Below are 144,179 nucleotides of genomic sequence, written 5' to 3' on the forward strand. Positions count from 1 at the left end.
TCTATTTTGTCATTCAAATCTAGATTGACATGCACTAGTTAGTTACACTATTATATATTATGTCCAAGTTTTTTTTTTTTTAACATAATTCATTCTGTAAGTAACTCTGCACATAAGTGCGTCCATTACATGGAGGTTATACATTTGTGAGACAGATTGCTTGTTAAACTGTACAGAATGGAGTTTGTGATATAATGACATCCTTTTGTGCAATAACCAGATTTTGTTCTCATTCTTTCATTGAAAAAAGTCTTTTGTATATTTTTTTTTCTGTGTATGGTCACAAATATTTATATACCATGAGAGACATTCATTCTGTGTATTAGGGATAGTTTTGTATACAGAATGTATTCGGAACAAACAGCACCCCATATGCATCATTTAGTAGAATTCTGCACTGAAATCCATTTCTCAAAAGAGCAAACAGATTATGTTACATTTAGTTTTGAAATCTAACATGGGGCTAGACATGTCATCAGTCTCCCAGCTGCCCCCAGTCATATGACTTGTGCTCTGATCAACTTCAGTCACTCTTTACTGCTGCACTGCAAGTTGGAGTGATTTCACCCCTCCCTTCCCCCCCCCCCCAGCAGCCTAACAACAGAACAATGAGAAGGTAACCAGATAGCAGCTCCCTAACACAAGATAACAGCTGCCTGGTAGATCTAAGAACAACACTCAATAGTAAAATCCAGGTCCCACTGAGACACATTCAGTTACATTGAGTAGAAGAAACAACAGCCTGCCAGAGTGCAGTTCCATCCTAAAGTGCTGGCTCTTTCTGAAAGCACATGACCAGGCAAAATTACCTGAGATGGCTGCCTACACACACCAATATTACAACTAAAAAAAAATACACTTACTGGTTCAGGAATGACATTATTTTATATTGTAGAGTGAATTATTTGCAGTGTAAACAGTGTAATTTAGAAATAAAAACTACATCATAAAAATCAAGACAGAATCCCTTTAAAGCTACTCCATGTTGAAGTAATTGGATTACCAGTATGCTTCCTCTCTTTACTCCTTGTTGTAACTGTTTTGTAAGCAGGAATCCATTATCTGTGCACTTGGAATCTAATTAATCTTTTAAATCAGGGCTGAGTGGATTAAAGGCTCAAGGCTGAGTGGCTAAAATATGTTAAGCTCTATCTGGTACACATACATATCTAAAGGTGGCCATACACGGGCCGATAAAAGCTGCCGACAGACCGAGTCGGCAGCTTATTGGCCCGTGTATGGGCCCCCCCCAACGGGCTTCCCCGATCGAGATCTGGGCGAAAGTCGGCCAGATCTCGATCTGATGGGACTAAAAATCCCGTTGGATCGCGGCCGCATCTGTTCGTTGATGCAGTCCCGCAATCCAACTGCCCGTTACCATGTTAGGATCCGATCATTGGGCCCTAGGGCTCACGATCGGATCAGCCCGATGTTGCCCACCTCAAGATTGGCATATAGGTGAGAGATCTGCTCATTAGGCGACATTGCCAAACGAGCGGATCTATCTGTGTATGGCCACCTTAAGGGAGGGGATCAGAGGCGGTCGGGGAGCTTATCGGAGGGTTCGGCCATTTGGGTGCGCCGGCGTCAAATTTGACGCACCGCGTTCATTGTTCTGCGGCCTAGTTCAGGACTGTCCGTGGCTCGGTTCTGGGCCGCACCCCAGTGGTTGGGGACCCCTGTTATAAAGAGAAGTTGACTTCTGCGCTACAACTGGGAGGGACTGTTTGTTCACAATAAAACATGAGTTTGGCCTGTTCCGTGATCTACTTTGTACATTGTGTACAATTTGAACATTTTGAAATTGTTGGTCTTTCCCTTTTTCTGTTCCATGTAACATGAGACATAACGTGCAGTTTTGCACAATGCGGATAACTCACGTACAGCAGTTTATTTATTGATGGTCAATTCGTACGATCGTTCCGAGAAAATTGTGGTCTCACAATGAGGATCGGATCTTTTAAAAATCTCAACATCTATGGCCAGCTTTATTCTGGTGATCCTGGCACCTTTGCTGCCCTGAGGTGGCTTGCTACGCCCCCCCCCCGCTCACCTTCTTTGGGTCCGGGTAGATCCACGGTGCTAAAGCAGAGAAGCAAAACTGCACCAGCAGGGTGACCAGAAGGTAAATAAACCTAAAAACTGCCAAGGGATAATGATAGATCAGGGTATATAAAAGGGCTCTTACACACAGGCGGTTTTAAAGGAGAAGGAAAGCTGTTTCACACTTGAAGTTGGTAGGCACCCCCAAGTGATTGTATTTACTTACCTGAAACCTCGGGCCGGTGCTCCTATCAGCAGAAAACTGCACAGGCCTGGGGTTATACCAGTGAGCACCACTGAGCGATCCTCTTCCAGCTTATTCTTTCTTCAAATTTCCCAGGACAGACACATGCGCAGTTGAACAAAATAGCTAACTTTTTAGTTAAAGTTCAGCTTTTCATTGTAATTCGCATGCGCAGCCGCGAGAAACAAGGAGAAGCTGGAAGAGGATCGCTTCGTGGTGCTCACTGGAACAACCCCGGCCCGGTGCAGTTTTCTGCTGATCGGAGCACTGGCCCGGGGTTTCAGGTAAGTAAATACATTCACCTAACATTTGGCACCCCCAAGTGTGAAACGACTTTCCTTCTCCCTTAAAGGGCACCAATCATGACCAAAATCATTTACTAAGTAAATACACTATGTGAAAGTTCAAGAAATCCGATTTTTAAAACAGTTAGAATTGTTTGTATAATGTAAATGATCAGCTCACTATTCCTTCTGCAAGATCTCCCCTATCTCCCCTGCAGTTCTAGCTGAGGCAGCCATCTTGGATTTCACTGGCTCCTCCTACCTATATCTTCCCAGCCAACTGCAGCTCTGAAATCTCGCACATGCTCAGTTCAAATTCCTTGTTGCTTATCAACCCTTCTAAGCTATTTTCAAATCAGCCAAACCTCTGTGTTAGCTGCTGTTCAGTAGTGCTGCCACCTGCTGGAAGTTAGTGTGTGCCCTTCATTTGCATAATGACATCACCAGCAGGGGACAAGATAGGGAAATCTCCTGATACTTCTAGTGGAGGAGTTTACTTAAACAAGGCATTCTGGGTAGAATACTCAAAGCAGTGTTACAATCTGAGCATGCTCCTGAAATTTGCACATTAGAGTCTCTGTTAGAGTCTCAATATGGCCTCCCTCAGTGAAAGAACCCATTTGACAAAGTAAGGGATTTTTTTTAAACCTGCAGTTTTTTCAAAAAACTATATATGTAGTTTGATTAAACGTGTTTAGCTTGTACTGGTCAGATTGTTAATATGTGTTTGATTTTGGCTGTGATAGGTGCCCTTTAATGCGTTTAATGTGCATTATAATGCAGCTTTGAGTGCAAAAAAACACATTTGCTAATTGATTCCATTATATTGTGCCTGGCTGTCCTCATGAACATTCTGAGTTGCGTTTTACTCCGTTTGAATTGTAGTCCATTTGCTTAGACGCATTATGCTGCATTTTCTGCTGTCAATAGAATAGAGGGTTGCATTTGGAACTGAAAAAAAGCGTTTAATCGCAATATATATGCGTTTTCTTTCTTGCTCAGCGTGCATTTGAAAAATGCAGAAACAAATGCCATGTGTAAGATCCCTTAGATAATCTCTGCTGGGAGAATGAGCTGCACTGCCCAATAATGCAAAGCAGCTGGGAGCAATTGGCAGTGCGAGGGATACAGACATTTCCCCGGTCTTGTAATCCAACAACCAAATCAGATGTGTTCTTCCATTAATCTATACAAACGAGGCTACTAAAAAGTAACTGCTGATTGTATAGTGCTGTGGGTTTTGCTACGGTAACTATATTAGACCCAACAATGCCATTAAGTATTTCACATTCCAGCTTGTTTGTTTACCTACCATTACAATATACTGTACTCTGACTGGGGAAAAATTTCAGTTGATATGAGGCAGTCACATACATTTCCCCACTGAATGGCATACAATGAGCACCAATCATGCCTGCACCTAGAAATCCTTCTAATTAAGGGATGTTTTAATAACGCTCCTGGAATTTTACTTTTTAGCTCCGCTATTTGGGTTCTTTCTCATGGCAACCCCTGTGGGCTTTCCTAGACGGATTATCATCTGAAAGTATTCAATTTGATTATTAATCTCAGGCTCAATTCCAATTTTGTCCATATATTATTCTGAATTTGGAAAGGCCATCCCCCATAGACTCCAAATAATCCAAATTTTAAAAAATGATTTCCTTTTTCTTTGGGTGACACCAAAAATGCTGTTTGAGGCAAAACCAAGAAATGCAGAAGAATTGTGGAATGTAACAGGTGGCAGAAGTTGGCCAACTCCATGTAACACAGATGTGCAGCAGTTCCCAGAGGTTATTAGTGATGGACAAATCAAGGAAAACTTGACCACCACCCATCCTGGACCCCCGCACCCATCCACCCCAGGCTCCCCCCTTCTTTTTATAGACCCACCCCATCACAAAAGGGGCAAGTGGACATATGGAATTGCCATGGTGTCATCCTGATGTGAGTTCTGGGGGTAATATACATGGAATTGCCAGGAAAGAATATTTTTAAGCAAACTGGAGTGGCTTTATGGTGTTTTTCTCCTTTTATATCAACTAGAAGTTACTCAGGTTTCACTTCAAAAGAATGGACGGGTGTCTTTTATTAACCTAAATTACTATGTTTATATAATTATTGGGCTGATGCAGTGGGATTGCAGTTATAGTACCGCTGCCTCATTATAACATGGCATTGCTGTCTAACAAGCAGAAAGGGTGCATGCAGTGAGATATACATGAATTTTGCACATCACTAATGCAGATTCTGTATGGGTTTCCCTCTTAAAGGTTACACAGTGCTCCAGGCCTAAAGCTCCACATACCTGCTTTTTGGCAGGGCAATTGAGTGAGGCAGTGCTTGGGAAGATACAAGTTTGAAGTGCCTGAGCTCACGGATACATACAATATTATGTTGTTTTGGTGCCAATACCCTCTTTGTTTTATTGCATATTGTGCCCTGAAAGAACTAAATTCAAAAAACAAATCTCTCTCATTCGCAAAAGTATAGAAACTAACATTAATTTATCCAGTATATAGCTTTCATGTTCCATCAATTTCTGCTTTTGTGCAGAAATTTAGTAACTGATGCCATGTCTCATAACCCATACACAGTAGCCAGTCATCTCTTGGCTTACTTCATTTATAATATTAATATCACGCTGTCCCGAGTTATTAGACTTTAAGCAAATGTTTCCCCCCACTGTTATGGTTTGGGTTTCGAGAAAATTCAGCGAAAGGACACAGGAAAATGAGTGGAGTCTAAAGGGCATGGCCACAAAAGTGTATGTGGCCAAAAAATGCTGTGCTAGATCTAGTCATCTCTAATGACCCAGAATGTATAGCAAGTGTGCATGTAACTGAACCCCTGGGTAATAGTGACCATAATATGATCTCATTTAGTGTTTGGTGCAAAAAACAAATCTACACTGGGGCAACAAAAACCCTGAATTTCTAAATTTTAGCTCCTTAAGGGCTGCCCTTCAGAGCATAGATTGGGGCATTATATTTTCTGCTAATAACACAGAAATGAAGAGAAATGGTTGTCATTTCAAATTATCTAAAATTGTTACTGTTCACTTTTTATTCCCTTACAAAGTAAATGAAGAAGCACTAAGAACCACCCTATGTGGTTTAATATAGAAGTAAATAAGTTAATAGGAAAGAAGAGAAAGGCATTTAAAAACTACAAGTCTGTGGGGACAGAAGCTGCATTTAATGAATATAAACACTGTAATAAATGTTGTAAAACAGCAACCAGGAAGGTAAAGATAGAACATGAGGAGCACATTGTGGCAGAGGTTAAGTCTAACCTCCAAAATATTTTAAAGTATATAAATTGTAAAAAGATGTGGGTTGAGAACGTGTCTTCTTTAAATAATGGTACCAGCATAGTTGTAACAGATACTGAAAAGGCAAATGTGCGGAGTCAGTTCTTTTCCTGAGTGTATACAATAGAATAGTCAGAGTTATAAGACCCACCTCATAGCTGCACTTTTGACTCACCTCAAACGAATCAATTTAAAGCAGTTAAGAGTCAGCGACTCCCCCTCCCGGAGCTGCTTTAGGTGAAAAATGAAACTTTACTCTTCAATATTAGAAAAACTGTCACAAATAGAAAGTAATTGGAAAAAGTCTTTATTTCTGGTGAACAATCTGAAATCAACTGAACTGGAAAACATGTTTGAAGGTGAACAACCCCCTTTAAGACAGGGATGTCACATCTACAGAATTCCTGTGTATGTTGTCTGCTACAACTCCCAGCCTACTTAAAGAAGTCTGTTCTTCACAACAGCGTGAGGGCCGTAAATATCACATACATTTTTGGACAAAAGTAATTCCTGTACTTCTGAATTAATAAAATGTTACAGCACAGCTTTATATACAGCAGGAGTGCAGTATAGTAGGTATAGGTTTTGCCCTACTTACACTTATTTTATAGCAGATTGTATTAACAGTAGTTGGATTAAGCGCTGTGCTGGGGATCTAAAGCCTGGGTGTGAATCTTGTGGTCTGCTAGAAGTACATAATACAGGGCAACACTGGGTGACAGACACAGGACACAGTAGTACCAATCCTGCCCCCCCAAATTAAACTATAGTTGCCCAGAAATCACTATTGTTGTACAGGGCCCTGTTAATAGTTACAAATGAGCAATTTGGAGGCACTGTTTTTTTAGGTCGGTACTACTCATTAGCAAAGCCCTAATAAATGAGCACAATTTAATAAACACAATGTACTGTACCAATGAAATGTCCATCTTTATAGTGTTCCACTGGAAGTTTTTAATTGCAATAAAAATTATACACATTGTTATAATTTGGTCTCAAAATTTGAAAAAATAACACGGCATTACAAATTCTGCTTTTTGTCTTCCAAGTAATGCTGAAAAATATCCTCAAAAATACTGCTTTGACTGGTCATATCGGAACTAAGGTCGCCTCCTTTCCTGAAAAAAAATACCAGACTTCCTATATAGTTATCTTTTTTTCTAATAACATTGGGATCAGCCATCATTTTAACCGGCCAGGCCAGTAAAATAGCGGCCAGATGGCCACCCTAATCAGAACCAAACTGGGATGCTCCTGAGGCTGCTTCTATACTTTAGTCAATTGGACTGGAATAAAAATGAAACAAGGTAGGGTTCTACATATTGGCCACTAGAGGGCAGCAGAGCCTGTAGATAAAACAGCCAGTTTTAAAAATGTCTCACTGAGGCTACTAGCATTGTTCTTCTGCAATCATACACCTCTCCACAATCTATTCAGTTTATTTATTTGCATTATTCTGCTGTATAGTAAGGCAACTTCTCCATCATTTTGTTTGTGTGTCTCTCTCTATTGCTTTTGTCTGTTTCTCCCTAGTTTTCTTGCTGCCTCACGTCTCTAGCCCTGCTTACCCCCCCGCCTCATCATCATCCTCCTCATCATTTATTTATATAGATGTCTAGCAGAACACTAGGAATTAAGCAAACTGGTATAATGCCTGCTGTGTGGTTATGTGCTTCCTTGCTTCTAAACTTTAACCCCCTACTATTACTCCAGGCAGCAGAAGTTGGGGGGAAGAACAATTAGGAGGTTTGATGTAAAAGAGGTCACTAATGAATTTTCGCAGCCCTTGTCTGCTGTTTGAGCTGTAGGGACCCTTTTGCCTGCAGCTTAGAGTCCCAGTGCAAGTTGGCTGTTCTAACCCAGAGTCTTCATTTTAGGGATGCACCGAATCCAGAATTCAGCCTTTTTCAGCAGGATTCTGATTCGACCGAATCCTTCTACCCGGCTGAACCAAATCATAATCCTAATTTGCATATGCAAATTAGGAGCAGGTATAGGGTTGCCGCTTGTCCAGGTTTGACTCGGACAGCCCGGTATTTTGAAGGGCTGCCCGATTCCCTTGATTGACATTGTGAGCCATAGCCCCGCCCACTGACTTCACAGGTACGCCCACCTATGGCACGGCACCCGCCCCCTGACATCACAGCTCCGCCCCCCTGCTTGGTCTCCTCCGCTGCAATGTTTCCCCTTCCCATCCCTAATTTGCATATGCAAATTAGGATTCGGTTCATATTTGGTGAAGGATTCGGGGGTTCGGCCAAATCCAAAATAGTGGATTTGGTGCATCCCTACTTAATTTATATTAGGGATGCACTGAATCCACTATTTTGGATTTGGTCGAAATACTGAACTGAACCCTAATTTGCATAGGCAAATTAGGATTTGGTTCGGCTGGGCAGAAGGATTTGGCCGAATCCTGGCCGAATCCAGAACCGAATCCTGGATTTGGTGCATCCCTAATTTATATAGATAAAAAATCGGATATATAAGGCAGCTTACCCCTGCCTAACTTTTCCAGTTCGGGCCTCCTCAGTGTGAAGTGTATCGCCACTTGTATTGTGGGTGACACTTTTAGCTTTGTATAATCTCATACCAACCCCATGTCCAATGCCTATAGTAATGTGCTGGGGTCTCTCAAGCTTCAGTGTTATGTATTGCACTATTACTAACTCTATGGTGGAACAAATAAAATACCTCCTGTTCTGCAGGTGTAGCAGAAACAAACTGCACCGGATCAACTGATTACTTTAAAAGTACCGACATGACCACAAAGTCTGGTTTTAAATCAGTCCAACTGTATGAATTAATTTGTGCCAGCCTAATGGCAAAAAGCTACGCCAACTACAGTTTGCATAATGGGTTAATACTCTCGCTAGAATGCAGATTTTCTATTGCCTGACATGACCTCCACATTAACTGGGTTAAAACAATGTAATACCTCGATTATAAGGACAGAGTATAAAACGGAGCAGCTGCACACAGGCGTGAATTGATCCCATTTACTGTGGCATCAGTCTCCAGAGTAAATCTATTGCATAATTCATTTTTACAATGCAGCCATTGCAGTCACTGCTATACAACTTGCTTTTCAGGAAAAAAAACACTTTGTGGCATATCCAATGGTATTCTACATAATGTACATTTAATCCTGCTGGGAACATTAGCTTGATTCCTCGGTATAATTATCAATACTGTTGATTATTTGTATACACACAGTACAGCTGCAGAATGTGTCATTTACTGAAGAGTTATTTAAAAAAAAATAAATAAAAAAAAACTACCTAGAAGCTGCCTGAATTCAAGATCAGTTCCCATTTGGCAATCATTCATATTGTGTTTAATGCCGTGTTCTTTAAGGCTGATATGAAAAGGCCTCTTTGTGGGCGTGGAAGGCAGCAGTAAGAAGATGAGTGCTTTCTCCATGTCCTCACTCTGCAATGAGAAACAGTACAAAAGGCTCCATCATCACAGACATGTGCTATTCAAGCTGGAAGAGAAAAAATGTAACCCCCCCCCACTTAAAGCCTTGTGAAATCCCTGTTTTGTAGCAATTCCCCAATACTTTGATAGTCACTCTCTCCATGAGCTGCTTGTCCAGCATTGGGGTATAACATAGTCCTCTCCTCTTCTCTGCTCATATGAGCAATGGCTTCGTATTCTGGATCAGGCCCTCCGTTTACTTTGTCCATTTCATGGGGCCCGGCCGTGATATCCGGGCTTTTATCCAGGTCTCTATCAGTGGAATAAATACCGTTGCAAGTGCTTGGGGATGTGTCCTGAATGTGAGCATAGTGGGAGAATTCCTCCTGAAGGTCGAAGGACTGTCCAGTTTTAGACACTGTAGAATACATGGCTGAAATCTGAACCAGAAACAGAATAAAAATAAGTGACAATAACATGGAATGTGAAACCAGATTTGCACCTGGTTGTTCCTAATAGGGATTCACTGAATCCAGTATTCAGTTCGGGATTCGGCCTTTTTCAGCAGGATTCGGCTGAATCCTTCTGCCAGGCTGAACTGAATCCAAATATGCAAATTAGGGGCAGGGAGGGAAATTGTGTGACTTTTTGTCACAAAACAAGGAAGTAAAAAATGTTTTCCCCTTCCCACAAATTAGGATTCGATTCGGTATTCGGCAGAATTTTTTGTAAAGGATTCGGGGGGTTCGGCCGAATCCAAAATAGTGGATCCGGTGCATCCCTAGTTCCTAAATTTACTAACATGACTTTTAGCGAAAACCGACCCCTCTGTGTTAGGGCTTCTATAGCTGTGGGCGGGAAATTAAGAGTGTTAGCTCCACTGGTTCAGGGAGCGATAGAAATACTTAACATTCCCCGTACTCTAAGCGCAGCAGCATACTAAGCTTTTTATTGCTTTAAATCTGGACTGTAAAACAAGTAGGCAAAGAGCACTGGGACTTTTGATAATATTTTATATATTTGTATTCAAAGCTTAAGAGTAGAAATACTTTTGAGAGTACTGGTATAGGATCCCTTATCCGGAAACCCGATATCCAGAAAGCTCCGAATTACGGAATGGCTGTCTCCCATAGACTCCATTTTATCCAAATAATCCAGATTTTTAAAAATGATTTCCTTTTTCTCTGTAATAATAAAACAGTAGCTTGTACTTGATCCCAACTAAGATATTATTAATCCTTATTAGAAGCAAATCCAGCCTATTGTGTTTATTTTATGTTTAACTGAATTTCTAGTAGATTTAAGGCATGAAGATCCAAATTACGGAAAGATCAGTTATCCGGAAAACCCCAGGTCCCGAGCATTCTGGATAACAGGTCCCATACCTGTAATATAAAGTATATTGTGCACAAACCCTATAAATTGTACTGTGTCATGTCCATATGAGGGTGTTTCTTGCAGTCCCTAGACACGCACTCAGTTAATACTAGTTATTTGAATCAGTTTATTATACAGTTGTGGGACCTGTTATCCAGAATGCTTGGCATCTATTGCTTTCCAGATAACTGATCTTTCCGTAATATGGAAATATATTCATACCTTAAGTCTGGAATATATTCATACCTTAAGTCTTCTAGAAAATCATTTAAACATTAAATAAACCCAATAGGCTGGTTTTGCTTCCAATAAGGATTAATTATAACTTAGTTGGGATCAAGTGCTGGTTTTGCTTCCAATAAGGATTAATTATAACTTAGTTGGGATCAAGTACACAATACTGTTTTAATACTAGAGAGGTACATTTCCTGAAGAAAATGTGAGTGGTGCTTGCCGTGGCAAAACTCAGGCCCAAATCTGATTGGCTGTTGTTGCCCCGCCCCTTTTTTTCCTAATTGTGAACCACAGTCACTCAGTGACTAACATACCAAAGTTTGGGAATGCTGTCATTTAATGTGTAAAAATGGCAGCATTTCTATTTTTTTCTATTGAAAATCAATGAATGAAATTTGATTGGTTGTTGGTGGCTCCGCCCACTTTTTCTAAACTTGAAGTGGAAACCCCCAGCGACCACATTTGTGATATTCAAGGTCCCTGACATCAATACTGAGAGAATGGCAGCCTTCTTAATTTTTCCCATTAAAACCAATCAAAGAAATCTGATTGGTTGGTTTTGGCTCCACCCACTTTTCTTAATTTTAATCCCAGTCCCCCAGTGACCAACTGTGCCAAGTTTGAGGACCCTGCCATTAACCGTCTAAGAGCGGCAGCAGTTTAAAATTTTCCTATTTAATTGAATGGCTGAAATTTGATTGGCTGTTGTAGACTCCGCCCACTTTTTGTAAATTTTGGCTGCAGTCACCCAGTGACCCACGGTGCCAAGTTTGGGAGCTCTGGCTTTATTACTGTGAGAATTACAGCTGTTTACATTTTCTCATTGAAGTCAATAGGGAAAATCTGATTGGTTGTTTGCGGCTCCGCTCACTTTTTTGGGTCCCCAAAATAGGACAGAAAAGTCACAACACCCCATTCCCGAATAAGCTGAACGGTTTGACACCTCATTCATGGGTCTGCGACAAACTAATTATTCGATAAATTCCCCATTATAAGTCAATGGGGCAAATTTGGGGACCTCTCCTGCCCCGGGGGTAAAACTTATACCCTCGTGTGGGGTATCATCTGACACAGGTCGCAAACCTCTTCAAATGTGGTAAATTTAACGTTTCTACAAGATTCCCTCTCTGCGCTAGAATCCGTCAAAAGTTGGCCTCAATGTTAATCTATGGGACTTTTCGGGGTGGTTAATTGCCCCCGCAAGGGGCAATTAACCACCCACCCCTTAGAAAAGTCATACCACCCCATTCCCGATTAAGCCGCACGATTTGACACCTCATTCATGGGTCTAGGACAAACGGTGCGGGACTAGTTACGCGCCAAACTTTCATACGGAAGAAGAATAAAAATAAGTTTGCAAGATAACAGTAGTGATGCTTTGCTTCGCAAGCACCACTAATTAAAGAAAAAGGAAATTGATTATAAAATTTGGATTATTTGGATAAAATGGAGTCTAGCCTTTTCCGTAATTCAGACATTTCTGGATAACAGGTTTCCAGATAAAAGATCCAATACCTGTACTACTAGTTCATAGAGTGTCTGCCCATAAACGTGTTCACGTTATAACACCAGATATATTTGGGGGCAACTGGAATTCTGGTGTTCAGTGAAATAATTCAGAAGCCCTTTGTAAAACATACACGTGGGGAAAAACACACACAAGGGCAGCCTGGAATGGAATACCTGTATGACTATTCAGATAAATAAGTTATACAAGTAAATCACAGTCGAGCTCATGTATCAACACTGGGCAAATCTGCACCTGGGCAGTTTCCAATGGCAACAAATCTGTCTGTCTGTCTATTCATCTTATATACAATGGGGTCATTTGGAGGTATTTTAGAAACCCACAATAACTATGTAATGGCACACTGGTATTGTATCTTAATTTACACAGAGCATTTTCGATTAAACTCAAAGTACAGTAACGTAACTCGTGTGCGTGATTTTTCTGTGCCGCTGCAGCCGACTCCAGCCGGCTGCAGCGCGCACGATCTTCCGGGGGGGGGGCCCTGGCCCATTTGCACCCCCTGCTCCCCCGGTAGTTACGCCCGTCTAAGTACTTACATCCTCTTCTGTAAGACATGGATCTTCTTCTCGAGATTTGTAGGATACAGAACTTTGTCTCTGAAGAGGAAGAAGAAATGGAAAGGAGAATATCAATGGCACAGTAGAAAAACAAAAATATTCTTCTCTAATCCTGAATACCCTTGATCTAATTATGCAAAAAACACTCCACACAGACCTCTGTTAATCTGTGCTAGGAAATGAATTCTCCACAGATGGAAGATCCCCCTCCCAAAATCCACAACTGGAGCAGGGCTGTAGATCATCTGTTTTCCTTTTAAAATTATGTTGTATCATGGAACGTGGTAAAATTTGATAAATTTGGTACCTCTGATAAAGCAACCATTCCTGCTAATATAAACCTTGCACATAGTAGTACTTTTTCGATGTTCAGTGTCTTCTATGATCTGACTGTGCATGCCTACACATAGATTAGTGATCCCCAACCAGTAGCTTGTGAGTAACATGTTACTCTCCAACCCCTTGGATGTTGCTCCCAGTGGCCTCAAAGCAGGTAATTATTTTTAAATTCCAGGCTTGAAGTTCCAGGCAAGTTTTGGTTGTATAAAAAAAAAAAAACAGGCGTACTACCAAACAGAGCCTCAATGTAGGTTGACAATTCACATAGGGGCTACCAAATGGCCAATCACAGCCCGTATTTGGCAGCCCAAGAACATTTTCATGCTGGTGTTGCTCTCCAACTCCTTTACTTCTGAATGTTGCTCACGAGTTCAAAAAGTTGGGGATCCCTGACATAGGGGCAAATTTACTAAATGGCGAAGTGACTAACTTCGCTAGCGAAGGAGATAGACTCCAGTGCTACTTCGCACTCCGAAGTTTCGCTCTGGTGAAAGAGATAGATAGATAAATATACGTCCATTCAACTTTATTTCCTGCTTTAGGCAAATACGCCAACGCTTTGCTTGGCGCAGTAACGCTAGCGCAACTAGTTCGGCACCCTGGACGCAACTTCGGATTTTAGTGAATTGTTGTGAGTTGCCCTGGTGAATCTACGCCTGGCGCAGTGTTGCTATGTGAGAGAAGCCGTCGCTGGCAAATTTTCGGAGGTTTGTAAATTTGCCCCATAATCTTCTATCCTCTGACTGTGCATGCCTACACATAATCTTCTATCCTCTGACTGTGCATGCCTACACATAATCTTCTATCCTCTGACTGTGCATGCCTACACATAATCTTCTATCCTCTGACTGTGCATGCCTACACATAATCTTCTATCCTCTGACTGTGCATGCCTACACATAATCTTCTATGATCTGACTGTGCCCGCCTACACATTATCTTCTTCCTGTTTCACATACATCATATTTTGCATAAATCTAATCATGACTGGCACGTTGCATTAACATCAGTTGTATCCCAGTAGCTGCAGACCATCTCAGCAGAGATAAATTTTTTTTTAATGTAAATTTTCAATAAACCTACTTTATCATCATGACAAGCTCCCGCTAGATTTTCCTCTGAGGCTCCTGGTGCTGCTTCTGTTTCCTTGCTTTGCACATTTTCATCTAATAGTTTCTTGGGCAGTGGAGGAGGAATGTCCTCTTCTTGGGAAGTTGGGGTGCTGTCGGCACTTTGCGTGTTGATGCTGTGTCGGCTTTTCCTGTTGTGATCCACAGAAGCGTATTCTGCTCCAGCCTCTATTTTAAATTCTAGTTTCTTAGGACTTACAGGGTGGTCAACAACATCCAATGATCTATCTCTTTCTTCTTTATGGGTCAGCGCATTAACAGCCTTTATTTCTTTTACAGTTTCATACAGAGAATCCTCAATAATGTTCTCATGAGAGGAGCTCTCCTTCAACAACTCATATGTCTCTTCATTCCCAAGAGGTATATCATTGTCATCGCCTTGTGCTGGGAGCATGGTCTCTAGGTTACTGTTAGGGGGGATTCTAGGCAGCTCTCGGCTTTGGTGGCACCTTGTTGATTTCCCTGTGCAGTCGTGAAGGTCACATAGGTCAGGGAGAGAGCCCTGGACATCTTCATATGGCTGAATACAGGCAGCACTGCTGTCTTCTGAAACTGCAGGAAGAGCAACATTTGTTTTAAATCAATTAGCACGATCAATACTGCAGCACCAGAAATGTAATACTGTCTAAATCATGTTTATACAGGTATAGGATCAGTTATCCAGAAACCCATTATCCAGAAAGCTGCTAATTACAGGATGGTCGCCTCCCATAGACTGCAGTTTATCCAAATAATCCAAATTTTTTAAAAATTATTTCCTTTTTATCAATAATAATAAAACAGTAGCTTGTACTTGATCCAAACTAATTTATAATTTATCTTTATTGGAAGCAAACCAGCCTATTGGGTTTATTAAATGTTTCAATGATTTTCAAGTATGACGATCCAAATTACGGAGAGATCCATTATACGGAATACCCCAGGTCCCAAGCATTCTGGATAACAGGTCCCATACCTGTATATTAAAGAAAAAGGGTTCTAAAACTTTTATTTTATATTTTAATATCACGGAAATAAGAAACTTTCTAGAGAGAATTTAGAATTCTGTATTTCTAAAATAAATCAAGTTAACTCTATACAGTTTTGGGACCTGTTATCTAGAATGCTTGGGACCAGGTCCGGTTAACGGATCTTTCTATAATATGGATTTTCATGCTTAAGTCTACTAGAAAATCAAAGACATTAAATAAACCCAATCGGCTAATTTTACTTCCAATAAGGATTAATTATATCTTAGTATGGATCAAGTACAAGCTACTGTTTTATTATTACAGAGAAAAAAGGAAATAATTTTTAAAAATTGGATTATTTGGATAAAATGGGATACTGCCTTTCTGTAATTTGGAGCTTTGCGGATAATGGGTTTCTGGATAACAAAGAAAGAAAAATTGCAAGCGCACAGTTTGCCTTTAAAAATAATTATTACAAAAAAAATGATTGTTAGTACCACACTTTGGGCATAATATGTAAGCTCACGTGGCACGTCACTTGTGTTAGAGTGCTGGTGATTTTTATCTCTGCATTCCGTATAACTCCATACTATGCCCCTCTTAGCAACCAGTCTCTCTATATTAAGGTTGGTGTCACTTTATGGAAATTGCAGTTTTGTAGTAGTCAAATGGGGGAGAAGAGCTGAATTCCTTGACTACAACAATCATTTGTTACACGCTCACACTTAGGGGGTTATTTCTCAAGCACTGAATTTCCGAACCTCGAATAATTCGTAGTTTTCGGAGGAAAAAGAAACTACGAATTGTTTGAGATTTATTAAACTCCGAATCCCCGGCATCTAAAAGCTCTCAAGGTCCTGTATAAGTCAATGGGGAAGGTCCCAGTGTCTGCGCTGATGTCCGTACCAATATCCAATGAGTTTGTGGTCTCTGCACAAAAAACTCCGAAAAAATTCTTAGTTTTTGCGCAAAACTCCGAACTATTCTGCGTTTTCGGGGAGAGCTCAGAATTTTGCCCGACCCTATTTTTTGGGGCTTTTTTCTTCATAAATAAGGTCCATTTGGGCAATCGGAGTTGCTCGGATTTCTAACTTAGAAATACTGAGATAAATTCGGACCTTGATAAATAACCCCCTTATAATGTTCAACATATTCTGATTGAGGTGTCTAAGAAGAACATGTACAATCAATGTCTCTTTATACACTGGGTTATGTCCTCAGAATGGAAATATAAATGTTGGCAAACATAGATGTCCCAATGTACACCACTTTGTCCATGACGTTACTCACCATTGCCATTACTCACTGCACCATTTCTGTAACTACTCGTCGCTGCCTCAGTCCCCAGGCTTGTAACGGAGTGGCTGTAGGTTTCCTTATCAGACGGCTACAGTTTTAAAAAAGAATAAAGAAATCAAAAGCCAATTTAATAGTAACATGCACAAAAGACCATGGATTTATAATATACTTTACCGCTGTCATCAGATTCTCATGGTCCCCATTCTGATGTTTCTTTTTCTTTTCCCTGTCGATGGAAACCAGATGTATAGCGTGTTACATATTTGACCTGATAAATGTAAACACATTCAGATTTTGCAGTTCTACTTGCATTCCTAGTTCTACCTGCAGCTTAAAAAAAAAAAAAGCTAATCAATGATATTGGTTTTATTAGCATATAATGTATTATATAGTATAGTATACTCTATAATATAGGGCACCTATCACTATATATGTTATCCCCATTGGACGTGTGGGCTATCAGAGCCTCACTTTGTATGAGGAAACAATAGAATTTTCTGAAGAACATAATACCATCATGGACTGTGCCGCCCCCACCGACCAAGATCCCGGCCGCCATAATGTGTCCCACACATGCGCATATTTTTTTATTTTATTGTTTTCCCCTTGTGTTAGCTTGCACCTCCAGTGCGAAAAACAATATTTTGGTTATAGGTGCTTCTCAATTATGGAAAGGCATCTACAGCTTGCAGTGTTCTGCTCTATAGATACCAAAGTCAGTGTTCTCCAGCTGATGGCAGTAGGAGGTTTTCACACTTGACATCCAAGAAACCAAATTGTATTTTGCCATTGTTTTACTCTTTTCCATGGTACATCTTGCTGCTTGCAACACATATTTTTTGCTCTTTGAAACATGTATCTGACCCATCAATATATGAGTAAGGTGTCTGCCTTGCCTGTAACAGCTGGAACAAAGGAAAAGTAGAATGGATATGAAGATGATGGTTGACACAGCAGCCAGGCCGCTCCATGCCATGAACTCTGCTTGTTCCCCACTCAAGCCATTACTTGGGCTTCCCCTCATCTCCTGTACAATGGGGGCCATTCTTAGTGGATGACGATCTACTCAGTAGGGGGCTTCATTTGTGGAAACAAACTGTGGAGATTCCTGGAAATAAACAAGCAGAAATGTACTTATGGCACTCAGGAATACACATTAAACAACACACATTTCTAATGAAGAAACAAAACCCAATATATACATTTTACATTCCATGTAACCTCCCACTGGATTCTGTTTGCCATACTTCCTAAGCTGCCAATACATGCCCAAGATTGGTTGACTAATCTCATCTACACCGCAGAACCACAAGCCCATGCATGGTCAGTCAAGGGGCTGTTTAGACTAACAATCCTACAATCTGGTGGACTGAAGAACCGAAGAAGAAGTTGGCCCATGGCCAACTACCTTTCCAGACACAGACTTCAATGGATCTGATGCAAAAACATATCAGAAGACCACTAGCCATAGTTGTACTGTATACACACACACACCAATAGTCAGCAAACATTTTTACAAAGTTTGCATATAAATATCCATAAATTGTTATATTCTGTGCATCAATCACTGATCACCTGACAGGAAATAATGCAGGTTCTAAGTGCAACGGGAAGAAGTATTGGAGTAAAAGCTCTGTCCAATCATTGGCTGATGTAAGCTAGCAGGTATGTGTGGCTTTGGTTTGTATGAGAGTAAAGTGCTTTCTATGAGCCAATGGGGTTATCCAGTGGCACATGCTTCTAGAAAGTATGTTTTTCATGAAAAGGCTTTATATAAAAGTATTTTAAATGTGTTTTATGGGATCTATTTTGAAGAGACTTAAGATGCTCAAGGGCAGGGTTTTCCATTAATGGGGGAGTCACACTTCTTTATCATTTTAAAAATATTTTAATGGTAATATTAGAAAAATTCGATATCATGCATATAATGTTCAAGTAATGTGAGTACTGTGTTGAGCCTTTTTTTTACCATAGTTGCTGTGAAACACTTTCATGTAATTCACCTCTGCCTCAAGGGACACAGACAATGCAAGCTAATCTGTCAGGAGTCTCCTCTTTAGGGTAAGGGCACACCTGGCGATTCGGGGAGATTTAGTTGCCTGGCGACTAATCGCCTCGTCTTTGCGGCGACTAATCTCCCCGAACGCCTTCCCTCTGTCGGCGCCGGCTGTAATGAAAAGTCGTCTGCGGCATGGCACACGCGGCGCTTTCTTCGTAAGGCTTCGGGCAGAGACTCCATTCTAATGAAGTATTATCTTACAGTGTTCAGTGGCATCCACACACCAGGCCCCACGGAGCAGTGCACACAACAAGCGTTTTATTATCTTTATTATTAGGATTTAGAATGGTCAGGAATTTCACATAGTGCTCTGTTATTAATATCATATACAAAAAGTAATTAGCTCACAATGGAGAGAAGTTAGCCACTGAATGCGAGTGTATCACATAGACACAAAATTAGATGAGGAAAAAATCTATTTGGATCAGGGACTTGGCCATAAATGGCCTCAATTTTGATTTAGCAATGTCAGCAGATATGAATTCAATATCTATTCAAGTAATAATTATACAACAGGGATTGTAAAAATAATCTATTTCCCCTTTTATTGAGTGCATTAGAGGGAATGAAATGTTACATGATCGCAGCTGAATCTTGTCTGTTGTATCTATCTGTGCTCACATGAACATCATTAGAAGAGAAGAGGGGTCTTTCAGGCACAGATTTGCATATAACAATTTCTAAAAGGCACGCAGCGGGCACATTATGGGTGATGGGTGAATAATCAGCCCTGATTAATGAGACAAAGTCTTACAAAAGCCACAAACCTGGTGACATATCAAGGGCAGATAAATCTTATATAAAGGTTAAAATCAGCATTATTAGCTCTAAGTTAATGCAAAAAAAGGAAAATCAGTTATGAAGCTTAAGAGGAAAGAAAGGCATTAATTCAATTAAGCTGGCTAATTAGCTAGTCTTGTCATCTCCGATTTGTGTATGATGTTCATTCAGACAGATAAATCAGCCATGGCTTTGCTGGGCTGTCAGTAATTCTATACTAAACCCAGGCAAGACCCTACAACAATCCATCTGTAAATGCGATGCATAAGCTACACTTTTATTTGGTTTCCTTCAATGTCCATTTTTAAAGGGGTAGTAGGTTGCCTTCATATTAACTGTTCATAAATTATAGAATGGCCAATTCTAAGTAATTTTTCAATTGGGCTTCATTATTTATAGCTTTTTTAATTATTTGCCTTCTTCTGCAGACTCTTTCCAGTTTTCAAATGGGGGTCACTGACCCCATCTTAAAACAAATGCTCTGTAAAGCTACACATTTATCGTTATTACTCATTTGTATTAGTCTTTCTATTCAGCCACTCTCCTATTCATATTCCAGTTTCTTATTCAAATCAATGCATGGTTGTTAGGGTAACTTGGATCCTAGCAACCAGATGGCTGAAATTGCAAAGTGGAGAGCTGCTAAAAAAGCTAAATAACTGAAAAAGTAGTAGTAATGAAAAATGAAAACCAATTGCAAATTGTCTCAGAATATCACGCTCTACATCATACTAAAAGTTAATTCAAAGGCGAACAACCCCTTTAACTCTCTGCACTGTAAAGCAAAATGTGACCAGGACAGTCAGTTAGTGAACATATAGATTTCCATTTAAATATGTTACTAAAGTCTTTTTGTCGATCGGGGTAGGTTCTGAGGGATGTCGTTCTGCAGTAGATGGAGGGCTGCAGAAATGCCATAAAGCTTTATATACCCATTATATTCGGATTATTTTCAAATTATAAACCACCCTGCCTGCATTGTGCCAGTAGCTAATGAACAGTTACAAGTTATTGTTAACCCTGGGAGGGTTCAGTCAAGCATTCTGTAAAATGGGGTGCAGCCCCCCATTTTGAAGAGCTTAAGTCTTTCCAAGCTCAGAGCACATCCTTAGAGGGGTGGTTCACCTTTAAGTAAACTTTTACTATGCAATAGAATGGGCAGTTCTAAGCAACTTTTCCATTGGTTTTCATTTTTTTTTTTTATAGTATTATAATTATTTGCCTTTTTTTCTGACTCTTTACAGCTTTCAAATGGCCGTCGCTGACCCCATCTAAGAAGCAAATGCTCTGTAATGCTACAGATTTATTGTTATTGCTTATTTGTATTTCTCATCTTTCTAAAAAAAAATCCTCTCCTATTCATATTCCAGTCTCTTACTCAAATCAATGCATGGTTGCTGGGGTAAGTTGGACTGCAGCTGTTTATAAGGCAAATTGAAGAGTTGCTGCATAAAAAGCTTAATAAACCTTAAACGGATACTGTCATGGGAAAAAAATTTTTTTCAAAATGAATCAGTTAATAGTGCTGCTCCAGCAGAATTCTGCACTGAAATCCATTTCTCAAAAGAGCAAACCATTTTTTTTTATTTTCAATTTTAAAATCTGACATGGGGATAGACATTTTGTCAATTTCCCAGCTGCCCCCAGTCATGTGACTTGTGCCTGCACTTTAGGAGAGAAATGCTTTCTGGCAGGCTGCTGTTTTTCCTTTTCAGGGCTAGTCCACACGGGGAGATAGCGACGCGTTTGCGGTCGCGGCGACAAAGCGCCGCGACAGTCGCCGCGACCGGCGCAGGCGACAGTTTTGTATGGGCGCCTATGTAAAAACGCCTGTGCTAACCACACGAGGCGATGCGCTTTTCAACAGTCGCCTGAAAAAGCCTGGCGAGCACAGACCGCAAACGCGTCGTTATCTCCCCGTGTGGAATAGCCCTCAATGTAACTGAATGTGTCTCAGTGGGACATGGGTTTTTACTATTGAGTGTTGTTCTTAGATCTACCAGGGAGCTGTTATCTTGTGTTAGGGAGCTGCTATCTGGTTAACTTCCCATTGTTCGTTTGTTTGGCTGCTGGGGGAAAAAGGGAGGGGGGTGATATCACTCTAACTTGCAGTACAGCAGTAAAGAGTGATTGAAGTTTATCAGAGCACAAGTCACATGACTTGGGGTAGTTGGGAATTTGACAATATGTCTAGCCCCATGTCAGATTTCAAAATTGAATATAAAAAAATCTGTTTGCTCTTTTGAGAAATGGATTTCAGTGCAGAATTCTGCTGGAGCAGCACTATTAACCGATTCATTTTGAAAAAAAAAAAAAATTTCCCCATGACAGTATCCCTTTAAATAATAAAAAATGAAAACCAATTGCAAATTGTCTTAGAATATCACTCTCTACATCATAATAAAAGTTAACTCAAAGGTGAACAACCCCTTTAATCCAATCTTCATGTGCCCATGACACGGTGATCCAGTATGATAACGGCTCTGGCACAGTCACTTTCTAATTATAGGAAACCATCAAATCCAAGGCAAAAAATGTGACACTGAATAAAAAAAAAAACAATTGCCGTGAAGCTGAAATTTGAAACATCAATCTGGTTATGTTACAAGATTTATTTACATGTCAGTGTGTCAGGCAGGGGGATGAGGTTTCCACTCGGGTGCATTTATTACATTGGTGCAAGCAATGTTCAGCCAGGCAGCACCTCGAGGGTGCAGGTAAAGAAAGGACTAAGTTAATATGCCTGCTCACTATACAAGCTTAACGTTTAGCCAAGAGAAAAACCTTTTAGCTTCTATATATTAATTCAATTGTGGCAGTGATGAAATTTCCCCTGAGATAGAGGCAAAGAAAACATATTCTAACAATAGCTTTTATTTCAGTCATCTGCCTTCCTCCCACTCTTTATTAATTGCAATGAATCAACAGGAAATTACACCATTCTTTCACTTCCTATATCATTTCCTATATCACTTCCTATAGCACCAAGGGACAAGTGCATTACCACCTGCCCCAGATAACCAATGAACCAAACGAAGCAGTCGTGTCCGGGGGCCCACCAAGCAACGTAGGATCTCAGCACTAGATTCATGGGCAACATATGCGCAAGCGCTTTGGCATCACATGAGAAAGTCGCAGTATTCGCTCATAAGACGCATGTGTGTCTCCCAACTTGGTGGATCACACCAAGAGGTCCCTCCTGGTTCAGGTGTCCTAGTGCTGGGGGGGGCAATTTAAAAAAATAAATAAACTACTGTTACCGGAATGTGGGCTCTGTTAGCTTGCACCTTTGGTTGGTTGGGGATAATATATATAGCCAACATGTGCCATTTAAAGGTGAACCACCCCTTTAAGACTAAGTACCCCTTTAAAGGAGAACTAAAGCTTAACTAAAGAAGTAAGGTAGAAATGTTGTACATTATGTTTTGTGCTTCTGTACCAGCCCAAGGCAACCACAGCCCTTTAGCAGTAAAGATCTGTGTCTCCATAGATGCCCCAGTAGCTCCCCATCTTCTTTTCTGCTGATTCACTGCACATGCTCTGTGCTGCTGTCACTTACTGAGCTTAGGGACCCACTCACAATATACAGTACACATAGAATAGAAATGTCACAATATAAGGCTGATTAGTAATTAATACAGATAATTACTACATGGCAGCACAGAAACCAGTGCAATTAGCATCAAAATTTAATAATCAGCCCTGTAGCATCAGTTTATATTACAGACCAACTTCATTTTCTGCTTAATAATTTGTGATGACCCCTAAGCTTAGCTTCTCAACAGCTGCTCAGAGCCCACTGAGCATGTGAGTGTCACAGACACTTTCCAAGATGGTGACCCCCTGTGACAAGTTTGAAGTCCTGGATCATTGCTGCTATTGACAAGCTGAAACTTTAGGCTGGTGCAATAAGTTCACTATATAAAATATGGCATTTTTAGCCACGTTCATTTTTAGGGTTTAGTTCTCCTTTAATCACCACTACACAAGAGACATGTAAACATAATCACCTGGAATGGGATTCCTTTCTAAAATTAACCTGCCTCTTTGCCCTAACACAGAGCCCCAAGCTACAGTAAACATTTGGCCCCTACCTATATTTAACATCAGGACTATTAATAATTAATATACTATAGAATAACGCATTGTGGAGAACATTTTGCATCAATTAAATACACTTCCCCTGACAAGTTATAAATGGGTAATGATTGTGTTCTACATTATTTATGCACTTTACTTCACAAAGGTAAGGCCAAAGTCAGTAGTTGGCAGGGTTACATCAGTATGGTGGTTTTAGTGCCATTTTTAATATATATATATATATATATATATATATATATATATATATATATATATATATATATATATATATATATATATATATATATATATATATATATATATATATATATATATATATATTTATCAGTGCACTCCTGGGAATTTTACAAAATATTTATACTTTATTCCATGTTTGATAAAAAAATCAACATTTCTGCTCACATCTAGAGCCTTTGTCAAGTTTGACAAAGGCTCTAGACGTGAGCCGAAACATTGATTTTTTTTTTTCTCAAACATGGAATAAAGTATAAATTCCCAGGAGTGTGCTGCCTCATCTAACAAAGAGAGAGAATTAGCTGTAAATAATTGATTTTTGTGTTTGCACAAGCCCAGAAAAGTATTTCCTTACTTTATTATATAAGATAATGTATGAGTTTTCAGTTAAAGGCATTTCAAAACAATATGTCAAAAATCAAATAAAAAATAAATAATGCCACATGCTGTTTAATCACCAGGGTAATCATCAGGTCTATTGGCATGGGCACATTTTAATTAAGGCTTGTGGAGATTAGTCAACACCAAACCATCACCAATTAATTTCCTACAACGGATTAAACATGAAGTCAGACTGAATTTATCCTGCTGTATATTCTGAGGTTTTATACATGGAACTTGCACTGCATTTAGCCAGTCCTGTATTAAGAATTGCTGATCCAGCAGGTAGGCTCCATCATGCCTTTGCTCTAGGAAATAGTTTTTGAGACAGTTCAAGTAGTGGTGGGACCCTAGTGTGGGGCGTCATGTATAAGCAAGGCTGCTCAGTTTGTCACAGTCACACATACAGCTCTAGCACAGACTGACTTTGTACCCGTGGAATTGGGACACTGAAGTGTGTATGTAACCTTTCAGCATAAGTGACCTGCTATCACAGCTGTCATTCAGGAGATTTCTGTCAGCAATAGGATCAATGAAAGTGTCAGTACCTTGCCATACACTTTGCATTCTTATCATGCTTTCCATTTTTGTTCAGACTACAGTGGGTTCCTCTTATTGAGGCCGTCATATACTGAATTAGCTGTGTGCAGAGAATGTGGTTTGTGCATGATGCAGCCTGTGGTTGGAAATATAACTCGTTGCCACTTCCGTTTGTTTGCCACTAACTTGGGTGGAAGTTAAACTTAGCAGGCTTGGTACAGCCCATTTCTCTCTGCCACTGGAACTCCATAAACATCTTCATATTCTAATTCACTTCTACCCAAAGTCTGTTCAGACTGCCTTACCCTAATATTCAATTCCGTTTCCATAAATGACAATTCCAAGAATGCTTTGAGCAGCAGCTTGAGTGCCGAGAGCCTGACCTACAAGATATGCACGTGCATGTTGTGAAGAACTGCGTAATGTATTAGAACTATACAGTATGTATATATATACAAAATATACTTTGGCAATCACTGTCACAGGTATGGGATCTGTTATCAGGAAGCCAGTTATCCAGACAGCTCAATTATGGGAAGGCCCTTCACCCATTGATGATAATCGATAGGGCCCTAAGTGTAAAGAATACAACATAAAGGTGTTCCATTACTTGAATTGCCCTAAAATTAAAGCTATTTGGATGGAAGTTGAATTGTATTTATAGAAAGCTTTCCAAATTTAAATACAGGTCTCTCCACATTTAGCTTTGTTGGATTTATACAAAGAATGTAAAATGAATCCTGACTCCAAAGAGAATCGCATTGAAGAATTTGTATATTTTGTTTTAGCAGCAGCTCGTAAGTCCATATTTTTTTTTTTATAATCTCTTTTATTTTTCAAAAATAGATACATTGACAGAGGATAACGTAAATATCTTTTCCAGTATAGAACAGTGAAAGTAGAACACATCAGTACAATTCCATGTAGTATAACATACATTGAACTTATTGTTTTGCTCAAGGTTGCAGAAACGAATCCCATGGGGCCCAAATTTGCATATGTCTCTCTACCCTGTCTTCCAATAAAGCCGTTAAATATAACATATTCTGTGTTTGAGTAATTTTTGCAATGACAACATGAGTATCAATAGCGTATTGTAGCCAGTGTTTCGCTAAATTGGTTCGTGCAGCAGCTAAGATTTGTCTCATCAAAGTATTCTGGAGTTTCGTAAGGGACTTGGAGAGGCAGGCTAAAAGAGCCGTAGTAGCTTCGGGGACTATTTGTGTGTGAAATACTCGGTCAATTAAGTTATAAATCTCTGCCCAATATTGTTGTGCTACAGGACATGTCCACCAGATATGCAAATAATCCCCAACTGCTGTACAACCCCTGAAGCAAGAATCGGGAGTGGAAGGATCAAAACGATGTTTCCTTGCCGGTGTAAGGTGCCAACGCATCAGCACTTTATATGTGGATTCTCTAATGGCAGTATTAGGGGATATCCTGGAGACAGTATTCCATATTAGTGACCATTCCTGCTGAGGTATAGAACGCCCTAAGTCTTTCTCCCAGTCCAGCATGTATTTAAGGGGCTTTTCCACATCCATAGAGACTAAATATTTATACAGTAACGAGATGGTGCCTCGCAGTTTCCCAGCTCGTTGAGAGCAGGTTTCCAACAAGGTTGGAGGTCTAGATTTAAAAGAGGGGTCAACAGAGCTAATGAAGTGTAATAATTGCGAATATCTATAAGTCTCGCTCTCCGGCATAGATTTTACAAATTGTAAGTACTGAAATGACTTAATACCCATAGTCAGTAACATATCTTGTATTCTATTGATACCATTTACTTTCCACCATTGAAACGCCGAAGTAGCATAGCTAGGGAGAAAGAGCGGGTTATTGTGTAGCGGGGTGAGAATACTATGAGATCCAGCCGGTTGGAATTTCCCGCGGCCGTCGTGCCATGACCAAATGGTGTGTTTCAGCACAGAGTTAAGCACGGGGACAGATTTAACTTGTGTTCTGTCTGCCCACAAATAAAAAGACAGGTCAGTAGGGTGTGCTAAAAGTGTCTCTAATTGGACCCATCTATTCTCGTGCGGTGGTAGATGCCATTGGGTGGTCTGGGAGATCCTCGCAGCTTTATAATACATTAATAAATGTGGTAAACCTAGACCACCTTGTAATGGAGGCCTATACATAGTTCTCCTATTGATACGTGGTGGTTTATGGGCCCAAATGAATTTGTTAATTTTAGTCTGAAGATAATTAATATCTCTTATCTTAATCGTCACCGGTAGTGTACGAAACCGATACAGAATTCTGGGTACTAAAGTCATTTTTACTGAGTGGATCCTCCCAAACCACGATATAGCGTACCGAGACCACTCTTCAAGGTCCTTCGCCAATTTTTTAATTAGGGCGGGGTAATTATAATATTAATATACTGGTGTGATATTAACCCCCAAGTATTCAATGAAGGAATGTCTCCAGATAAATGGGAAATTAAGTTCCAATAGTTTAACTATATGTTTAGGGGTGTTTAAAGGTAAGGCCTGGGATTTAGAAATGTTTACAGACGTAGGTCCATATTTTTACATTGGATTACAGAGGAACCTTTTGTATTGAAAGAAATTCTGTCATATCTGAGATCTCTTTGCCTCCAGGAAGCGAATTCGATTTAGATACGGAGATCTAAAAATCAGAAAATGCTTTTTAGATAGTTGGTATATATACCTAGATAATCTGCAAATTGCTGCTAGAAAAGAAGTTCAAACATTTATGTACAATTTTTAATGTACAATTTGATTTTTTTTTTTTAAACTCTAAAACTAAACTTTTTAAACATTATATTGCTATCCATTCAACTTTCCACATATATACTCTGGCATGTTTTTTTCATTCAAAGCAGAGAGATAAGTTATTAACTAATTAACCAATTAATTAACTAAATATGTTTTTTTGTTTTATTTTTTGCTATCAAGCATTGGCTTGAATTTCTGTATTGATTCTCTTGTCAATGATATTGATATTTTGCGATATATCTGAATGTCTATGTTAAAACTTCAATAATAACAAATTGAAAAAGAAAAGATAATCGATAGGAGCACCATTGAGCAATCTTCCTCTGGCTTCTCCTTTGTTCAAATTTCCCGGGGCCAGACGCATGCACAGTAGAACGAAATAGGCGGCTTTTTTCGTGAAAGTTTGGCTTTGCTCTCTACTGCGCATGCGCACCCACGTGATGAAAGAAGAAGCTGGAAGACAATCGTTCCATGGTGCTCCCGGGCCAATGAGGTTTTCTCCCAATAGGAGCACCGGCTCAGGGTTTCAGGTAAGTACATGCAATCACTTCGGGGTGCCTTGGGTGCCCAAGTAAAAAGACCTTTACCTTTAAGAGAAACATGTAACAATGGTGCTTTATTCAGTAATTCCTCTGAGAAGCTACCATACTGTAGTGTACACACAATAATGTATCAAGGGTCGGATGGGCCTGAGTGCAGAATTTACACCCTGGCTCCCTCATGCCTTCCATCTGGGCACATACATCACTGCGTATCTTGACAGCGCTATATAAATAAATGATGATGATGATGATGATACTTACCTGTTGTATTTACCACCCACAATTGTGTAATGGTGCAGTTCCAGCAGGCCCTTGGGGGGGGGGTGCAAGCCTGGGTGCAATTAATAATAATAATAATTTCACAAAAGAATATTTGGGGTTTTTTTTTGTTAAAAGGCAATTGCACGATTACCAACGTAAAATACAATGTGCGGCCTTCTAATTACCCAGAGGCCACGGGATTCTCCCGACATCTTGCCTATAGCCCTGGTTTAGTATCTGGCATAACTGAAATAAGGTCCCAGTCAAGTTATGTTCCAGTACAACATTATTAAAGAAACCGTTCAGTGTGAAAATAAAAACTGGGTAAATAGATAGGCTGTGCAAAATAAAAAAATGTTTCTAATATAATTAGTTAGCCAAAAATGTAATGTATAAAGGCTGGAGTGTCTGGATGTCTAACATAATAGCCAGAACACTACTTCCTGCTTTGCAGCTCTCTAACTCTGAGTTAGTCAGTGACTTGAAGGGGGGGGGCACATGGTACATTTCTGTTCAGTGAGTTTGTAATTGATCCTCAGAATGCAGGTCAGAATCAAAAGCAACAGATCTGACCCATGTGCCCCCCCCTCAAGTCTCTCATTGGTTACTGCCTGGTAACCAATCAACCAGAGCTGTAAAGCAGGAAGTAGTGTTCTGGTAGTAGTTCGAATCGTATAAAAGCAGATTTTACTCTGATTGGTACCTGCATTTGGCCAAAAATTCGCCAAAATGTATTGAAGCCTGTGGGCGACAATTTTTTTTCTCGATGTGTGACTAATTGAGGCACGCCAATTTTTTCACCCATTAGAATCTATAGGAATCATTTTCATGTCAAAACTTGGCGAAAAATTACGCTCATCACTAGTGCTGAGTGCAAAATGATTCTGGCACTAGTAGAAATGCTCATGGGTGCAGAGCTTTAGGGCCTGATTTCCAAGTAAATTCTGCATATTAATTAACTCTACCCACCAGACATTGATCTGAATGGCAGACAGGAAGATGAAATGCACAGGGACTAAATAGAAAAATAAGCTCAGGATGAATCTGCTTTTAGGCTACCGGCAGTTTCAATAACAGATACAGTGGAACCCAATACAGCCCTAGTATTTACATTACAGGTCACAGAGAAGCAGAACAAAGACATATAATCCCCTCTCCCAATATAAATGCCTACATTACCCACAAATAGTTCACTCTAAAACGAATTCCTACATTACATACAAGGAGCATGCGCCCATCACATGTCATCCAAATGTCAATGTAACATGTGAGCATACACACTTTTTAGTAACTTTGGCTTGTGTGCACAACTGCAGCCTGTGCCCCACACCCTAGCATTATCACCATCCCTTGCATTATCACACACCCATCCCTTTCATTATCACACCCCCATCCCTTGCATTATCACACCCCCATCCCTTGCATTATCACACCCCCATCCCTTGCATTATTACACCCCCATCCCTTGCATTATCACACCCCATCCCTTGCATTATTACACCCCCATCCCTTGCATTATTACACCCCCATCCCTTGCATTATCACACCCCATCCCTTGCATTATTACACCCCCATCCCTTGCATTATTACACCCCCATCCCTTGCATTATTACACCCCCCATCCCTTGCATTATCACACCCCATCCCTTGCATTATCACACCCCATCCCTTCCATTATCACACCCCATCGCTTGCATTATTACACCCCCATCCCTTGCATTATCACACCCCATCCCTTGCATTATCACACCCCATCCCTTGCATTATCAAACCCCATCCCTTGCATTATCACATACAGGAACTGTGTAGAACCAGGTCACAAGTAGGAATTAAAGAGGCAATATTTACCTAAACGCATACAGGTTCCTCCCAGAGAATGAGCACAGCTATCCAGAGAGCATTTAGAAAATACTGCTTTTATGGAGCCTCAGAGCTAATCCTCTATCAGACTGGAATTTAAAATTATCTTGCGCTGGTCACAGAGAGAATGTACATGCAAAGCACAGAGCACTTCCTTATGAGACTGCCAGTCTGTTTCACTCAACAATACGCCTCTGTCAGCTCCCAGCTACACTCAGCTCCTCCTTGTGTACAGAGCCATGCTTTAGACTCTTAACTCACTCACTGCCACATACTCAAGGGTTAAAGCAAACTCCTTCATCACACGGTGAGTTTAAGGGTATTTCTACCCTAAAACAGGTTCTGTATAATGAAAGAATTTAATTCTAAGCAACTTTCCAGTATATTCAGATTTTAATTGGATGAAAGCTGAAGTTAGAATTGTATGAATGCATTCAATTTTGAAAATGTAATTTGTCTGGCGGGTTAATCTCTGCACTGCAGATTGTGACTCCCGGAGCAGTGCAGCAGATCAGCAGCAGTTATCCAGCACACTTGTACATTTAAAGTCTTATCTTCACAGGGTGCACGCGATAAAGTATGTTCACCTCCACTTCAAGTATACAAGGATTGCAGCATTCCAGTTTCACGTTAAAACCCCCTTTATTTCACATGTAGCATACATGTGAAATAAAGGCGGTTTTAACGCGAAACTGATTTAGCAGCTGTTTTTGACTTAAATACAAAAATAGTCTCCAGTGCAGGTGACAAAACATCCAAAATAAGAAGTCCTTCATGCCATCACCCATACAGGGTAACTGGAGAAATCAGTATCAGCACAGAACAGATAGTTGCATCTCTTATTGTCCTTTCGCTTCATATTTATATGCACTCAAAATGTGGTCCATCAAATTAAGCTTCTCAACCCCCTCTTACACACAGGGGCCCATTTACTTAGCTCAAGTGAAGGAATAGAGGAAAAAAAAACTTTGAATTTCGAATGTTTTTTTGGCTACTTCGACCATCGAATGGGCTACTTCGAATTGAACTAAAAATCTTCGACTATTTGACCATTCGATAGCCGAAGTACTGTCTCTTTAAAAAAAAAAAAAAAAAACGTTGACCCCCTAGTTCGCCACCTAAAACCTACCGAAGTCAATGTTAGCCTATGGGGAAGGTCCCCATAGGCTTTGCTATCTTTTTTTGGTCGAAGAAAAATCGTTCGATCGATGGATTAAAATCCTTCGAATCGAACGTTTCGAAGGATTTAATTGCTCGATCGAACGATTTTTCGTTAGATCAAACGAATTGCGGTAAATCCTTTGACTTCGTTATTCGAAGGATTTCAATTCAGCAGTCGAACATCGAGGGTTAATTAACCCTCGATATTCCACTTTAAGTAAATTTGCCCCACAGTGATTGTTAAAGCAGCTGGGAAATATGAACTAATGTGAGCAATGGATAGGAGCTTCCTCTCTCAAGTTATTATCTGGCCTATTACTTAAAAAGAAATCTTTTGCCGAAAGTCAGAGTCAGGATATGAAATGCAAAAGGAAATGTAAATAGTTGAGAAAAGCAAATAATTTTTTTAAAGATCTCTTTTGATTCATGATCCATTTTCAGGCCAAAATGTCATAAGATAGCAGGTTTAAAATATGGAAAACCATTGTTTTAATGGTCCGCTATAATCCCAGGAGTGTCTAGTATAGTAAGAAATCAGTGACCACAAACTATAACCAATATGATCTTCAAGCTGGGCAAACCCTGTCTGCTGCTGGGCACTGCTCCATAGATTTGATATTTTATATTGTGCACTTCAAAGTAAGATTCACTAATTACAAACTAATTATTTACACCGGGAGTCCCCCAACCTTTTTTTTAACTGTGAGCCACATATAAATATTAAAAAAAAGTTGGGGAGCAACACAAGAGTGAAAAAGGGGTTCTAGGGGTGCCCAGTAAGGGCTATACTTGGTTATTTGGTAGCCTCTATGTGGACTGGCAGACTGCTGGAGGCTCTGTTTGGCAGTTCCCCAGGTTTTTATGCAACCAAAATTTGCCTCCAAGCTTGGAATCCAAAATATGCACCTGCTTTGATCACTGGGAGCAACACCAAAGGACTTCATGAGCAACATGTTACTCACAAGCCAATGATTGGGGATCCCCAGTTTACACATAGTATTATGGATTGAAAAATTTGACTTCAGATCATTTGAACCAATTAGTCACTGGGCCTCTGTTTGACAGGCAAATGATTGTGGATGTGCATGTTACACATTTCCTTCTATGGTGTATGTCATTTAGGGCTCTTACTGACGAGCGTTTTTTACCTGCGCTCCCCTGCGTTCCGTTTTTCAGCGTTCAGCCGCAGGGGAGCGCAGGAATAGATGCATTACATTTTTTCCAATGGGGCTGTACTCACACAGGCGCGTGTAGGCGCCGAACGCAGGAAAAATGCAGCATGTTGCGTCTCAACCTGCGTTCGGCGCCTACAAGCGCCCGTGTGAGTACAGCCCCATTGGAAAAAATGTAATGCGCCTACTCCTGCGCTCCCCTGCGGCTGAACGCAGAAAAATGGAACGCAGGGGAGCGCAGGTAAAAACGCTCGTCTGTAAGAGCCCTTAGGGTGATGGCACATGGGGGATAAATCTACTCTCCTGTAGGCAACTAATCACCCAAAAGTGCTTTCCCACTGGTACCACGGTAAATTGCCGGTGGGAAAGCATTTATGTGTTTATGTGTTGCCACTGGTGATTTACATTATTGCTGGTGGGGAAGTATTTCCTAGAGATTTATTGCAGGTGCCTAATCTCCCCATATGCCATGCTCCTTTTTTGCTTCCCCCTAAAGAGCATCCAATGGGTAGAGTTTGCTACTGTTCTGATCACCTACAACAACGAATCAGCAAGAAATAACCATCTTGTTGCTATGGGTTACTGCACCTAGGAAAATTTCCATTACATATGGGAGTAAGATTGTTAATTAGAAGTCTGATGATGTGTTATTTTTAAGTAGCGACTCTTGGGGGGATAAAAACTCAAAATTTAGCCAGGTGCCCCCTATTATGGCTTACCTATCCCCAACTTTTAAGAAACCCAGCAGGTCAGTCCCAACTCCACTGTTCCAATATTGAAAATATTCCGCAGTGGGGTTGGTGGCTGCTATTGTTTTCAAGTGCACATACTGCTAGTAGCCAATCACCACAAGAAAAAAGCCAACCAACCCCACTGCAGAACTCTGCATGTTTAAGAGTGGTACAGGGCAATGGGGCAGTTGTGCAAGGGATTCTATGCTGCAGCTGGGGAGAGAGATTGAAAGATTATACAGGGGACCCCTGGTTAAACTTTAGTATTGCTCCACTTTAAATCAAATGGTCTATTTATTAATGAAACAATTTAGCTTGACATTTAACAATGAAATTCCAGACTAAGGAGACTGATAGTGGAGTAAATAGATGTGTCTGGGCCACACAGCAAATTCATTTTAGGGCCCCCAACATATCCAGAGATTGTCATGTCCTATACCTCCAGGGCCCCCCTGCAGGGTCTGCTTCCTCTGTAGTTACGCCCCTGTTGATACATTAAAGGTTTTTTTTCTATACTAAAAAGGACCAGGAGAGAATAAGGACATTTTAGAGAACCCCATGGCTATAGAATATCCTTGATAACAAAAGAACATATTGCATATAATATTGTATTCTCTTATAATTGCTATATTTGCTTCCTCCAGCTGCTACTAAACTACATCTCTAAGCAACTGCCAGCCTTTGACTGAAAGATATAGTTTAGCCACAGCTTGAGGGTCCCACAGGTTGGACAATGAACACCTCTTTCCATGATGGTGAGCTTTATAATTCCCAGCAGCAGGCCCTGAGCAAGTCATTCCTGTGCTATAATTATATATACATATATTTTACAAGGCAGAGGTTGAGTACGCTGGCAGCGAAGGAGTCAAATGTGAAGACAGTCTATTTGCTGTTGAACTTGACTCATGGGAACTGACAGTTCCTTCAGTGCTGGCAAACAGTATCTCATTCACATGCAGTTCCCAGATGTCTGACAACTTTGTACATCTGAAAACCAAATGGCAACTCTGAATAGATCATAGGGTTTTCCTTTCAGCACCAGCGCAGAAATGACATTACAGCCCGTTCCCAGGAAACAGAATGATTCACAGAATGATTCACAGCACATAATGATCATTCAAGGAGATGTGACAGCAATAGATACCCTATAAATAAATATTCACAATTTACACAAACTATCATTTGACTTGTGCAAATCAATCTGAAATGAAGCATTATTTGTACTTCTTGCTTAATTAGTTATTAGTATAATTAGTTAATAATGAGGTGTATATGCAGTATCAGGGGAAAATGTCCAAATATAGCAGCTGAAGGGCTGGTCATTGTGGTTTTGCTCTGTTCCTGGGACCCTATGGGAGGGGGGCAAACCCCATCATGATCATTCCCCCTGTCCCAGCTATGTTTCTGTCTTATACGTCATAGGAATTATATTCATAAATGATAAACATGTATTACCTCTCTGGGTTTTTATTGGGAATCTGTGCCTGCATTATGAAAACCCCTTAGTGATCCACACTGGTTATGAAACTGCAAAAAAAGCACAGAAGGGTTGGCTGTAGCCTTTTCCAATCCTGCTTTGGGCTCCTTGGTTCCAATCACTGATCAGCAACATGCGCAGTAAAGCAGACCTGATTTTTGCTACACTCCCATAGCTGGTATAAGCAGCCAGGGGACTTTGAGGTGCAGGTATGGATGTGGTGGAGAGGAAAATTAAAAATCATCAAAAAATTGTAATAAATGTATACAGGTATGGGACCTGTTATCCAGAATGCTCGGGACTTAATTTGGATCTGCATACCTTAAGTCGACTAGAACATTACATAAACATTAGATAAATAGATAGCTTCAAATAAGGATTAATTATGTCTTAGTTGGGAACTTGGGATCAAGTACAATGTTCTGTTTTACTATTACAGAGAAAAAGGAATTTTTTTTTTTTTTTTTTTAAATTTGGAGTCTATAGGAGAAGACCTTTCTGTAATTTAAAGCTATCTAGATAACAGGTTTCTGGATAACTGATCCCATACCTGTATTACATAATTGCTTAGAATTAGATTTTCTTTTATTGGCTAAAACATTTTTAGGTTGACATTCCCTTTAAACTACATACGTAACATGAATGGGAAGCAGTCAGAACAGCATTGACAAAGCCTCCTCAAACTGCCTGTGTACATGAATGTGTAGGATTTATGCTGAATTTGGAATAGTGATAAACACATATGCAGCGCACACAAACACTAAATTGGGGTAGTGATGAGCGAAAATGTTTCACCTGGAAAAAAATTCCAATAGACATTAATGAATTGTGCTCTGAGAAAGTCGTGCAGGGAAAAAACAAAAAAGAGGTCACTGTGAAAATTCACCCCATTGACTTTAATCTGTTTTGCAAACGTTCAGCAAAGTAAAATGAGGCTCATCACTAGGGGACTTTTTAAAAAGTCTTTTTAAAGGCTCTTTTTTTTGTGCTGAAACATACCACATATACAGTACTTGTAGCAAACCTAAACATTGTAACTCATTGTATCAAATGATTGAAACAGTCTATTTATAAAGAAGCTTTTTAGTATTATAACCTTTATATCATTTTCTCTTACCGTAACCAACCAAGCTGTCAATAATCAATGTATTCTGTATCTCTGAAAGCAGTGGCAAACATACAGCTGGGCCATCCTGCAACACAATAACAAGCTCACACATTTACTAGAAGATAATAGCAATAATTATTAGTATGCTATTGTTGGTTTATAGTTGTCAGCGGTAGCAAAAAGATTTGTGCAGAATAGAATAGAAGTATAAAGGCAAAACAAACTATGGTAAATGAAAGCTTGTACCTAAATGCCCAGTAAATACAGGTATAGGATCCATTAACCGATAAATTACAGAAAGGCCGTCTCCCATAGACTCCATTTTATCCAAATAATCCAAAATGTCTTTTTTCTCTGTACTAATAAAACAGTATCTTGTACTTGATCTAAACTAATATATAATTAATTCTTATTGGAAGCAAAACCAGTGTTTATTTAATGTTTAAATGATTTTCTTAACATGTGAAGATCCAAATTACGGATAGATATGTGGTGTTTATACAAATGGCCTGTAGATGTCACTGTGTCCAGACTTATACTGTGCATACTTCCTGACAGCTTAAAAGTGAAAGTTACTGTTGTGTAATGGCTGCATGAGTCTCTGCTAATAAAGCAATGTTATACTCTACTCATCCTCGGTTACCCAAAACATAACAAGATATGTTAATTGGAAACTTCCAGGTGCAGGCATTCTGCATAACAGGTCCAATTCATGTGCACACAAACCTGACAAGCTATAACCTCCCGGATAGGATAAAAATGCCTTTATTCACATACAGCAGGGCAGCATAGCAACGTTTCGAGCCTCGCACGGCTCTTTGTCAAGCTAGCATATCATTATACAAAGTCTCTGTATAATGATATGCTAGCTTGACAAAGAGCCGTGCGAGGCTCGAAACGTTGCTATGCTGCCCTGCTGTATGTGAATAAAGGCATTTTTATCCTATCCTGGAGTGCTGCCCATCTCTTCTCTGGCTCTAGCAAACTGGTGTGGAAGGACACCACGGGAGGTGCACCCAATCAACCGAAGTAATTAACCAGGTGTGTGCCCCTCAAATCTTTTTTTGAAGCTATAACCTCCCTCCATATTTGGTTTTACCTCTTCATCTTTGGACAAAACAAATACCACTTTTATAAGTTTCCTAATGTTGGCTAAACATAGGCCCCTCGGCACAAGTTGATCAGCCAAACCCCTCACTTTGAAGACCCAACTAAACATACAAGATCAAACGTTGGGTTAGAAACATATGGGCAGACAAACTGCATATTTCAGTACAATTAATAACACATTTGCTATTAATTAATCCAGGTCTCTTATCAATGACAGCCAAGTAAATATTTGGGATGAAGTTTTTATTTTTTTAATAAAAACAAATCCAGCTCTTCCCTTGTCCCCCTGTGTGTGACCAGTACAAAAAGTAGCTTACGCATTAAAATTTCTCACTCGGGATTCACCACGCAATTCTCCAGGGTTCATTTAAAAATGACAAAATTATTTATTTGACATATTTAAAAAGCTGTCAGTAATGGTCCAGTGCATTAAAGACAACTCACAACATTGCCTCAGAGTCTGACTATTGAAATATCCAAAGCTCTTTCAAACATGTAAGACTTGCTGGGAAGCTTTATCTATTCAATGAACATATTTATCTGCATTTAATGCTAAATAGCAACTTTCTCAACCTTTCCACGCCATGTAATTAGACTTCCTCAACAATTTTGTCTATGTAATTGGTTAGGCGGTACACATTTCCATAGCAACCTTTACTTGCTGAAACAGAAAACACTTTTCCACAGCTGTTGTATCACACACCCACCCAAAGGTACTTATTTAGCATCTAATTGCCAAAGAAAAAAACATTTCTTGGTTGACATTGCAGGACTTGCCTTGTTCACATTTTAGTGCTTGGGTGTTATAAATACTGTAGCTTAATAGGATCCCCAGCATTTGGTAATAAGTTATGGTTTTGGTGGTTTCAGAGCTCTAGTTTTTCTTTCCCCCGTTTCTGCCCCTTCTTTTTTTCCAGTTCCATTCCTGTATATTTTTTAGGTTTATCTCACAAAAAAAAAAATCTTTGAAACAAAATGTTTTATTTTACTACACAACACCCTAGAGAAAGAACAGTAGAGGGCTTTGTATTATCCCCTCCCCAATCAAACAATACACCTTTGCACAACAATAAACAGCTCATTGTAGATCTTCTAAATTCATTTTCATTCAGAAAAAAAAGATATATGCCAGTAAGCATGTACACTGTACTAGGATTCATTTTCTTCAAAGACTTCCTCCCACTCTAACCACAAAACAAATCTCCTACCCACAGATCTTTTTATTCTTATGAACTGAAATTGAATTAGTTGGGAATAAAATCAACTTTGGGTGACCTGCCTCCTACCCCTTGGATCACTTCCCAGCCTATCACTTTATATTTAGCATTGAAACGGGGCCAGTACAAATAAATTTCAAATCAATCTAGGGTCAACCTCTTGGAAATCACGGGGCCCCGTACAACAAAATTTTCCCAAAATATTTTTAAAAAAAACATTGGAGCCAGGGCCCCCCTTACAAGTAAAAAAAAAATTGGGGCCAAAGAATATTTTTTAAAAAAACATTGGCACCAGGGCCCCCCTTACAAGTTAGAAAAAAAATTGGGGCCCAAAGAATATTTTTTAAAAAAACATTGGTGACAGGGGCCTATAGAGTATTGAAATAATATATTGGTGGCCAGGGGATTAAAAAAAAAGAAAAAAAAAAACCACACACACACATTGGTGTTCAGAGGAACTGAACGTGTGGCTTCAGGACTTCAACTTCACTTCTGTGATTTCATGTCTTTTCGGCGCTTCAGGACTTTCGGCTATTTTCATGACTCGGAAGGAGGCGGCGTGACTTCGGCACCGTCAAGGGGGGGCCTGGCTCTTTCGAAAAGTTCAGCACTGCCGGGCCCCCCTTCAGGCCCGGTACACTTGTACCCCATGTGCCCATGGACCAAATATATATCCTAGTTAGAATTTTTACTTAAAATATATTTTATGAGATCCTCATGTACTGTACATGAGTCCTTTGTACTGTCCCCAAACCAACATCAGAAATCAAAGAAAACATTTGTAATAAAGATTGTGAGGTTTTTGTTAATCTTGATCCAGTTTAGTTTATAGGGGCAGTATACCCCTTCTGCAGCATGAGTTCAGTGAATAGGAATAGCACAGAATAGTCCAGAACATACATTATAGTTTTAATTAAGACATAGCAAACTTTTTTGATAGACATATTAACTTTCTGTTTCTTTATATTTAAATGTAGTTAAAGGGGTTGTTCACCTGAGATAACATTTAGTATGATGTAGAGAGTGATATTCTGAGACAATTTGCAATTGGTTTTCATTTTTTATTATTTAAAGTTTTTGATTTATTTAGCTTTTTATTCAGCAACTTTTCAGTTTGCATCTTAAGCAATCTGGTTGCTAGGGTGCACATTCCCCTGGCAACCATGCACTGATTTAAACAAGAGACTGGAATATGAATAGGAGAGGATCTTACTAGAAAGTCAAGAAATAGATATTAGCAATAACAATACATTTGTAGCCTTACAGAGCATTTGCTTTTTAGAAGGGGTCAGCGACGTCCATTTGAAAGCAGCAAAGAGTCCGAAGAAAAAAGGCAAAAACTATAAAACTATAAAAAAATAAATAATGAAAACCAATTGAAAACTTGCTTAGAATTGGCCATCCTATAACATACTAAAAGTTAACTTAAAGGTGAACCACCCCTTTAAACCCACTTTACGATTGCCACCTTTTTGCTTCTGAAACTCTGGACAGCGGGGTGGGCAGTGATGTCATGGGAGTGGAATGGGCAACATCCAGGGTGGGATGTCAGGGAGGCGGTGCTGTTATTCAGCCATCGGCAAATCAAGGAGCGTTTTTTCTGAATTTCACCATTTGGAAAACCGGTAGGTAGATTTGACTTCCAAAATATTCAGGCTGTCCAGGCCAAACCTGGACATATGGCAACCTTAATCCACTTTATAATGAAATATTCCTTATCTGTTAAACAGAGGCTGAGGGAGGAGGGCCTTGTTTAAACAGAGCTCATTTTTATTTATGCTACTTTATAACAGAGTAAAGGAGAGGCACACACAGAAAGTAATAATAGGCAGTGAAGAGGAACTTAAACTGTTGATGATGTACTACAGTCGCCTGCGCTAAAGAACACGCGGTGCTTCGTTTTCCGAAGTTGCCTCACAAGGAAACTTCCGGCAACTTTGGAAAACGAAGTTTAGCGGATGCGACTTTTCATTATAGCGGATGGGAAGACACGCGGAGGCAGTATGGGGAGATTGTCGCCCAGAAGAAGAGGCGATTAGTCGCCAGGCGACAAAATCTCCCCGAATCTCCACGTGTGAACTAACCCTTAGCCTGAGGTTCTTTGAGACCTACAAGTATTACATATGTTGCTCTTGGTTTCATCTCTGTTGACCACTCCTGGAGCGTAACAATGGTGTTGAATTGCCTCTGATTGTATGCAATCTATCGGACTGGTGAAGTCTGCACTCTTAAGAAAGTTTTGTAACCTTTTCCAGCCTGGTGAGTATCAATGTTTTTGGACATCCTGAGAAAATCACCCAAGTTCAAACCATGACATGACACTTCCACAAACCTTATGTAATTACGATCAGAAATGGATAGAGAAGACCCAGATTTCTGTTCCTCAGATAAGGCAGGGACCCCATGCTTGCATCTGATTTTAATCTCTGACAGAAACACAACTCAAATGAAATGAGGATTCTAAAGGGTCACATCTCTCTGGTACAAACTTTTGTTACTTGGGATCATTTTCCTCAAATACATGGACAAGTATAATGCTTTGACTAATTTATTTAATTGAATTCTCTTTATGTAGCTCAGGACAGTAAAAATAAAAATAACATTTCAGGTCAGGACTTATTGAAAAGGGTTTGCAAAACATCACTGCATGTATGTATGTATGTATGTATGTATGTATGTATGTATGTATGTATGTATGTATGTATGTATGTATGCCCCCAATAGAGAAACACATTATGGTTTTTGTTCTAAAAATATTTATAGAATGTCAGGAACTTTGTTTATCCATTTGTGCTCCTAACTGCCTGCTGCTGTTTTCCTTTCTCTATAGGTCATATTTTCAGCTCATACCCAGATTAATCACTTTGGGCTGCAGGAGGTATCTCTTTTGTACGATCTGCTATACACTCAGATTAAATCTCAACGGCTTGCTTCATATGAGCATTGGTGGGGGAGGATAGCAGAGAAGGTTTGTGACTCACCCAGGCTATAAACCAAAGAATTTATTAAAATATTATAAGTCCCCTGTTTAAGCCCTACTTACTCATGCTGAATGTAGTTGTATGTTGCCCCTAAAACAAGAACATCTCCCACACACCATTACTTGGTGAATATTTTACACTCATTGTGCTGTTCATTTATTGCTGGTCTTCTCCCCTCCAATAATATGCATAGATCATCTTCACTGGCAACCCTTGCTCATTTAGTGCTCGTGCTGTGTTTCTGAATAGTGAGGACTAAATAACTTGATGCCCAAAAACTTTAGGAACCCAATACTAGAGGTCAGCCATAAAAAACAAAACTGCTCTTTTTCCCCCAGAGTGCCTTGAAGAGAAGGTCTTTATGCTGTCATAATCAGAAGCTCCCGTTATGCCAACTGAACCCCAAAATCCAGTGGCACCTACTGCAACAGTGACTGTAGTTATTAAACGGAGATCACCTGGTAAACCCAGTAAACTCCAACATGACAGGTTTTTCCAAGTGCAAAATACAAAGGGTATAAACAGATGCATAAAGATTCCTGATAATTAATACGACAGCACAGAAACCAGTGCAACTAACATCAGAATTTAATAATCAGCCCTGAAGCATCAGCTTATATTACAGAATAACCTCATTTTCTGTTTGACAATTAGTGACGACCCCTAAGCTTTGCTTCTCAACAGCTGCTCAGAGCCCACTGAGCATGTGAGTGTCACAGACACTTTCCAAGATGGTGACCCCCTGTGACAAGTTTGAAGTCCTGTGTCATTGCTGATATTGACAAGCTGAAAGTTGAGGCTGCTGCAATAAGTTCAGTATATAAAACATGGCATTTTTAGCCATATTTATTTTTAGTGTTTAGTCCTCCTTTAAAAGGAAAACTATATCCCCAAACAATGTAGGTCTCTATAAAATGATATTGCATAAAACAGCTCATATGTAAAACACTGCTTCATGTAAATAAACCATTTTCATAATAATATACTTTTTTTTTAGTAGTCTGTGCCATTGGGTAATCATAAATAGAAAATTGCCATTTTAAAAAATAAGGGCCGCCCCCTGGGATCATATGATTCACTGTGCACACAAACATGACAAACAAACTATACTTGTTAGGTCACATGAGCCAATTAACAGACAGAGTTCTGTCTTTTGCTTCTTCCTGTTATAGTTAGAGCTGCAGTTTTTCTGGTCAGGTGATCTCTGAAGCATCAAAGAGACCATCACAAAATGGTGGTTCAGGGCAAGAGATGTAAAAGGGCAATATTTACTTAAGTATATATACCAGTTTGGTAAGATTCTTTAATATGCCACTTAATATGATAAAAACAATATGTTGCTTAAGTATTCATTTTGGGGGTATAGTTTTCCTTTAAAGAGCTTATCGAGTCCAACAAGGGAAAAATCTATGTATCTTTACTGCAAATATACTTGATTGTTATTTATTGAACAAGCTCTTCCTTCTATAAAAAAAAATCATTTATAATCCACTTACAGCAAGTATACAAAGTGTATAAATGACACGTGTCTTTCTACACCCATGTTGTGTGGCACAAAGGGAGAATCCTGAGCAGCAACTAAACAGACACCACCTATTATTACTGTTAACTCGCTTTGTATTATCTCCTGCCTCTGCGGAACATTAGAAATAGTGTGGGATTTGTAGCTTGACGTTTATTTACCGGATTTCCATTGCATATTCTTGGTTCATTTTATTTGGTAAAGTAAAGTCTACAGCTTTTTCAGTAAAATTTTCTTTTAAAGACTTTCTTTTGCATATTCATGGTTCAGCCAATTAGACAGTAATGTCAACAGATTTGCAGTAAAATCTTTTTATACCAAATGGACACGTGGCTCATACGGAGACAATTTTCAGGTCTTAAAAGCAGAATTGCAACGTTACTGACCTGGTAATGACATTATGTACCAAATGTTATAACAGACTCCAAATTGGCAAATAACATTATTACCAGGCTTCTGGCTGGGGTCTGTAGGGACAGATTTGTTCCGGAATTAGGAAGGAAAGCACATTCCTGGGTCAGATTCTGTTCCCTAGAGAAACCCCCCTAACCGAGTTTGTGTATTGTATAAAATTCCAGCATTGTTGCAGATGCCAGGGAGATTTGTGTCTAGCACAATTGAAGTTGATGTGTTAAAATTAACGCAGTGGCATTCCATGCAAATCGGATGCGGTCCAGTTAGCATCAATTTCAGCATTTGGCACGAGTGATATGTGCACCAGATTATTTTGGCACATCTGCACTAGGCACTGTGCCTAAATATAGATTTTAATCTAAGGGCCTTTTTGGAATAAATTAAGTAATAAAACAATATCCCCTTTTTTCCATAAAAGATAAAGATTTTTAAATGGGAAAGTTTTTCTATGTATTTATTATAAAAATGTTTTTATGTTTTTATGGATTTAAAAATCCTGCACTTAATAGAAATAGAAAGTTTTTAAATGAGTATACTATAATAAGCAAGGTTGCATTATTGTTAAGTTGGATTGGTGCAGGATTGATTTTAATATATGTATTTTGGCCGCAATACGAAGATAAAAGATTTTGTAAAGTTTTGTCAGGACAAATAAAGTTGGATGAAGTTAGGTTGAGAGAACGTGAGGGATAAAGGAAGGACAGAGCAAACTGACGTCATCGCTCAAGGAAGAAGCCAGCAAAGGCGAAACGCGTAAGCGGGATACAGCTCATCTGTGCAGAAGCGCCCACTTTGAAGCAACACGAGACTCTCAGGGACGCCGAGGAGTCAGATTGGACATTTGGGACGCTAAAAGACTTACTATTTGCAGTGTACAAGCCAACGTTTGTGAGTGTGATTTTTATTTGTATTAAACTGTTTTTAGAGAAATCTGCACATGAACCTCTTTTATCTCTCAGCATAATCGGTGGAACCAGCGGAGGCTGGAGTCGGCATTTTTTGATCTTTGATCTTTCAAAACTCACGTCTGGTGAGTTGTTTGTGCTACTGGCACGATCGGTCTCTGAATTGTGGTTAGAGTGTTCACACTCAGCACTTAAAAGTTACGTAATTATTGTGTGCACACAGGGTGAAAAAATAACAGCAAGGGCTGCACGTCTTGGCTACTCTTTAATGTAATATTTCACAAAACAATCCTTTCTCCTCCATTTTTTATTTTTTAATATTTTTTATTTTTTCCTTAAAATTGCTTTGAATTTAAGTTTGGCACGAAACATTGGATGACACAATTATAGTGTGAATTGTAAAGCACGGTGGTTTTAAATAGACACCAAGGGGGTCAGCAAAAAATGTTTAAAAATACTACACTATATGAAATTTATTTCTGTTATTCTCCCTCACCAAATTTATTTGGAGGAATACAGCGACTTTACATTTTGAAGCCTATTAAGGACTGTCACTATGGCAACCTTGGAGTTACCAACTATTTCAGAGGTGGTGTTATCTCAAATTAGAGTCCTGTGCGAAACCAATTTGTTAAATCTGAACCCGACTCGCAACCCACATACTTACCCGCAAGTACCTTATCCGCAACCCGCTGACCATCAAGAAAGAGGAAGTGCTATCATTGTAAACCAGAAGTGACATCATTAGAAGTAGGCATGATCAGAAAAAAAAGGAGTAAAACTTGCAATTGAGAAGACCGCGACCCGACCCACAAACACGTTTATACCAACTCCTGAAGCTTCATCCTGCAACCTGCAGGGTACCACAGGTTTTTGTGGGTAACCCGCGGGTACCCGACCAGCTGCAGGACTCTTATCTCAAATGTTCCCCATTGTCAATAGGTTCAGCAGAGAACAGGAGATAGACAGTTGCACTTCAACCAGAACTGCACTTGTGGCTGTAAATGACCACTAATAGCTGCTCTGTAGAGGCTACACATGTCAACCAACCTTACCAACTGCTGCTACCAAATCAATTTACTGTATACTATATGAATTATCTAGTTTATTATTTAAGTAAACATTTGTCTGGTGCTTCTTTCGGCTAGCTACACATGTACCAAACTGGGTACAGGTTTGTGTTTCTTTCACAACCCCTAATCCTTTATCATAGCGCACATACAAATATACATTAATGGAAGTTCTGCATCCCAACTCCCATTATCTAGTCATTTGTCTCATTTGCATTAATACACAGCCAGATGCATCTCATTAATAAACCATCACTTTATTTCTCCTGGTGGGGCCACAGTTAGTAAGTGCGGATTTGCATATGGAGTGCAGTGGATCACAGGGCCATAACATATAATGGATAATAAAGAATGATTAAATACTAGATTATATTGCCCTTGGTATCAAGGGGCAAGAACCATCTCTTCGAATTCCAATATTGTCTTTTCCAGGGACACAGCTGGGAGTCCAAAGTGCAATGACAGCTAAAAACACAACATTGCCCAAAAAGGGATTAGGTTACATCCTCATTTATCAGTCCTCTGCACAATTCTACAAATTATCGACAAGCCTTGAGGCAACTGAAAGGGTTAAGAGATGCTCCACATGAAGTCCATTGACCTTTCCTGGCTGGGAGAGCATTTACATTCCTAGCAGAAGCCCCATACAGAGAGTGGATTGATTTGCTCTCCAGTGCCAAGGGAACCTGGCTGACAAGGTTGTGAGGGCTGAATTTTAAGCACATTAGTGGCTGTATTTTATGTGCACTAATCTAATATTTTGGGTAGTTCTATTAGAAAGTCCCTGCGGATCTTGTGTGTGCCATGGATGTATATAAGAGGCACTGAATCAACCAACACCTTTCTTATTCCACCCAATGTACAAAAAGCACTCCATGCAATCTTACATTGGAAAGAACTAAAATAATTATACTTTCTTCTGTCTTCAGCTTTATTATTATTATCCCCTGGGAAGATGCAGCATATGCTTTATACCTGATCAGTGCTGAAATTGGATTACATGAATGTGTCCCATACACTGACATATAATACCACTTTAACACACCCAGGAGTTTCTGGTTTTATGTAAACATACCGGAGAATATGTAGAAAAATAAAGTGATACTATACGAAAAATATATGAAAAAGACACTTTTGACCCAAGAATGATTTGCAACCAACTTGCATGTGTCACAGATGGAATGGCAGACTGCCCAAGCTTTGTAGCAGGGTATGTCATCAAGCAACTCGTCAATGCAGGGAGACGTTTTTCCTAAGGGGTTTAACTAGAACTGGAGCTTTAAAGTCTACAGATGATCAATTACAGGAATTAATGCTATAGTTTTAGGTGTCTATGTTTTAATTATTACGTAGTACTAATATGCACTGTGTTGGTTATTTATCCAATCAACTGTTACCCAGGATACTGTGTATTTATAGTATGCATCTGGAGTCTTAGTCTTTCATGAATATGAACAGATTTGGAAACACAATTAGTGAACACCTACAGGTAATTTCAAGTGGACTAATTTAATTGAAACCAGGGGGGGTTATTTACTAAACTCCGAATGCAAAAATCATGAGAAATTCATGATTTTTTTTTTGCATATGTCAACGGGAGAATCTCAATGATTTTTTGATGTGTTCTGGGTTTCGTGCAATACCCAGAAGTTTTCGGGCAAAAAGTATAAGAAATCTGAGTTTTCAGGTGAAAAATCCGAAAAATTTTTGAAAATCGGAGGAAAAATCTGAAAAAAGCTTAAAAACCCTGAGCAGATTTGATCAGAGTTTGAAGCAGAAAATATTGAGATCAATTTGGACTTTGATAAATAACCCCCCTGGTGTTGACGGTCAGATTCTGTGGGCTTTCAAGTCTCTTTTTATTGGATGGGTAGGGGATATGCATTAAGTTTCCCCCATTCTCCAAGGAGGGTGAACCCTTCTAGATGTGTGGATACATATATTAAAAAAAAAAATGCAAATCATATATTTGTGTATGACAATGTTTGCTCCCCCCACATCTCTGGAGGCAAAAATGGAGATGAAAAAGCACAGATCACTGGAGACTGGAATCCTTTCCATGACATCTCCTTCCACCTGAGGCAAGTGATATAGATTCTCTCTGTTCTCAAAGCACAGACAAGCAATGAATGAGAAACTCTGGGGTTAGAATCATATAAATGGGATCTACCGATAAAAGAATAAAAGGATTTTACCTTACAAAAAACAAATGCTACTCATACTGATCTACTAGTAATCCCACTGCCCACACATGAGCTGGTACTGACCAATAAAACTTAAATGGCTAAGTCTTCTACAGGCCTTCACTAGAACCCTAGGCAGCATGGTAAAAATCCATTACATATCTGTTGCACTGGAAATCCATTTCTACACATTCTGGCCATAAGTGGTGCTAATTTCCTGGCACATTTACACACACTAGGGTTCTTTTTGTAAGGAGCCAATTAACCTGCCTGTAGTTTTTTTTTTTTGATTGTGAGTGTGAGTGGAAACCCAAGCCCTGCTCAAAGTCTTCCAACCCATGTAATTATTCATATGCAGAAAACAAACGTTGGTTGTGGGCTCCTCTATCAGAGTACATGTCTTGGGGCGTTGAAATACCATGGTTCCAAGATTAATACATATATCCCAGGGGAGAAGTGTTCATTTTTATACCTTTTTATATAAAAGCAGGAGGCTAGAAATTCTACAACAATGGAATCTCTTGGCCACAAAATTCCATTGAGGCTTTCTGGTGGAAATACTTCCAATAATGGAAACGCCATTTTATAGAAAATAAAACCCATCAAGGGATATTCTATTGTAACATACCTTCACTACAAAACCCGCTTTACAAAATGAATGTAAAAATGAACAAAAAAAAGCAATTATTTACACAGCCACATTAATTTTTTTGTAACTGGAGCCTTAAAGGCCTGAGCTGATGGAGGCCCATGCATTAGGCAGATCCTATTAAATCTCATTTTCTCCTGTGTTTACCTACAGCATTGAGTTTAGAGTTTTTATGTTGGGATAAAATCGATACAGATTTCCAGCTACTGATCTTGCTGCTAGAACTAGACCAGACCTGGGAAATTCTGAATGGTTTTCAATGGTGAATGAAGGAATCAAATTATCTGTTCCAAGCAAATGGCAATTGAAAAACACAAGTCATTCCTTGGGAACATACAGTTAATTTCCTGTCTATCTCAGCACATGGCACTTAGTGGGGTGGTTAACCTAAAGTATGTAATAGAACTTTTCAATTGCCTTCTTTTTCCCTTTTTATAGTTCTTGAATTATTTGACACCTTCTTCGGACTCTTTCCAGCTTTCAAATGGAGAGGAGAGGGGATCATTGACCTCATATAAAGCCAAATGTACACATTTGTCATTTGTACTTTATATTACTAATCTTTGGAACTGGAATATGTATAGGAGAGTGCCTGAATACAAATGAATACCTGGTTGCCAGGATTTGGTCCCTAGCAAACAGATTTCTTAACTTGCAGACTGGAGAGCTGCTGAGTAAAAAGCTAAATAACCACAAATAATAAAAAAATTAAAACCAACTGGAAATAGTCTTAGAATATCACTCTCTACAGTATACTAAAAGTTTACTCCTTTAGGGTCAGGACACACAGGCAGATTCGGGGAGATTAGTCACCCGGCGAGAAATTGCCTTTTCTTAGAGGAGACTAATTTCCTCTCCCCACTGACTAAAATGTAATTCGCAGGCGGGGTGGCACTCAGAGCGATTCGTTTTCCGAAGTCTTCAGAAGTTGCTTCACGAGGAAATTTCGGACGACTTTGGAATAGGAATCGCTCCGAGTGCCATCCTGCCGGGGATTTACATTTTAGCCGTTGGGAAATCAGGGGAGGCAGTTCAGGGAGATTAGTCGCCCCGAGGAAGAGTAGATTTGCCGGCGGGTGACTAATCTCCCTGAATCTGCCTGTGTGTCCTGACCCTCTGTGTATATGTATATCTATTGTATTTATTATGTTACAGGTCCTTACAGGACAAATTAAGGTATACATACATATAGATATATTGACTTGCACATGACGGTGGATGATTTAGCTTTGAAAATGGAAGAGATAAGAAAGCTTAGCTGAATCCAAACAAAATAACCTTTAACATCAACAAATATATGAAAATATTGACACGTATTCAAGTGAAGGAAAATAAGTGCTTCGGACATGGGATTATATAAAGTGGGGGTTACTAGTGATAAGTGAAATTTTTTGCTGAGGTTCGCCACAAAAATGAAGCCCATAGACTCCATTGGGTGAAAAAATTGTCAACCAACGAAAAAAAATTTGACGCACATAGACTTCAATGCATTCTGGCAAATTTATCGGCGTTTTGCGAATTTTTGGCTAAGCGAAACGGGTGAGATTCGCCCATCACTTACTATGTATTGACAGTATCATTTGAAACATATCTAAGAAAAATAAACTGACAGAAACATAGTATCTATGGAATCCATGAGAGGATTAATAACCTATGAATATAATTATCATCTCTCTCCTATGTTCCTGTAAGGAGTTATGGTCATTATATTCTTGGCCCAGTTCCTACTCACCAGGTACCTGGTTTCTCTCAAAGCCAGTGTGAAGTTTGAAAGTGGTGGCAGCCAGTTTGTGCGCGTTTTGTGGGTGTTGGTGTTTGGGGGGCTGTTATGCTAGTCTAACCTGTGTGCAAGGTGGGTAAGAGACTGAGTTAGTTACCCCTGATAGTCACACCTAAAGTCATGTGCAGCCCAGAAGTACCGTAATCGTGACAGTTTCTATTACACCCAAGAGGATCCTAAAACAGCCTAAGGGTGTGATTATTTTGGGCCATTTGTCCTGGCAGATTATCTGGTTTGGGGTGACATTTGTGCATTTAAATTAGGGATGCAATGAATCCAGGATTCGGCCAGGATTCAGCCTTTGCTTTGCTTTGCTGTACCCAGATCATTGCCATATGTATTGAATAAAGGCTTTTTTTTTTTTTTTTTTTTTTAAATCACAAACCGGTGCTGTGCTTCAAATTTTCTACAGTATGTGAATGGATGGTGGTCATTGACTGCACCTGCACTGGGAAAAGTTTTATTTGAACAGAAAGGTGAAAACGGAGGTGACCTAATCAAGTCTACAAATTTCTGTTGACAGGGTGTCTCTGCTGGCTGTAATACTAGAACTAGCATAAATAGGAGAACACCATCCACCAACATTACTTGGCCCATATCTATTTTGGGTCCCACTCCATCCCATTTAGTGGTGCTATCTCTCGGCACACTTTATATAGAATGCAGTGTTGCAGAAATTTACCAATAGGATCAAAACGCTTTAAACCATGGCTTTCGAGCATCTCTACCCCTGGCACAAGTCTACTTTTATGTCTGCAACAAGCCCAAGCCTTTGCCAACATGTTTGCCCTGACGACTTGGGCCTGAATCCCAGTGCCCAAGTTGTTCCTACTTGTCTTGGTATAACGGTCCTGCAGGCTGGGTGTCTTGAGGAAAGAATCTGCATACTATTGTAATACAGTTGGACCATTTTTCTTGGCCCATTAGCTCTCATAACATAAAAGGAGCATTATATAATGCTGTGTTTGCTTTTGGTAACACCAGTTTATAGAAGTTAGTGTTAAAAGAAAGTCTCTATATGACTCTGTCCAAAACAGTATTTTAATTCTAATACTGGCACAGGATCCGTAAATCCGTTATCCAGAAAACTACGAATTATGGAAAGGCCATCTCCCATAGACTCCCTTTTATCCAAATAATCCAAATGTTTATAAATGATTTCCTTTTTCTCTGTAATAATAAAACAGTACCTTGTACTTGATCCCAACTAAGATATATTATTGGAAGCAAAACCAGCCTATTGGGTTTATTTAATGTTTACATGATTTTCTAGTAGACTTAAGGTATGAAGATCCAAATTATGGAAAGATCCGTTATACCTGGAAAACCCCAGGTCTCGAGCATTCTGGATAACAGGTCTCATACCTGTAGTACCAACAAGCTCCTGCTATACAAGAAGTCTGAAAAACAAAGGAGAAAGCCTTCAGCGGCAACAAATACAGGTATAGGGTCTATTATGCAGAATACTTCGGACCAGGGGCTTTCTATAATTTGGATTTCGATACAATAAGTCTGCTAAAAATCATTCAAGCATTAAATAAAATACAATAGGTTTTACATACAATAGGATTGTTTTATTAGGTTCAAGTATTAGCCTTCCCATAATTCAGTGCTTTTCAGATAACTGGTTTCCGGATAAGGGATCCCATACCGGTTTGAAATTATTGCAAACACTCTCTGTATCATAATATCATCTATCAAACTACATCCAGAAATAGGCACAGCAGTGGAAACACACATATTGTGCTGCAGCCAAGCTCACACTGGAAGAAGTATTTCAGGTCCCAGAGGGGCTTATTAGCTGAGCTATACAAACACAAGACAGATAATAATTTTACAATATTTTCTCAGCATAGGGCTCTTACTTGTACATCCAATGATGCCCTTGTGAGTATAACAGACACTTATCATTATATGGTATGGTATAAAATTGCTTGGCCTTGCTTCCCAAACGGCACTGGCTGTTTGTCGCTGTGTAGCGGTTTAACTTCCCTTAAGGAACATTGTTATGTGAACACGAGTTGTTTTTCTTTGATTTGTAAATATTCAGAAGTTGTATTTGGCACTGCCATAGACGATCTTTATTTCACATATCAATATATATATTTGTCACAGCAGGGACAAACTGTTTAAAGGAGAACTAAAGCTTAACTAAAGTAGTAGCTAGAAATGTTGTACATTATGTTTTGGGTTTCTGTACCAGCCCAAGGCAACCACAGCCCTTTAGCAGTAAAGATCGGTGTCTCCAAAGATGCCCCAGTAGCTCCCCATCTTCTTTTCTGCTGATTCACTGCACATGCTCTGTGCTGCTGTCACTTACTGAGCTTAGGGACCCACTCACAATATACAGTACACATAGAATAGAAATGTCACAATATAAGGCTGATTAGTAATTAATACACATAATTACAACATGGCAGCACATAAACCAGTGCCATTGGCATCATAATTTAATAATCAGCCCTGTAGCATCAGCTTATATTACAGACCAACATCATTTTCTGTTTTATAATTAGTGACGACCCCGAAGTTTAGCTTCTCAACAGCTGCTCAGAGGCCACTGAGCATGTGAGTGTCACAGACACTTTCCAAGATGGTGACCCCCTGTGACAAGTTTGAAGTCCTGGATCATTGCTGCTATTGACAAACTGAAAACTTTAGGCTGGTGCAATAAGGTCATTCTAAAAGATATGGCATTTTTAGCCACATTCATTTTTAGGGTTTAGTTCTCCTTTTAACTTTTGTCGGTGATTATCTCTAAGCCAAAATGTGAGTCAGTATTATAGTGAGTGAGAGTGTGTGTGTGTGTGTGTGTGTGTGTGTGTGTGTGTGTGTATATACATATACACTTATATTTATGTATACACACACACACACGAAATATGTATATACATTTTCATAACTTTCCTTATAAAAACTATATTAACTCTTAAAACGGAGTAAAGGGGTTTTTACCAACGCATACATGAAACACTAACCGTGCCATAAAGACACGCATGTGCCAATCGCTCAGTTTAAGAAATGACATTTACAGTACCACTAAATAACCACTAATTATTGCCATTTTATCTCTCTCAGGCAAATCCTTTGTACATTTAAGGCTTTGCAAATCTCAATAGGTGTCAAACAGGCAATTTAGTGTAAATCACAGCACTCTTATATACAAAGCATGCCAACTGTGGAGACATTATGTGGAAGCAAAGACATAAATAACAAAATTCAATGATTACGTCTCTCCATTGTGTCCTTTCAAGACAGAAAATCAAACACAAATCAATATAGTATTCCAATTTATGGAAGCAAAAGCACTTTAATTCTTGTAGCGTATTGTAAGCAAATCATGTCAATGCTACCTTTCTGCATGGCCCTCTGTGGCAGCTCTAGCTGTTGAGGTTCATAGGTAGATTATTTATTGGAAGGTTTTTATTCTGGTCTCAATCTGCTTTGCAGGTTACAAAAAGAGACTACAAGTAAAATGTCAAGATAACAGATTGAACAAAACAAAAAACCTGTGGCACAGCTGATGAGATTGGTTCCGTAAAAAGTGTTTATTCAGCTCACAAACAAAGTGGCAAAGTTTCAGGCCTCTGCTGGGCCCTTTGTCAAGCCTATTGGTCTATTACATGTAACAAACATAAATAGTGAAAGAGAGGCAAAACATAAGGAGGAATTGATCTATAAATGCAATCCTATGGTACCCATCAGCGCCGGATTTGCTGGTTCCGCCCTAGGCCCAGGCCAAAGTGCATACCTCCCAACATTTTGGAAATAAAAAGAGGGACAAAAAAAGTTGGCACGCCCATTTCTGTGGCCACACCCCCTAATTACCATGTTCATTTTACAAAATTTGGCAGATTATGAAAGTTTGAACATTTACAGTTTTACAGTTTTGCTAATGAAGGTGAATTGCCCTTTAAGCTGTGCGTCTAACTTTTCCCAAGGGACCTGTTATATAGTTACAATTACTTATTTCCTTAGCTCGAAATTGTAACAAAAGTATCTTATCTGCTGCTGTAGCTGTTCTAGGCTCTCTGCCAAAAGCCAATTAAGTTAGAAACATTGTTTCTTTTTGTGGCTGTTCAGTGCGGGACTTTCCAGTACAAACAAGGGACTGCAGGTTGCGCTGTCAAAAGAGGGACTGTCCCTCTAAAAACGGGACAGTTTGGAGGTGGCCTCGCCAGGGCCTGGAACCCATGACAAACAGTACTCAGCACTTTACCTGAGACACTTCATTGTATGCTTTCTTTCACTATTTATGCATGTAATGACATTATTACTATGTTGTTTACATGTACATGTTTGTTACATGTAAGAAAGCTGAAGGACAATTGAAAACAATGGGGCAGTCTATCAGGACTATGCTCTCAATTGAGAGGGAATCTGTGTGGCTGACCACTACAGCTCAGCATTAAAAAGTAGAAATACTTAAAAGAAGATAGATACCCTTCCTGTATAACTTAAAAAATTGCTTTGCATGCTCTTTGTGGTGTAAATATTTTTTCCATATCCACCCCCCAGATATTAGCAGGTGTTCTTTTAATCAATGTGTAAAGGAGTGCCCTCTGATGATCTGTCCAAGACGAGGCAATGGATTCAGGGAGCGTCTCCTGATGCTCCTCTTCTCAGATGTATTGCTCTTGTCAAACAGAAAGATTGAACGGAGCAGAGAAGCATCAGTAGTCATTCCAGCATCAGTAAATTCATCTCCTTCCATTCTGGCCCAGTGGGAGGCAGAAGGCACTTATTTTACAGATTCATTAGAATAGCAGAAAAAAACCAAATATGAAATAAAAAAAAAAAAAGACGGTACATTGCAAAAGTACTACAAATGGCAAATGAGCAATTTTCGAAAATATTGCCCAATTTTCTTCTAAATAAATGTACCAGGTTATATAAATAACAAAACTCCTTTGTCAGCAAGTTTCCCAGTTCCTAAGGAACCCATTGTTACCCTGCACCTGAGAACATAATTATTCACTATACGTGGCTTGGAAATGTTACGGATATATAGATTCCACTGCAGCCGCAAGTAAATCATTACCGAATGTTGATGACAGCTGCACGGAGATCTGTATTCTCTCTGATTTGTAAAGCTATGGAAGAAATGAAACAACTGTAAGTGTGGCTTGAGCTCATGCTAATAATATATATACTGGTGCAGAGTATTAGGATTAGTGGCACCAAAATAATACATACACACACTCACTGTATACTTACATTCATATCCATTGTTTCCCTAAACAAAATAATAAAGGGCATTCGCTGAGCTCTGTGTGATGCCACATTTTCAGTTTGAGCAATTGCACTAGATTTATCAAACTCACAATTCAAGGGCGCAGCACTGACATTTATATTTATATATACATGCTACTGTCAAACACACAATTAATATTAACATTGCTTGTTTTACATGGAATTTCCCTGCTTTTGTCTTCATTTAAATGCCCCATATAATATTCTCATACCCCATTCATCTTTCAGATATAAGGATTTGTATGGGAGGTGCACATTGGCGTGCTTTGTGAGTTATTAGCGAATATGCTAAATGAGCAGATACATATATATTTTTATATTCCAAGGACATAAACCCTTCTTTATCGGAACCCTTGTAACATGGTATTTCATGATATCTTTAGAATGATTTTAACCTGGTGGTCGGGTATGGCCACCTTAAAGGAGAAGGAAACCCCCCAGGGCGCAAAAATCCCTCCCCTGTGTTGCCCCCCCCTGGGTCCTCCCCCCGGCCTACCTGTCCCCCCCCCCGGGCAAATGACCCTAACTTGTTACCCCTCTGCGCAGGTCCTGTCCACGGAGTTCACAGGTGCCATATTGTCAGAAGCGGTCTACTTCCTGCTTTGACCGGCGTTTTTGTAGGAGCATTTACTGGTACGGATCTGCTGCGCATGCGCCGAAAGTCACAAAGTTTTCCGATTTCACTTCATGATTTTCAGTGCATGCGCAGTAGATCCGTACCGGAAAATGCTCCTACTGCGCATGCGCCAGAAGATGCCGAAATCCAGGAAGAAGACCGCTTGGGAGAAGATGGCGCCTGTGAACTCCGTGGACAGGCCCTGCGCAGAGGGGTGAGTAACAAGTTAGGGGCATTTGCCTGGGGGGACAGGTAGGCCAGTGGGGAGGAGTGGGTGGCAACACAGGGGAGGGATTTTTGCGCCCAGGGGGGTTTCCTTCTCCTTTAACTTATATTTGGGACATGGAAAACCCAACTGTCAAGACTGTATGAGTGCACATTTTGCAGCTGGAATTGGCTCAGCAGATGTTTCAAACCTGGCTGCTCCATCTGTACAGGTATAGGATCTGTTATCCGGAAACCCATTATCCAGAAAGCTCTGAAAAGTCCATCTCCCATCAAATAATTCACATTTTTAAAAATAATTCCCTTTATCTCTGTAATAATAAAATAGTACCTGTACATGATGCTAACGAACAAACATATAATTAACCCTTCTTAGAGGCAAAACAATACTATTGGGTTTATTTAAAGGGTTCGTTCACCTTCAAGTTAATTTTTAGTATGTTATATAATGACCAATAGACAACTTTTCAATTGGCTTTCATTATTCATATTTTATAGTTTTTTTATGAATTGCCTTCTTCTTCTTCTGACTCTTTCCAGCTTTCAAATATTGCTACTTTTTATTTATTTACTTTTCTTTTTATTCAGGCCTCTCCTATTCATATTCCAGTCTCTCATTCAAATCAATGCATGGTTGCTAGGGTAATTTGTAGGGATGCACCGAATCCTCTATTTTAGATTCGGCCGAACTCCCAAATCCTTTAGCGAAATACCGAACCTGAATCCTCTTTTGTATATGCAAATTAGGGATGGGAAGGGGAAAACATTTTTTACTTCCTTGTTTTGTGACAAAAAGTCATACGATTTCCCTCTGCACCCCTAATTTGCATTTGCAAATTTGGATTAGGTTTCAGTTTGGCCAGGCAGAAGGATTCAGCTGAATCTGAATTCTGCTGAAAAAGGCTGAATCCTTGATTCGGTGCATCTCTGGTAATTTGAGCCATAGCAACCAGGTTGCTGAAACTGCATACTGGAGAGCTAAATAAACTCAAAAACCACACATAATAAAAAATGAAAACCAATTGCAAAATGTCTCAGAATATCAGTCTCTACATCTTACTAAAAGTTAATTTAAACGTGAACATGTTTAAAGGATGTTTTAGTTGATTTAAGGTATGGAGATCCAAATTACATAAAGACCCCTTATCTAGAAAACCCTAAGTATTCCAGACAACAGGTCCCATTACCTGTATAATTATGAAATTTTAGCATTTACGAGAAATCAGCATACTTATTCGATTATCTGCCTCAGTACAGGCTGGCCAGGTTGTCACTCTCCACTACTATAGGTCTTGGATTTTTCCATGGCACTTTAAAGGAGAAGGAAAGCTACTGAAGCAGTTTATTGGCAATAGATTAGCCACAATAGTGCAAACTATAACACTATATTTATTCTGCAAAATGCTTTACCTTACTTGAGTAAACAGCTCTTGAAGTGTTCTCTGTTTGTTTAGGATAGCAACTGACATATTGGCTTGGTGTGACATCACTTCCTGCCTGAGTCTCTCCCTGCTTGCTCATAGCTCTGAGCTCAGATTACAGCAGGGAGGGAGGAGCAAACTGAGCATGCTCAAGGCCATGCCCTGAAGATTTAAGCTAAAAACAGGAAGTCTGATACAGAAGCCCATGTGTACACAATAGAAGGAAAGAAATGTGGTGTTTCTATTGACAGAGGACTCACTACTTTGAGGGTTTACTGGTGTATTTATATAGACCTTTCTAATAAAGCTTACTTAATTTTAGCCTTTCCTTCTCCTTTAAGATTTACTAAACAAATAAATTTTTCAATAAAATGAACAGTCCACTCAGTGGCTGGCAGCTTGGATGGTTTGGCAGTAAAGAGTAAAACGCAAAGAGCAGGAACAGTAGCAGATTTTGTTGCCATCATCTTGGAGAGAGGCGATAAAGAACGAGTTTCAGGCTTTGCGAGTGACAACAATCTGTGATGTTCCCAAATTATAAAAGCAAATCTCAACACGCTCTGTCAAAGATCCGCCGGGAAAAGCAAGACATCCCTGTAAATTCAATCTACATGGTGTTCCGTGGCAGTTTTATTTTTGTTGTACAAGATAAATTACTAAGACCTGCAATGCAGCCAGTATTTCTAATAAGCCAGGGACATTATACCTTAAAGAATATACATTTTCTGTGTAGTGCAGACCCGTTAGCAAGAAAATCCCAAAGCATTCCAGATATAGATCCTGTGCACATATACTTGACCTTTCAATTGCACAATTAAGTGAAGGAGTGACAATTCTCCCAACCTGCAGTCTCCAGCTGTGCACTGCACTATCCTATCAGTTGATAGGGGTCCCCTATTGTAAGTGCTTGCTGGAAACTTTGTAGTTTGGATTTAGAAACCTGCTCTGATACATTGGGTTGACATGCTGGGGGAGAGAGCCGCTGTTTTTATACTCATACAAAAAAATTAAAGGGCAAATGCAATATTGCCTGTGTGGGAGGCTGAACGTTTGACTGCCTGTCATAAAAATACATTTATAAATGAATACCATCCTCTCCTGTTTTTCCAGTTTCACTTCCAAGTTGATAGGCTAATTGGCATTTATCAATTACGCTGCACACTTTACAAATGAGCAATACACAAAGGCAATTCAGCTTGTACAGGTATAGGATCCTTTATCCGGAAACCTGATATCCAGAAATCTCCGAATTACAGAATGGCTCCCATAGACTCCATTTTATCCAAATAATCCACATTTTTAAAAATGATTTCCTTTTTCTCTGTAATAATAAAACAGTAGCTTGTACTTGATCCCAACGAAGATATAATTAATCCTTATTGGAAGCGAAACCAGCCTATTGGGGTTATTTAATGTTTAAATAAATTGTTAGTAGACTTAAGGCAGGAAGACCCCGATTACAGAAAGATCTGTTATCCGGAAAACCCCAGGTCCCGAGCATTCTGGATAACAGGTCCCACACCTGTACAAACAATATGCAACATTTTACATACAAAACAAGTCAATGGGGGGAATTCACAAAAGTGTCGGTAAAATAAGTAACCCAGAAGTGGCGGTCAACAAATTTGTAAACGGTCGTACGAATGGTAAATTCACAAAGGCAGATGTTACCGTCTCTCAATGTCTCGCAAGTCCGACAATTTTCTAAAATGAGTGTTTTCAAAAGACAATTAGACCAACATTTTCATTTTGGAGCGCCTAATGTGTCGGAAAAATCGACAGCAAAACAAATGAGTTTATGAGCAATTCATAAAAATGTCAGGAAAAGTGGCGCCAGAAAAAACCACACCCACTTTTAACGTACACGTCCGGAAATTGCCGGGTAAATGCTCTGTGAATTTGTCGGCTGTTACTACGACAATTAAAAGACATTTTTTTGTTCCCGACCACCAATGTGTATAATAAGTGAGTATTACCCCAATGTTTTAGCACAATCCTTTGTCAGGGGGAATTTCCGATAGGGTCCACAGCAAGAAAAAATTGCAATGTTTGTTGCTAACAAAACGGGATGTGAAGGTGTGCCTTTCAATTGTCTTCACTCAATAGGAAGACTCCAGCAAGTCTTAATTCACTGCTATAAAGTACAGATATGAGATCCATTATCCAGAAAACTGAATTACAGAAAGCCATGTTCCTTTTTCTCAGTTATAATAAAACAGCACCAGTAATCAAGATATAATTAATCCTTATTGGAGGCAAAACAACCCCATACCTCCCTACATTTTGGAAATAGAAAAGAGGGACAAAAAGATTTGTTGTGTGGAGTATGGTGAAAATTTTTTGACCACTCTCATTTTGTGACCACACCCCCTAATTGATGGGATGAGCTGTCAAAATTGATACTGTCCTGCAAAAAATGGGAAAGTTGGGAGTTATGCCTACTGGGTTTATTTAATGCTTATTTTTTTTTTTTTTTTAGTAGATGTAAGATATGGTGATTCAAATACCTGAAAAACCCCATGTCCTCAGTATTCTGGATAAAAGATCCCATATCTGTACAGTGATCTTTAACAAATAAATGATGTTTCAACAGACAGCTTCCCATTGGTACAAAGATATCTAACTGACACCTTACTATTCTCTACAGTCCCCTCATATTATTTCAACATTATACCAGTAGTCAGCTCCCTTCCAGCCACTACTCCAAATCTCACAATGCTTTGTATGGTCTGTGATTAGCAGGCATGATAAAGAAAAGAACAGTAGTGTGCTGAGTATCATGGGATGTGGAGTCTTGGCTGGTGGAGAGTCTATTCCTGTAGTATGGCAGACTGAGAAGGGAATAATAAAAGGAAAGACAAACTACGGTATATACTCGAGTATAAGCCGAGTTTTTGCAGCCCCCGAAATATGCTGAAAAACTCTACCTCGGCTTATACTCGGGTCAAGTCGCAAAAATGGTCGCCGGCGTCTAAGAATAGTCGCCGGCGCCTAAGAATATTCGCCGGCATCCAAGAATAGTCTCCAAGAATATTCGCCGGCGTCCAAGAATGGTCGCCGGCATCAAAAACGAGACGCCGGCACCTCCAAAGGGAGCAGAAACCCTCAATTTTTTGATTGAAACTTACCAGAAGCTGCTGCATTTCTCACCCTAGGCTTATACTCGAGTCAATAAGCTTTCCCAGTTTTTGGAGGTAAAATTAGGTACCTCGGCTTATATTCGGGACGGCTTATACTCGAGTATATACGGTACTTTTAATTAAACTTTAAAACCAATTTTATCCATATATATTAGAAAGCGGCTTGAAATAGATTCTTCTTTTCATTAAACGAATACATATGAAATAATGAAATAAGCAGAACACTCAGAAAAATCACCATGGATCTGCCCAAATCAGAAGCAAATAATATAAAAGGAATGGCTGCTCCTGAGGTGTTCATGGAGTGTAATTAGAGCAGTTCCGGGGTATGCAATAATCTCTAACGTGAGTACATTTATATTGGAGAGCAGCAGAAGTAAACAATCAATCTCCAATGCATCGCAGTAAATCTGCTCCCAGGCATGCAGATTCAGCAACAAAATAAAGCCTGTCTATGAAAAAGGACTTTAAAGATTTTCTGACAATGTTGTACTTTGCACAGCGCTGGGTTCTGTTCCAGATGAAATGAAAGATTAATTATTTGTGAATGACAGTGAGCTACAAGAGGTTCTTTTAAAATTAAATGTATTTTTTTTTACATCAAAAAGCTTGGCTCAGAGTCAGCAAACGATCCTTCTCACGGATAGCCAGTACGGCAAGGATTTATGGCATTCATAAACAAGTCATTTTTAATCTTCCTGTTACTTTCCTTCTTTCTGATACGGCCTCTGCAGACCTGGGGCATTTGTACGGCATATAAAATATACAAGGCTGGAAGGATTTGGCGTCAAAATATTAATAAAGGGAAAAAGTGACAACAGGTAAAAAAAACACACTGAAATAAATAGTAAAGGTATGGGACCTGTTATCCAGAATGCTCTAGACCTGGGATTTTCCTGATAACAGAACTTTCTGTAATTTGTAACTTCATACCTTAAGTCTACTAGAAAATCATGTAAATATTAAATACATCTAAATAGACTGGTTTTGCTTCTAATAAGGATTAATTACTGTATATCTTAGTTGGGATGAAGTACAAGCTACTGTTTTATTATAATGGAGAAAAAGGAAATCATTTTTAAAAATTTGGATTATTTGTGTAAACTATAGTTTATGGGAGATGCATTTCCGGATAATAATCCCATACCTGTACCCAAGCAGTGATATTGCACATTATTAGTATTTACACACAGAGGGACGGGCCAGTTATCAATTATGATTGGCAACTGGGGCCTTCTAGATCCCTCATTTGGATTTCTATGTCTGTCTAAAGACAATTAAAAATTTGAAAATCTAAAATTAAACTTTGAAAAGATATTTTTCTTGCCAGTTTTCAGAGTTTTCTAGATATTGAGAAATTAAGAAATGCAGAGCGGATGGGCAGGTTGGAGTCCATATGCTGAGTAACACGTAACTCAAAAGTCAGGAAGGCTGCAAACAACTCCAAATTGATCCCAGGACGTCTTCAACAGGCTAAAACGCCAATTCGGCAGGTTTAAGCTGGCGAATAGTCGAATATGAGTTCTTAAAAGGGCCAGTGTACAATAAATGTAGAAAATCGAATTAGAATTTTTTTTAAAAAAAAAATCAAGAAATCAAATTTTAACAATTCCCTAGTCGAATTTCACAGTTTTGGCCATAAAAAACCCCCCAAAAATTCGAATATTCAGTTCGACCCTTAAAGGACAAGGAAAGGCAAAAAAATAATAAATCCCATTTTTACTTTCTTTAATGAAAAAGAAACCTATCTCCAATATGCTTTAATTAAAAAATATGTACCGTTTTTATAAGAAACCTGACTGTATGCAGTGAAATTCTCCCTTCATTTACTGCTGTGGATAGGAATTGTCAGATGGTCCCTAACTGCTGAGCAGGGAAACAATTATACTTATGAACAGCAGGGGGAGCCGGGCTTACTTCCCAGCCATGCAGAACTCAAGCAGCTTTGTTTTTTTCCCTGTAGAGCAGTCGGCGACTGTGTCGAGTTTTTTTTTGCCTTTACATCTCCTTTATAGTTTCCAACTTCAGCTGCAGGAACAAAAATCATGGAGCCAGATTTAAACAGATAAACTGGGATTCAATTTGGAGGATACTTTGCTGCAGCCACTGGTTCTGCAGAGTTGAAGAAAGTTTGTATTAAACAATACAAAAACTATAAAATCCACATTATATTACATGACAACACAGGACCCAGTGCAGTCTGTATATTCTGATTATTAATCTTGCTGTATTGGCTTCTGGCAGATATTATTTGTCTTGTGCTCGTTTGATAATTTATGACGATCCCTAAGCAGCCCAGACCACACTGATCATGTGCACAGTCTTGTCTTGCAAAGATGTTGAACAAAGTTACAAGATGACAGCCCCCTGTGGCCAACTTTGAAAGCATAAATTATGTGTTTGATTAGGCTTGTGGTGCAGTAAGTTCATGTTTATATTTAGTATACAAAATACAGCATTTCTAGCCTTATTCTATTTTAGACTTTCCTTGTCCTTTAATAAATGTGCCCCTTAGGGAAACCACACATATGCATCAGTGCTGTCCAACTTCTGTCGTCCCAGAGGGCCAGAATTTTTTTTTTGGCCTATGTGGCGGAGGGCTGATAATGAAAGCCAGTGTTTACCACTCCCCCTTTTAAACCACACTCATGTTATCTCAAGAATTTTTAAGACAATGTCCACATACATGGTGGTAACACACCAAAAAAACCAAATCGTTTTCACTGCAGGGATATCACTCATATTTCAAAAATTTTAGTCATACCCTTAACTCTATATGCTGCCTCCTCCCCTGTGGATAACAGAGCACCCCCCTATGACACCTTAGGGGCCCCTAACAACAATTTCCAAATGCTAACAGACCCCCAAAACAACCCCCTACCAGGCTCACTCCCCCACAGGGTACAGTAGGGCAGTATGGCACATACAGGGAGCATAGTACAGTAACAGATTAATTGCTTTAAATATACAATTAGTAAAAAATGTCAGTCCCTTAGGTCAGTGCTGTCCAACTACTATGGTACAGAGGGCCGGAATTTTTCTAATCTACATGGTGGAGGGCCGATAACGGAAGCCAGTGTTAGCCACTCCCTGTTTTTAGACCACACACACTTTAAACCACACCCATGTTACCGCAAGACCATGTCCACATTTGGATGTGACTGCTAATATTTAGGGATGCACCGAATCCAGGATTCGGTTAAGTATTCGGCCAGGATTTTGCCTAATCCTTCTGCCCAGCCGAACCGAATACAAATCCTAATTTGCATATGCAAATTAGGATTCAGTTCGGTATTCTGAAGAATCTTTTGCGAAGGATTCGGGGGTTCGGCCAAATCGAAAAAATGGTGGATTCGGTGCATCCCTACTAAAATTACTGATTTTAGACAGAATTAAATGGATGAAATAGGGGTAAAATACAAGCACCTCCACGTAGTACACTATAGAAACTGCAGATATACATTGTTTCATAAAGCAATACTCTTTTATCCTCTACAGCAGGGATCCCCAACCAGTAGCTCGCGAGCAACATGTTGCTCCCCAACCCCTTGGATGTTGCTCCCAGTGGCCTCAAAGCTGGAGCTGATTTTTGAATTCCAGGCTTGGAGGCAAGTTTTGGTTGTATAAAAACCAGCTGTACTGCCAAACAGAACCTCAAGTAGGCTGCCAGTCCACATAGGGGCTACCGATAGCCAATCACAGCCCTTATTTGGCAGTGCACCCCCAGGAACTTATGCTTGTGTTGCTCTCCAGTTATTTTTACATCTGAATGTTGCTCACGGGTGAAAAAGGTTGGGGACCCCTGCTCTACAGTAATCACAATGCAAAACAGGGGTCAGGCAATCACACTAAGGGGCACATTTACTTAGCTCGAGTGAAGGATTAGACGGAAAAATACTTCGAATTTCGAAGTATTTTTTTGGCTACTTTGACCACTACTTCGAATCAAACTATTCGAACTAAAAATCGTTCGACTATTCGACCATTCGATAGTCAAAGTACTGTCTTTTTTAAAAAAAACTTCGACCACCTAAAACCTACCGAGCACCAATGTTAGCCTATGGGGAAGGTCCCATAGGCTTTCTAAGCAATTTGTGATCGAAGCAAAATTGTTCGAGCGATCGAATCGAAATTGCGGTAAATCCTTTGACTTCGTTATTCGAAGGATTTAACTTCGATGGTCGAATATCGAGGGTTAATTAATCCTCGATATTGGACCCATAGTAAATGTGCCCCTAAATGATTAATATATAATCTCAATAGCAGCACTCCACAAATTTAGGGAAAGAAGCAACATTTTTTCATTTGGAGATTAATTTTCCTCCCTTGTTATAAGGCCTGCTATTCCTTATAGGGGATGTTCACCTTCCAAACACTTTTTTCAGTTAAGTTGTTTTCAGATTGTTCACCATAAACAAAGACTTTTTTCAATTGCTTTCCATCTTTTATCATTTTCCCCAAAATTTAGTGTTCGTGTGTCTAGTGTTTCAGTCTGGCAGCTCAGTGATCCACGTGCAGATTCTGAACTCTTACAATTTGATACATTTAGTTGATCCATTTCTCAGCAGTATCTGTGGAATATTAGCAACTATTTTATAAATTCTAACAGCTGCCTTTAATGAAACCCTGGGATTCTGCTCAGCAGGGACAAAGATAACAAATGTATCATTTAGAACAGTTTAAGAGTCGGCAACCACCCTCCCAAAGCTGCTTTCGAAGGTGAAAAATTCAACTTTACACTTCAATATTAGAAAAACTGTTACAAATAGAAAGTAATTGAAAAAAGTCTATTTCTGGTGAACTATCTGAAACCAACTGAACTGAAAAAAAGTTTGAAGGTGAACAAACCCAGAGCAAATTTAGCAAAAAAATGCCATGTTTGATATACAGGTATGGGACCTGTTATCCAGAATGCTCGGGACCTGGGGTTTTCCAGATAAGGGATCTTTCCGTAATTTGGATCTTCATACCTTAAGTCTACTAAAACATCAATTAAACATTAATTAAACCCAATAGGATTGTTTTGCCTCCAATAAAGATTAAATATATCTTAGTTGGGGTCAAGTATAAGTATTGTTTCATTACTACAAGGAAAAAGGAAATCATTTTTAAAAATCTGAATAACGGAGTCTATGGGAGACGGACTTTCCGTAATTCTGCGTATTCTGGATATCGGGTTTCCGGATAAGGGATTCTGTACCTGTATAGAGTTCCTTCTTTCAGCAGGCCAAATGTGAATGAAGGATTTAATCATGGCCAGTGTTGCTCCTTCCTTTTCCAGTAAATCAGAGATTCATTTATTTTGTGCCACTGCTTTGTTGCCTTTAGAAAAACAATGAACAGTTTACAAACCCAAGCACATACTTGTTTAGTTATATACACAATATACTGTACTTCTAAATGCACACTGACAACTGCCATAGTAAGCCAACAATGCTATAAACAGAACGGCCTTGTTCCAGATGAATCCAACACGGCCCACAGAGCGACATATTGACTAGTAATTATGGAATACACCATTTTTTGAATGTCTTTATTTGTACCCAAAAAATTACTTTTGTAGGGGTCCATTCTCCTGCACAAGGATGATATAGCTGGAGCACTCCCGTTTTACTAAATATATAACTTTAATTTTAAGCATAAGTAGAATTAACAGCAACGCTGAAGATTCATGAATGAAATATGTTAATAAAACTGCAAGTAAATGGGATAAGATAATGGAGATAATGGAAATAAAAATGGAAATCACAGAGCATTCCTCCAAGGAAACTGCACTTGACCCTGTACAGATACATGTGAAGTAATAAAATACTCGGTATATTTGGATATGGTCAAATGACCAAACTATGAATAAGAATGCTACAATAATGTTGGACCATCTACATTATTTCCAGGAGGGCCACCACTGCTTCTTCATAGCTGTTTCAGCTGCTTAGGTCTGTTTACATTTTAGGTTCTTAGCTTGGTCAGGGCTTTTCTAAACTAAAGGTGATACCTTTATTGGCTAACTAATATACTCAAAGCAAGCTTTCAGAACATTTTAGTTCATTTTTCAAGCGTTTTTCAAGCGGATTACAATGAAGCTGTGGTGTTCTCTGGTATATAGACAACATTCAGCTCATAGTCAAATGACCAACAAAAAGGAATATCGATCTATGTGTAAGGTGTCAAAGTAATTTATGAGGGGATCTGCAAGAGACCAGCAGATAAGGTACAAGACTATGTGGGTCAAAGAGGCCGAGTATAAATTAGGGCTGAATTATTGGAGTGTAGAATCAAGTGTAGTGTAGATCTCTTCGGGTTAGGCCACACAGGGCGTTTTGGGGAGATTTGGTCGCCGCAAAAATGAGGCGATTAGTCGCCAGGCAACCGAATCTCCCCAAAACGCCCTCACGAGGAAACTTCGGGCGACTTCGGAAAACTAAGCACTGGCGTTTTTTCATTTTAGCCGGCGCAGATTCAGGGAAGGCGTTTGGGGAGATTGGTCGCCGCAAAAACGAGGCGATTAGTCGCCAAGCAATCAAATCTCCCCAAAACGCCCAGTGTGGACTTACCCTTAGTCCACCTCCAGACATGTTGGGATGTCTGACCTGGTGCAGTCCTTTCTTAGTCTACAAAATTAGCCATAAACCTAAAGTTTAGGCCATTTTTTTTTTTATTTCCTGTAACATTTTTACTGGCTAACATGGTACAGCAACTTTACCTAAACTTTGGACAGATGTCCTGCATCAAGAGATATATTAATGACCCTCTTACCAACCTCTACTTGATCTTTGACCATTCATCAATATGATCTGTTTAACCCTCCCTACTTCACTGACAGATCGGTTTGCCTAATCATGACCTCTTTCTACTAGCAGCCTGGTTAAACCTGTGCCACATCCAATATGCTCAATATCTGCATAAAAGAAGAATGTGCAGCCAGTTTCAAAATAGGGCAGGTTTGCAATTGGTACAGGTGCAATAAACTATTGCTAACAGTTGTTTGAATGAGCGATCATTATTGTAGAACCTGGGTGCATTGCTCTTCACTTGAAACAAGTTTTCCAAGCAAATAAAAATACATTTAGGCCTTTGTGCAGATGTAGTCCAGGGAAGGGGTTATACATTCCTCATGCAAAACACAGCCGCTTTAATATCTCTTCACTAGTACATAGTAATAAAATGCAGGAACCACAGCCTAGTAATAAATGCACTGGATACACAAAGTATTTAAATATTTAATGCAGGCAGACTTCATTACGTGCAAAACCTAGAAGAATACAGATCATCAATAGACTCCAACTATGCACAGAATATATTCTATTACAGGGCATATGGGAGACACAAGATCCATCTCCTGAGACACAACACTCATTCCATTTTCAGATAAAAAAGAAATAACAATAGCAGTATGAATACAATGGGCAATTTTGATAATGACAAAAAAGTGAATTAATGATGTAGAGAAAATATGAACAGCAAGTCCATATATTAAACCTTAAAATCAGAAAATTGATGGAAAAGGTCTTGCCAGACTACTGGTTTGCCGAAATCATGTCCCAAAAGGGGCGTGGTCAACACCTATCTTGTGCCAGTTGCTTACTAAGATACATTACTAATACCCAAAATAAGGTATGTACATAGAAGCCAGACAGCCATGGTAGCATGCCATCTACCTCATAGGATTGTCTTTACAGCTGAAATACATTAATAGGCCATGGAACTCTATTTCGGATGCTATTGGGACACAGCCTGGATTAGGGCAAAGGCTAAAAACTACTTATATACATATACATTTTTTTTACCTTGGTGAGTCTGGTTAGTGCAGAGTAAGTCTCTGGTTTCTGTAATGAGATCTAGGACACACAAGAGATGTTTGCTACAGGTCTAGTCACCCACACAACAGCCAATCAGAAGACAAAATCTTTTGGTCTCCTGTTAAAAATCAAATATCTGACTTATAGGACTTGGGGCAAATGTTGCATATATTTTACTACAGGTGTGGGACCCATTATCGATAATGCTTGGGACATGGGGCTTTCCGTAATTTTGATCTCTCTACATTAAATCTGCTTAATTTTTTTTCAGCAGCTCTCCAGTTTGCCATTTTAGTAATCTGGTTGCTAAGGTCCAAATTACCATACAATGATATGAATAAGAGACTGAAATATGAATAGGAGAGGCCTTAAAAGAAAGAGTAGTAATAAAAAGTAGCAATAACAATACATTTGTAGCCTTATTTGTTTTTTTTAGAGGAGGTCAGTGACCCCCATTTGAAAATTGGAAAGAGTCAAAAGAAGACGGCATATAATCAAAATAAATAAATTTAGAATTTTCCATTCTATAACATACGAATAGTTAACTAAACGGTGAACCACCCCTTTAAATATGAATTACATGTTTTGCCTTGAATAAAGATTAATTACATGTTAGCCGAGATCAGGTACAAGGTATTGTTTTATTATGAAAAATAATGAAAACAAAAATTAAAAATTTGGATTATTTGGATAAGATGGAGTCTTACTGGAGACGGCCTTTCTGTAATTCAGAGCTTTCTGGATAACAGGTCCCATACCTGTATATTATCCCACAGATGTTTCGATTATCTCCACAATTTAGCAATCTGTGGGAATCAATCCAACAGAGTTCTGCACACAAAATATTGATGAGAGGAACAGCAGGAAGCACTCACAAACATAGTTATTATTGATCGGCTACATATAACCCCCTTCTTCATCCTTCCTCATAGTGTTAGTATTGGACAGCCTGTGTTTGTACTATTATTACACTTATTGCACTATTCTGAACTACAAACAGTGCTGCTTTAACTTGCAGAGAGTTTTCAGGCAGGGACAGGAGAGGAGGCTTTCCAAAATTCAAGTCTATGGGATATCATTCCTTTGTGGAATAACTTCATAACTCTTCTGGTTTAACAGCCCACAAGGCAAATATTGATCTGCTTAATAAGTGTCCTCAAGAAGTCCTTAAATTACTTTCTCCCACCAGGAGCCTGCATTTGAAAATAACCTTAAACCAAATCTGAGCCGTGGAAGTGGTGGAGATAAGCTTCTGTGCCAAGCTGCATATACAGCTTCTAAAATTTCAAAGTGTGTTAAAAAAAAAACATTCCTGGCCGCAAGACATAGGATCAATAGCTACTGCTAGTTATACAGGTACGGGGCTTGTTATTCAGAATGCTGGGGACCATTAAATAAACAGGATAGGATTGTTTTGTCTCTAATATGGATTCATGCATCTTAGTAACCATCAAGTACAAGCTACTGGTTTATTATCACAGAAAATAAGGAAATCATTTTTAAAAATTTTAATTATTTGATTAACATGAAGTCTATGGGAGATGACATTCCTGGTTAATGGGTTTTCAGATAACAGATTCCATACCTGTACATGGAAACACTTCAAAGTTGTAACGCCTGTCCATATTGATGCAATCAATGCTCTGTGGTACTCTACATGGCAAAACTTTCCTTTCTGTGTTCTGATTTGTACTGATCATACCACTAAAACATCAGACAGGTGGAAAGCCCAGAGCTGGTTGCCCATACCTCATTTCCGCTCACATTCAAGTTATATATAATATAAAAACTGCTCGAATCATAAACTGCCAGTAATATCTATTGACACATATTGATCAGACATGTCTCAATTTAGAACTGATGTTTCTAAATTACAGAATTGAAGTGTAATTAGCATTTCATTATTAACAGCGTTTAAGCACTACCCATTTTTTAGATTATACTGTATTTTTTTTATATAAAGGAGATTCTAGTCATTTACCTGCTACCTACATGTTTTATTAGCTGTACGATTAGGAATTTTGGACAGATGCCACTAATGTAAAACTATGCAGAAATCATTACATTACACCAGATTTACTGTGCCACACATTACTAGCAAAAAATAGCAAAAAATCTACAACCACTATAAGGGTTAAACTATATATATATATATAAAAAAAAAAAAAAAAAAAAGTGCTTACCCCACAGATCTGTTTAATAAGAAGAAATATACAGAAGAAAATGAAATGCAGATGGGCCTGTGGTTATTCTCACAGACAGCAGAAATTCTCTGAAGCTTAAATCACAAAAGAATATTGTGTTTATCAGGGAAACTGCACTGAAAAGCTACACAATGAGGCAAGGAATCATACAGCCCCAGGTGACACAATCTGTATACAAAATGAAAATTTCAAAACTGTAGCCCAAGAGGACTGTTTCTTAAGAGTCTTAATGATTGTTCATAAAATCACGCTGTCCATTGATCAGTTTTATTTAAAAAAAAAAAAAAACCCAGCAACAAACCTTACGTTTCATGTTTAGCAGGAGACACAAAGATAAATGTGGAACTGGCACCTGCTACACTGCCAAGGCTTATTAATATTGTGTGTGTGTTTTATTTAAAGGAGACATTTTGTGTAAAAAATAAGAATGTATCAGTGCGTTATACTCATTTAGATATAAAAGAATTGTGCTTACAAAAGTAGTGTTTTAGGCTGATTTATTGAATATTTCTGCAGAATCCCTAATAATCCCTCCCTTCTCTTCCACTTCCTGCTCCCTGAATTCCCAGTCTGTGCAGGGGAGCTGGCGGCTCTCAGCTCACTGTATTGTAGGACAGGAACCAATCAGCAGCTAGCAGGGACCTGATAGGGAACTGAAGTCTGTCTACGCTTGTGCGATTGCAGGGCTGTGATTGGCTGTCCCTTCCTACTGCCAGAAGCACAGTCCCCCTCATTTGAAACTGACTAGTAACTGACTATAGGAAGCTCCAATAAAGGGGCGATTTTCATGTATAATATTAACTTTTAGCACTATGTAAAAGCAACACCATATATTACTTATAATTTCCTACAAAATTAGTGTTTTTTCATTTATCCTGTAGGTCTCCTTTAAAACATTAAAATGTAAATGTGAAAATCAGAATGCAGCACCCGGGTAGTGCTGTGGCACTTTGGGTTGGCACAATTATGCATGGATATTTGCACCATTCACGCACGGAGTCCTTATGGGTGCTTTAAGAACAGGAATAGCCTGTCTATTTGATAATAAAATGATCAAGGATTTACTCTCAAACCGGACTTATGTTTGTCCTAGATTCTAATTAATCTATAGGTTAACAGTGCTTAGACCGAGGTATCATCCCTAGGCATATCCCTTAAAGGGCATGTAAAGTCTAAAATAGAATAAGGCTAGAAATGCTGTATTTTGTATACTAAATATAAACATGAATTTACTGCACCACAAGCCTAATCAAACAAATCATTTATGCTTTCAAAGTTGGCTACAGGGGGTCACCATCTTGTAACTTTGTTAAACATCTTTGAAAGACTAAGACTGTGCACATGCTCAGTGTGGTCTGGGCTGCTTAGGGATCGTCTTAAACAAAGCTGCTTGAGTTCTGCATGGCTGGGAAGTAAGGCGGGGGCTCCCCCTACTGTTCATAAGTATGATTGTTTCCCTGCTCAGCAGTTAGGGACCATCTGACAATTCCTATCCACAGCAGTAAATGAAGGGAGAATTTCACTGCATACAGTCAGGTTTCTTATAAAAACGGTACACACTTTTTAATTAAAGTATATTGGAGATAGGTTTCTTTTTCATTAAAGAAAGTAAACATGGGATTTTATTTTTTTGCCTTTACATGTCCTTTAATGTATATATGATATATTGTGTTGGATGCAGGATGAATGGGGGCGACTGAGACCAAAGACCCTGACTGAGCATATATAAATATAAATCTGCTCTGCAGCATGCACCTAGAATTAAGACCCATACTCCCATTTACAGTTCTATATGAGATAACCAATGTCAACCAGGGGTACCATCTGACCATATAATTTAGCGACTTTTATATTATATTCAGACATTAGGTTATCGATTTAGTACAGGACAGGGCTGCACAGCTGCAGTTCATTGTTGCTTCTGCTTCAGACCCCAGACTCACAACCCCCACCTAGTTTAAACTACGCATTTTAGCATGTTGGGAAAGTAAAAATAAATTCCTACCTGAATTTTGAAACGGTGTCTGTTATAGAAAGTCAAATACATTAGCAAAGTCAAGCATTAGCAAAGTCAAGTACCAAGAATGAAGGGATCTGGAAGAAACAATGCAAAGATTTAGCTACAAAAACAAAAAATTTTTAAATTAAGGATTTCAATTAAGAGGAATTAAAGCCCCAGAAGAAGCAGCAGCATATATGGCTGCCCTCTAACATACAGCAGAACTGTAAAACTCAAATCTCATGGTGCCAGGCCCATGGTGATCTGCATTTACTCATAAGTGAATGAGCACTGGCACTATGCTTTGTCTGGGGCTCAGAAAAAAAAAAAAAAAAAAAAAAAAAAAAAAAGGAAAATGTTAGACCTGGACAGCAAAGGCTGGATAAAAAAAAAAACAAAAAAAAACTAAAATTACAAGTTGATTTGGCTGCTGTACATTAGCTCTGTGTTTTAAAACAAACATTTTTCTCTGGCTTTGGTGCCCAATTATATTAATGCTGTTTCAGGAAAAATGCTGTTATACTGTAACAATGAAGTATAATTTAACATAATGTGGCTGAACAAAGAACCATTTAAAGCAATCTGTGGAAAGAGGCCATGTAAAGGTTTTTATAAAGCCTATTTGTTAATTAGCAGCTATATCTTCTTTGTCTTCCACATACTGTACATCTTTAGCAAATGGAGTGCAGTATCTGACTGAACCCCAATCCAAAATTAGTTAAATTTTGGCCCATTAACAATCCAATAAGCAATCAAGATCCATACTGGTTCTACCTTATGACAGAAAAATTTAAGGTTTATCACCCCTCTGAAGGTAGCGGTGTACAGACACTGTGTATAGGGGCCCCCAACAGGGCTGCCTGAAAATCAGGCAGATCTTAATCGGACAGGTCTAAAAATCCCGGCAGACAAGGAGAGCATCAGAAATCCCCATCCAATTGGCCCAGTTCATGATCTGATTGTTGGGCCCTGGGTCAGCCTGCTTTGGCCATGCATGGGAGTCAGAAATTGGTCCAGTATCTGCACCTACTGTATACATAACTATGGTTGCCACCTTATCTGGAAAAAAAAATACCGGCCTTTTTATACTGTACGTTTATCTTTTTTCCCCTACAACAATGGGATCAACCATCATATTTACCAGCTAGGCTGGTAAAATACCGGCCAGGTGGCAACCCTATCCATAAGCCATTATATGTGCATTACAACTTGGCATCTAATGGACCATGTCAGAGTCTTTCCATTAGAGCTTATGGTCTGTCCTTAGGCATGATAAAAATTAAACAAAATGCTTCCTCCATTTTGAGCTGCACAAAGTTTTTCCTCCAGCTGAGGGGCACTGAAAGCAATCAGGCCTCTGTAGTCTAACACACATTCAGGGCCCAACTGAATCGCCAGCATCTTTGGGAGATTCAGTTGGACATACCAGCCAGCGATTCCTATTCCCAGCAATGGAAAGGCATTTTCGGATGATTTGTTGCCCGCAGCCATGTCTAGAAAAAATTGTGGGTGACAATCTTCCCGTGTGCCACTGCCCTAAGGGTAGGACTACGTTTTCGGCACGATCCGACACGCTGCAACAAAATGCATACGACAAAAATAAGGTGAGTGAATGCAATTTCGCATTGTGTTGCAGCATTGATCCTATGAGATACGACTGTCTGATGCTGAACGCGCGTCGGATCGCGCTGAAAACGTCCATGTAGTCCTACCCTATGATGTTCATATGATTTAGTAAAGGACTTTCAAGAAAATCTTATGCCGTGAGTGCTTCCTTTCATTGCTGGACATATATGTAGCAATTTGTCCAGAATCTTTGGGTTCACTGCATATACAGTACTGAGAGTGTGCAGAAAGCAGCTCTCACTTTTATTTGAAATCCTGCCCAATCCATTCCAAGATACCATAGAGAAAACAAGGTTGTTAAACCCATAGAACTTCATACAGAGCACCAAAAAAGACTTCAATTCACTTTTTATCACTAAAAGAAAAATAACAGGATCAGTGTTTGAAGAGCTGCATGGACTCAATGAGCTACATTTCACATAGGACATGACATGAATACAGCACTCGCCTGTGTAAACAGAATATATAATATCCACCAGTCAGTAAGATGTTACCAAGTCCAATGACTTATAGTTATTGCAGGGCCTTAGAAATCACTCGGCAGCAATTCCAATAAGAAATCTGCCACAGCCAAGCATATCGATTGCAGCCTGTAATTTCACTCGGCCTCTCTTTCTCGCTGACACATATCAATATGTTGGCTATTAGAGAAGCAAAGGTCTGAAGTAAGGCATGACAGATAATTAAAAAGATATTTGTAGGTTACACGGGTAGAGATTTACTCATTATTAAATTATATTTAGACACAGGTGGTATTTGAATAATGCTTCATTACTCAGAAATGGATTCCTTATCTGCTCCACCAAGCAAAATGAATTATAGAGTGTATGAACCCAAACAAGGGCAACACTGTGCCAGGCTAGCAACCTTTGCCAACCAGATACTGTGATTTCTACTGAACAAGTACAGTCAAAGCTTACAGCAGACTAATAGCTCAGGGTAACTAGGCAGCAATAAAAGTCTCAAGTTACTATAGGGGTTAATATAGGGATATAAGCAAATGTAGCCATGTCTGCCCATATCCCCAATTAAGAGGTTACTACTTGCTGTTACCAGTAAAAGCTCACTGCTAATTGGTGGCTGTAGGTGCTAAGCCTGGGCTAACTTTGCTCATGTTGCGTATAACCACCTAATGGGTTATGTAGTATCCTGACCTAGTCCATTTACCCACAGCTACTTGCTTTACTCTTACTAGACCAGATGAAGCATACAAATGTGTGTCGCTCTAAAGTGCCTAGCAATATAAAATGGGTACGGCAGCTGTAAAAAGTCTGTCCCTTCTAGCCTCTGTGTATGGAAATCTATGACACTTTAAGGGATACGGTCATTTGTTTTTTTCAAAATGAATCAGTTAATAGTGCTGCTCCAGCAGAATTCTGCACTGAAATCCATTTCTCAAAAGAGCAAACAGATTTTTTTATATTCAATTTTGAAATCTGACATGGGGCTAGACATATTGTCAATTTCCCATCTGCCCCAAGTCATGTGACTTGTGCTCTGACAAACTTCAATCACTCTTTACTGCAAGTTGTAGAGATATCACCCCCTCCCTTTTCCCCCCAGCAGCCAAACAACAGAACAATGGGAAGGTAACCAGATAACGGCTCCATAACACAAGATAACAGCTCCCTGGTAGATCTAAGAACAACACTCAATAGTAAAAACCCATGTCTCACTGAGACACATTCAGTTACATTGAGAAGGAAAAACAGCAGCCTGCCAGAAAGCATTTCTCTCCTAAAGTGCAGGCACAAGTCACATGACCAGAGGCAGCTGGGAAATTGACAAAATGTCTAGCCCCATGTCAGATTTCAAAATTGAATATAAAAAAAATCTGTTTGCTCTTTTGAACAATGGATTTCATTGCATAATTCTGCTGGAGCAGCACTATTAACTGATGCGTTTTGAAAAAAACATGTTTTCCCATGACAGTATCCCTTTAAGTTTTTGTGCTCCATTATTAATCTGCCAGAATATTTCCAATTCTAGTAGCTCTCCAGCTCTGTGAGCACTCTATTAGTTCTCCATTTAGTCATTTATTATACATACACAGACCAGGGAGGGCTTATAATGGGGGCTTCAGTTAAATAGAGGGTGTATTTACAGATAATGGGGCACTATGCAAAACATCGGCACAATGTTTGTTTGCACTTTGAACCCTGCCGAAAGGCAGATCCTTGCGCTCCAGACCTGTGATTTCACAGGCAGTTCTTTATTTTTGAGGGGTGGTCATCACCTCCTCTCCCACTGACAACCCATCCCCTTACTTACCATTTGACCAGTGGCAGACCAGAAGGACTGCCTTGTGCCCATCTGTGATGCACTCTACACCATACACTAAATGGTCTGCAAATGACCACTGAAGCGCACCATTTTGGACCATTAAGTGCTGAAAACTTTATGTTGGGGGCAATAATTTAGGCTCTATAGGTCATTTGAAAGCTATATTTGCAAGTACAACATTTTTAATTGAGAAAAAAGTTGAGAAAAATGTTATTCTGCATCCGAGCATAGAGAAAACAGAGATGCAGCTGGGTATGGACATATTTTATATACAATAGAAGCAATTTATCATCTCATTTTATTGTTTCACTGAACCCAGACAAATATATACTAAAAATATAACTAGTAAACATATTAAAGAAATGCTACAATTATTACCATCTATTATCTGCTATTTAATTAGCGCACACTTCTGGTCTATCCAATAAGTCACTATACATTTAGAATCTCACTATTGATTTGGAGAAGATTTGCTTTTGTTGGGTCATGGCCAGGAATGTTATAGCAAATAAGGGGCTTCATTTGTTTTCTAATTACAAAGTCAATGTTCAGTTACAAAATAAGCCCACAAAAAGGGCACACATATGCTCAGCTGCTCTGTCCTATAGAGATGGAATGGAAACCTCCTGTACAGCACCGACCCTCATTCGTACAATATAACCTTTTAGAATATTTTAAGCTCTAAATTGCGCTTTCTGGATTGTGTTTAATGTAGAGAACAATGTGCTAACATGGATTATGGATTTTCGGTTTCATCTTGTTAGCAGATTCTCACACTAGCGGAAGTTGCACCAATGAGGCTGAGACCAATGAGGTCTTGTGACAACTTTATAGATGCTAGGGGAAATGGCATAGGTGAAAAAGACCTTAATATTCAGCTCTTTTTTTGTTACAGTGATCATACATAAATTCACTTTGGACAATGTTTGTGGCATAAATATGGAGGCCTGATGATCCAGGTCGATATACATCTACTATGGATATTGATTAGATCATTGATTGGGCTACATAGAGAATTAATATACTGATGCACTATGTTGGTCAGTGTATGGTGCATCAGCAGATAAGAGGGGCCACATTTCCTCTTCACTTCCTGAATTTACAATCATTTGAGCCGTTGACCAAAAGAGAAGAAGAATAGTAGAAAGGGGATCATAGCAAGTATAGCCCCTTATGGGATCAGCCTGTGTATAGTGGCGTTAGGCCCCCCTTTAGAATCACAGGAATATTTTAAACCCTGGCTCTTAGCCTTGAACATCTTCAATTCACCTCCTGTCCTTTTTGATTGACAGCATGCAAGTGACTGTACGGAAACCCAAACATGAAAATAGATCTGTGGAGAGGTCATACTTAGGGGCAGATTTATCAAGGGTCGAAATGAATTAGAGGGAATTTCGAAGTAAAAAAAATTCGAAATTCGAATTTTTTGGATACTTCGACCATCGATACTACGACTTTGAATTTACTTCGACTTCGATTCAAAGTAAAAATCATTCGAATATTCGACCATTCGATAATCGAAGTACTGTCTCTTTAAAAAAACTTTGACTTCAATACGTGCTATGTTAGAAAAATGGTCTAGAAGATCCCCATAGGCTAAGTCTTCGCACATCAAAGTAAAATCATTCGTTCGTACTCTAAAATAGTTAGATTCACACAATTTAATCGTACGATCGAACGATTTTACTTTGATAGTTCGATGGCCAAATTCGGTGAAAAATACTTTCAATATTTCAATTCAATTTGATTTTGCCTGTTATAGGGAAGAATGTTCCCTTTAAAGGAACAATTCAGTATAAAAATAAAAACTAGGTAAATAGGCTGTGCCAAACAAAAAAATGTTTCTAATACAGATATTCAGCCAAAATGTAATGTATAATCGCAGGAGTGACTGGATGTTTATCATAATAGCCAGAACACTACTTCCTGCTTTGCAGCTATCTTGGTTTCCAACGATTGGTTACCACATAGTAACCAATCAGTGACTTAAGTGTGGGGCCACGAGTCACAACTGTTTCTTTTGAATCTGAGCTGAATGCTGAGAATCAATTGCAAACTCACTAAACAGTTATGTCCCATGTGGCCCCCCTTAAAGTCGCTGACTAACTCAAGCGTTAGAGAGCTGAAAAGCAAGAAGTAGTGTTCTGTTCAACATCCGGTCACTCCAGCCTTTATAGAACACATTTCTAACAATATTAGAATTTTTTTTAATTTTGCACAGCCTAATGAGTATATGGATGCTGTTCGACGTTTCCATGCCATTTTCCACTTTCTCATCTGTTCTGCTTCAAGTAAACACTAGTTTCTTCCCACGCTTTTCTCCCTTCTTTCCACTTATGACATTTTATTTTCTGTTCCATTATTCTACACCAATTTGCAGGGTTGGCGGCTGCCATGTTTGGCTGCAGCAAATTCTCTCTGAGCTGTGATGAGAGATGCAACAAGCACCAGGGCCACCATCAGGGGGCCCCCCATACTACTAAATTAGCAAGCCCCTTTCTCCCAGGGCACCTCCAGTTATAAGCTGGTCAGCTGGGGCCCCTTGGTGGTAGGCCCTGCCAACAACTTAAATCATGCCCCAATAAGAAGAAGAAATATACACCTTTGCATGCATGGCCACTCCCCTGATCCTCCCAAATTATGCCAAAACTTCACCCAAGCCCGTCCACTCAATGTAAGCCATGCTCCATTTAGACCAGTGATTTACTCCTTTTGGCACTGGGTCGCATTACTGCAATAACCCTTGTACCCTGACAAACACAACTATATAATGGATAAACATATTGCAGATTACAGACTCAAAGCAGTGCTCCATCTCCTAAGCAACAAACCAACTGCCTGTAAAGCTAAATCAAAATTTATACTTCAAAAGCAGAAAAAAAAATTAATTAACTTTTAAATAAATACAAACCATATCTCTTAAGAATTAATACTGATGTATCTATCGTTCATCATTTAGTATACTATTTTATAATCTTCCTTTTTAACGAGTCCCACCAAAAACAGCATCTAGCATAGGAGGTATAAAGCTGGTGAGGAGTCATGCAAAACTATTGAACTTATCAGTCAGTCATCGTACAACAGTCTGATAATTGAATTGTCATAAGTTTATCACAAGTATCAGTCCACAAATGAAAACGCAACGCAAATTATAGTCTGAATCTTAATACAGCCACTATTCAAGCCCCTATCTGGAGCAGCACTTGCTGCAGTTTCGGGGGACTGGGTAGGGGACATAGCGAGGTGGCAGGTACAGGTCTGACTGACGCTTGTGTACATTTTATAGGGACTAAACCCAAGCTCTGTCATTCTGTTTTTTTAAGCCACCATTGTGGAGCTTTCATAGCCATTGTTGCATTTCCTTGTTTAATTCCCTCTTCTAAATGGCTTTCTAAGCTTTCTCCCAACTCCCTGGAGTAATTTCCTCAGAGAGCAGAACGGTGACTGCATTGCGAGAAAAACATATACTGTATTGTCTAAAATGAGCAAAGGCAAGGTGTGCTTTTGTTAGATTCTTTAAGAATCACAAATACATCACAAATAGAATAGAATATGCAGCCGGTAAGATGCCTTTGGAACACCAGCAGTTCCTGGGTGAGATACATGAAGGTTGCAGATAGAGGGGAGCAGGTAAGGTAGGAAGTAGTCTATAGTCCACTTGGAAGCATGTGGCTCTAGTTGGTCAGCCCTATACCCAAAGAAAACCGTATGCTTAAAACGTTCCACATTGCTGAAATTAAAGCAATGTAAACTTAAAGGAGAACTAAACCCTAAATCTAAATCTAGCTAGTAATGCCACATTTCATATTCTGAGCTTAATGCACCAGCCTAAAGTTGCAGCATCTTTATATCAGTAATGAATCAGGTTTTCAAAGTCATCACAGGAGCTCCCCATCTTGGATTGTATCAGCCACAGGCACATACTCTGTCTTTGACTTGCACATGCTCAGTGTGCTCTGGGCAGCTATTGAGAAGTTATGCTTAGGGGTTGTCAAAAATCATCAAGCACCCTCACTTCCGTCCGTTGAGAACAGGAATGTCCCACCAGTCATCCACACGATGGTAAGCAGCATTTCCTAAAATGCTACAACCAGCATTATTTGGGCCTGATTCATTGTGCGTGGTTAGGCGAGATTCCATTAGACACATAATGCTATCCATTTGCATTTTTGTACACAATCATTTTAATCCTTTAATTCTTGCAAGTTTCAGTAGCAAGTTTAGTCAGTGACATTGGTAGACTTTAGTAGCCTCATAATTTGGGGTACTTTTCCATTTCTCACTTAATGCTTTTGTGTAGTTCACAGCAAGCTGCGCCCACCCCCTTTTTTCTTTTTTGATCCTATTATATGCCTGTCTGCCCCTTATGGCGAGATTTGACTAACAATCTCTGTTCTCCCCATACTGTTTAGCATTTTTTGGCAGATGCAGTCACAATTCCTAAAAACCATTCTCCTTGACATGTGCCAATTACCCAGCCCTATCCAGGAGCTCCTGGAGATTGTGTGGCTTTGTGTTGGCACCGCTCATTTCCTTTATAGCAGAAACATTAATATGCATCGTATTAAAACTTATGTATAGTGCTTCTTTAAATTGTTATTTAGCCACTGGAACGCAATAAGGCAAAGGGAATGTCTGCCAGAAGAACCAGGTATAGTCAATTAATAGAATTTCACCATTTCCTCATTTTTGAAAACTATATTACGGGTATTTTAAAAAGGAGGGTATAATTGGCTTTAAATGTTTGCATTTCATGATTTTAAAAGAAACGTATACACATAGAATGAATACTTAAGCAACAGAAAGTTTATATCTAATTAAGTGACATATTAAAGAATCTTACCAAACTAGTATATATATTTAAGTAAACATTGCCTTTTTACATCTCGTCTCGAACCACCATTTTGTGATGGTCTGTGTGCCGCCTCAGAGATCACCTGACCAGAAATACTGCAGCTCGTCTGAGCCCGACTCCCGGTTCGTTTTATAGACCCTGTGTAACACCCGCCACTGGTTTTGAGCGCCGGCGCATAAGCGCAGGCACGCGTCAACTTGGGTGGCGGCGTTGAGGCGCCCGCGCACGTCAAATCGGACGGCTGCGCAGGAATGGACGTTCGCATACTTAGGAGCAATGACCTCTAATTTGGGCGCCTGGCTTCCTATTGGTCCCTGATGTGTCTGTCTTTCTCAGCCTGCTCCTGATTGGTTCCTGTTCCCTTAAATACCTTCCTCTTCCTCCTCACATTGACCAAGTTGGCTTCAGTTCCTACTGTTCCTGCTAAAGCCCTGGTTGTTCGAGTTTCCTGGCTTTGACCCTCCTCCGAACCTTCGCTGCCTGAATCCGACTTCTGCCTGCATTTAACTACACCTTAGCCTGACCCCTTGGTACTTCGCTTCTTTGAAACTCGTCTTCTGGAAACAACCTTTGCCTGCACTTGACTACGCCTTGCCTGATCCCTTGTTACTTCGCTCCTGGTAACTCGCCTGGCTTCTCTACCACCTCCGCAGCAGAAAGCCCGGGGCCCCAAAAGGGCGTCGGTGAATACCGGAGCCGTAGATAGGTTCCTGTTACCATCAGTTCTCCTGGATTAGCTACCTTCCTCCGGGATCCGAGGTAAACAGATCGTTATACCCTGTGCCCTGCGGGGCGAAGGGCGCACTTCAACCTGGAAGTCGGTAGCCGGCATTCGGGAGAGCTCAACCCGCACCCCCCCCCCGGAAAGGGGGGTGCATGGTCAGCCCGAACCTGTCTGACCCACGGGTACCGGGTGGGCCCGCACATCACTATGCAGCTCTAGCTACGCAATATGTTGGCTCTATATAAATACATGTTAATAATAATAATAATAACAACTGTAACAGGAAGAAGTGTAGAAGCAAAAGATAGAACTCTGTCTGTTAATTGGCTCATGTGACCTAACATGTATGTGTGCCCTTGGTTTTGTGCACCCTGAATAGTAGGATCCCAGGGGGCGGCCCTGATTTCTTTTCAATTTAGGATTACCCAAAAGCACATACTACTATAAAAATATATTATGAAAATAGTTTACCGTATTTGCATGGGTTTTACATATGAGCGGCTTTGAGCAATATCTTTTTATAGTGACATGATTTGGGGGGTACAGTTTTGGGGTTTGGCATTTATTTCTATGGGTATGTTAATATGTTTTACATTTCATGCTACCAACACAATTCAGCAAAGCCAGTTTAATAAAAATGATAAATATTGATACAGTTGGATTAATAGGCAGCAACACAAAAACTGATTAGCAGCATCATGCAATCCTGACAGACATCAATCTGTGTATATAAGCAATTCAGAAGCTTTAAATACAAAAATAATAAACACGAAATTTGTTGCATGAACCTTGGCCAGATATCGATCAGGGAGACCCATTTGAAGCTCCATACACTGGCAGATAAGTTGCCGAATCAGTCTAAAGGACTGCCAGTGTATGGCCACCTTTAGCTTTTAGTGTTGCTGTACCAAAGGCTGCTATTGTGTTGTAAGACAATAAGAATGTTCAATGTCAGCGAAGGAAGAGCTAATGGATAGATAACTGTGGTGCCTTTCTCCTATAAACCCACAGGTAATTACAGCCACAGATGCGTAAAACCTACCTCAGCTAGTAAAATAAAAGCGTGTGATGTATCTGGCTGTGCACTAGCGGAAAGAATGGGCATGAAATATTCAAGATAACGACTCCAGAGAAACACTGCACAATGGAAATGTGGGCTCAGTGACTCCACCACTACCAATGATGATTCCACATCATTGTTAATTGTCTCATAACAGTTTAAAAATGCAGTGCCAACATTGTGTTTCATGCCCCAAGAATACATGGTAGTATAAAGGCAGTGTCAAACTCACGTCTCCACCTCTCATCACTGGGAAAAGGACTGTACATGAGGGCAGCGGGATAAGGGATACGGTCATGATTTTTTATGATGTTTTTATTTCTAAAATTACACTGTTTACACTGCATATAATTCACGCTACAATATAAAATTAAATTTCTGAACCCGCAAGTGTATTTTTTTTTTTTTAGTTGTAATATTGGTGTAGGCAGCCATCTCAGGTCATTTTGCCTGGTCATGGATGGAACTGCTTTCTTACAGGCTGTTTCTCCTACTCAAATGCAACTGAATATGTTGCAGTGGGACCTGAATTTTACTATTGAGCGCTGTTCTTAGCTCCACCAGGCAGCTGTTATTTTGTGTAAAGGTCCCCATAGACGCAAAGATTTTTCATTGGTGAACGATCGACTTCAGTGCAAGCTGACCAATCCGTCAAATTATGGTGAGGTTAGTGGGAATCGAACGATTCCTGGCAAAATCGCTTAAAATGGTCTTTTTAGTTGATGTACAAATCGTACATTTAAACAATCTTTTCGAGATAACGAAAATATCTTTTAAAAATCTTTAAATCTATGGCCAGCTTTAGGGAGCTGCTATGTTAGATTTCAAAATTAAATATAAAACAATCTGTTTGCTGAATCTGTAGCAGAATTCTGCTGGAGCAGCACTATTAATTGATGCATTTTGAAATCAAAATTTTTTCCCTTTAAAGGGGTGGTTCACCTTCAAACAACTAGTTGTTTTCAGATAGATCAACAGAAATAATGACTTTTTCCAATGACTTTCTATTTTCTATGTTGGACTGTTTTTCTAATATTGAAGTGGCAAGCGTCTTTTTTTTCACCTTCTGAAGCAGCCCTGGGAGGGGGGGGGGGGGTCGCCGACCCTGTAAACTGTTCTAAATGGATACATTTAGTTGATGCATTTCTTATTTTTGTCCCTGCTGAGCAGAATCTCTGGGTTTCATTACAGGCAGCTGTTAGAATTGATACAATAGTTGCCAATACTCCAGAGATGCTCCTAAGAAATGCATCAACTAAATGTTGCAAAACTGTAACAGTTCAGAGTCTGCACCTGAATTACTGAGCTGTCAGACTGAAACACCAGAGACAGGAACGTTCAACTTTAAATTTAGATTTTTGAAAACCAGTAAAAAATAAATAATGGAAAGTAATTGGAAAAAGTCTTTATTTCTGGGGAACAATCTAAAAACAACTGAATTGAAAAAAAAAAAGTGTTTGTAAGGTGAACAACCCCCTTTAAAACGTGTGCACTGCTTGATACACTAGGAAAAGGTTTCTCTCTTCTGCTTTATTGTACAGAAGACCTGGGTGCCCAGGAACCTGTAATCACTGACTTTACCAGCAAGCCCTTATCCAGCCTTTCAGAGCCATGCACAGGTCAAGACAGAGAAGGAAAAGTCCTGTACCACAGTACCTACCAGCCACAAAGAAGCTTGGGCAGAGAGCCTGTAGGACCAGTCTTCTTCTGCCTTGACCCAATGGGTGTGCAGCGCATTGGCGATGGGTAAGTGCATGCTGGCAGCATGTAGCTTTTGAAAAAGTGGCCGTGACCACAAAATGCATCAAGCGTGCAGATTATGGTGTGCTTCATGCTTAATATTTTCCAATAAAAGGATGTTTTTTATACGGCTGGTCCTCTGTGGATGTAAATAATTTGTTTAGACTTTCCACACTTTGGGGGGGTGATACAACGTAGTAGCACAGAGGAACATCCCTGATGGATCAGTGAGTGCTCCCTTTCTTGTTTAAATCTGGCAGCATGTAGATACAAATTTAAAGGACCAGTAACTTAGAATACAACGATATATTTACAATAGCCGCAGAAACTCGGCTTCCCCTCCTCTTCAGAAAAGGCGACAGGGCGACCATCCATCCTGCAGCGTTCGATTTCTCCTCCCTGGCTATTCACTTACAGCGTGTCCTCTGTCCTGATCTCCTTCTCTTTTTCATCCTCCTCTAGGGTTGCCACCTTTATTAAAAAAATTTACCGGCCAGTCGGGGGACTGGTACCAAAAGGGGCGGTCCGTGATGGAAAAAGGGGAGGAGCTACGTGACACAGAAGGGGCGGAGCAACATCGCACAGTGCTGGAAAAAAGGTAAGTTCTTTGCGAATTGGCGGCAGGCCAGGGGCTTTTTTTAAAGGGTATTACAAATTACCGGCAATTGCATTGCTGGTAAATCTGTAATACCGGCCCCGGCCTTGGCAGGTGTTTTACCGGCTAGGCCGGTAAAATACCGGCCGGGTGGCAACTCTATCCTCCTCCCAGGAGCAGCAGTAGGAATGCGATGTCGGCGGGCTCCCCATTGGCTCCACATGATGTGCATTCCAGGAGGGGTAGGCACAATGGCTATGGGGCTGGGGTTAAGAGTACAGGTGGTTGCTGCTGCACAGTTGCGCGATTCCTATTTGCAGCTGGAAGGAATGTGCCAATATCTACTTGCATCCAGCAGTGAGCACAAGGGGCTCCTGGACTATTTATTGTTTGTAGAACATTTTCTTGGGACTGGGAAGTCAACATCGGTATTGTATAAAGTATCTTTCCTTGGTAATCTCCTGAATGGCTCTAAAGCTTATTTCCATACTATAACAAGGTGATGCCACTGGCCTTTATGTAACATTATCCTTTTTTTATATATATAGTGCTGACACATTTGCACAAGTTCCATACAGTGGAATTTATATAAAAGCATGAGCCCAAACAACCTGAATATTAGACTAAACTAGTGTCCAGAAACACGGAGATCTGACAGTCTGCCAAAACTGCCCTCTAGGGGACACAGCATGAAGTAACTTATTGGCTGGGATATCTCAGCATTGTTTTTTTGTGCATATTATAAAGCATTTCTGATGATATTTACATTAGTTATCAAGAACAACACAAACAGTGTCTATAAATTGGAGTTGTACAGTATTTTACATCCATTGTGACCACACAAGCAAACACTGTATATACCACATCTCAGTACTTCTTTCTACCAGCAGTGCCTCTAACACAGCTCTGGACAAAGGAAAAGGGCAGAAATGTATTATGATTACAGTGATACTGTAATTATTAGTCTATGGTCACACTATTTAGACTAAATCGTGGATATTTGTTAGTTCATGGTATAAATGGTTAGTCTATATTGAGCTAAATGACCAATTAACCATACCTTTGTGTGAGATAAAGGAGACTGGAAGTATAGCAGCTTGGCTTGTGCCACCTCATCTAATCTAGTCTGTATTGCCCAATTCCAGAACACGACTTGAAAGAAGACATATAATGTAAGTGTATGTACTAGTGACCCGTGTTCAGACTCTAGCACTACTCATTCTCATTAATTACACGATAAGCTGACAGTTACATACATTACCTGACTCATTTGACAAGCAGCTTGCATTTATTATTAGCTCACTGAAACATTCACAGATGGACTCGCAACAGCAACTGACTCATGGAATAAAAAAACTACATTACTCATTATACATCTAATTCATTCCAACGGATTGGCATGGCCAGCAGAAGTCAGTCCGTTACATTACCCCAATAGGTCGGAATCGGATCCAAAAACTGGGTCTCCGTGCTATTTTAAGGTGAAGTTTCCTACTACTATAAAGAACACAACCAAATTTTGAGGTGTAGGTTACTGGACCCATACTGAATTTGTGTCTCGGCTGAAAGGTCAAAGGGGTGGTTCACATTTACGTTTGTTGTTAGTAGCCAATTCGAAGCAACTTTTCAATTGGTCTTTATTTATTTATTTATATTTTTTGAATAATTTGATTTCTTCCTCTGACTCTTCCCAACTTTCAAATGGGGGTCACTGACCCCATCTAAAACAAATGCTCTGTAAGGTTTCGAATATATTGTTATTGCTTCAAGTTTATTACTCGTCTTTCTGTTCAGGCCTTGCCTATTCATATTCCAGTCTCTTATTCAAATCAATGCATAGTTGCTAGGGTAATTTGAACCCTCGGACCAGATGGCTGAAATTGCAAACTGGAGAACCGCTGAATAAAATACGAAATAACTCAAAAACCACAAATAATAAATAATGAAAACCATTGCAAATTGTCTCACTCTACATCATATTAAAGGTAATTTAAAGGTGAACAACCTCTTTAAAAATGTTCCACTACACAGTGCAATGGGTCCTCTTATTGTAATAATGAGCCAATAACACTGCAGTTCAGTAAGTGTACTTCCCAATAGGTACACTTATGTAACACACATTGTGCAGGGCTGCACTGTATCTGCAGCTCTCTATATCTGATCTATCTGCAGTCTATCTCCTATGGAATGATATGAAATTTCAAAGCATCCAGCACTGCAAGAAATATGTTTCATAGGGTTGGATATTTAATGGTGATGGATTTAGGTGTTAGCTACTATGATATGACACAGCTACGTAACACAGCTACACCCAAGCCCTCTTCCTCTGTTCCTAGAAAGTATTTTCCTGCATTGCCATTCCCAAACCCCAGCACACACACACAGATCTCACCAGATTGTGCACCTCCAGCTGCTCAGTCCTGCACAAACATGGGAATCACAACACCCGGGTACCAATATCAAGAGAAATATGATGGGCATCCATTTCTTCCAGCAGCAACTGGAGTCTGCAGCCACCTCTGAATATCTTGATGCTCATATAACCTGCTTACTGCACTTATTGCAGTAGGATCCAATCTGCAGCACGCTGACACCTCTCTGTCCCCCTCCCCTCATGGCAGGCCGGGACTAATATTCACAGCCGGGAGGGGCTAGCCCGTGTTGAGAAATCTCACATTTACTGCACACCTGCCCAATTTCAACGTTTACATCTGCAGTGTATGGAAAGATTTTTTTCAACAATAAACAATAACACTTTTGAAAACCTAAAGGAACAGTTCAGTGAAAAAATATAATAAATAGTATGTGCAAAATAAAAAAATGTTTCTAATATAGTTAGCTCAGGGGGTGGTACCAAACTGCCTGCAATTGATCCTCACCATCACTGGTCTTAATGCAAGTACAGATGTCATTTGCCCACTGTATTCAGGCCGTGGGGTGTTGAGATTTAAAGGACTTCCACTAGCAGTTGAACTCAGAACTGATACTAATAAAGCCCACACTCCAGATGGGGGTAACAGTATTTTTTTTTGTTTACCTTTAAATGAACTTTTAGTATGATATAGAGCAACCTTTCTTGGCCCGAGGACCAAAGAAGAGGCAAATTTTTTTGCAAGGACCTGGGGGGTCGGGAGGGGGTTGGAGGGGCTGGCGTCCAATTTGGTGTGCCATGTTAATTGTTCAGCGGCCCAGTTCAGGACTGTCCGTGGCCCGGCGTTTGGGGACCCCGGATAGAGAGAGTGATATTCTCAGACAATTTGCCTTTTTTTCATTTTTTATTATTTGTGGTGTTTGAGTTATTTAGCTTTTTATTTAGCAGCTCTTCAGTTTGCAATTTAAGCGGTCTGGTTGCTAGGGTCCAAATTTCCATAGCAACCATGCACTGATTTGAATAACAGACTGGAATAGGAGAGGCCGGAATAGAAAGATCATTAATAAGAAGTAGCAACAATACATTTGTAGCCTCACAGAGCATTTTGTCTTACAACCCTGATTCCAAAAAAGTTAGGACACAGAATAAAATATCAATTCAAAGAGCTGGCATCAAATTCAAAATGAGCATATATTTTTCAAAAACAAGAACATTTCTTAGTTTCAACACTTAATATATCATCTATAAACTTTTTGCTATTAAATATAGAATTTACTTGATTTGCAAATCATCCCATTCTGGTTTTATTTGCATGTCCCAACTTTTTTGGAAACAGGGTTGTAGACCACACCAAGGGTGAAGCAGGATAAGGCGTAGCACCACCAGGTTGGCAATAAGAGTCACTCTCACACACTGATGCCAACTCATTCCAAACCATCAGGGGGAAAATGTTTAGGATTTCTAAATTCAAAGGCTGGACCATTATTATTTCTTCTAGTAAAGCTGGCATCTCCTTCAATAGGAAGCAAACAGGTCATGTTACAGAGGGATCTTTGGGATCCCCAGAAACACAAATACGTTTCAATCAGCTTGTCACAATTGCAACTGATTTAACAGGACGGTGGAAACAAAACTCCAGAGGGTGAATTTTATAACATGAAGGGGGAAGTTTAACTTTGGGGTAAAAACCCATATTATCCAATTAACCTTGCTCTAATCCAGTGATCCCCAACCAATGGCACTGACCCCTTACATAATGCTCCCAGTGGTCTCAAAGCAGGTGCTTATTTTCCAATCCCAGTCTTGGAGGTAAGTTTTGGTTGCATAAAAACCAGGTGCACTTTCAAAGATAGAGTTCTACAGGCTACCAGTTAATATAGGGCTTTCAAAGAGACCTTATTTGGCACCCCCAGTATCTTTTCTAATGCTTGTGTTGCTCCCCAACACTCTTTACATTTGAATGTGGCTCACAAATAAAATAAAAAGGTTGGGGGCCCCTGCTCTAATCAGTCAACTGCAGTTAAAGAAAGTGGCAATTACAGCGGGTTGCTATGGGAGACGCCTCCCTGAGTAAATTTATACCTGTTTTATGGATTCCTTCCCCCAAGGTGTTAGTTCCATTTTATTGGCAGGAGCCAATAAGAATGGCTGTGTCAGTGGCCCAGGTACTATTTTCTCTCTATGATGAACTAGAGTAAATAAATGGTCTGCAAACATCACACCCAATTATTTCATAGTGATAAGAGGGCTACAAAGTGTCAATTTCAGGATCTGCAACTAATAACGGGGTGGTTTGCCTTTAAGGGTATGATCACGCTGGGCGTTTCAGGGACATTTAGTCTTTTCACTTCGGGCGACTTGGAAAACGAATCGCCGCATGTGCTTAGCGCCGTTGATTTTTCATTTTAGCCAGCGCAAGAGTGAGGGAGATCTTCCCGAAACGCCCAGTGTGACCTTACCCTATAGGACCAGTAACATAAATTTTTTCTTTTTAAATAATTCGTTAGTACACAATGAAAGAATAACCACAAAGACAAAATAAACTTTGAAATCACCAAGTCTTTATTCAGATATAACTAACCGAAACTCCACTTGCCCTCCTCTTCAGAAAAGGTGATCCATTGCGCGGTGCTCGATTTCTCCTCCCTGCCTTCCTTACAGGATAGCCAGGGAGGAGAAATTGAGCGGCGCACAATGGATCGCCTTTTCCGAAGAGGAGGGCAAGTGGAGTTTCGACATGTTATTTCTTAATAAAGGCTTAGAGATTTCAAAGTTTAATTTGTCTTTGTGTTTTTTTTTTCAGTTTTAAAACAAAAATTTGATGTTTCTGGTCCTTTAACTTTTAGTATGTTACAGAAGGGTTCATTCTAAACAACTCTTCAATTGCCCTTTATTTATTTTTTTGGCTATATAGTTTCTGAGCCATTTGCCTTCTTCTTACTCTTTCTAGCTTTCAAATGGGGGTCACTGACCCCCTCGAAAAACATCAGTAAGGCTACGCAGTTTTATCGCTACATTGTATTACTTATGTTTCTATTCAGGCCCTCTTCTATTTCAGTCTCTTATTCGAAGCAATGTATGGTTGCTAGGGTAATTTGGACTTTAGCAACCAGATTGCTGCTAACAGAAGAGCTGCTGAATAAGCGATAACTCAAAAACCACAAATAATAAAAAATGAAAACCAATTGCAATTTGTCTCAGAATATCCCTGTCTACTTAATACTAAAAGTTAATTTAAAGGCGAAAACCCATTTAAGTATCTGTGGGAGTCATTCAAGTCATTCATATTCATGCAGATATTTCCCTCCATGTACAACCATGTCAGCAAGTGTGTGACTCAACAAAGCAGAGGAGGATGATGATGATGATGATGATGCTGCTTCATTAAGTGCCATGTAAGTAGCGCCCATTCACCATTACGCCTGGTCCAAGGAAGCAGAGCGCCTCAAAGTGGAATAATCATGCGCACGGCAGCCAATAACAGCGCGGGCTACGACTGCGGGCAAACCCACTGTCCCTGGAACTAGGGGTGAATAATACCCAGCAGCACCTAAAGAGCCCACTTCCCTCAGAGCCATCCCCAATCCTCAGCACAAAGAGGCTTCTCACCGGATCTCAGCTGCTCCGTCCTGCACAACCCAATGGGACGTGAAGTGCTCCGTTTCCCCCGGCACATAGAGCCGACAGCAACCTCTGCTTCCCCCACACACAAGCGCTTGTCCTGTTACCCATGTGGCCAACACATCACCTGCCTCGCTGCTAACAGGGGAAACATCCAATCCGCAGCCGGCGAAGCCCCTCCCTCCCGTCACATGGCCAGTCCGGCCTACTATATATTCACAGACGGGAGGGGCCAGTGGCCTCCGGTGGGAAGCGTAGTCCTGTGTAATGGTATGTTCTGCATTCAGTGTAGCCATTTGTCACTCATTTTATTCTGCGGACATTTGCGTTTTTATGTTGTTTTGTATTTATTTTTTTATGGACTAAATCTAGGATTCACCTTCTGCTCCTGATGGGACTCTTACTGTTAATAACATGACTCGTCAAGGGACCTTTTGTTTAAAGCCACAGTGTCCCCTCCCCAAAACATGATATTGATCATATTCTTTTAATATGCTGTTTTATACAAATCTATGTTTTTTTGGTTTCAGGCTGCTCTCTCTACAAAGGCGGGTCTAAGTAGTAGGAGGTGATTCCGGATCTGGACTGAGAATTAAAATAGGCCCTGGCATTTCAGGTACACAGAGGCCCAAACAGCCCCCACCAGCCCACTAAATACTGACTTTCTATGGCACCTTATAGCAGCCCCTGATACATTAGATAGCTTTAAGAAGGGTTGGATGGCTTTTAAGCAAGTGATGGAATACATGGTTATGGGAGATAGCTCATAGTACAAGTTGATCCAGGGACTGGTCCGATAATAATAATAATGATAATAATTGAAAAAAACTCAGTGGCGTAACTTGGTCAAGCTGGGCCCCCCTGGCGCAAGTAGTCCCTCCTCCCCTGCCTGTTCACAACGCACCATCTGGAACTCGGAGCTTGCCACTATATTTAAGGTAGGAAAATGCAACTTTTGTGCCAAATAAGTGCCAGCATGGACATCAACTAGCTACTTGGAAACGCCACTGCCCAGGCTATAGCCTAGGGTAGTCTGTGCATTAATCTGCTCCTATTGATTAAAGCGGCTCTGGTGATGACACTGTAAAACAGAAGATGCAAGGTGCGGTCCAGTACCCTTTATAATCAAGCAAAAAGCTTAGGTTTAAAATTCAGGACACATGCTCCAGAGCCTGTGTACATTTCCCTGACTCTCACTTACTCCTGGACACTGGTGTTTACATTTTTTGTTTTTGCGAAGCTGACTGCCCTTGCACTGAATTCCCTGCCATTGTGCAGCACTCAGCAATGTTCCATGATGGGCAGTATGGTCCAGCTGTGCAGTCATATCTCTTCTATCTTGAATATTTTTCAAAAGCTTTTATGATTGATAAAGCACATGCAATCACATGTACCCTATCCCTTTTGACTTCTATAGTTGTAGTTTTTTTTCTGTATTTTCTTTTTTCAGAAACAACTTCCAGTAGCAGTGGCAACATGCAGTGGGAGTCAGCAGGCACGGTTTCTGGCATCTCTAAAAGCCAAAATATGCTGACAGAAACATCAACAGTTAGAACAACTTTAACATGTTTATTAATATTATATTTCCTTATTCCATATCCAAAAAGTATCTGTCATTGGTATTATCTTGTAATAAGGCTAATGGTACATTGAGCCAGCCCGCTTGCCCCACAATACCCCCACACAGTCTTACCTCTAGTAATAGAAAGAAGGGAGTCACACTGGGGAATGGATGGGTAGCAGATTTAACAGCTGTTTGTATCTCCTACCTAACCCCCAGTGTGGCTCCCTTCTTTCAACCATTAACAGTGAGGTCTGCAGGTGCAATGCCCCCCCCCCCGAAAACTTGCAGCTCAAGGCCTGGGACTTTGTAGCCCTCCTTCAAATGTGGGTTTGATAGTGTTGTTCTTGCACAAAAAACAGGGTCACTCAATATGCCCCTGTACAGGACCACTCGCATTTCAGCAACACCCAGCTTGGCATTCTGAGTTGCCTCCAGTGATGTCTAGAACCTTACACATCCCCTAAAAGATTATTATTACCAGAAAAAATAAGAAAATACATTCACACCAGTTATGATTGGCCAAGACAGAACACCAGCTCGAATGCTCTGATGGGACATGGCTTCCATTTGACCAATCAACGCCTGAACTGAGTAGATTACTCATTTGTCTTTACATTTCCTTTTAAAGGACAAGGAAAGTCTAAAATAGAATAAGGCTAGAAATGCTGTATTTTGTATACTAAACATAAGCATGAACTTACTGCACCACAAAGCCTAATCAAACAAATGATTTATGCTTTCAAAGTTGGCTACAGGGGGCTGTCATCTTGTAACTTTGTTAAACATCTTTGCCTGACCCTGCACATGCTCAGTGTGGTCTGGGCTGCTTAGGGATTGTCATAAACAAAGCTGCTTGAGTTCTGCATGGCTGGGAAGTAAGGTGGGGGCTCCCCCTGCTGTTTATAAGTATGACTGTTTCCCTGCTCAGCATTTAGGGACCATCTGACAATTCCTATCCACAGCAGTAAATAAAGGGAGAATTTCACTGCATACAGTCAGGTTTCTTATAAAAACGGTACACATTTTTTAATTAAAGTATATTGGAGATTCTTTTTCATTAAAAAAAAATGGGATTTTATTTTTTTGCCTTTCCTTGTCCTTTAAAATCCAATTTAAGACTGGTAATAACATGATTAAATATTAACTAGCAACATTAAATATTCATGTAAGTGATAAACAATTATCACAAAGTAGTTTTAAAACCGAGCACGTGGGAGTCAATAGAGAAAATGCAGAAGAAGAATTCTGAATTTCACACTATTAGTTGTTTAGGATTTTTTAACACTTGTGTCCTAGACTTATCTTCCAAGTGCAGGGGGTCACAGCATTCAGTCACCCCCCCAGTTTTCACTCCACCCCCTCTACAGACACTATTACAATCCCTAACAATCTGTGGTTGTTTCTGGCCACACCTGTGCACGATTATCAGAATACGCTAGGTTAGATTCTTGTGTGTTATTTTTGGATATTTTCATGATAAATGAACAACCTCAACTACTACTTATTTCTTCAGCTTCACTTTCTGTAATGATAAAATTACTGATTTCTTATTGGGTGTCAATTTGCTAATTGTTCCCTGCATTTCTGTTTCTCATTTTCAGCCATTATAAATGGTTATCTGCCTTTGTACAGGCCCCCCATTATTACACATCACACCAATTCTGATTGACCAAAATAGAAGACCTGCCAGACCGTGACCCAAATTTTGTAGTGACACTGGAGGCTGATTCTTTAATATATTGTTGGGGGGGGGGGGTAATTCATGAACACACAAAAATGAGGCTGGCACTGTTTTCCGAACAGCAAAGTCAAAGCAGCTCAATTAGTTTAAAAGCATTACACTTTATATCCATATAAATTCATAAAAAAACATACACATAGGCGCTTTTTTATGACTGTATATTGATATAAACTAGAATGCTTTTAAACTAAATGAGCTAGAGTCCTGGCGGGTCCATTTTTAGGAACCCGTACCCAACCCGTACCTGCAACCTGCATTCTTACCCGCTTGGACCTGCTACCCGCCCTGCAAGTACCTTATACGCAACCTGGGCCTGCGACCCGCTTACCATCAAGAATTAGGAAGTGCTGTCATTGTAAACTGGAAGTGACATCATTGGAAGTAGGTGTGATCAGAAAAAAAGGAGTAAAACAGGAAGTGCTATCATTGTAACCCGGAAATGACATCATCGGAAGTAGGCATGATCATAAAAAAGGAGTAAAATCACTGTTGAGAAGACCCGCGGCCAAACCCGCTAACCAGCATCTATACCTGCACCTGGAACTTCTACCCGCGGGTACCCAACCCACTGCAGGGCTTTAAAATGAGCTGCTTTGACTTACAACATTGCGGTTCAGAACAGTGCCAGTCTGAATTCTGTGTGTTCCTGGTCTGACTCCCTAAGTTGAAGGTCTGGGGCTTGAGCACCTGGACCCACCGTAATAACTGCTAAGCACTTAATGCTTTCAACTGGTTTTCCTTATTTGTCTTGTGATATATGGGGCAATTGATATACAGACCAGTGTTGACTGAGCTGAACTAATTATACCACAAACCTGTGCCTGTCCAGTGTTGGATTGACCCACTTGGATACCAGGAAAATTCCCAGCGGACTCAGGTATCTGTGTACCCTCCTGCTCACCCAGCCATTTGCTTGTGGGTTTATACTATGGCCATTCTAAATGAGAATAATGATAAAAAAAAAAAAAAAGAATAATAAAGCTTGCCAATTTGACCAATGAGATTGTGTTGTTCTATAGTATTGGAGAACTACTGAGCAGAGTGTTGTTGCACAGGAGAAGATGTGTTTCATTTGCCACATACTTATCTGACCAATAAGGTATGTATAAGATGTAGAGAAAAAAAAATATATATAGTAAATATAGACACAGTACACAGAGTATATATACATATACATACACAGACATGGAATAAATCGTAAAAGCCCTATTGAATTTGCCTAGTGACTGGACCCTGAGTTTATACAGTGCATACACTGGAATACAGTGTCTGGATAATGTTTGCGGAGATAATGTTTGCCAGATTAGGTACTCTGTTTCACATTAGATATTGCTGATCCATATTAATAGTGAAATCACAGTAATTAACTTTGTGTGCAAATTGATTGGGTAGCATTATTGCCAGATGGAAGAGATCATATCTTTAATTAAAATCCAGTATATATTAAAAGAACAAAGTACTGAGATAGCATGCAAAATGTGCAACACTGACTGTACTAAACTGCCAATGGAATCAGTGGGAATTAGACACTTATTCACAAGTATATGTCACCTACTCATTTGTCTTATTCATAGAAAAGAATGAAATGGCATTACAGGACAGTATCATAACCATGGGTTTTTCCAGAAGAATTTGTATTTGCTAAGGAAGACACCATTCCCAAATTCCTAACTCAATCAGTATTCCTTTCATTTCTCTCTGGGCACGCAATCAAGATTTTGTGTGTGTGTAAAAATTGATGTGTAATGCGCACAAAGAGGCACACAGCCAAAAAGGCACATTGCTTTTAGGGAACATTGTGACCTTGGTCTAGCAGAGCCGCACCCCTTCTATTGAAATATATCCATAAATGTAACAGAAATCATGTGTTTCAGAAATGTGACAGCCAGACACTGACTTACTATGTGAGTCTATGAAGAACTAAGGTCTCCATCTACACAATATACCAGTAGACCAGCCAGGTGCCACCCTTAGGATGTATTGGCTTAGTGACTTAAAGAATGATTAAGCCTCTAAAATAAGTAAATAATGTAAAATTAATGATGATGCTATTCTAAGAACTTTAGCAATTTACACTAATTTTTTTTTTAATTCCAAGATATTAAGGGATCCATGTAATATGTACATGAATGAATTTTGTTACAACAACGTCACGTGCTGGACAGTTTCCAATCATAAAGTTGTCATGAGTAAAGAAACTCTAACTTTTCTCACATCTTTCCTAACCAGAAAAACATCAGACCAGGCGATTTACTTGACTAGTTCATCATCTGAAACTGACCAGTAGGTGGCTCTGTTGTAACAAAATTCATTAATATTAACAGAACGTGTATCCCTTAATGTCTTGGAATAAAAAGATATATTATGAATGCAAATTGCAAAAGTGCTTACAATAGCAATCAAGTTCACTTATTTTAAAGGTTTAGTTATCCTTGAAAGGATCTACACATATTTCTGCAAAGCAAAATATATATAAATATATATATATCAGGCCACCCCCAACCCATAGTGGGAATACACTTGCAGGTCACTGCCTTGTCTCCAAAGAGCCCCACCACCCCCCCCCCCCTTCTGTTAGGCTGCAGTTCATATCCTTGATATACTGTATATGTAAATTAACCCTCCTCAGTTAACGTGTGCTATTAGTCTAGGTTGTATTCTCTAACTCCATCCTTCTAATAGGTTTCTTATAGTAAAATTTGCAGCAAATGCATGGACTTGCTCGAAGCAGCGGTTTTCTGAGTCTTTTATTTTACACCCCATTTGACATTTTTTAGGGTGCCCTTTAACAAAACAATCTTACAGACGTGAAAATATTAATGTAACAGTAATTCAGCCATAGTGCCAAAAATGTCTAGGATAAGAAATATGAGTTTCAACTCAGCATATCTTGCCTTTAAAGGATGGCAAAAAGTGAAAATGCTATTTTTACATTTAAGGTTTCTATTCTATCTGTTGATCGAGCATTTTCATCCACCTTTATGTAGACTTCAGCTTGGACTTTTTAGCAAACAGGTTTGTCTCCCCAAAATTATTACTCTGGAGTCTGGGCCACATCATCCGCTGTTATCTGGGGTACCTAGAGGAGCCAGTCCAGTTTAGGATCCGTTAGCTTAGAGTTGACCAGACTGAACCAATACTATTAAGGACAAGTGATGTAACAGCATTTGACAGAACAGAAGCCATGGCCACTGTGATGTTTTCCACAGTCTGCTGTTATCTGTTCATCCACATTAGGCACAGCAGGGAATCCCCTTTGTACTATGCCATTGTGTCACAATCACCTTTGGAATATCAATTATTACTCTTGTGCACGCAAGCACATTAGTCAGATGAATCTTGTGGTCTATGTCCCCTGTTGTATTATAATCGCATTCTGCTGCACAATGAGAGTTGTTGATGTATTTTTAATGAGATACCGTACTGGTTCATTCAACTGATTGATTTCTGTGAAATGCATTTTGTGGTGAGAAGGGTCTTTACACATGGGCATTCTGTGCTGCGCTCCACTGCTTTCTGTTTAAATCCATTTAACTGCAGGGGAGTGCAGGCTCAGAAGCACTAATTTCTCACCTTTGGTGCTGTCCTCATGACAATGCATGTAAGCGCTGAACTTACATGGTGCACCCTATGGCTGTTTTGCACCCCAGAATTCTTTATCCAGCACAAGGTGCAGACTGCACCCATGCCAGGGGAACAAAGTGCTAGCTGAATGAACGTTAAGATCATTGTAAATGATCCCCAATGTTTCCTACTCAAAAATTACTTAACATGGTGGTGTATTAGGGCTTGTACACATGAACACTTAAACCTGTACTCCCCTGAGATCCATTTTAAGTATAGAGGAAAAGTAATTCACTGGCACAACTTGGGTAATGCTGGCAGAGAAAACCCTTGCTAGTTTATTGCAGGATGCAACATTTCGGGGTGGAATCCCTTTGTCCTCCCAGAAATGTTGCATCCCACAATAAACTAGCAAGGGTTTTCCCTGCCAGCATTACCCAAGTTGTGCCAGTGAATTACTTTTCTTCTATACTGATTACGGGGTCACTGATTCCTCTCGCACCGGGGATTCGCATTCATCTGGCGGCCAGGGTCTGCAAGTACAATCCATTTTAAGTACTCAGCCACAGCGCAAGAAGGAACGTATGTTAAGCGCAGAATGCAGGAGGAACACAACATGCATTCCACTTGCGTTCATTGCTTACATGCGCCTGTGTCAGTAAGGGGCCATAAGGAAAAGTCGGCTGCATATCTCCACTGCAGCTGAATGCATTTAAACTGAATGCAGGGGAGCACAGGTTTAAGTGCTCAAAAAAGTGTACAAGCCCAAAAGAGAAGGAATGGTTAAAACTAAGTAAGCTTTATCAAAAGGTCCACCTAAATATACCCTCAACCCTCAAAGTAGTGCTGCTCTGAGTCATCTGTCAAAAGAAACACAGCATTTCTTTCCTTCTATTGTGTACACATGGGCTTCTGTATCAGACTTTCTGCCTTCAGCTTAAACCTCATTGCCCCGGGTGTGAGCATGCTCAGTTTGCGCCTCTTCCCACCCCCCCCCTTCTTGCTGTAATCTGAGCCCAGAGCTATAAGTGAGCAAGGAGAGACTCAAGCAGGAAGTGATGTCACACCAAGCTAATACTGCAGCTGCTATCCTAAACAAACAGAGAACTTCTTGAACTTTTTACTCAGGTATGGTAAAACATTCTGCAGAATAAATATAGCATTCTAACTTGCACTATTGCAGCTAATCTATTGGCAATAAAATGCCTCCGTAGCTTTTCTTCTCCTTTAAGGTATGAAAGAGTTGGGTTTTTGCCAGTGGAGTAACTAGAGTGTGCGGGCCTGCCCTGCAAATAAATCTTCAGAGGGGCCGGCACACTCCAATTTAACCCGGTCATAAACAGAACAGGAGGAAGGATTGTATGATCCCCTACACATATGAAACAAATTCTGAATTCTATCTCTTCTAGGAATACGTTTTTATATAATACACATTATTATAACCTTGCATTTGGTTCTGTGAATTTATATTGTTTTAATTTTGACACACATTTATCCAATCCAATGATTTGGACTAAGTCAGAAATGGCACTTACATTAAGCGGGGAATGCAAAAATCACGACAAATGTGTGATTTATATATATATATATATATATATATATATATATATATATATATATATATATAGGCAGTGATTCAACGGCACTCACCACTCCAAAGTTAAGGCTGGGTGCTAACCAGAGTATAATAACAAATTGGCAGTCATGAAAGCACTCACAGCAGTTTTCTTCAATACTTAGTTAAAAGTTCTTTATTCCACGTTCTTATCTACGCGTTTCAACCCACACAGGGCCGTCATCAGGATCCTGATGACGGCCCTGTGTGGGTTGAAACACGTAGATAAGAACGTGGAATAAAGAACTTTTAACTAAGTATTGAAGAAAACTGCTGTGAGTGCTTTCATGACTGCCAATTTATATATATATATATATATATATATATAAAATCAGACTTTTAAAAAAAATACCGAATTTTTCGGAACTTATTAAACCAGAGGATGAAAAAGTCCAAAGCTGTAAATCCGGCATCTCAGACCTGTTGAGGTTGCATATAAGTCAATGGGAGAAGTCCAAATGATTTTTTTATGTGCGCTGGGTTTTTGGCAATACCCCGAAGTTTTCAGCAAAATTCTGGGGAGAGTTTTCGGGTGAAAAATCTGAAAAAATCATGAAAAATCGGATTTTTCACGTTTTTTTCCCACAAACAAAATTTTCGTGTATTAATAAATAAGACCAAAAAAACTGGGCGGATTTGGTCAGAGTTTTTTTCAGAAAATGTTGAGATAAATTCAGTCTTAAATAACCCCTAAGAGACACATATTTCTGTTATTTATCTGTTGGTTACGTATATCTTTCATTTGTTATTTAAGTAACCATGAGCTGGAGCTATGTAGTAAATCAGAAAAATTCCTCAACTGTGCATGTGCCAGCCACAGGAACAAGGGGTTGCTGGGAAGATTGTGCTTTCTAATGGAAAGTGCCATGGGTTGCTGCAAGAATAGAAAAGCACCATTTTGGGCTTCTAGGTTCATTGGGAAGTGCCCAGCAAATTCGTTTTAAGTTGTCCTTTAAACAAAATAAATAAGTTGTAATTACAAGTGTTTTAGTTTCATGATAGTATCTTTTAGGAAACAGCTGCAAACTTTCATAAAATATAGAAAATATAAATAGTTGATAGGGGCTGATAACGTAACCTCCACTATTGCATATGACCAGTTAACTGATACATTATTATTATTTAGGTAAATTTCACTCTAAGGCACATACTTTATGGGCACTGTCACATATTAGGGGGTACACTCTCTTAATAGTCACCGGGTTATTTATTTTTACTTTTCCTGTAACAAGCTGATTTCACTTTTTCGTGGTGAGGTGAGGGCAGTTTTGCTGTGTTACCTACTGTGTGTTATAGAAAGGCAAGGAAAAAAAGAAAACACATAGAAATGGCAAAAGGCACTGATAAAACCACATAGAGAACCTCTGCACTCCCAGAATAAACACACAGCCTGTAGTAATGGGCCAACTGCTCACTGGGGAGGGCTTGAGAATACTCTCTATGTATGTAGCTAGAAAAGGCTTGAGAATACTCTCTATGTATGTGGCTAGAAAACCATCTGTAAGTACCCAATTGCCAACTCCAGATGACATCTCACTGGCAGTCACACCACACACAGACATCCCTCTAGGCTGCTGTCTCTTTTATAGCATATACTGTACCTATACCAAAGAAAAGCCTATGTATTATGGCATAATAAACTGCTAAGACATATGGATATTACAAGTCGCTGTGGCATTTTGTAACCTATACAAAAACATTTATCCTGCAGCCCTGTCACTGACTGCTAATATGCTTGTCTAGCACTAGAGGGTGCCCTGTCCCTTATATACTTATGCAAAAAATAAAGTCCCAAACCAAATGTAGTCCCCAGTTCAGTAATATTCACCTAATATACTAATCTCAGAGCTTCTACCAATGGTCTATTCAGTGATTGAATTAAAGGTTCACATTTAGAGCATCATCACATGGTATAATTTATTTACACCAATAATTGGGAGCATATTGTGATATGAGACTCCAGAGCTGCTCATCATTGGGAGGCCCATTTATCAGTCCAAGTTTATCTCATTATTTTCTGAAAAATACTCCGCATTGGTTTTCCCCTTAATTATCAATACATTTTCCCAAAAATTTCCTGTGCGTGGGAAAAAATTAATCGTACAGATTTTTCTGATTTTTGCCCAAAAACCACGAAATCTTCGGATCATTGCACTAAACACAGCACAGATCAAGATATCTTCAGGACTTCTCCCATTGACTTATATGCAACCTCGGCAGTTCTGATATGCGGATTTTCTGATTCCAACTTTTCCCGTCCTCAGGGTATAATAAATCGCGAAAAATTCAAGTTTAAAAATTGTAGTGAACAAAACAACACTTAAGTCTGGCTAATTTATCTCTGAGAAGGGATACAGTCTCCTAATCACACAGCAGAGTGGATGTAAAGGCTGTTGAGGGTGGAATGTAGATACATTTTCTGCAGGTCCTAGGGCTCAGGTCCCTGAGTTGTTAGACTCTAGCGATATATACAATTCATTTTATCAAGATTATTGGATGCTTTGAGTTGTGCATTCCAAGCATCTGTTATTGGGCTCTGAGCCTTTAACCACTGAACTTGTGGCCCTATATTTATTGCTTTGGGACTGAATCCCTGTAACACATCCATCTGAGTCAGCTTTGTTCTCACCACATTTAGCTGGGGCGGGTACAGCAGAACAGATCTCATTGTGCATTTTGGCATTTTTGGATACAAGCAGCTCATGAATTAGTAATGTAATTATCACTGATAGTGTTCATTTGTATAGGGCTTGGAGTATTCATCCTATGTGTTCTGGGATAAATAGAAATTCCTTAAAGTGGACCCATCAAAATCCTATTTTATCACATTAGTCAAGCAAAATGAACTTTAATTACACTATATAAATCATTTGAATCTTGCTTCCTTCAGTCTGGGAATTTATAATTATAGCAAGCAGGCAGGAGCCATATTGTGGACACTGTTATTAAGACAAGCCTTGTATCATCTCAGAATCTTGTTTGTGCACCAGAATGGGAGACCTGATGTCCATCCCCATGTCCTGGCTACAATTAAATGGTAAAGAGAATGGGGGAATATGTGGAGAGCAGTGACATCTAAGAAGTGCTGAATGGAAAGTGAAAGTAATTGTCTGCCCTGCCTCTATGCCCAGGGCATAGAGGAGGGGCAGACAATATTTGATTGACAGCTGAGATTTTTAAATACGCTTACAACAGCTATGAATGCTTTAATGAAAAATAGAAATTGGATTTCATGTTTAATTTGAAAAGGACTTTTATTATACAGATTTTTGTGTCTGGGTGACAGGTCCACTTTAATTTCCTGCTAATGGCAGTAGAGCTCCAAAGCACTTTCATTTATCTTTCCAGTTTTACTCACTGTCCCGCACAACCAGCAAATATCTGTAGTTAAAGGGGAAGTAACCATTTATCTCCTGCAGTGGCTATACAGTATTTGCCTTTAGGCTACAAGCACAGTTACATATTTTCTGTTTCTCTTTACAGCTGACAGTGAGAGGCTAGTGATAAAAGGCTCCAGTATGACCTCCAAGGAAATATTATTGGCATTAAAATGTGCAAGCAAAAGATGGTGGGAAAAAGTAGTGCACAGAAAGGCTTGCCTTTTAATCATTGTCCCTGAGATGTACTGTTAACTAACCTTGTGCCTGGGGCACAGCTGCAGCAACAGAATGGTTTCTTTCTGCTATGATTGGCAGGGAACTTGTCTTGATGAGCCCAAGCAGCAGACACACTCTGAGTGAAACCCAATATTCACAGAACCTTGTACTGGTATGGGACCTGTTATCCAGAATGCTCAGGACCTGGGGTATTCCAGATAATGGATCTTTCTATAATTTGGATCTTTATAACCTAAAGTCTACTTAAAAAGCATATAAACATTAAATAAACCCAACAGGCTGGTTTGCCTCCAATAAGGATTAATTATATTTTAGTTGGGATTAAGTACAAGATACTGCTTTATTACTATGAAGATTTTCATTTATCCAGGTCATGGTATATCTAGTATAGGTAAATCTAAAAACAACTGGACTTGCTGAGTAATCAATGAAGACGTTTCACTACTCATCCGAGCAGCTTCTTCAGTTCAACTGACTGGTGTGGGAAATTCTCGCCATATAAACTCTTCCACTAATCCAATCACAATGGCACATTGTAACTCTTCAAAGAGGTGACATCTGAAGAAATTCACAGAGGTGTAGATTCTGTGTAGTTACTGTGATAGGATTATCCACTGTGTCATGCAACTCCTAGAAAGAGGTGTTACTTGTGAGAGTTGCATGAATGGATGTGTGAAGTGTTCTGAAACCGCCAGGGTACAGATGTTAGAACAGCATTGTATGTAGCAGACAGGTGGTGTCGAAGGTCCCCACCTCTGTTCAGGGATGGTTTCTCCACCTTGACATGAATCGTCACGCCTCGTTCAAACCAGCTGTACCCCGGCGGTTTCAGAACACTTCACACATCCATTCATGCAACTCTCACAAGTAACACCTCTTTCTAGGAGTTGCATGACACAGTGGATAATCCTATCACAGTAACTACACAGAATCTACACCTCTGTGAATTTCTTCAGATGTCACCTCTTTGAAGAGTTACTACTGCTTTATTATTAAAGAGAAAAAGGAAATCATTTTTAAAAATTCAAATGAATTTGAGTAATTTGGAGCTTTCTGGATAATGGGTTTCCGGATAACAGATCCCATATCTGTATTTGTTTTCTGTTTATATGTCTTTTCCATCTGCAAAAAAAATGCATACAGGCATGTAAAAGGATGCCGTCATCCTAAAATTGAGTAGCATGTGCCTACTTTGCTTATGAGACTCCATCTATCCATTTCTTAACTTTGACTGTTTTGATGTTGCAGAACCACAACTCCCATAATCTACCAATAGCCAAATGGAAACCAAGGTTTGGTAGTAGGGCTCGATTTCTTTATTAGCAATAAAGCTGAAGCTTTGTTCTTTAGGGTTGGGATTCTAGATGAAAAATAAGCGGAATAACCTTTGATTCCTTTACTTTTATGGGAAAATCATTAAATGTTATATGAGTGTGAGAGGTTTAAAAACATGTATCTTTGCTGAATTGCTCTGATAACAGAGAAATAATCACATTACCATTATTTTATATCTCTCTGGCTATGAAAAAATGTAGGGAGTTGTTTGGTTGGCTACACCTGACTGTTATAACATACCCTATAGAGTGCTAGGCTATTTCTATCTTCAACTTCTAGTAATAGAACTGTGTCACAACAGGCTGTAGGAGACAATAAGGAACTTTTGGCTAAAATTGCAACCGGGGATCCAGTACGACCTTTATAGAAACTGGAGATGTGTCCAAATTCTTAAGGCAGGCATTGGAAAGGGGCCAACTTGAAGCCCAATTATGGTAATTTCTTTTTGTGTCAATTTTTTTTTAACATGTCAAGGACTGCCTAAATCAAGGGGTCTGAGTGGAGTTTGTATTTTCCGTTTTTTAACTCCTGGTATTAATATTCACATTAGTTAAGTCCCAAAGGGAAAGTAAAAGTGAAGGTGCCGTGCGACCAACAAAACTATTTATAATGCAAAATATATAAATATTTGGGCTTGCAAGGACGTAATTATAATGATGGTGGCAGACACAGCCTAAGAGATTACATCTATTTTTGAGCTTTCCCGTCTTTTAGCAAAACTGCACTCCCACACATTTAAACTATTGCTTTCTACCTGCTTAAAACATTTGATATCCCAAGTGATTTATAAGCTACACCATAACTCTATGCTAGAACAGAATTTTAGTAACCAGGCTCCCTGGCACTGATTATTATTATTAACATGTATTTATATAGCGCCAACATATTGCGTAGCAATTGTAAAGTAAATGTGATTATACAACTAAATCACATGAATTACATACATAGGACATATGGAGTTACAAACATCACAATCAATACCGGTACAAAAAGGTGAGGAAGGCCCTATGCATAGGCATACACTCTAAATGGAAGGGAGTAATACACAAGGTGTGGGAGTGGGAAAGATCGAATTAAGTGGGTGAGAAATGTGGTACTGTATGTGGTGTTGAGTTTGGTAGTTAAGCAGAGTGAGGGTAGACTTCTCGAAGGAAGTGCGTTTTAAGAGATTTCTTGAAAGCAGAAAGGTTCCAGAGGAGGGTTGCAGCCATTGCAAAGTCTTGAATGCGAGCATGTGAGGAGGTAATGAGAGAAGAGTTGAGTAGCAGGTCAGTAGCGGAGTGTAGTAAGCGGTTGGGCGAGTATATAGAGATGAGTTCAGAGATCTAGGGTGGGGCAGAGTTATGAAGTGCTTTGAAAGTCAGTGTCATTAATTTGAATTTTATTCTGAAAGGTAACGGAAGCCAGTGCAGGGATTGACAGAATGGCGAGGCAGAGGAGGAGCAGTTGCTGAGGTGTATGAGCCTCGCAGCAGTGTTCATTATGGACTGGAGAGGTGACAGTCTCTGGAGGGGAAGGCCAATTAAAAGAGTTACAGTAGTCTAGACGTGATATGATGAGAGAGTGAATAAGAATTTTGGCAGCATCTTGGGTGATAAATGATCGTATTTTGGATATGTTCCTTAGGTGACATGATTTAATAAGTAACTGTATATGAGGAGTGAATGACAGGGCAGAATCTAGGATAACCCCAAGGCACCGGGCCTGGGGAGAGGGGGTGATAGTGGAATTGTGAACTATACTGGTTACTGGTGTTAGTTGGAGGAAAGAACCATTTCAGTTTTAGAGAGGTTTAATTTAAGGACGCGAGTTAGGAGTTCTGGGTTGAGATCAGGAGATGAGAGATAGATCTGAGTATCGTCAACATAGAGGTGGTAGTGGAAACCATACAAGTTGATTAATTTGCCGAGGGAGGAAGTATAGAGGGAGAATAGTAATGGTCCCAGGACAGAGCCTTGAGAAACTCCAACAGAAAGAAGTAGGGGAGAAGTTGCTACTCCATTGTAGGAGACACTGAAGGAATGATTGGTGATGTAATAAGAGAACCAGGACAGGGCTGTGTCACAAAGGCCAAGCGAATGGAGGGACTGGAGGAGGAGAGGGTGATCTACAGTGTCAAATGCGGCTGAGAGATCAAGCAGTATTAGAAGTGAGAAATGATTGTTGGCTTTAGCAGTTAAAAAGTCATTAGTTAGGCGAGTCAGGGCAGTTTCTGTGGAGTGTTGTGGCTTAAAACCAGATTGTAGGGGGGTCCAGCAGGTTATTGTCAGAGAGGAATGAGGTTAGTTGTAGACTAGGCGCTCAAGTAGTTTAGAGATGAAAGGTAGCAGAGATAGGTCGGAGGTTGTCAAGATTGGAGGGATCAAGAGAGGGTTTTTTCAGAATGGGGATGACAAGAGCATGTTTTAGTTGAGAGCGAAAGATTAAATAGATGAGTTAAGGCTTTGATTAGACAAGGATTGATATTGCGGAGAACTTTTGAGGGAATTGGATCAAGCGGGCAGATGCCAAAAGCTTTGTGACTTTCTCATCAGTGACAGGGGTGAAGGAGCACAGGAGAGACTGGAGGGAGGGGGGGTTTGAGTAGTGTAATGTCCCTTCTGATAGTGTCAATTTTGTTTTTGAAATGCTCAGCAATATCTGGAGCAGAGACAGATGTGCATGGAGGGGTTGGAGAAGGGGAAAGGAGAGTTAAAGGACCAGTAACGTCAAAAATCTTTACAAAAAAATTCGTTAGAATACAACGAAAAAAAAACACCACAAATTAAAATTTAAAATAGCAAAGCCTTTATTAAGAAATAACTTACAGAAACGGCGAAAGGGCGACCATCTGCAGCGCTTGATTTCTCCTCCTGCCTATACACTGACAGCGTGTCCTCTGCCCGATCGCGTTCTCCAGCTCTTCTTCATCCAGCAGCAGCATGAAGGCGATGTCTCCCGCTCCTCCGCTCCAGGAATGCAGCCCTGACTGCCGACCCTGTGCCCACTCCGTCACTGTCAAGGCAGCTGAAACAAAGCAGCCGCAAAAGAATGCGTCCAACACTGAGCCGGCAGGTGGAGTAAATAAAAGTAAATCATACAACCCCGGCAGGTCCGCATTGAGTGTATTAGGAGGCTGCGTCTGCACTGCTCCAGGGCGAAAGGCTGTCCCCCACAAAATCCTACCGGTTCACGATTCAACATTCAGCAGCCAAACAGCAGTTTGACAGAGGGAGCAGCAGCAGCTGCAGGCGGGGAGCAGCACGGCTCACCAAAAGAAGCTCGTCCTCCTGGGGTTGCCGGCTCAGTGTTGGACGCATTCTTTTGCGGCTGCTTTGTTTCAGCTGCCTTGACAGTGACGGAGTGGGCACAGGGTCGGCAGTCAGGAATGCATTCCTGGAGCGGAGGAGCGGGAGACATCGCCATCATGCTGCTGCTGGATGAAGAAGAGCTGGAGAAGGCGATCGGGCAGAGGACACGCTGTCAGTGTATAGCCAGGAGGAGAAATCGAGCGCTGCAGATGGATGGTCGCCCTTTCTGAAGAGGACAGGAAGTGGAGTTTCTGTAAGTTATTTCTTAATAAAGGCTTTGCTATTTTAAATTTTAATTTGTGTTGGTGTTTTTTTTTGTTGTACTCTAACGAATTTTTTTGTAAAAATTTGTGACGTTACTGGTCCTTTAAACATGGAGAAAAGTTGTGCTGGATTTTTAGAAAGGGAGTTAATGAGTGAAGTAAAGTATGTTTGTTTGGCTTGCAAGAGGCTGGTGTTCTAGGAGTACAGGGCAGATTTGTAGCTCCAAAAGTCTGATTCTGAACAGGATTTGCGCCAGCGACGCTCAAGTGCACGTGAGTGTCTTTGGAGCGCTTTTGTATGAGCAGTATGCCAAGGTTGAAGTGGTTTGGGTCTAGAACGTTTAGTTTTTATAGGAGCAAGCTCATTTAGGGCAGTGGTGAGAGTACTATAGTAGACAGAGGTGGCCACAATAGGACATGATAGGAGATATTAAGAGTGAAGAGAGTCAAAGGAAGAAGAGAGATGTAATACGTCTACAGCTTGCAAGTCACGGTAAGTACGTGTTTGGGGAATAGCAGGGGGTGAGGAGGGAGTTAGTGAGAGTTGAAATGTGAGCATATTGTGATCAGAGAGGGGAAATGGTGAGTTAGTAAAATTGGTGGTTGAACAGATTCTGGTAAATATGAGATCCAGAGCATTACCATTGGAGTGAGAGGGGGAGTCTGAGCACAAAGATATGCCTAGGAAGGAGATTAGTGAAAGTTTAGAGACAGAAAAGTTGTTAATGTTGTTAACAGGTATATTAAAGTCACCTAATATGATGGATGGGATGTTAGACGAAAGACAGCAAAGTTGTCCAGAAATTGTGCAGGTGGTCAATATATAACAGCAATGCAGAGTGAAACAGGAGATAAGAGCCTAATGCAGTGAGCCTCAAATGAGAATGATGGTGGAAGAACTTTAAAAGTACAGCGGGGAGAGAGAAGCAAACCTACCCCCACCTACAGGTCTGGGAGTATGAATAAGGTGTAGGCCCCCATAGGACATGGCAGCAGGTGAGTCAGTGTCAGGGGAAAGCCAGGTTTCGGATTGTGTGTGGAGAGTGCAGACATCTTTCGTCCCGCAGAGATCGGTCAGGTTTGCGGTCGACCCGTCCGATCCCATCTGGGCTGACAACCAAAATATTTCCACATAATTGACCCACACTTTAAGTCTGGTCTTTTTACTACCCATATGACCAAATTAGGGGTTAGTTTTATGTAAAAAAAAAAAAACCACGTCATCTTTCTTGGTATGACTTTAGGCAGCAGAGTTAAAATCCAAACAAAAGTGTCAACATGATACTTGCTCAGAAGTACTCTCGCCCAGTGCAGTTGTTTGTTAACAGAAACACCAGCCCACAGTATATGGTAAGTGGTTCTAATCATATGGTAGGGGCTAATTTGTTACTATAAGCCCCTCAACCTACAGATTTTAAGGGTCCTGAAAAGTATTGTGGTTTATCAAGTTATGAAAGCACAGCTTCTGTCAGACATTAGATTTTACATTTACTAGAATTGCCATGTCACCCTTCTTTAGCCCTATACACAAGTCTGTGAATGAGAACAGGCAGGTATGCTGAATGGATTTACGGTTCTCTGAAATTCAGGCTATTCTGACCTTGGTGCCCTGAATGCATGTGGTGTCCAAGACATGAATGGTTTAGTTTCCTTAAAGAAAAAGCAAACATTGTGATGGTGGTGTGGGTAATAAAATGCACACAGCTGGCGGCCAAGAGCTTTTAATGTTACTTATAATCAGGCAGGTCACACACACATTTATATAGATAAGCCAATAATATAAAGCAAACACTACAGGCAACTGGACCAGAGCTCATTGAACTGAGCTTTTAAAGCATTATCTTCATTCCAAGCTCTAAAGTCTATTTTTTCTTCTTATAGACTCTTACAGCCTTTGCGTCTCCAGCAATGCAGGTCTGTTGGGAGAAGAAGTTAAAATTATTATTAATTATTAAGATCTTGCCAATAATAGGGAAGACAAGTGTATCATTAAAATGTTAAAACTAAATGCTTGAGTCTAGAGGGGAAAAATTGGTAGCGGACAGTCTGGCGGCCAAGCTTTAGTTTGCATCCACAGTATAACCCAGGGGTGTCCCAAACTTTTTGCAACAGGGGCCAGATTTGGTGAGGTGAAAGTGGGGGCCGACCATGGAACCTGACATTCTTTGAACCATTATCATTTAACCCATTTAAACAAGGAATCGCGTAGCTGTAATATTTGGGCACATTAGTGAAATGATCTGCCACTTTGTCTATACTGCTTCCTTGTGTGCTGAAGGTGTTGGTAATATACACGTACTTGCAGGTAGTGACGCACCGCTCTCGCATACGTATTTAGTTTACTGTACTGTCATGTCAGTAAGTCTATTGCACCGTCAGCCCTAAAGAAGTATGTGAAGCAGCGCGTCACTATGTTCCATGTTTTATAACTAATAAATTGAAAAGAAATTTTACTGGGAGGTTTAAAAAAAAAAAAAAATATAATAAATAATAATAATAATTTATAATTATCTAAAACTAATTACCAAGCAGAAAACTCAATTAAAAAACTCAAATTCTCAGAAAAAAAAAATAAATCTACAGAAAGGCTAACAAAATCTTCCAATAGGTCACTGGACCTTACCCCCCCCCCCCCCCATTGACTTATACATGAAGTCAGCAGGTTTAAAGGTATGAATAGTCGAATTCGAACAAAGATCCCAATTGAGTTTGGCGAATTCAAATCGAATGAGTTGACCAAAAAATAAAGTTTGAATTCCCTATCCGACCCTTAATAAACCTGCCCCCTACTCTGGGGTAGAAGAAAGAGGGAACTTACTGTCACCATCTGGTCATCATCTTTTACCTCTCGTGTTATTGTGGACTCTTTGCCACTCCATTTTTGCAACTGGATTAATATACCATTCTCTAGAGTAACATTAGTCTAGAAGGGCAAGAAATTGTCATTAGATGTGAAGCTTTACATTAAAAAAAACCCACAGGCATTTAGAAGAAGCCATAAGTAAAAGAATTTATATATACGAAATATCAAGTATTCTACAGGAAGCCACTGCCCAACTCATTAGCATCTAAAACCACCTAGGTGGCCAAGAGCACCAAACCAAACCGATCTGAGCCTGAAAGTTCTGTATACACTGGATGCTCAGAAGAACTGACCAACAACAAGTGGAAAATACTAAAAGCACGATCTATAAATATAGCATTGCTCACCTTTGTCTTTCTACCATCAGCCGTCTCTTCATCAAACTCTTCGCCAAGCTTGAACGATATCTCGTGATTTTTGAAAGTACTTTCAGATCTTATCTTTATCACATCACCTGCCTTGGAGATGATAACATCAGGTTTTAAGTTGCATGCTGCTTTCCTCGTTAGGAAAGGAACATCTGAAAACAAAGAGGATAAAATTAAATGCTGCTTAACCCAACAATGTACTGTGCACTAGCAAATAGTCATTACTGTTCTGTTATGAACAAGCGATGGCTGTGGTCAAGTTACTACTGTAAGATGCAGGCCAAACAGATCTGTCCTTTATAATGTATGACCCAGCTTGCATCCCATTAGCATTCTTAGAATTACAGGGAAACCACAAATGGAGTTACAAAACCTATAACCTTTGGCTGGCACTCTTCTCTAAACAAAAACAAGCCATCCCAGATACTGTGCAACCATCTTCTTCCATTTTCCCCCCCCCCAAGCATTCATTGCTGATGTATGCACAGTATAGACATTTCCACCAGGCATCACTATTCTGCACAGAGTCTGAATAGCATACTTGAAACAGTTAATATGGCCGTGCTTGAAGGAACAGTAACACTAAAAATGTTTAAGGGGAAAATCCACTCTACCTCAGTCTGATAACACTTCTATGCTGGACAAAGCTAATACATACCTCCCAACATTTCGGAAGTAAAAAGAGGGACAAAAAATTTTTTTCCGCACGTAGCGCAGCAATTTTTTTGACCACACCCCTTTCTGTGGCCACACCCCCTAATTACCATGTTTGTTTTACAAAATTTGGCAGGTTATTAAAAGTTTGAAAATATTTCTCCTTATCTAAACTGTTTTTGTGTCTCAAAATTGTTACAAAGTATCTTATTTGCACCTGTTAGGTGTTCTGGGCTCTCTGCTAAAAGCCAATTAAGTGAGAAACTTTGTTTCTTTTTCTGGCTGTTCAGTGCAGAGAAAAGAGGGACTTTCCAGTACAAATGAGGGACAGCGGGTTGAGCAGTAAAAAGAGGGACTGTCCCTCCGAAAAAGGGACAGTTGGGAGGTATGCTAATATATCTTTAATGTTTAATAAATAAAAAGGATAAAATCCCACTTCTGGTTGTGTACAGTGTTTGATAAGGCAATGTGGCGGCATTCACTTACGTGCACTCTCCAATCTCCTTCATGGTCGACTTTTTTTTTTAAACCGGAAGTTGGTTGTCACGGTTTCACGGAGGCTTTAGCCTGCATTGTTCTCCCTCCTTGTTTGCATTCATGTACAGGTAGAGGGTGTGCAGCTAGAATTATTTCCACAGCAGCATTTATTTCTCTAAGGGCTGTGAGCAGTGAAGACAGCAGCCAGGTCAGCCATAAATCTTTCAAAGACCAGAAAAGACCCGCCAACTAAGTTAGCTTGCTCACATTAGTCTACTTCACTGCTCACGGCTCTTTGTGTAATAAAATCACACTGATGAAAAGGGAAAATGGAGTGGTCAAGACTGCAACTAACTTCCAGTTTTAAAAAGAAAGCCCCTTGGCAGGAGATTGGAGTGCACACGTAAAGTGCATGTCGCTACATTGCCTTTTCTAAAAAAAAAAAAAAAAAAAAAAAAAAAGTACAAACAGAAAATCCCTTTTTCAATTTTTCCAGGATAGAAATGTTCCTGGACAGGGTAGAGTGGATTTTTGCCTTATAAATTCAGTGTTACTGTGCCTTTAAGAAAAGCTCAGAAGTCAGCTAAAAATTAAGATTGAGCACTCAGGAGCGGCTTTGTGCCACACCCAGGGCTGGATTTGCAATGAGAGTGCCCAGAGGCCAGTGTTCTCCATAGTCCCCTCCCTTGCGCATCCTTCTAACTGGAGCATTAAACTAACCCAATTGTGTGGCTGGGAAGAAAGTCACCCTGATTAAAGGGCTTAGAGGACACCCAAAATAAAAAATGTGCCTAATAAAAGAAAACACTTCTAGGCAACTTTCCAATATGTATTAATGTGTATATGTAGAGCTTTTAAAGATTTGTATAAAACAATGGATATTGAAAGCAGCATTTGCAAACTCCTGGTTGTATTTGTAATGAATGTATATTGCAACGTTGCTTAGCATAAGGTTTATTAGTAGGGTAAAAAATTATATTTTTTTGGAGGGGTGACATTCCCTGCCAGTGATGCTAGGAGTATTGTTAAAAAATTCAAAGAGTTAAAGTATTCAAATTGATTAAAAGATTAAATTCAGTGAAGCGACTGCTCAAGGTTTTTAAAAACGGTGGTGTTATGGATTAAAATTTATGGTACACTTAAAGAAAACACCCTTGATTTAAAGTGGATGAACGTGATTAATTTGAGGTGGAGATATCCCGCCCAAAGCTGGCCAACTGAATTACTGCAGTCTAGTCCATAGGGATATCACAAAGTTGGACAGCATGGACCTTGGATCTGCAGACTTTTTTTAATCTTGCTGGACACCAATTTGCAAGAGGCTTTGGGAGATTCCTTGGGGGAAAGGAAAATAGAATTCAAATAAAAAGTATTTTGCAAAATAGCCATCAAATCTGCAAAACTAGTCATCCTGATCACTTGCCATCTTTTAAAAAGACATGCATGTTGGTAATTGTCAGATCAGCAATACATGCAGAGATTATCGGTAGCCGCCAGAAATGTACTAACCTGTCCGATAGTCTCAACGACCGATCCACCATGGCACAAAAAATGTCGGGACACTACACACGGCCTGAAAATCTTACGAAACGGAGATTCGTAAGATCAAATCTTTGTGTTTATGGCCAGTTTTAGTCTTCATGATAAGGAGCAGCTGATTATACATAGGGCTATATAGTTTTGGATTTTATGGTTTCTTTCTACAGGTTGTTCACAGTTAAACTTTTCAGTTCGGTTTCATATAGTTTACCAGAAATATCCTCCCCCCCTCCATAATTTTATATGTGAAAGATTCTATATTGAAGTGTAAAGATTCATTTTTCACCTTCTAAAGCAGATCAGGGGGGGTCACCAACCCTTTAACTGTTCTAAATAGACACATTTTAAATCTCTTCTTCAGGACAACTAATCTCCCTGAACTGCCTCCCGCTGGCTAGAAATGTAAATTGCTGGCAGGATGCCCCCCCCGAGTGCTTCATTTTCTGAAGTTGCCCAAAGTTTACTTATGAGGCCGGGTGACTAATCTCCCCAAGTTGCAGCATGCGTCTCTGCTCTAAATGAACTCATGAAGTTTCTCCCAGCTCCCTACTGGCAACTTGCTCAGTTGAGAAACCTACCTCCCCTGTACACCACGCCTCATGTGATTACTACCATATCCTCTGATCATTACTTTTAGCATAAACTTGGCAAACAGAATACACACAAACTAACCACATCAGAAGGCAGTAACAGACAAGAATACATTTTGCAGATGATTCATGTGCTTTAAGGTTCCCTCCTGGGTATAGACTAAGAGTTCCAGTGGAACCCCTCCCCCCCATCTTAATCTATTGAAGATATAATCTCCCCTCCCATTTGTGTATTTTTTGTTTTAGTTAAAGGGATGGTTCACCTAAATGTTCAGTATGCAAGAGAATGGCCAATTCTAAGGAAGTTTTCCATTGGTTTTCATAATTTATTTTTATTCATAGTTTTATAATTATTTGCCTTCTGACTCTTTCCAGCATTCAAATGGGCATCGCTGACCCCCACCCATCTAAAAAGCAAATGCTACAAATTTATTGTTATTGCCAATTTTTATTTCTCATCTTTCTAGCAAGGTCCTCTCCTATTCAAATGAATGCTAGGGTAAGTTGGACTTTTATCTACCAGATTGTTTATAAGGCAAATTGAAGAGCTGCTGGATAAAAAAAAAAAAAAAGCCAAATAACTCAAAACCCTTAAATAATAAACAATGAACACCAATTGCAAATGGTCTCAGAATATCACTCTACGTCATAATAAAAAGCAGTGGCGTAACTAGATATTACTGGGCCCCACAGCAAATTATTTTTCAGGCCCCCAAATGTCTAGAGGTTGACCTGTTTTAGGGCCTCATGGGGCCCCTATACCTCCTGGGCCCCCCTGCAGCCGCAGGGTCTGCTTCCTCTGTAGTTACGCCCCTGAATAAAAGTTAACAAAGGTGAACAACCTCTTTAATTAACCACACATGTTAAGAGTTTACCTTTGAGTTAACTTTTAGTATGATGCAGAAAGGGATATCCGGAGACAATTTGAGATTGGTTTTTATTTGGGTTATTTAGCTCTTTATTCAGCAGCATTCCAGTTTGCAATGTCAGCCATCTGGTTGCTAGGGTCCAAATTATCCTAGCAACCATGTATTGATTTGAATGAGACTATGGATTATTAATAGTGGAGAGTCAGAACAGAAAGATAGAGAATAAAAAGTAGCAATAACAATAAATGTGTAGCTTTACAGAGCCCTCCCTTGAAAGCAGAAAGACAGGAGAAGGCAATTAATTAATAAAAAAAATGTAATGAAGACCAATGAAAAGTTGCTTAGAATTGGCTATTCCATAACATGCTAAAAGTTAACCTGAAGGTGAACCACCCCTTAAAAGGGCATCTTAACATAAAAACCAAATATGGGAGAGTTAGGGGGAAAAAAAAAAGTTACATACATGCACTGTTGCAACTGGTGTTTTTGCTTTAGAAACACTACTGCAGTTATACAGAAGCATATGTTTGAAGGAGAGAGACAGCCCAGGTTACATAAACGATTACGCTCAGTAGAATATAATGGTGTTCTACAGAACTTATTTGCTGTTTAACCTGCGCTATTTAGCCCTGGTTTTATGGCTAGGCAACAGCTTGTTTATGTATACTATAATGAGGTTTCTTTAGTTTATTTTTGGGGTTAACGGTTGAGTAAAGGCGGGGTTCCCCATTTTCATTATAACAAAGCGTATGGTTACGCACGTGTTCAGAGTTCCATTTGTTGCCTCAGGGATAACTTCACCAAAACCACAAGTAGCAATCCCCAGCACTAATAACGCACAGGCAGAAGACTTTACTCCACGATGAAGCGCAACTGAGACACGTTAGAACAAAGACCTCTGCATTAGCGTCAGTACCAAACAATTCCAAACCAATTCAGCCGGTATCTGAGCTAAATACTCACCCACTTCCACCATGTACTTCTCAAAGTTGCAGCTGTCCGGCTCTATCAGCGCCCAAGTGGCACACAACTGTTCCATGCCTGCGCAAGTCGCTAGTAGATCAGTATGCCTCCAAAATCAGCGCAAAGTGACAGAGAGAGACGCGCTCAGGGTGGGTTTATATGGGCTGGGGGCGGAGACAAGACTAAGACGCTGCCATTTGACGCCGCAGCTGCAGCGCTTTGTTCAGGTGTAGAATTCTCTCTTGCGCCCGCGGAGCTGATTGGGCGCTGCTGATTACACCTCACCTGAGGGATGCGCCAGTCTAATGGTCTGTGAAGTGACTTGTACCTTCCCTTGTTAAGCAGCTTTCCCCACACTACACTAACTGACTCCCTGACTGATGTCTCCCCCACTATGGGAATGGGACAGTTTGTCTGCAGCGCTTAAACAGAAATATGGGTAACAATCAGCTGTCATACAGTACATGTCCTTCTCAGCCTTTTGACTAACATTAAGTGCAGTATCTGAATTGTCAGTTGGGGGTGGCAGACCCTTCTGATGAGATGGAGAAACACTTGATCCTCTGGCCAAGGGGCTAAAAGTCTAAATGGAAGCCTGAGTTGCTGTGCCCCCTACAGGGGTGCCTGATTCACGCACAATGCACATGCACTTCACGCTTTTAATCTTGCATTTAAGCACCTTTTTCTTTGCTTGGGCCTTTTGGCTAGGCAAGAAAAAAATTTTATGCCAGCCTCCAGCCGGAGCTTGAAAGGGCATGCAAAGGCAAAAAAATAAAATCCCATTTTTACTTTCTTTAATGAAAAAGAAACCTATCTCCAATATACTTTAATTTAAAAAATGTGTACCGTTTTTATAAGAAACCTGACTGTATGCAGTGAAATTCTCCCTTATTTACTGCTGTGGATAGGAATTGTCAAATGGTCCCTAACTGCTGAGCAGGGAAACAATCATACTTATGAACAGCAGGGGGAGCCCCCGCCTTACTTCCCAGCCATGCAGAACTCAAGCAGCTTTGTTTATGATGATCCCTAAGCAGCCCGGACCACACTGAGCATGTGCACAGTCTTAGTCTTGCAAAGATGATTAACAAAGTTACAAGATGGTGACCCCCTGTAGCCAACTTTGAAAGCATAAATTATTTGTTTGATTAGACTTGTGGTGCAGTAAGTTCATGTTTATATTTAGTATACAAAATACAGCATTTCTAGCCTTATTCTATTTTAGACTTTACATGCCCTTTAACGGGCACATATGGCACAAGCACTTATTTTCACTTTGGCACTTTAATACATAGCACTTATTTTTTTGTGTTGGTGTGTCCTTCTTTATGTTTTACATGGATCTGTTTCACGGGTTTGGGTGTTGGAGTCCTTCGGGCATTGGTGCCCTGGGGGAAACTTCAGTGGAACCCAGAGTAAAGGAACTCCCCCCGCCTGTGCCATTTGTGCTGGAGGGGATGGTGAAGACAGGGCTCACCTTAGCCCAACGACTCATGTTGTCTTCTGGCCTTTGCCTGGGACACTTGGGTATTAGAGCCCCTGCCTTTTGGTAGGACTCACAGGAGCACCTTGCACTCTGCACTTGAGCACTGTGCACCAAGGGTGCTTTGAAAGCGCATCCTCCGGCTTTCAATAAAAAAAAAATAACAAACACATCGCTAGCATATGGAACAAGGCCTGACACATCCAGGGCTGGTCCTATCAAATGTGGGGCCCAATTGGGACCATGTTGGCGGGGCCCCTAGACAAAGTGTTGCTGGCTACTGACACACCAAGTATTTAGGAAAATAAGGGCATACAGGCACAAAATAGAAAGGAAAGGGGCAGACAAGGTAAGAGAGTGAGAGGGATGAAATAGGGGCACATAATAGGGGCACACAGGGTAAGAGAGAGAGGGAAGAAATAGGAGAGTGGACTGGGCCAATTAGTTTGGGGCTGGGCCGATTCAGCTTGGGAGCAGGCTTGGTTGGATTGGGGGCAGGCAGGGCCTATCAAGGTTGGAGGAAAGCTGGGCCTATGAGAGTTGGGGGCAGGCTAGACCTATGGATTTGGGGATGGGCTGGACTCTCAAAGTTGGGGGCAGGCCAGGCAGCATCATGTGCTGAGGGAAATATTATCTGTGCTGCCCTGTGGTGCGGGGCCCCCCAGAGGTGCGGGGCCCAATTGGGCCCAATTGGTCCAATTGGCCTAAGGCCGGCCCTGGACACATCGATATATTCCATAGAAAGGGCTAGTTACACTGACATGCAAATAAGGGATGGGGGGGGAGGTTTGTAGGTTCCAAAAAAGACGGTCACACCCAGGGCGCCATCAGGGGGTACTCTTGTACCGGGCCGGGGCCTAAAGCTGGCCATAGATGCAAAGATACAATCGTTCAAATCCTCAAACGATCAGACTTCGCCATCTCCCGACCTGCCACTAACCATTCAGATCAAATAAAGTAGTAAAAGAACAGATCAGCCGATGTTCTGCTCCTTAACCGCAATCGTATGATAGTTATGTCCGACCAAAGCTGGTGACAGTCTCCCTCTGAAAATCGTATGATCGGCAATACATGCAGAGAAATGATCGGCAGCCGACAGAAATCTTTTAACCTGACGACCAAACGACCAATCTCCGCCGGACGAAAAATGTCGGGACTCTCCATGCACGGTCCGAAAGTCATAGGAATCAAATCGATTTGTACGATCAGATATTTGCGTCTATGGCCAGCTTAAAGGGGAGCCCGGCTGTGCTGCACTTTTTGAAATAGCCGGTCCCCCCTTGACAGCGCCAAAGCCGTGTCGGTTCTTCCGAATTTCCGAACCACCAAAGAGCTGAAAAGTCGAAGTCCTGAACAGCTGAAGCAGAGAAAAGACCGGAAGTCTCGAAAACAGCTGAAATTGAAGTCCTGAAGCCGCAAAAAGACACGAAAAGGAGCCGAAGTTAAAGTCCTGAAGCCACGAGTGCAGTTCTACTGAACACCAATGTGTGTTTATTTTATTTTATTTAAACCCCTAGCACCAATGTATTATTTTAATACTCTATAGGCCCCTGGCACCAATGTTTTTTTTTTAAAAAATATTCTGTGGGGCCCCAATGGTTTATTTTAACTTGTAGGGGGGGCCCTGGCGCCAACATTTTTTTTAACTTATGGGGGGCCCTGCCCACTAAAGCATTTTAAAACACTTTTTATCGGGGGGGGGGGTTGGAACCAATGTTTTGTTTTTTTTAACTTATAGGGGGGCCCTGGTCACCAATTATTTTTATTAACTTGTAGGGTGGCCTTGACCACCATATTTTTTTGAAAACTTTTATGAAGGCCCTGGCGCCACAGTTTTTTTTTAACTTATAGGGGGGCCCTGACCATCAATAGCTTTTTATAGCTTGTTTGTGGGGGGTTTACAGTTTTAAGTGCTCATGTCTCTGTTGTCATTTAACTGTGGTGTGGGCGGGATCTGGGGTGGGGCTTGGTTGTACGAGACCCGTGATTTCTAATGGTGGCCCTGGTCACACCACATACAATTTCAAAATAGGGGTGCACAGGATACAGAGACACATCAACTTGTCACCCAGATTAAATTCCCCTGGTCACTTGAAGTAGCATGTCCCTCACCCATTGACTGAAATTTGCACCTAAAACCTAACTTAGGGTCTTTGTGTCATTTTCATCAATATGCCCTGAATACATTTTGTTCTATTTTTATAAATATTTTTTTCTTGCAGAATTTCTCTTTTTTGATTTGGTTTCGGGGGTTGTATCCTGCTGCTTTCACTGGCCCTTTGATTAACCCTTTCCCTGCCATTGATTGTCCTACATGTGAACATCTACTGCCAAGCAGTTTTTAGACATTTTGCACTCCTTACATTCACTTTTTTTTCACAAGAAAACCTACATGAAATAAGGCAAATTATATATAGGTTCTTTTCCGTGAATCAATTGGGCTTAAATACTGTAATAACATTTTGTACTTTTTCTAGACATGTAACAAAAATCTGAGTAAAATGTGTAGAAAAAAGTGAAATGAAGAATAAAGTATTTTTATTTTGTGTCTTTTTTTCAAAGAAGAATTACATTTACTGACAAAAATGTTACTGTTTGTACAAGCCCTGATTCTGTTGAATCCAACAACACCAGATATGTATGGGTACCCCGCTTTTCTTGCCCAGAAGACACCCAAATAATAAAACAGCATTTTGTACAATTTTACATTGAAACACAACAGATAAGGTCATCTCTAGGTTAACGTGGCATATCTAATGATAGAAGTAAAATACCCCCATAAGTTAGGTATTTTTAGAAACCACATACCTCTAGGTTTTTAGCTGTGGTGTAATTTTTGCTCTAAATGTAGCTGCCTTCATAGAGGTCACCCAGAAACGCAGCAATATTTTGGGGGATTTTTTTTTCTGAAACACCATCACAGTCACAAAGTCAAAAGTAAATTTAAGAAAAATACTCCCAATAAAAAACTTCAAATGAACCTAAATATGAAAGTTCTTCCGAGTAAAACGATACACTGCATGTATGGGTGCACCTAAAGATGCGGCTTACAAACACCCCAAAACAGGGACAATACATAAGGGCAATTTTAGCTGGAAAGTTTGGGGCTGCGCTAAGTGGACACCTTGCAGTTCTTCCCTCTTAACACCCCCTTACCTGTGGAATACCCCCCACAAAATATTTATTCCTTGAAAGTGCACACCAACCGCTATTCAGCAGCACCATCCTTGCTTTCCTATATTCAGTACCATAGAAGTTTGCAGTTTGGCCCGATATAAAGAAAAAAAAGTTCCAAAGTTAGATTTCTCCCCAAAATTGCCATGACAACTAAAAAAAAACTAAATATCAATCGGCAAATTCTCCCAATCAAAACAATACCCTGCATGTTGCCTTGTTTCCACTGGATGTGGTGTTTCTCCCATAGCTATTCAGCAGCACCATCCTTGCTTTCCTACATGCAGAACCGTGGATGCAGTTCTCTGTAGAAGTTTTTGGTTTGCCTAGGGCGCAATAATATGGGGGCAGTTACCTCTAAAATTGTCTTCTGCCTACCCCTAGTCTGCAGCCCTCAGTCTTACTCCTCTTCCTTCCCTCTGTCGCTCTGCCCTCCCTCCTTCCTCTCCATCGCTCACCCCCTACCCTCTGTCTCCCCTCCATCTCCTCTCTCTCTGTCATGCTTGGTCGTGCGCGCGTGCGTGGGGCGGGGTTGGCCGGCTGGGATGCCTAGGGCGCCCGGCCTGTCTCGGCTCTGGCTCAGCGTGCAAATTGGTATAGAGGACCATATCCTGCACAATGGCCTCAGTCATAAACAATTGAAAAAAATCAATTGGGTAAAATTCCTGATGTCCACCTTGAGACTGCAGTAAATGGGGGGATTTCATGTTGAAAATTACCAGGAGGCCTCCATGCAGGCTCTCCTCCCAGCTGCCCTCTTCCTGATCTTCAACCTCCTGCTCAACCTGATCATCCATATCCTCCTCTACCGCCATGGGCTCCTCAAGGGCAGTAACAGTACTACTACTACCACCCAGTTACTTATCAGTAGACTAGTCACTATCTGATGCTGGGGGCACATACTCCCTAAACTCCTCTGAGCTAGATAAGAAAGTAATAAAGAACATAAATTCAGCAAATACAATCACGAATAAGCAAGAAATAAGCAAAAACCAGCACATAAATGGCAATACAAAATGTAAAACTCAATAAAACCACTGAGAATTAAAAAAGACAAATGCAACAAAAGACAAAAAAACTAGTGTATTTATGTGTATAAGTGCATGTGTGTGCACAAATAAGTGGAAAAAGTGTAAATCCGCCAAAAAAAAAGGCTACGTTCTTGGCATTTAAAGGGTTAAAGGGGTGATTCACCTTAAGTTAAATTTAAGTATGTTATGGAATGGCCAAAGCAACTCTTAAATTGGTCTTCTTCAGTTATAGTTTTATTATTATTATTATTATTATTTTGTTATTATTATTCTGACTCTTTCTAGCTTTCAAATGGAAGGAGTGGGTCACTGACCCTATCTAAATGCTCTGTAAAACTACAAATATATTGTTATTGTTACTTTTAATACTCATAATTTGGACCCTAACAACCAGATCGCTGAACTTGCAAACTGGAAAGCTGCTGAATAAAAAGATAAATAACTAAAAAAAAACACAAATAATTTAAAAAAGAAAACCAATTGCAAATTATCTCACTCTCTACAATGTAGACTCCATGGCAGTTGTTGTCTCCTTGCTGAAGCAAATTCCTGTGTCTAGGTAGTAAATGTCTTGGTCTCCTCTCAGTAAATTTTCTGACTTTGGTTGTGATCTTTTGTAAAACCTTGCTCTATAGCTGTAGTCACTGAGCCTGAAAACTTTGTCCCTGAGGGAAGTAAGTGCATACATAGCCTCATGAGCCTCACTATTAGGAATCTGAATAACTTGTCTGGGAGATGATGGGATTTCATCTTTGTCAAGGTGATTATGAAAATTATGAAGATTATGAGCCGGGCCCCTTAACATCGCCGAAGTTCACGCGCTGACAAAGTGTCGAAGACCCGAGGCCGCACCGAAGACCCGAAGCCACAATAAGACCCGAAGTTGAAGTGCTGAAGCCGCGAAAAGACCCAAAGCTACGAAACGAGCCGAAGGAAACCGAAGAAGCTGCAGAAGAACCTAAGGTAAGTTCAAAAGAACACCTATTTTTTATTTATTTTTTATTTTATTGAACCCCTGGCCACCGATGTTTTTGTAAAAACATTTATGGGGGCCCTTGCGCAAATATTTTTTTTAAAGTATAGGGGGGGGCCCTGACAACCAATGATTTTTTTAAAACTTGAAGGGGGCCCTGGCCACCAAGGTTGTTTTAAAAACTTTTTATGTGGGACCCTGGCGGCAATTTTTTTTTTTTTGAATAATAGGGGGCCCTGACCACCAATGGCTTTTTATAACTTGTGAGTGAGGGGGTTTACCATTGTTAGTGCTGGTGTCTGTTTCAAGATTTTACTGTGGTGTGGGGTGAGGCTTAGGCCGGGATCTGGGGTGGAGGGGACCAGGGGGCCCAGAAGAATTTGCTGTAGGGGCCCGTGTTTTCTGATGGTGGCCCTGGAGAGGAGACAGAGGCCTGGTGCACTGGTGTGACTTGTGCTGAACAGACAGAACTTTGCTAATTTATTTGTGGCTGATTGCTGCTTATTGCTGGCACAGGTACACGGGGGCGATCAGGAAAAGAGGTGGGTAAATTTACTTGGCTAAATTATGGCTGATGTCAAAATAATACCCTGATTTTAAGGTCTGCCACATTTCACCCTGTTTTTCTGTGGTCCCACCAATATATAATGCATTATACAATTCTCTCTTTATGTGGATTTTATACCATTACACCCCTGAAAAGCTTAAAATGGGGGTTCTACTGTATTGCATTTTTATAGGTATGTTTGCACTTTGTTTATTTAAATACTGCTTTATGTGATACAATTATCCTACTAAAAATGGATGTTTTTGTTTTACTGAATAATAACATTTGTAGTATCAATATTTATAATTACATAAATTAAAAGTTACATTCATTAATGCGCTGTGAGCAGGGCCGCCATAAGAAATCCCAGGGCCCCGTACAACAACATTTTTTGGGGCACCCACCCCAGCCCCGGGGCACCCACCCCAGCCCCCTAGCTCCACCCCAGATTCCGACCTCCCTACACCAGATAAAAGACCACACAGACATCAGTGCTAAAAACGGTAAAAAATCCCCCCCCCCACACACAAGTTATAAAAAGCTATTGAAAGTCAGGGCCCCCTTATAAGTTAAAAAAAGAAACTGGTGCCAGCCCCCCATAAAAGTTTTTTTTATTAAAAATTGGTGACCAGGGTCCCCCTATAAGTTAAAAAAAATTGGCGCCAAGGCCCCCCATAAACATAAAAGTTTTTTAAAAAATCATTGGTGGTCAGGGCCCCCATAAATGTTTTTTAAAGAAAAAAACAGTGGCGTCAGGTCCACCCCCCCCCTTTCAAGTTAAAAAGAAACATTCTGGCCACAGAGAATATTTAAAAAAAAAAAAAAAAACATTAGTGGCAGGGGCTTATAGAGTATTAAAATAATACATTGGTGGCCAGGGGTTTACTAGGATAAAAAAAAACCCCACACATTAGTGTTCAGTAGAACAGAACTCGTGGCTTCAGGACTTCAACTTCGGCTCCTTTCGTGGCTTCTGGTCTTTTCCCGGCTTCAGGACTTCCAGTTTGGCTGTTCAGGACTTCTGTGGGTTTGGGACTACAGCAGATGTGACGTGTCTTTGGTGCAGTCAAAGGGTGCCCGGCTTTTTCGAAAAGTGCAGCACAGCCCCCTCTTTAGGCAGCAGTACCCCCTGTGCCCCCCTGATGGCGGCCCTGGTTGTGAGAATTCTTGCCTAGGGTGCCAAAATATCTTGGCCTGGTCCTGGATGGAGCTAGAGTAGACATGTCCCACTTTATTATATAGCCCAAGTGTTGCTTGTGTTTCTGTTCCTGTGTTTCTCAGAAGGGCTAAAACTACTGAAACAATCAGTTGCCCAGATGAGCAATGACTCACCTTCCTTCCTGAGGATTGCCACTATGCTCACAACAGTTTTGGTGGATACTCAAGGGTCTAATCTCCGAGGAGGAAGAGGGTGAGATTTTATTAGGGATCCTTCCTCTTGGAGCTGGAGACCCAATTGTCTGTAACTAATTATTGTAGAAGAAGCTTTGCTTCCCTCCTACAGGATAATGGCTTCTGGTGACAGATGGGGAGTTTTCTCTTTGGGGACCACTGCCTTCATTCTGTTAGATGAGGGATTGTTAAAGAAGCGAAATAGTTTGTATCTATCTGTATTACACTGTAGCCACTTGTCTATTGCTAATATATAGTGAATAAAGTACCCCCTCTTGTAAAATATAAGGATATTATAAGTTACCAAGGAGTTTTATGACCATATAAAAACACAAGGCTGAAGGCCGAGTGTTTTTATACAGGTCATGGAACTCCGAGGTAACTTCTAATATCCTTATATTTTGCAACAGGGGGTACTTTATTTATTATAATACAAACATTTCAGTGAGTCATGTGACTGAAATGACATCAGAACTCACCGTTTATAACTGATGACATCAGAACTCACCGTTTATAAGGATATAATTTACAAGATATTCATGGCTTTTGTGTATTATAATACAATTAAAGTCATAGTATTACATACTGACCTAGATTCTACTGTAGCAGGAAAAAAACGTGTCTCATGTTTTATCTCCAGACCGTGGAGTTTTCATGGGATAAGTCATAAGGCAAGCAGTAAATCTAGCAAGTTGTTGTGAATCAGCCTCATGTTGGGAAATACTTTGCAGTGAGCAGTTGTGCTACAATGTGTGCTAAAGGTTTTCAGCTCTGTCACTGCTGCTCTGGGTTCAAGCTGGAATTTGCAGCAACATGTAGAATATAGATTAAATGACAAGTATAAACTTCTATAATAAAACAGCGAAACACTTGTAAACCTTTGGACTTTAGGATCTATAGAGGAGTCTGACTAGGTCAGTTTGTCACGATTGATTTTGAAGAAAGAAAAAGAAGACCCCGTATATTTCCCTAATCAATTGTCGATTATACCCTTAGGATAATTCACTACGAGATTTATTATAACCACCCCACCTCAACTTACCACTTACTTTAGGCAACTAATTGCTTTATTTGCCAAAAATTGTGTAAAAGGTGTGAACAATAAAAATTGATTCGGTGACGATCTTGTTTCGTAACATTTTTATTGTTCACACCTTTTACACAATTTTTGGCAAATAAAGCAATTAGTTGTATTACGTAAGTGGCAAGTTGAGGTGGGGTGGTTATAATAAATCTTGTAGCGAATTATCATAAGGGTATAATCGACAATTGATTAGGGAAATATACAGGGTCTTCTTTTTTTTCTTCAAAATCAAGTATAAACTTCTATCCCACACACTGTGCAAATATATAAACAAAGTGTTTCCCTCAAGTAAGGTTATTTCAATAAAGGGAAGTTAGCACTTCATCTTATTTAATGATAATCACTGCAACTTAACATTGTTTTCTGTTGATGGCTTTATCCCCACTGTTACTATAGGCACCATCTCTTCCTACTATACCTTCTATCCCACAGTCACACTCCCTTCCCAGAGACTATTATCCCACTGTTACTATAGACACCATCTCTCCCTACTATACCTGCTATCCCACAGTCACACTCCCTTCCCAGAGACTATTATCCCACTGCTACTATAGACACCATCTCTCCCTACTGTACCTGCTATCCCACAGTCACACTCCCTTCCCAGGGACTATTATCCCACTGTAACTATAGGCACCATCTTTCCCTACTATACCTGCTATCCCACAGTCCCTTCCCAGAGACTATTATCCCACTGCTACTATAGGCATCATTTCACAGTGTTATATTTGATGCGCTTTTCCTGTGATTCACCAAGTATTTGTGATTACCTCTGATTTTATAACCCACACAGGACAATTTGCCTCACTTTCTATTCACATGAAGGGGGGTAGGTGGTCCAGGTCAGTTCTTCCTCAGACACACCCAAAAACATCACAGCTCTAACTGGCATATTTGTGAATAAAGGTGGCCATACACGGTGAGATCCGCTCATTTGGCGATGCCGCCAAACGAGCGGATCTCTCTCCAATATGCCCACCTTGAAGTGGGCAATATCGGGCTGATCCGATCGTGGCCCCTAGGACCCAACGATCGGATCCTAACGAATGGGAACGGGCGGTCAGATCGCGGGACCGCATCAACGAACAGATCTTGATTGGGGAAGCCTGTCGGGGCCCCCTACATGGGCCAATAAACTGCCGACTCGGTCTGTCGGCAGCTTGTATCGGCCCCTGTATGGCCACCTTAAAACAACTTGAGCCTTTGCACACAGACCATCATTTCATCATATTATTATATTAGTACTGCGAGTATCTACAGCAGAAGCTGCACAAGTACTACTGAATTATATTTTTCCTTTCCCTGCGCGAAAGGTGCTGAAACGTGCGCAGAAATGCTTCCATTGATCAATGTCATACGCAAATCATCTTGACTCTTGCGCCATCTATATTAGCGCCCGGTGCCAATTTACCGGTTGTTCCTGCTTTGTTTTATGAGACACACGAGAGAGATGCGCAAAGTGTAGAACAATACATAACGCCTGTGCTAACCAGGTATCGGTTATACCTATTGCCCCTTTGAGTATCGCGATTATTTACACCAGATGTTGAAGTACTACCAACTGAAGTCTGTTTTGCCCCTTCCCTGTGCGCCTATTAGCGCTCCTTCTGGTCCAGGCAGTACAAGAAATGAGGGGCCTCATTAAATATAAAGCAATTTGAGAGGCCAGGAGGAGTCGGGTAGGAGACAGGTGAGGCTGGGGCAGTAAAGGAGCGCCTCTGGGCACTACTGTTGCGCTAATATAGCGTGTCTGGCGCATGCTGAAGCCTCCTCGCTATAAGGAATGCCAAGGGCCACTCCTGATCCTTTGCCCGAATTGGCCCGGAGCCAAAGCTGTACAAAGCGCTGAGCCAGCCCGGCCAGGACAAAGGCATTAGCGGCGGATTAGCCTTTAGCCTTTTACACGTCGCTGTCACAAGGCCCCGCCCATTGTTGCTCCAGGCGGATTTATAGCGGCTCTCAGTATCCCCAGCGCAGCCTGCGCTCTCTCTGCATCTCTATCACTGCTGTCTGTGCCCGGCGCTACAAGGAATCATGGTGGATCAATTCGTGGGCTCCTGGAAGCTGACTGACAGCCAGGGATTCGATGAGTACATGCAGAGCCTGGGTAAGTGCTTTATGCGTCCTACTTTAGCATTTTGCGCCTTCCTGCGCCTTATTTAGTACATAGGCTGAATGGGAAGTGCGCAGTTCTGCATAATCTTTTAGGTGTTTTTCTTCACTCACAGAAACTTCAATTTACTAACAAGGGTGCAAATTCATATCAACCAACCAGCAATTAACTTTAGTCAGTTTATTGTACGATGAATAATGAAAGCAGGTATCTGATTGGTTGATTATTATGTTGCCCCAATTATGCCAAGTTGGAAGTATAGTCTATAGCACTGCACAGCTGACACTGTCGGACTGGCCCACTGGGATACCAGGAACACCAGGTGTCAGTGGGCCCTCCTGCTTCTAAACATTTGGCCTATTTCATGGTCATTATCAATTTCTATGAGACTAAATAGATGGATTAATAGATTATAGTATGTAAAGAAAAGAGACTAGGAGAATAGAGATTGAGTGAGGAGAGGAAAAATAGTACTGAGAGTGGCCCCTGGTCTAAGGTTTTTGGGTGGGCCCCTGGTGTCCCAGTCTGACACTGTGTGGGGGCCCCTGAGGTAGCAGTCCCAGTGGGCCCAGGACCCCCAGTCCGACACTGACAGCTGATGATTTCACCACTATGATTCTTTCATGGCAAACCAAAGGGGGAAAATCCCCATCTCTACCTGCCATTACTTTCCATTTAAAACAAAGTAGAACACTATGGGGCACATTTATCAAAAAGTGAAGTTAGAGATCTAACTCTGCCGCCCTCCTTTTAAATCTATGGGATTTGTACAAGCGTATTTATCAATGGGTGAATATCAAAGTTCACCCTTTAGTAAATAGTCCTTGCAAAATCCCATAGAAATGAATGGAGAGAGGCGGAATTTCACTCTAGTGGACTGTGAAGATCTCTAACTTCACTTTTTGATAAATATGCCCCATAATGGCTATTGGCATCACTGGTGGAGAAAGGGGGGTGCTCCCTTGTGCATTTACCAACAGTTGTTGTGTGCCATAGGCAGAGTATTTGACATTCTTTTGAATGGATAGTGATCACAGGCAGGGAGTGTTGCTTTTCTCATTTTGAAAGCATCACTGTGCTCAAACAAGACCTAACATCAGCGTCAAACTATATTTAGGGGGTCAACAAGCGGGACAACTTCTCTTGGTCTGACTCTTTGCAGGGTCCTGCCTAGCAGTATAGCATTAGGCCAGACGAGGAGATTCGGGGAGATTTTGCCTGAGGCAACTTTGGGCGACTATTGAAAACGCATCACCGCATGTGCATTAGCGCAGGCAATTTTGCGCTGTAGCCTATGGGGAAAAGACGCTGAGGCAGTTCAGGTAGATAGTTGCGCAAAAGACGTGGCGATAAGTCGCCAGGCGACAAAATCTCCCCGAATCTCCTCGTCTGGCCTTACCCTTAGCAGTATATAGGATAAATACATTCCATTGCGTGCCCCAGATTTATCTGTGGGGCTAAAAGAGTAAACTCTCTGTATAAAGGCCACCCAGTATGCAGCCTCCAGTGGGGAAGCTGTGACTTGTAGTTTATTAACAGTTAGGGGCAGCTTTATCAAGGGTCGAATTTCGAAGTGGAAAATACTTTGAAATTCGGCCATCGAATTGAATACTACGAAAATTCAAAGTCGAATTCGTAGGATTTTTGCAATGTACGATTGTATTCCGATTGTAATACGATCGCGCGATCTTACTCCGATCTTACTTACGATTCAAACGATTTTATCGTATGATTTTCCTTCGAATACAAAAAACTTAGAAATATGCTCTGGAAGGTCCCCATAGGCTAACATAGCACTTCGTCGAAGTAGTGAAGTCAAAGTTTTTTTAAAGAGACAGTACTTCGAATGGTCGAATAGTCAACTGATTTTACTTCGAATCGAAGGTCGAAGTCGTAGTATCCTATTCGATGGTCGAAGTATCCAAAAATTACTTTGAATTTCGAATTTTTTAACTTCGAAAATTCCCTCGATTTCACTTCGACCCTTGATAAATCTGCCCCTAAGTGTGTCTTTCCATAGGTCCTTGGTCCCCACCATTACAGTTACCACCACCACTAATGATTATTTTCCCCAGTATGATGCATATGGGTACTACTAGGCACCAAAGTACATACTTAGGGGGTTATTTATCAAAGTCAGAATTTTTCTCAATATTTTCTGAAAAAAACTCCAACCAAATCCGCTCAGGTTTTTTCTGCTTATTTAGTAATACAATTTCCCAAAAATCTTGTTTGAGGGAAAAAATCTGGAAAAATCGAATTTTCACAATTTTTTTCTGATTTTTTACCCGAAAACTCAGATTTTTTCGGATTTTTCACCCAGCACACATCAAGAAATCATTTGATCTTCTCCCATTGACTTATGCAACCTCGACAGGTCTGAGATGCTGGATTTTCTGGTTCAAACTTTTTCATCCTCGGGGGTTTAATAAATTCCAAAAAATTCATGATTTTAGTCCGATTAAAAAAAAATCACAAGTTTTTCGTGATTTTTGCATTCAGAGTTTAGTAAATAACCCCCCGATTTTATATAAATCGGGGGGTTTAGTAAATAACCCCCTTAGTGAATCAATCATCAAGATATTCAGAGAATCTGTGCAAAGGAGAGGTCAGGAGTGTTATAATAGGGGGAGCAGACCCAGTGACTGCTGGGGGTGAATTGAGTTCTATCTGCAAAACTCATCATCTTACCAGTGACCTGTAGCAATGCTGTTAGTCAGGTGGCAGGTACAATGCCTGTGCTCCAGCACAGCAACAGATCTAATTTTAGTGATCCCTCTAGGATCTGAAACTCAGACTATACCCTTCTCTTGGCTGTCAGAAGGCTTGTACCTTACCTTCTAATGAGGAATGCAGGGATTTAACATCTGCTGCCCTCCTGCTGGTGTCAGACTGGTTTTAGTGTTGGGCATGGAGGGCATGAGAGGGACTCCTGGTGGAATCATAGGTCAAATTACTAAGACCATATTTTGTTATGTAGCAGTATCTATGTTTGTTGGTATTTAGCCTAATTGTTGCAAATGTCTCAGTACACTGAGAGATGCTTAGTTCCTTCTGTTCCAGATGCCATTTCCTTCAAATGCTTTGCTGGCCATACTGCAGCCTGATAAGGATGGCTTGGCACAGATTGGGGCTCCTACTATAAGTCATATCCCATTTCTGCTGGACCAGCTCCAGTCTGGCTCACTGCTTATTACATTTTAAATTTCATCCTTTCACCACATTACCACTGATTGTGGCTCTGACACCAGCCAAGCACTTGGGCTTTAGGCTTTGCTGACATTGTCGTTTTACTATTATCCAGGAGCAAATCATTTGGCAGCAATTGAGCTGTTAATAAATAATAAGGAAATTACAATCTTGCTGTACTCTGTGCCATGGAATCCGATTAAACAAATTAATTGTAATTACTTTACTTGCTGATGTGTTTTTACCCTGGAGCACTAATTGACCAGGTTCAGTTATGCGGCTTCTAGAAATCCATACCCTGCTTTGCTAAATAGAAATTGCTGTAGGCTCATGGCACACATGGTTTGCACTTAGCACTGGCAGGCTAGTGGCTAGATTTAGGCAGTGCTTGCCCTCTGGCCAGCTAAAAAGTCATGGAGGAGCCTATTTCAATTAACTGCTTTCTCTGTAGTTAATAAAAGGGTCATAAATAGCATGGGAACCCAATATCGACCATAGACTGACATTCCCTACTTTAGGCATGACTGGTACAGTAGTGTAAACTTGCTGAGCAACTAATTGCTCCTTTAGACACATAGATGTCAGTTAACCTAATTTTACTAGGGTGATAATAATTATCTAAATTGGGTATTTTTTTTATAATTTTTTTATAATTTTTATTCTTATATATGGATGACAGAATTCTCTGACTTTCCCTGGGTGCTATTGCCTAAGGGCAGAGACACGCGGTCAGATTCGGGGAGATTAGTTGCCCGGCAACAAATCTCCTCTTCTTCGGGGCGACTAAGCTCCCCGAACTGCCTTCCCGCCGGTTAGAATGAAAATCGCCGGGGGGATGGCACTGAGATCGCTTCGTCACGAGGAAACTTCGGGCGACTTCAGAAATTGAAGCGCATTGGCGCTGACGTTTTCTCATTATAGCAGGCGGAAGGCAGGGGGAAGGCAATTTGGGGAGATTGTCGCCCCGCAGAAGAGGCGATTAGTCGACAGGCGACTAAATCTCCTTGAATTTGCCCGTGTGCCCCTGCCCTTAGAGTAAAAAGAAATTAAAACAGAATCATTATCACCAATAATGAGATGAGGACAAGTGGCTAATGGGAGTTTGCAGCATTGGGGATAATTAGTTACAATGTGCATGACTTCCTTTTATGTTGCATCATTTTAGATGGATCTTTATCTCCAGACACCTCATTGAGCTGAGCAGTCAAGGGATATTGGCCGTTGCAATCGCAATTAACTGTTCTGAGTGCTCCTATGGGTCAGTACCCACATGAGTGCACTTAAACGTGGACATGACTAATTTCATCTGCATTGCACATTGAAGTGTGGTTTAAGGGGTGGTTCACCTTTAAATTAACTTTTCAATTTGTCTTCATTCATTTTTTTTATAGTTTCTTCTTCTTTTTCCAGCTTTCAAATGGGGTCAGTGACCCCATCTAAAAAAACCCGAAACTTTTCTGTTATTGCTACTTACAAACTGGAGAGCTGCTGAGTAAAAATCTAAATAACTCAAGAACCACAAATAATAAAACATGAAAACCAATTGCATCTACATCATACTAAAAGTTAACTCAAAGGTGCACAACCTCTTAAATGTTCACTGTATAATGGTTAGTTCAGTAGGACAACCCTGAGCACAAGAAGGAATAAAATACATGACTTTATTAGGTTTAAGGGTTAAAGGACTGTATTTTCAGCTTTGTCATCAGCTTTAACACTTGACTGGATTGTTGCGGTTCAGTAATATGTCTGGACATTTGCAGACTGCTGGCTCATGGGTTAGAGGTCACATGGTCTCTTTCTATTGATAGGATGCTGCTAACTGGCAGGAATGTGGGAATATACAGAATGGGTTTAGATGAACAACATGAAACTGAATTGCTTTTTTTACTGGAGCGTGTTTGCTTATCACTACTGTAAATTCTTACTTGTTTGTTCTGTCGTACACACATGCTTCTACGTTTTCACTCTCATTGCCAATATTTTGCAAAGAAGCATTAGCTAAATCTTATGGCACACGTGGCCGTAAGCCAAGCCAGATCCCGGCCATTATTCCTGCCATTGGCTTTAACAGAAACTGCCTGAGGCACCGGGTTCAGGTCCTTCCACAACATTGACTTAAACATTGTTGATTCAAAGGAAATAACGTTAATAGTGCCCAAAAATATTACACCAATTTCATATTATCTTAAAGATTTGTGTGACCCTGCCCCATGCTAAGTGTTCATGGGCACAGATTCCCTTGGATTCCTCCTAGTTTGCTCAGACACAGCAGATAAGTGAATGGTGGTGAATATTCAGGGGAGATTAGCCGCCCACAGGCCTGGATTTGGGGAAAGGCCACCAAACCTGGGCCTAGGGTTGCAGGATTTTGGGGGGACGCATGCTGCCCAACCACAACCACATTGGTTCAAAAACACTGGTGATGCGCAGGAGATACAATCGTTTTTTTCCCCGTGTGCCAATCCCCATTGCTTTGGTCCCAATGATGAAAATTTGCACAAATAAAAGGGAGGGGACAGGGGTGACGAACGTCAGTGGGCCTAGTGTGCCCTCTATGTAAATCCGGCCCTGGTCACCCAGCGACAAATCTTCTCTTCCTCAGGCGACCAATCTCCCCGAAACGAACTGCCGGCGGGATGGCATACAAATCAATTTGGATTTCCGATGTCGCCTGAAGTTTCTTCATGAGGCAACTTCGGAAATGTATGCCATCCCGCCAGCAATTCGGATTATTGCCAGTGGGAAGGCATTTTGGGAGATTAGTCGTCCGAAGTAGGAGGGATTTATCACTGGGCAACTAAGTTCCCCCAAATCTTCACGTGTGCCACCACCCTTAGCATGTAGAACATCTTGCACCTACACTTTCTAATCCAGAGCTACTGTAGCATAGTCAACAAGCAAAGGCATTTTTCATAACTATCTACAGTAATCATTTTTGTTCCTTCGAACAGGGGTCGGTTTTGCCACCAGAAAAGCAGGTGCTATGGCAAAGCCCAACGTGATCATTTCTGTGAATGGTGATGAGATCTTGCTAAAGACAGAGAGCAGCTTAAAAACAACAGAAGTGACGTTTAAACTGGGGCAGGAGTTCGACGAGCAGACAGCAGATAATAGGAAAACAAAGGTTTGTTCTTTCTTTTAGTCCAAGGGCCTCTATAAACCTAGAGATAAAACAGGAGAAACTGGAGAATAAATGGGAGGTAGTGTCCTACTGTATCAGCCTGCAGTTTCAGCCTTGCCTAAGGAGCCATTGTTTTGTTTTAGACTAGACCCAAGCTCCTTTTTCTCTCCATAGGCCTTTAGTTGTGTTTATGATTTTATTAGAAGAAGCTGGAGGTAGCAATATGTAATTAGGGCATGGGCAACTTATCTAGCTATGAATGGCACAGTTTATTCCATAGCTAATGTCAGAGCTTGTAACCATAATTATAGGTATTCTATTATACTTATCACAATGGTGCAGATTTTTCAAGGGTCAAATTAAAAATTAGAATTTTCTAATTCTAAGTTTCAAATTTTGTTATGGCCAAAACTGTCAAATTCGACTAGGGAATTGTTAAAATTCGTTTCAAGATACACTGGCCCTTTAAGAATTCTAATTCCACTATTCGCCACCTTAAACATGCTGAATTGCTGTTTTAGCCTATGGAAGACGTCCTGGGATCAATTTGGAGTTGTTTGCAGCCTTCCAGACATTCAAGTTTTTTTTTTTCGAGAAAAAAACTCGAATCGAATTTTAAAAACCCTAATTCGATTCCAATTTGTGGGTCGATCCTATTCACCCGATAGGGTAATAAATTGCAATTGGTCGAATTTCGAATTTATGGGAGTTTAAAATAACTCCCATGAACTTGAAATTTGACCCTTGATAAAAATGCCCCAACATGTATATAGGGCCAACCAAGCTACAACAAAATAGCTATTGGGCTAGCTTTTCCAGCACTCTATTACTGTTTATGCAACAAGCGAGTACAGTATTTCCTGCAATGCATTGGGTTTGGATAGGAAACTATGCAATGGGAAAGGACAGGGGCGTAACTACAGAGGAAGCAGACCCTGCGGCTGCAGGGGGGCCCAGGAGGTACAGGGGGCCCCATGAGGCTCTCATTGATGAGCAATTTGAACATATATTGGTAAAACAGGACAAACACTGGATATGTTGGGGGCCCTAAAATTAATTTGATGTGGGCCCCAGCAACATCTAGTTACGCCACTGGGAAAGGATGAGCAACAAGCACAGTTTAGGTCTCCACATTCAGTCATTATGAAGGGAAAACTTATTATGAAAGAGATTACAGGGGTACATTTATACAAGGTAAATATACCTTCTCATTATTAGTGGAGATCTGGTACAATTATAAAATCCAGCTGTTACTTTGTAGAAGGTTTTTGAGGAGTCCGTAAACTCTAACCACTAGTGCTTTTTACCTGTTGTGGCAGTGATACTCCTCACCTTCTGACACTACTTATTGTGCTTTTCCACAGACTATTATCACTTGTGACAGTGGCGTTCTCAATCAGGTGCAGAAGTGGGATGGCAAAGAGACCACTATTCAAAGGGAGATAAAAAATGGACATTTGGTAGTGGTAAGTTGGATTGTGACATCTACTAGCCTAATACAACTATAATGTGATCAGTTTCCCAGAATACTGTTGAATTCTATCCAAATCAAGTTCTTATGAAGCTGTAAAGATAAAAAATATATTCTAGTAGCATAAGTAGGGATTATAAACCATTTATTTTTCTGTACACCACATGTTCCTAAACCATCATGTCCCTAAACTGTGGGTGACGTTGCTCAGCTTGAAGGGCAATTATGTGGATCATTGGGGTGGATTCGTATTTGCTCTAGAAGGTCAATTAGGGTCATATCAACTTGTTGTCCATTCTTAGAGCGTTAGCAAAATAACTCCTATGACAAATGGGGGTCTGGGGGATGAAAATCAATGAAAGGGAAAGTACCGCCTAAAGTAAATTCTTTAAAGTGGGTTGTTCAGCTTTACATTAACATTTAGTATGACGTAGAGTGTGATATTCTGAGACAATTTGCAATAAGTTTCCATTTTTTATTATTATTTGTGGTTTTTGAGTTAATCAGCTATTTATTCAGCAGCTCTTCAGTTTGCAAACTTAGCAATCTGGTTGCTACGGTCCAAATTACCCTAGCAACCATGCACATTTGAATGAGAAACGGGGATATGAATAGAAGAGGCCTGAATAAATAGAAGCAATAACAATACATTTGCAGCCTTACTGAGCATTTGTTTTTTAAATGGGGTCAGTGACCCCTATTTAAAAGCTGGAAAGAGTCAGAAGAAGAAGGCAAATAATTTAAAAACTATAAAAAAATAAGGCCAATTAAGTTGCTTAGAATTAGCCATTTTTTAACGTATTCAAATTCAACTTAATGGTGAAACACCTCTTTGGTCAAATAAAAAGGATCATTTATCTAGCTGCAGCATAAGATCTACCAGGGGTTGGTAGGTACTGTAGGTAATATTTCTGTTCTGCTAAAATTACTTTGAAACTAGTGGCATGTGCTGTTGTAAGTGATCAGGTCACCACTGAGAGGTAAAATCATCAGTTCCCAGTTCCCCAATGATCTACATTCACAGTAAACGCTGGTGTAATTCTGTCTTATGTGTTTCTTATACTTATTCTTTTTATTTCCCCCCAGACATGTTCAATGGGAGATGTGAAGTGCGTCCGTACATATGAAAAGATGAAGGCATAAAACAGAATCTCAGCTGAGGCTGAGAAGAGCTCAGTTCAATGAGCCGGGCTTCAGTCTTTAAAGCTACTTTGAATTCCAGTTTTAGCCTCTTTATTTGATAACTGAACTACTGTATAAGAATGTATTTGAAAGAAGTAATATAACCAATGTGACCTGCTATGGATGTTCAATAAAAGTTTGCAACCCATTACTGATGGTCTCTTCACATTCATTGGAATGCAACATCCTTCCCTCCTACATACAATTCTTAAAAATGGGACAATAATCAAAATGAATACATAAATATTTACCAGAAATTTATTGGCCCATATGTGGGGCCATCCGACAGGCTTCCTTGATCGATATGTGGCCGAAAGTCAGGCAGATCTCGATCTGGCAGGTTAAAAAATCCCATCGGACCGCGGCCTCATCTGTGCGTCTATGCGGTCCTGACTGTATCAGATCCATTCTGATCCGATCGTTGGATCCTAGCGCCCCTTATAGGTTTAGCTCGATATTGCCCACTTCAATGTGGGCATATCGGGTTGCCAAGCGAGCGGATTTCTACGTCTATGGCCACCTTAAGTCATAAAGGTAACAAGTACATTAGGAGCAACCGCACACCCTTTAAGATATGCTTGGTGCACAATGATGGAGGTTTCGGCACCCTTCAAAAGTAGCCAATGGAGAGAATTCACCGGCACACAAGACTCCTTTTGAAGTGCAACGTTTTGGGGCCACGCTATGCTTGATAATGGGTCATGGCCCCAAACGTTGCACTTCCACACTAATAAATGGAAAGGGCTTGCCCTTCAAAAAGGAGTCTTGTGTGCCGGGGAATTCTCTCCTTTAGTTATAAAGGTCCCACGGCAACTGGTGATTCCGCTTGTGACATCACTGCTGGTACTGTGCCATTGAAGTTTCAAGTGAGGGCTTAGCTTTGCTGTATTAGCCAGTTTGTTATATAAAGGTGAAATTGTGGAAGCAGGTGAATATTATTAAATAGGTGTATCATATAGCTATATTTTTTGCTAGCTTTTCAGTGTTCCCTTTATACCCTTATCTGTATTTTCTCCTCACTTCACCTCATCTTTTTTCCCTTTTCCCTTGATGTCTTCCTGCTATACAGCTTTGGGTCTATTATCCAAGAGCTCCACTAGTATTTCCCACTGTGTCCTATTTAAATAAACAATCTTTATTGATTGGTTTATAACTTCTTTGTAATAACAAGAGGGCAACTTGCTCTTGAGGGTAACAATTCACAAATTCACGTTGATGGCAAAAAAAAATCCCATTTGTTTTGTACTACTTCAGTATTGCAAGTAGCTGTATGGCATGGTGCTCCATAATGTGTATTATATTTCAAGCACTCCAGATTACAGATCCGGCACCTGTACAATTGTATTATTTTCCAAGCACTTTGATTTACAGATCCCATACCTGTACAGAATGTATCACCACTATCTAGTACAGTTATGGGATCTATTATCCAGAATGCTTGGGACCTGGTAGTTTCTGCATAATGGATCTTTCTGCAATTTGGATCTTCATGCCTTAAGTCCACTAGAAAATCATTAAATCATTAAATACACCCAAGAGGCTGTTTATACCTCCAATAAGGATTAATTATATCTTAGTTTGGAGCAAGTGCAAGGTACTGTTTTATTATTACAGAGAAAAAGACAATCATTTTTAAAAATGTGGATTATTTTTATAAAATGGAGTCTATGCGAGACAGCCTTTACGTAATTCAGAGCTTTCTGGATAAAGGGTTTACAGATAGTGAGTCACATACCTGTACAATATATCTAAAAATATAGGCACTAGTTACTTATGGTACAGAAATAATTTGCAGTGAAGCGGAAATCATAATGTCACTAAAATCCTTGGCGCATATCCTCATCATAGTCCATGTTAGGGCATGCACCATCTTTTTCCCTTACTTGGATCAGGAGTAGGAACAGGCCCCCTTTGTTTTGTCTGTTCTCAAAGACAATATCGAATTCATTCTGCTATTGGATACTAATATGTTCATTTTGGATATGTACCACTTTTATTAGCATTTTGAGATATTTGCATGAATACATGTGGATGGTTTAATTCTACTAATAGCACGTTCTGCCTGGTGCTGCCGTAACACTCAAGTGATCCTAAAAACCATGCAGTTATTAAACTTAATATTGTGCTCCCCTTGGTGAGACAAATCACATAAGGCATTTTTGGAAGGGAATACATGTTTTGAAATGTCTGATATTTTTTCTTATTTAGCAATCTGTAGCACTTAATATGGATTATCAGCAACACAAAAACAATAATTAAATGGGAATTAAGCCTTAATCCATACTCCCTGCAGATAAATCCTGATGTTATTGCTGATTTATTTTTTTGAACTGAGATTTTAGTTTAATTTAATGACATTTAAAGCAGCCTGGTTACCAGCAGTACTGGTAGAAATGTAAAATGACAACAGTTGGGGGTTTGTGGCTTTGATTTATACCCACTGCTGTCCAGAGTGCAGCCAGAACCCAAAAGCTTTTAAAGTGCTTATAGAACCAATGGGCATTCTTTTGCACCCTTGTGCTGTAGCTCTTGCATCCAGCCATAATAAATGATTCGTATTAATTCCATGGTAATATCCAGATTACCAGTCAGGGTCTGGGGCATAAAAATGCTTTTTGCCTCTGGCTGTATGGTGTACTGGCACCTCGCCTGCTCACTTGTTGGCACATCAATTTCTTGTGCTTCCTTTCTGGGTTGTGCAAAAACACTTGAAAGCAGAGGAAATCTGTGTGTTTTTCCACATGTAAATCTCCAACCTCTGATTTATCTTTCCTGTTCTGTAATGAGCATGTTTGGCTGACAAATTTAACCCTGATAGTTAAACAAGTTATTTTTGGGGGCTTATTGACTTAAAATAACCATAATCCCTATATTGCTTCTTGTATTTCTATTCATGTTTCTACTGTATAAATGTCAAATTGAAAAAGATAAACGTGCAGTAGCCATATACATTGTCAGCTGGGAAAATAGAGAAAAAAGGCAATATTAATAATAATAATAATAATATCAATAATAATAATAATAATGGAGGCAATAATAAAGTGTATGGTAGGAGAAGATATAAATAGTGAAATTTATAGACTTCAACAGTAGACTTCAGTGCACATACACAGTAAATATATAATATAATATATATATAATATAATATACACAGTGTATAGATACAATAATACACATGGAAGGTATAAGATTCAGACTTTGTATTGCTCTATTCCAGTTGCATAGGACCAAAAAGGACCTATAAGAAGGCTTTGCATGTCACTTAAGGTAAAAAATCATCTTGAAATTCATGGCTATTAAAAAATGTGGTAGAACAGAGAGGGGAATGACATTTTAATCATTACAACAACTAGAGTTGTCTTTTGGGAGAGGGCTGACACTTTCAGCCCTAGTATTTCTGGAGCCCAGAAAAGTGGCAGATTTATGTGAAAAGGTTAAAGTAAACCCATGTGCACCATAAATGTATATCCAGCTCATGGAACACATGGGCAAATCTGCTTCTCAGGGAGACATAGGTTTAGGCGGCCTCTACAATGTCGTCAGTTGTTTGAGGCTTTGATATTTTCTTGACTTAGCTCTATGGCATATGCACTAAAGTTAAACCACCGAAAAAAGAGGGAGGCAAAGGACACAGAATATGTTGATCACTCACCGCGTAGAACAAGTTTCAGGTGCACCAGCCCCAGACCTTCATCTTACGGAGCGGATAAACCAGCAACATACAAAAAGGCATCATTGTGCCTGCCAGTAATCAGTAATCTCTGAATAAGTGACCAACAGCTCAGTAACTAAACAATACACGTAGGGGTTATTTAGCAGACTCCGAATTTATCTCAATATTTTCTGAAAAAAAAACTCAGACCAAATCCGCACAGTTTTTTTGGCTTATTTACACTTTCCAGAAAAAAAAAATTTCCCGAAAAAAATCATGAAAAATCTGATTTTCACGATTTTTTCAGATTTTTCACCCGAAAACTCCGATTTTTGCCAGAAAACTTTGGGGTATTGCACAAAACCCAGCGCACATCAAAAAATCAATGGGACTTCTCCCATTGACTTATATGCAACCTTCACAGGTCTGAGATGCCAGCGTTACTGATTCAGACTTTTCCATCCTCCGGGTTTAATAAAGAGTTAAGTAAATAACCCCCTAAGATTTATTAAGGGTCAAATTTCGAGTTTATGGGAGTTTCTAAAAACTCCCATCAACTCCTATAAACTCAAATTTCGAAAAAAAAGACTTTTTTAAAAAAAACAAAAAACGGATGAATAGGATCAACCCGCAAATTCGAATCAAATTCATATCGAATTCGATCAAATTCGAATAGTTTTTTTTCCAAAAAAGAATTGCATTTTCCAAAGTCCACCAACTGACTCCAAAATTGGTTGTAGGAAGTCCCCCATAGGTGAAAAACAGTAATTTGGCAGGTATAAGATGGCGAATAGTCGAATTTGAATTCTTAAAGGGTACATGGTAAATTTCGAAATTCGAATTTCACATTTTTTTTAAACTCGAATCGAATTTGGACTATTCCTTAGTCGAATTACACTAAAATAAACTCGAAATTCGAATTTTCAATTCAACCCTTGATAAATCTGCCCCTAAGCAATATAGAAGCATTTATGATCCAAATGCTACCTGTGCATCAATGGCATTTCTGTGAAACTACTGCAATGCACTGACCATGCATAAATGCTGCTGTGTAAATGCCTTGGTGCTTTGGCATGGACATCTTGTTAATTTATTAGAAATACAAGGTTGGCTGCTAAAGAATTATTTAGAAATCAGAAAGGATAGAAACATCTAGTATAATGAGGCAGGGAGATTTGGTGAGGGAATGAGTCCTTAATAACTGAGCACAATGGATTGAAAGTAGCTTAGAACAACCTCTTTACAAAGTATCTTGGAAGCAGAATGAGAATTTATATTTATATACACAAAGCAATAGAGGAATTCATTCTAAATAGGTATTGGCAGCAGTAAGCATATTCTCAGTTGGTCAAGTTAAGGTCAATATATTAGGAATGCACTTAGTTCTGTTTATGCTTTGGTATGTTCTTGTTTGCAGCTCAAGCACACGGAGTACTTTTCCTTCCATGTAACATTTAATTCATCCCAAGAGTATTTCATTTTTAATCAGAACCGGACAGGAGCAGCTCCTGTTGATAAGGCTGATGATGAAATCAGCCAAGGCAAAAGAGCCACGCCAAACTACACATCTCTGTTGTTGGGAGGCAAAGATTCCTGTAGTTAAACAGCTTTCCAAAAGCCTCAAGCTACAAGTACAAAGCAACAGTAAAACAGAGAGCAGCCAGGTGGAAAATGGGTGGGGTACAGTCAGCTAACATTTGAACTAGAATAAACCCAAATGCACTGCACAATAATGAGACTCCCAACTGCCCAAAGGAATATGTCATTTTACATTTATCTTTTCAATTTGCAGCAGGAAAGGAAATTATAACCCAAGCAAATGAAAAATGACCCTTTTGAGTGAATTCTGAATATTTCCATTTCTGTATCATGGAAAATGTATCCCAAAAGGCTGTTATTTGCTCTGATAAATAATGTATGCTTTTTAACAAGCCATAGGGAAAGGTGGATGTTTTAGATATACCATAAAAACTTTTTTTGTATAAAAAAGGGTGGTTCAGCTAATGCAATAATTGGTACAAACTATTTGATTATTAAAATCTTTAAACCTAATCTTGAAAGCACAATGCAAGCAATGACTCGTTTATTTGCGTCAGCTACTGTACAAACCGATTATCCCATGCTTTTTCCACACACCCCTTTATATTGGGTGCTAATGAAATATGAAGTACAGGACTACACTGAAATATCTGCAGCCTAATCTTTGGTGTATTGCGTACAACTTTCCAGTTTATCGTAGGTACACTTCTAAAATGTACTGTTATCTTAGCTAGTCCGCATTAAATGCATTCCTATTAATATACCTATATACTGTTTATAAGTGTATTTAATGGTACTATATTGAGCAGAAACCTTTGCATTTGGTGCATTATTCATATTGCTAGCACTATTCCCTTTATAAGAAATATAATATGCATGGAGTTGCGCTAAACTTTTAGCAGTTCCATAACAAGCGTGTTCCTACCAATATTCCCCTCTCATTTGGGAAATGTTTGAAACACAGATATTTCAGCACACTGCTTATAATTGCAAAGGCCAATTTATGCCAAGAATGTGTTTTATCAGGGCAGTTGTTATGACAATACATCATATTCCCTGCAACTACAACAAGGCATGGATTAATGGCACTTTAAAGAAGAAAGAAACATATAGCCAAGGGATCTTACAGTATGTCCTGTTGAAAATGAATGTGGGTTATTATGCATCACCATAATTCAATGATTGTAAAACATTTTTAAATGCTTGGCCAATGATATGCATAGCTAAATAAAAAAGCAAAGTCAACATAACGATGTGACCTTTTAAACAGTGTGACCATGGGATGCCTGATCCTGTGCCTTCAAAAAGAGACAGCACTTCACAATGCAATTGATTTCAGATAAGCTATTGTTTATCTTTTTCTATGCCATCTCCTAAGTTGCTAAAACAACTTGGGTTTCTCCTGCTTGGGCGCTATTCTCTACTCTCTACTGCTAGGTAGAGCATGGGGACAATTTTAGCAAAACAAATGATTTCTGAGTTTATTTTGATCCATACAATGTGGAGAAGAGTGGGGTAAATAAGGCCCTTGCAGTGGTAATTACTGGCAGGAAACTTATGTGTTGCTTCACTTCAAAAGTAGTCAGAAGTACTTGACTGTGGCTGACTAATCAGCTGCGAAAATATGCTGGCTCTATATAAATAAATGTTACTAAAAATAATAATAATAATCTGT

The 144,179-nt window shown here is 40.0% G+C and overlaps 3 protein-coding genes across 8 annotated transcripts; 1 reads left to right on the top strand and 2 right to left on the bottom strand.

Annotated features, from left to right (window-relative positions):
• Positions 1 to 8,869: 8,869 nt before the first annotated feature.
• Positions 8,870 to 91,441, bottom strand: pag1.S (phosphoprotein membrane anchor with glycosphingolipid microdomains 1 S homeolog). Of its 6 annotated transcripts, XM_018223821.2 has the most exons (9): positions 91,227 to 91,441; positions 72,370 to 72,458; positions 35,885 to 35,960; positions 17,618 to 17,829; positions 16,896 to 16,947; positions 16,713 to 16,809; positions 14,426 to 15,024; positions 12,983 to 13,042; positions 8,870 to 9,744 (listed from the first exon to the last, which is right to left on the bottom strand). In XM_018223821.2, exons 4-9 carry the CDS (start codon positions 17,764 to 17,766, stop codon positions 9,403 to 9,405), a joined length of 1,299 nt encoding a protein of 432 aa, XP_018079310.1. In that variant the 5' UTR covers positions 17,767 to 17,829; positions 35,885 to 35,960; positions 72,370 to 72,458; positions 91,227 to 91,441; the 3' UTR covers positions 8,870 to 9,402. The 6 variants fall into 6 exon arrangements, with proteins under 6 accessions (XP_018079310.1, XP_018079312.1, XP_018079311.1 ...); XM_018223823.2 differs by lacking the exon at positions 72,370 to 72,458; XM_018223822.2 differs by lacking the exon at positions 35,885 to 35,960.
• Positions 91,442 to 109,932: 18,491 nt separating this feature from the next.
• Positions 109,933 to 116,658, bottom strand: MGC82636 (protein). The gene is made up of 4 exons (NM_001092148.1): positions 116,551 to 116,658; positions 111,438 to 111,610; positions 111,046 to 111,150; positions 109,933 to 110,143 (listed from the first exon to the last, which is right to left on the bottom strand). The coding sequence occupies exons 1-4, from the start codon at positions 116,624 to 116,626 to the stop codon at positions 110,090 to 110,092; spliced, it is 408 nt and encodes a 135-aa protein (NP_001085617.1). The 5' UTR covers positions 116,627 to 116,658; the 3' UTR covers positions 109,933 to 110,089.
• An 11,551-nt stretch (positions 116,659 to 128,209) lies between these two features.
• Positions 128,210 to 137,461, top strand: pmp2.S (peripheral myelin protein 2 S homeolog). Its single transcript, NM_001093807.2, has 4 exons — positions 128,210 to 128,341; positions 134,491 to 134,663; positions 136,025 to 136,126; positions 137,218 to 137,461. The coding sequence occupies exons 1-4, from the start codon at positions 128,269 to 128,271 to the stop codon at positions 137,272 to 137,274; spliced, it is 405 nt and encodes a 134-aa protein (NP_001087276.1). The 5' UTR covers positions 128,210 to 128,268; the 3' UTR covers positions 137,275 to 137,461.
• The last annotated feature ends 6,718 nt before the right edge of the window (positions 137,462 to 144,179 follow it).

Source organism: Xenopus laevis, chromosome 6S (assembly GCF_017654675.1).
Source record: "Xenopus laevis strain J_2021 chromosome 6S, Xenopus_laevis_v10.1, whole genome shotgun sequence".
Taxonomy (NCBI): Eukaryota; Metazoa; Chordata; class Amphibia; order Anura; family Pipidae; genus Xenopus; species Xenopus laevis.

Coding starts and splice junctions, on each gene's coding strand:
- pag1.S (XM_018223824.2), bottom strand. CDS start 17,766: ATGGCCCCCATTGTACAGGAGATGAGGGGAAGCCCAAGTAATGGCTTG. Junction 16,948..17,617: donor CTTTGTTCCAGCTGTTACAG/GCAAGGCAGACA, acceptor TTCCATCGACAG/GGAAAAGAAAAAGAAACATC. Junction 15,025..16,712: donor TGCAGTGAGTAATGGCAATG/GTGAGTAACGTC, acceptor CTCTTCCTGCAG/TTTCAGAAGACAGCAGTGCT.
- MGC82636 (NM_001092148.1), bottom strand. CDS start 116,626: ATGGAACAGTTGTGTGCCACTTGGGCGCTGATAGAGCCGGACAGCTGC. Junction 111,151..111,437: donor CTGATGGTAGAAAGACAAAG/GTGAGCAATGCT, acceptor TTGCCCTTCTAG/ACTAATGTTACTCTAGAGAA. Junction 110,144..111,045: donor ATGATGACCAGATGGTGACA/GTAAGTTCCCTC, acceptor TTCTCCCAACAG/ACCTGCATTGCTGGAGACGC.
- pmp2.S (NM_001093807.2), top strand. CDS start 128,269: ATGGTGGATCAATTCGTGGGCTCCTGGAAGCTGACTGACAGCCAGGGA. Junction 128,342..134,490: donor TGAGTACATGCAGAGCCTGG/GTAAGTGCTTTA, acceptor TCCTTCGAACAG/GGGTCGGTTTTGCCACCAGA. Junction 136,127..137,217: donor AAAATGGACATTTGGTAGTG/GTAAGTTGGATT, acceptor ATTTCCCCCCAG/ACATGTTCAATGGGAGATGT.